The 144,179-nt window shown below is 37.3% G+C and overlaps 8 protein-coding genes and 1 long non-coding RNA gene across 22 annotated transcripts; 3 read left to right on the top strand and 6 right to left on the bottom strand.

Moving 5' to 3' along the window:
- Nucleotides 1-9: 9 nt before the first annotated feature.
- On the bottom strand, nucleotides 10-3,210 carry LOC125278801. The gene is made up of 2 exons (XR_007187272.1): nucleotides 2,909-3,210; nucleotides 10-552 (listed from the first exon to the last, which is right to left on the bottom strand). It is a non-coding gene; the product is annotated as an uncharacterized LOC125278801 (long non-coding RNA).
- A 16,134-nt stretch (nucleotides 3,211-19,344) lies between these two features.
- On the bottom strand, nucleotides 19,345-36,916 carry rnd2 (Rho family GTPase 2). The gene is made up of 5 exons (XM_048208132.1): nucleotides 36,549-36,916; nucleotides 33,005-33,092; nucleotides 24,427-24,536; nucleotides 21,161-21,295; nucleotides 19,345-19,901 (listed from the first exon to the last, which is right to left on the bottom strand). The coding sequence occupies exons 1-5, from the start codon at nucleotides 36,657-36,659 to the stop codon at nucleotides 19,632-19,634; spliced, it is 714 nt and encodes a 237-aa protein (XP_048064089.1). The 5' UTR covers nucleotides 36,660-36,916; the 3' UTR covers nucleotides 19,345-19,631.
- A 12,173-nt stretch (nucleotides 36,917-49,089) lies between these two features.
- On the top strand, nucleotides 49,090-81,274 carry vat1 (vesicle amine transport 1). Its single transcript, XM_048208122.1, has 6 exons — nucleotides 49,090-50,130; nucleotides 58,565-58,772; nucleotides 67,146-67,316; nucleotides 68,923-69,012; nucleotides 74,104-74,345; nucleotides 76,138-81,274. Exons 1-6 carry the CDS (start codon nucleotides 49,672-49,674, stop codon nucleotides 76,414-76,416), a joined length of 1,449 nt encoding a protein of 482 aa, XP_048064079.1. The 5' UTR covers nucleotides 49,090-49,671; the 3' UTR covers nucleotides 76,417-81,274.
- Nucleotides 81,275-83,985: 2,711 nt separating this feature from the next.
- On the bottom strand, nucleotides 83,986-85,672 carry si:busm1-163l24.4 (uncharacterized protein LOC368754 homolog). Its single transcript, XM_048162867.1, has one exon. It carries the CDS (start codon nucleotides 85,227-85,229, stop codon nucleotides 84,351-84,353), a length of 879 nt encoding a protein of 292 aa, XP_048018824.1. The 5' UTR covers nucleotides 85,230-85,672; the 3' UTR covers nucleotides 83,986-84,350.
- A 3,834-nt stretch (nucleotides 85,673-89,506) lies between these two features.
- si:busm1-163l24.3 lies at nucleotides 89,507-97,520 on the bottom strand. 2 transcript variants are annotated; one of them, XM_048208105.1, is made up of 7 exons: nucleotides 97,196-97,520; nucleotides 96,871-97,085; nucleotides 94,517-94,623; nucleotides 91,559-94,390; nucleotides 91,206-91,426; nucleotides 91,067-91,104; nucleotides 89,507-90,372 (listed from the first exon to the last, which is right to left on the bottom strand). In XM_048208105.1, the coding sequence occupies exons 2-7, from the start codon at nucleotides 97,052-97,054 to the stop codon at nucleotides 90,224-90,226; spliced, it is 3,531 nt and encodes a 1,176-aa protein (XP_048064062.1). In that variant the 5' UTR covers nucleotides 97,055-97,085; nucleotides 97,196-97,520; the 3' UTR covers nucleotides 89,507-90,223. The 2 variants fall into 2 exon arrangements, with proteins under 2 accessions (XP_048064062.1, XP_048064069.1); XM_048208112.1 differs by lacking the exon at nucleotides 91,067-91,104 and having other exon boundaries at nucleotides 97,196-97,517.
- A 922-nt stretch (nucleotides 97,521-98,442) lies between these two features.
- Nucleotides 98,443-105,024, top strand: asb16 (ankyrin repeat and SOCS box containing 16). Of its 6 annotated transcripts, XM_048208092.1 has the most exons (8): nucleotides 98,486-99,484; nucleotides 100,348-100,384; nucleotides 100,485-100,864; nucleotides 100,945-101,212; nucleotides 102,598-103,006; nucleotides 103,183-103,266; nucleotides 103,365-103,478; nucleotides 104,738-105,024. In XM_048208092.1, exons 3-8 carry the CDS (start codon nucleotides 100,528-100,530, stop codon nucleotides 104,921-104,923), a joined length of 1,398 nt encoding a protein of 465 aa, XP_048064049.1. In that variant the 5' UTR covers nucleotides 98,486-99,484; nucleotides 100,348-100,384; nucleotides 100,485-100,527; the 3' UTR covers nucleotides 104,924-105,024. The 6 variants fall into 6 exon arrangements, with proteins under 6 accessions (XP_048064052.1, XP_048064049.1, XP_048064035.1 ...); XM_048208095.1 differs by lacking the exons at nucleotides 98,486-99,484; nucleotides 100,348-100,384 and adding an exon at nucleotides 98,443-98,461; XM_048208078.1 differs by lacking the exon at nucleotides 100,348-100,384.
- Nucleotides 105,025-108,724: 3,700 nt separating this feature from the next.
- On the top strand, nucleotides 108,725-114,174 carry tmub2 (transmembrane and ubiquitin-like domain containing 2). Of its 2 annotated transcripts, none has more exons than XM_048208070.1 (3): nucleotides 108,725-108,878; nucleotides 109,579-110,097; nucleotides 112,709-114,174. In XM_048208070.1, the coding sequence occupies exons 2-3, from the start codon at nucleotides 109,595-109,597 to the stop codon at nucleotides 113,094-113,096; spliced, it is 891 nt and encodes a 296-aa protein (XP_048064027.1). In that variant the 5' UTR covers nucleotides 108,725-108,878; nucleotides 109,579-109,594; the 3' UTR covers nucleotides 113,097-114,174. The 2 variants fall into 2 exon arrangements, with proteins under 2 accessions (XP_048064027.1, XP_048064030.1); XM_048208073.1 differs by having other exon boundaries at nucleotides 108,735-108,868.
- Nucleotides 114,175-117,573: 3,399 nt separating this feature from the next.
- Nucleotides 117,574-129,192, bottom strand: atxn7l3a (ataxin 7 like 3a). Of its 4 annotated transcripts, none has more exons than XM_048208035.1 (13): nucleotides 128,916-129,192; nucleotides 128,214-128,325; nucleotides 127,805-127,937; nucleotides 127,534-127,705; nucleotides 126,174-126,271; nucleotides 126,001-126,023; nucleotides 125,831-125,876; nucleotides 125,677-125,714; nucleotides 125,495-125,563; nucleotides 122,774-122,817; nucleotides 121,566-121,637; nucleotides 119,213-119,349; nucleotides 117,574-119,126 (listed from the first exon to the last, which is right to left on the bottom strand). In XM_048208035.1, the coding sequence occupies exons 2-13, from the start codon at nucleotides 128,262-128,264 to the stop codon at nucleotides 118,873-118,875; spliced, it is 1,137 nt and encodes a 378-aa protein (XP_048063992.1). In that variant the 5' UTR covers nucleotides 128,265-128,325; nucleotides 128,916-129,192; the 3' UTR covers nucleotides 117,574-118,872. The 4 variants fall into 4 exon arrangements, with proteins under 4 accessions (XP_048063992.1, XP_048064001.1, XP_048064010.1 ...); XM_048208044.1 differs by having other exon boundaries at nucleotides 128,214-128,341; nucleotides 128,916-129,161; XM_048208053.1 differs by lacking the exon at nucleotides 128,916-129,192 and adding an exon at nucleotides 128,396-128,795.
- Nucleotides 129,193-129,289: 97 nt separating this feature from the next.
- ubtf (upstream binding transcription factor) lies at nucleotides 129,290-143,133 on the bottom strand. Of its 4 annotated transcripts, none has more exons than XM_048208006.1 (22): nucleotides 142,561-143,133; nucleotides 141,673-141,771; nucleotides 140,021-140,071; nucleotides 138,651-138,823; nucleotides 138,386-138,469; nucleotides 138,143-138,298; nucleotides 137,548-137,612; nucleotides 137,331-137,454; nucleotides 137,133-137,243; nucleotides 136,913-137,046; nucleotides 136,407-136,548; nucleotides 135,647-135,688; nucleotides 135,447-135,557; nucleotides 135,167-135,319; nucleotides 134,917-135,063; nucleotides 134,071-134,181; nucleotides 133,840-133,928; nucleotides 133,546-133,735; nucleotides 133,350-133,397; nucleotides 132,970-133,035; nucleotides 132,748-132,873; nucleotides 129,290-131,500 (listed from the first exon to the last, which is right to left on the bottom strand). In XM_048208006.1, exons 3-22 carry the CDS (start codon nucleotides 140,055-140,057, stop codon nucleotides 131,396-131,398), a joined length of 2,214 nt encoding a protein of 737 aa, XP_048063963.1. In that variant the 5' UTR covers nucleotides 140,058-140,071; nucleotides 141,673-141,771; nucleotides 142,561-143,133; the 3' UTR covers nucleotides 129,290-131,395. The 4 variants fall into 4 exon arrangements, with proteins under 4 accessions (XP_048063963.1, XP_048063969.1, XP_048063981.1 ...); XM_048208012.1 differs by lacking the exon at nucleotides 142,561-143,133 and adding an exon at nucleotides 142,049-142,545; XM_048208024.1 differs by lacking the exon at nucleotides 141,673-141,771.
- Nucleotides 143,134-144,179: the final 1,046 nt, after the last annotated feature.

Below are 144,179 nucleotides of genomic sequence, written 5' to 3'. Positions count from 1 at the left end.
CCCAAAAGGATTTAATGAAAACTTTCTTTACATAAATGCTTGTGAAACGTGATTCTACATACCTGTTTGAACAATTGCACTAAACCTAATGTGTCGGTAGGGGGCAGAGTTTGCTTTCAAATATTTTCATGAATAATGAAGGGCAGGGTGAAAATGTATTCTTAGTTTTGGTCAGGATTTATGATTATTATTGAAGAAGAGCCCCTAAAAGAAAACGTGTTCATAACTTTAGCTCTGTATGCCACCAGAACAAAATTAAAATTAAATGATCAAGATAAAATTGAAGCACAGACTTTCAAAAATATGTGAAACGTTTAGGAAATCCCCTTATTTTCAAGGGCTCAAATGTAATTGGACAAATGAATATAATGATAAATAAAATGTTCATTTTTAATATTTTTTTTGAGAATCATTTGCAGGCAATGACAGTCTGGAACCCATAGATATCACCAAAGACTGGGTTTCCTCTTTTGCGATGCTATCCAGGCCTTTACTGCAGCTGTCTTCAGTTGTTGTTTGTTGGTGGGTCTGCCAAGTGAAAAGCATGCTTCCCTAGTGAAAAAAAAGTATACTAAGTATACTTGCAGCAAGACTAATTATTAGTATATTTCAAGTGTGTTAATGATTAGTTCATTTAAAGTGTGCTATTTTGAAACAACTAATTTTGTACTAAGTATATTTAAGTTGAAATTAAGTAGTATTAAAATACAACTTTAAGTATATTTAGTATACTTATGTGTACTAAATTGGAACAACTTAAAGTATACTTAGTACACTTTAAGTATATGTTTGTGTAGGGACTAATTACATGCTTGATTAGTGATATTAAAGTGTACTTAATTTGTGTTATAAGTATACTTTGTGTTAAAAGTATAATTTTTTGTTATAATATACGTTGTATTATAAGTATACTTTATTTCTGTTATAAGTATACTTTTATTTGTGTTATAAGTATACTTTATTTCTGTTATGAGTACACTTTGTGTTATAAGTACACTTTATTTGTGGTTTAAGTACATTACAAAATAATTAAGAGTGTCTTCAGAAAACACAAGCAATATACAATGAATATATTATTTTACAGGTAATAGTACTGTATACTCAGTACCTTTGGCTTATTCCAAATATTAAACATTACACACTTTGCAGTCAATAACAATACACTTTGTTATTACTTATACTTTGTATAATATAGTCAACATTTGAAGCGGATCAAAACCTTTAATCAAAGTTGTCCTAACTTTTTTGATCCACTTCAAATGTTGACTACTGTACTTTGAATTACATAATCTCACACAATACAGTTGTGCTACTATCTAAATACAGTTTAACACATTTTCCCAAAGTTGAATGCATTTGTTTTCAAGGCCATTAAAATAAATAAAATGTAACATCACTAATGAAGAGACATATTCCATTAACAAATCCAATAGTTTTTATTTAAACTTAGATTCAGCAAAACTTACCATGTTTTTCATTAAAGAACCCTAACCCTCAGTACACAAATACAAATGACACATTATATTCCATTTTCTGATGAGCTTCTCATTGTGTCTGATGGCACAATGATGACCGCAGAGACTCGTGAAGAACAGCATCTGTTGACAGAATATACCAAAGATATAATACAGCATGTTCAACTCTTTATTCACGTTTACAATAGTCTGTCTAAATCCTACACTGAACCAATACTATTTTTGAACAGTAAATGAGGATTAGCAGCAGGGAACTGTATCAGAATGGCATGTCGATATTTTCGGTAACGTTACATAGTCAAGCATACAACACTTTATGAATTAATATCGTACAGAATATGGGCCGATTTGACCAATCATATTAATGTTTTGGTGCTGCATACAAACATGTGCCATAAACCACCACACAAAAACTCAAAAAGGAGATATCAAGCCGAAATATCGCTCTCCGTTTGTTAAAGAAAATAAAATAAAGTTAACTGGTAGACTACAACTCACCTCCCAATAGCAGCACTTTTCTCCGGTTCTTTCAGGATCGCGTAGGCCATTAGATTAGCCGGTTGTCGTCGCCATCACGGTCAGGCTGCGATGTCACTTGATTGAACTGGTCAGAATCCCCAAGATTGAGCGATGTATTGCGCTTTCAGTGTTTTATTAAATAAATTATACATTGCGACATTATACTTCACCTGAGTGACTGAGCGAGGAGATTCAGACGACGACCGTGACGTCAGCAGCTCTGATTGGCTGAAGGCAGTGAGCAACAAAATCTGATTGGTCACAGACCAAGTTGAAGAGACATTTGAATTCCGATAAGTTTAACCACTCGACATATTTTTTCGCATTACTTGTGCTGCTGGTGTGTTGTTTAATATAGATTTGTGTGTACGACTGTAAAATGATTCTGCCAGTGTAAACTTAATAAACATTTACACATATTTGGAAATTGTATAGGCTACACTGCATATACTAAATGGGCTTGTAATGCATTCATACTGAAATAAATAGCACAAGTAATGTAATGAATTCCAAGGATGAAGAAGTAAACTTAAAAAATATACTCAAATTTAACATTAGATACACTACAACTTCAGGATATTAAATAATGTATTTTTTAAATATACTTTCAGTGCATTGTTACAATGATCATTTTCAGCACACTGTTAAAATATACCTCAAATATATTTTTATAAAGTGCAAATAAATACACTTTTAAAAAATAAACTGAACTTACACTTCAAGTATATTTTTCTAAAATATATTTTTTAGAAAATATACTAAAGTACAATTATTTTAAAGTGTGTTAAAAGTTGCATTGTGAAAATATGATACTAATATACTTTTTATATATTTAATGATAGTACATTTTTTGTTAGTATATTTGCAGTGTGCTATAGAAAAAGGGAATATATTTAAAATGCAATAAAGTATACCTTTTTTTTTACTAGGGTTGACTGGATTGAGATCAGGAGATTGACTCTGCTATTGCAGAATATTCCACTTCTTTACCTTTTGCAGTATTGTCCATCTGTACTGTGAAGCACCATCTATCCAACTGTTGATTTGGCCACTCCTAATGTTCCTGTTTTGTTTTTGAAGCCTAACGATGGGCTGTTTCACTTGCATGGAGAGCTCCTTTGACCACATCATGTGGATTCACAGCAACAGCTTCCAAATACAAATGCCACATGCACTTAGAATCAACTCCAGACCTTTTACCTGCTTAACTGATGAAGAAATAATGAAGGAAAAGCCCACAGTCAATTGTCCAATTACTTTTGGTTGCTTGATAAAGGAGGGGCTACATATTCTTAAACCCTTCCTCCAATTTGGATGTGAATACCCTCAAATTAAAGCTGAGAGTGTGCAATTTAAGGCCATATTATTAAATGTAAATTGAATATGTTTTGGTAAACATCTAAAATAACAAAAAAAAAAAAAACATACCTGTGTCCAAATATATATGAGCATAACTGTAGAGAGAGAGAGTTTGGGGTCAGTAAGATTTTTTTTATGGATTTAACACTTTCAGCAAAGATGTATTAAATTGATCAAAATTGTTAGTAAAGATTTAAAAAGAGTTATATTTCTAATAAATGCTTTTCTTTTTAACTTTCTATTCATCAAAGTATCCTGAAAAATGTATCATGGTTTACACAAAAAATATTAAACAGCACATTGTTTTCAACATTGATAATATTAAGTAATGTTTCTTAAGCAAATCAGTATATCAGAATGATTTTTGAAGGATCATGTGACACTGAAGACTGGAGTTTAGCTTTTAAATGTATTAAATTGAAAACAGTTATTTTAAAATGTAATATTTCACAGTACTGCTGTTTTTACTGGTAAGTATCAGAGACTTCCTTCAAAAACATATACTTCAAAAACAAAATTTTAATTTTAATTTAGATGCCTCAGTAAACATGTTTTTGTGTGACAGTAAGATACATCATTTCGCCAGAGTGACAGTTAATTTCAGATTTGTCCTCCTTCCTGTGTGTGTGTGTGTGTGTTACATTCCCAAATCTCAAAACCAATCAAACAGAAGTGCCTGTTTCAGCACTGTGTAGGTTTCCAGAAAAAGCGCTGAGCTTCCTTTATTCCCTATCATTTGGCAGATGTTTTTCAATCCAGAGCATCATACAATACCCAGAGTGCAGTGGTAATATCAGCCGAGCTTTGTTCAAGGACACCGTACTGCCGGCAGGAAGAGGGGTCTTACTGCATGGGTCGCACCTAAACCTATAACCTTTGAATGAGTTAGATGTCAATATGAGCTTTTCAGTGGCCAATGCATGCAGACCTTTATATTATACAATTTAATTTTAGCAAAAGAGATGTTCACAAAACTTAATGAAGCCATATTATACCCTTTTTCAAAGTTCATTTCCAGTCTAAAGCCCCTCCTACTGAAATGCACAGTGTTCTCTAATTGGTCAGCTGGATATGTATAGTGTATGTAATTGGTTTTAGAAAAGTCACGCTCCTTAACATAAACATGAGTTTTAACGCACTACTAATGCAACTCAACCAGGCCTCGCCCCGTTTTTGCATATGCTTTGGCGAGAATTATTAAAATAAGGAATATTGTGACGTGTACGTTCCCAGAAGAAAACTCAACCGAGGCATTTCAGTGAGTTCAGAAACAGTGCTTACTGATACAGAGATTAACTCCCTTTTTGAGTGACTTTGTGTTTTGTAACTTTTTAGACCTTCTTATATAGACCTTCAATATATTAAAGGGTTAGTTCACCCAAAAATGAAACTTCTGTCATTAATTAATCACCCTCATATCGTTCCACACCCGTAAGACCTTCGTTCATCTTCAGAACACAAATTAAGATATTTTTGATAAGATCCGATGGCTCAGTGAGGCCTCCATAGCCAGCAAGATAATTAACACTTTCAGATACCCAGACATATTTAACCTTAATGTTCAACCTAAATGTTATGAAGCGACGAGAATACTTTTTGTGCTCCAAAAAAAACAAACAAACAAACTAATTTATTCAACAATATGTGATGAACGATTTCAAAACACTGCTTCATGAAGCTTCGAAGCTTTACAAATCTTTTGTTTCGAATCAGTGGTTCGGAGCGTGTATCAAACTGCCAAAGTCACATGATTTCAGTAAATGAGGCTTTGTTATGTCATAAGTGTTTCAAAATTTCAAAGGTTCACCACTGGGGGGCGTGACTTCGGCAATTTGATACACGCTCCGAACCACTGATTCGAAACTAAAGATTCGTAAAGCTTCGAAGCTTCATGAAGCAGTGTTTTGATATCACCCATCACTAGATATTGTTGAATAAATTCGCTATTTTGTTTTTTTGCCGCACAAATAGCATTCTCGTCGCTTCATAACATTAAGGTTGAACCACTGTAGTCACATGAACTGTTTTAAATATGTCTTTAGTAGCTTTCCGGGCATTGAAAAAGGAAATGAACTTGCTGGCGATGCAGGCCTCACTGAGTCATCGGATTTCATCAACAATATCTTAATTTGTGTTCTGAAGATGAACGAAGGTCTTATGGGTGTGGAACGACATGAGGGTGAGTAATTAATGACAGAAATTTCATTTTTGTGTGAACTAACCCTTTAAATATAGATATGGCATCTACCAGGAAGAGCTACACTAACCAGCCAACCCTTGACCCTTTGGTGAAGCAGGTAAAGTTATAAACTGATACTCTTAATTTAGCCAAATAGCAATGACTCAATTGGTCAGGCTGATATGTCTACAGCCTATCACTGGTATCACATCTCATTGCTGCTGTTCCCCCAGTTTAGTTAAAGTTTCATATCTAATTGTTCTTTGTGAAGCAAGGCAGTGTGTATGTGGGTGTTTTACAGTCATGGTGTCAGGGGTTAGAGTTCATTTACTGCAAACAAAGAGGAGAGTGTCAGCGTGAATAGGATAGATTATGTTAATTTCACTCTTCCCTGTGGCGACCCCTGAGGCACGTGTGTGTGTGTGCCAGGCTACGCTGTGTGTTGTCTGTGCTCCAATAAGCTCATTAGCAGTCTTTATAGATATGATTACATACATAAAAATGCACCACACACATCCACAAGGACTTGGACAATGAATGATGAACAAGAGAGAGAGGATTAGGAGAGATAACTGTTGAAAAGAAGTGAATAGAATTCATCAAGTGAAGTGGTGAACAGCAGACCAGCTGAGGGGTTATGAGTGTAAATAGAGATTGTGTTGAGAGGGAGGGAAAGAGAGAGAGGGCTTGATCAACTCTTGTGTCTTTCTCTCACCAAACTTGTTCAATTTTACTATTGCTCATCCTTTATATTAGTATTCATTTTACCTTCATTTTTATTGTTGTTCTCTAAAGGTGACCTATGTCATTTCTGTAGCCTACCACTAGTGGCACTGTTTGATTTGTCCAACTTGGCTAGACATGACAATGATTTGTTCAAACCAGGGAATGGATGTTCTGTTCCTATAATAATATAATATAATATATTATAATATAATAAAATATAATATAATATAATATAATATAATATAATATAATATATAAAACGGATAGTTCCGACCCTTGATTCTAATTGGTTGAGCCCAAGCGGCAACCTCCCCCAGTCTCTCGTGAAGCCAATACAGAAGTGACTTAAACTGCGATTCATCGACTGGCCGCTAGGGACAGGCTCCAAAAGAGAGCAGAATCTCATTGAGTCCCATGTTAAAACGGTCAAGTTTACAGCAGAAAAAAACATGTTTACAGCCTGGTTCAAATTGTGGTCTTGGTCTATACTGATCATTTTGCCCTTCATGACAACTCTGAGGGAGGTGAATGTTTTTATAACTCATCCATTTAAATTATATTACGTCTTAAAGTTCTGCATAATTAAGGGTGTGGCCACTTGAGTGACAGGTAGATTGCCGCTGCTGTCTGTGAGCCGTCATGTTACTTCTACAGCTAATTTCAGGCGCTGAATTTGGCATCTCAGCCATATTTGTGCTTTTTTCTGGATTATTTTATACAATTATAAAATATTGCTTGCTGCATAGGCTAATATTCGAGACAGTGCATCTGTGTAGATGTGCACGCATGCAGAAGATAAACAGAACACACGTTGTTGGATCGTCTTGGCATTGGATAAAAGTTTTGCTCGTGAGATTTACTACAATGACAATACCAGGAGGATATACAACTCCGACAGCACTGCTTGAATATTATAACTAAAACTGCTGCACTATTTTGAAAAATTATACTTTGGACACGAGCTCATTTGTTTGTGAGATATATACGATCATATACAGTTTTACACAATAAAAGCTGCTCAGATTGCATTATTTCTTGAAGAACGATGATGAAGGGCAGGTCATTCAGAAGAAATGTGATGCTAACAATGGATAATATATCAATATTTCATGGATTTAACGCTTTGTGGACAAAAAGTACTGTTTTTTGTTTTTCAATGGACTCTCATATTTTACCTAAGTGTGACGGATTGGATTCACCTCGCGATCACTATTTCATTATAAAGGTATGAAGTCCCGTCTGATTTTTCGTGTTGTTATTTGCACACCGGACACAAATTAATTACTGGTGGAGCATCTATATCTTAAAAAAAAAAAAAAAAAAAAAACGTAGATTGACAGTAAACCTTTAGAACTTTCTAATGATATAACTTATCTTCATTAATATTTTAGATAGTATCTAAGATAGATAGCTCCATTGATGGTCACATCGAGCTAGGCGGGCGGGGTTTAGATATCAGCAATATCTATGGAAGGTCAAAAGGGCCAAAACGTGTGAAACTGACGTGTAAACACGTAATTACGTCTTAACATGTAAACAGTTTCACACGTTTTGGCCCTTTTGGCCTTCCATAGATATCAGCTCCAACCACGTCCCGCCTCTACACATTTTCAGTTATCCGGGAGTGACGTGCGGTGACGCGCAGCTAAGATGACAGCGGCCTCATTTTCGCTTCAAAACTGCTCTTCAGAAATCTACAGGTGACGTCACGGACACTACATCCATATTTTTTTACAGTCTATGGTTGAGCCGCGTTTAAAGCCGTTGTAAAATTCCCGAAAACATTACATAAGTATCGCTGCGCCACTGAGTGCTAAGATGTTGCTGCGTCTGTCTTAGCAACCACTCTTAGCAGTGTAAACATATGTTTGTTCTCTCTTGATTTTGTTCATTGAAGCTTTAGCTTACTGTATTATGTAGAAGAGTATTGTGAGAAAGAGATATCGAGTGAGCGAGTGTATTACCTGCATTCAAATTTAGCATTTTCCTTCAGGTCAGTCCTGTGTTCATAATAAAAAATCCGTTTGAATGCCTGCTGTGATCTTGTCCTTTTAACATTTGATGGGTTTTCGAGTGCCCTGCTGACACTTGCCGTTGTATCAGCAGCTGCTGCTTAAAGTCCCTACTGACAGCGCTATAAAGCGTGTTCACAACAAGTTTCAATATAAAAGTCTTTACTACTGAGTGACTCCATGCCGCCATCTAATGGTGTAATAAATGTAACTTCTGTTGCTGTTTATTTTTTCCAGCGGAAGGAAGGCTTTTAATGATTTTACTTCATTAAAGTTGCATTAATGCATATTTTTTGGCTTTAATATTTGTATTGTGTGGTAACCGTTTTATAAAAGCAATAAGCCCCGTGAAGCCATGGTTTAAAGTGAATTTATAACAGCTAAGGTCATGCCTAACAATGCCCCTTAGCTGTTATAAATTCACTGTAAACCACGGCTTCTTGGGGCTTATTGCTTTATTACTATATATATATATATATATATATATATATATATATATATATATATATATATATATATATACATATACACACTCAAACCTAAATTTATTCAGACACCTTGAACATTTCATTCATTAATAAAGTTTATTCACTATAGTTAAAAAAAAAATGGTAATAAAATATGACAAGATCTCAGGGTTAAACTGTTTCAGAAACAATTAATTATGTCAGTTAACACCTAACCAAAACATGGTCAGGTCAAAGTGTCTGATTCATTTTTAGTTCCAAATTTTTATCAATTTTACTGGTAGTCCATGAAGAATTTTTAGGTATAATATGTTACAGTTTACTTTATTTTGCTTTCCTCACTTACATAAATGAACTATAGTGTCTGCACCCACTAGTAATTTTTGGTTTGACTATAGTTCTATGTGTTGATATAAGTGGAAATTGTAATAAGTGAAAGTGTATGAGTAAAGAGCAAAGTTAGATTAGATGCTCTGTCAACATAAGCTGCCTTACCAGACCACTGCATTTGACTGAACACATCTTCTCCTGTGTATCAGCAAAGACTGCGAGGGGGGGAAAAACTGGAGAAAGAACAGTTCAGCTTGATATCAATTTTTTCTTGTCCCAAGGCAGATAAATGTACATTTGTATTATAGCAGCTGCAGCCCACTGACTGCAGTTGTGGTTGTCAACTCAACCCTAAAGCCCTGCCGCACAATACTGCACACTGCATGTGTCTCCTTCTGTTTGTCTCAAGGGTGTAATCTAAGGCAAACTGAAATGAGGCAGAGTGATTGAATTAGAGGCTTGTGCAGGGTAAATCTGATTGTGTGTGCAGGTTTAAAGGAGAACGTATGCGTGTGTTTAGAAAAACAGTGATATGAGTGATGATTTAGGCTGTGTTCAAGCATAGGTGTGAAGGCTGACTGATTTGCTTTAATTTCCCTAGTGTTTTTGCCACACTATAAGATTTATGTGTGTGTGTGTGTGTGTGTGAGTGCAGAGAGAAAAAGAGAGAGGTGAGAAAACAGTGTAGAGTGAACATAAAATGAGAGGAAAGTCTGATGTGTGAATGAGTGTTGTTTTTCTTGTGCTCTCAGAGGAACAGGACGACATATTGTAAAGCAGCAGGTGTCAGCCGATATGGGGCCTCGTGTGCACTCCTGATGTGTCAATCACCTAGCAGGGGGAATCTGATTGGCTGAAAGCCATGATGGGTGGGGCACTATGCCCAATTATATTCAACCTGTCTCACTCTCACGCACAAATGATTTCACCCAAAATGACTTACCATGGCTATACTAGAGGAGCTATAGGAACACTTGTATTAACATCTTAACCAAGAGTGAAAAAATATCCACCCTCATTTTGTTCCAAATCTAAAGCTTGAAAGCTTTACTTTAACCTCTACCTTTAGCTCTCATTATTCAGAAAAAGGCATTCTGCTAAAATTCTTCTTCTGTGCTCCACAGATAAAAGAAAGTCATACGGGTTTGGAACGACTTGAATAAATGATGATTTTCACTTCTGGGTGAACTATTCCTAACATGTCAGCAAAAGCAAATGATACCAGCAATTAAATACAAAATGTTAATTAGTACTAACATTAGCATCAACACCCAATAATTATAGTCAACAATGTGCGGTGTCATTTTTGCTGTAATGTGTGAGTGTGTGTTTGTCTTGCCTCACTTCTGTGCCATTACCAGAGACAGGAGGAAAAGACAAACCACTCATAGGAAGCTTTTCCATTAAGAGTAGCCTACTCATCTATTTTTGTGGGATTTTTTCCCCCCACTGAACCATATTGAATGGTGCATTCTTGCAAGCCCTTTGCTTGAGGATTTTGTCAAGATGACGATGAATGAACTGATTAAGTCATCATGAAATACATATTTACCCTATCTATTTTCTAAATGCATGTTATTGATCTTATTGTGAATGATTTATCTATGCGTGTTTCATTTTTAAAATTTGTTTTGACCTTGTAATGTTTAATTAAAATGTCATAACTCGATCTTCTGGTGAAATGACAGACTTCTGTCTGGTGATCTATGCAGGACTTCTCCAATCATTTTGTACATGTAAACCCCGCCCCTTTCTTACAATCAGCTGCAAGCTCGCATTCAGATCTGCCTCCATCCAATCAACAACTGATGAGTCACCGACCTACTTTTTTTTGTTTTTTGATAATCCGTTTCACTTGGATGTACGTCACAATATGGAAGAAAAGATCTGTTGCTACTTCTCTTTCATTTTGACTTTATTCTGTGCTTCGTCAAGGTTGAAGGTTTTATCTGGTTATCATCGGCATTGGTTTCTAAGTGGTAGATGCTGTAACTACATCAATATGTGGTCAAAAACCATCTTTCTATTGTAAGTATTTAATTATATCATGTATTACTAAATATTGTAATGCCAGTGATTACATTTTTCGCTCATTTATTTGTATTTTCCAATGTCTACAGCCTTTGCCATTTAGCATTATCACAACATCACCTTCTGAGCAATTAGTCACATAGCATTTAGGGATGCACGATTTATCGCACAATACAAAAAGTAACATTGAACTTAAATGCGATTCTTAGTGCAATTATGAAATCGCAAAGCCTGTGATTATTTTTTTATGTGCAGCTTGTCAATGGAGTATGGCTCCAAAACTAATCCATCTGAAAGCACTGTGAGTTTGAGTCACTTATAATGTACATTTCAAAAAGCATCAAACATCTTTCCAGACATGAGAAGCATTTATTAACATCTTGTCCAACAAAAGACAACATTTAATATCCTGTTTTTACTCCAAACTCACTTCATAATGACAGTTGAGCGTCCTTCTGTGAGATGATGTCGCTTCTCACACAAAATAAGGCAGTCGTGTGTTTATTAGTCATGTTTAATCAATCAAAGCATTTCAATCTTCTGTGTTATCTTCTTCTGCAGCAGGGCATATTTGGAGTTTCTACGCAAGAGTGCCCTCTGGCTTTCAGATGGAGAAGGATTTACTACTGATCACAGAGCCGTACAGCTCTGACAAGCTGCGCATAAAATAATCTCAGCCTTTGCCAAATCTCCTGCGGTTTAATCACGATAAATCATGCAGCCATAATAGCATTTATGGTTCAGCTGATTGGCTCCAAAAAATGATGGCATATTTTCTCTAGTTGAGTCACTGCCATTGAAATGAATGGGAATGCTAACAGGTTTCGTCAGGTATTATAAAACCACCTTGGTTTCATCTGACAAAATCAAACAGAACATTTTAACCCTTGACTCACTTCTGACCGGTCTCAGGGGTCAGACAGACTGGTGACAGACTAGAAAGAATCTCACTTAGCCTTCACCTTTAACTGCTCGCACCACAGGGATAGAGAGAGCAAGAGCATCTGTGTGAACCAATCAGCACCACGGCTGAGAGGGAGATGATGTCTAAATATTTGCTTGAGAATGTTTGCGCATGTTGACAGTGTTTGTGCATGTCAAGTGTGCATGTCACTCTTCAAAGACTTCATTTTCATCTCTCTCCCTCTCTTGTGTCTCTTTTTCTCCTTTTGTTTTGTCACTTTCCACACCAGGTTTGGCCTCTTGCCTGGGCAGCACCAATAAAGAAGCAGAAGCAGCAAAATACATCTGGAAATTACATCAACCTTCTCATCCATTATTCAGCTTCTGAACTTCAATATCAAGGCACGCACGCACACACACACACGCAGTACTACAGACAGAAAGTTTCCTAGGCAACACCAAAGCAAGTGTTTCATCAGTATTTGCTTACTCTGTAAGTGTGTTTGTGTATATTTGTGGACACATGCAGAGAGCAAAGTGCGCTTAGAGCCTCACTTAGTGTCAGTGAACCTCAATCTGACCAGTGAGTGGTTCCACAAGATCTGTGTTTATGTGTCAATCAACCAAAACACAAACAGACTGTGCTGACAACATCAGTCACAAAATCTGTCACGAGTGAACACTCACAAACTCTGCTGAACAGCTTAGATCAGCTTACAGTAGTTATAGCTTGTCTGTTTTCTGGTTTTAAAGGGGGTGGTAGCCAGCAGGACTCCAGGACAGCTGGATACCAGTTAAATACCAACTCGACTACGCAGCTAAACTATACCTAAGAACAGCAAACCATTTTAGGCTGTTTTCTGTACACTGAATCTTACACTTCAGTGCTATATTAGTGAGGCCCAAACTACACATTAGCAAATTTTTAAAAAGGTCCATTGTAGTGATGTTTGAAGCACAGCTCACAAAGAAGTCATTTTCAAACCATATAGTTTTCTGTTGGCCAATGTGTCGAATCAATGTGACCAATTTGAACTCGAAGTGGGGAAATCTTTCATCCTAATGCAGAATTCAAGATCGCATTGATCCCTGTTGAAATGACTGGTTTGAAATGTGTTTGCTATAAGAAGTTCAATGCCTATTTTTGTACATTGATAACTGTCAATTTTGTTATTTGAAGTATGACACCAAATTAATGTGAACAAATTAACAAAATCAGTTAATTTATATTTATAGCCAGTTAGGTACATCTTTACACCAGTAGAAAACAAGTGGCATCTGTATGAGTGAGTCATGTATTCATTTACTCAATCAATCGATTCGTTCAAACACACTGATTCATCCAGGAATGAAACAAGTGACCTTTGTGAGTGAGCGAAACTGCAAAATCAGTCGATTATTTTAATCGGAGAGCTTTTTGGCAATAATTGTGTGCGCACTAGAGGGTGCTCAAAGGGTTCAGGTTGAGTACAAGTAGAAATATATGAGTGTGTTTCCTGCAGTGTTGCCAAGTCTACCCGGAATTGGGCTACTTTTACACTGTTGCTGCGGGTTGTTTTTCATGTCTGCGGGTTTAAGCAATCCCAAATAACATGATATTTAGCCTCTGGAATGCGAATTTTACTAGGGGAACCCCTCCAAAAACACGGATTTTATCCCCTGCAACGTGATTTTTACCAGGGGAGCCCCCCTGAAACATGATTGGGCTAGTTTTGGACTAGTTTTGAGTAGCAATGGGGCAAGTTTTGGTTTCCAGTTAGAGAAATGAGGGAGAGATTGGCCTGGTCCCAAATGGCACCCTAAACCCTCATGGTCTTCCTCTGAGTCTGCACTTTCGTGATGTAATGCCACTTTGACTGCCGGGTAAATTCCTCCGCGTAGCTCGCAGACTTTCGGGCTCAGCTGAAGTGCGCATCGAGGGCGCATAACGGCCGCAAGGTGGACGCTCGCTAACACCCTTCTGAAACCTAAATTTATGAATGGGACACCCTACGGTCTTGTGGATTTAACGGACCATTGTAAGTCCACAAGACTGAAAGTGCATAGAAGTGTGCCATTTGAGATTCAGCCATTGATGTCCGGGTTCAAGGATTTGTTGAGGCTATTCTGTATGCATGTTGATATTTAAGGTCTACAATTAAACAGAAATAAGGAACAATTAAGTAGGTTCATAAACGGTATTACAAACAGTACAACATGAATTACAAGTGACTTGTGAGGCCTAACAAGTAGAAAAACTGGTTGAAATAGCAATTAGTAACACAAGAATTCAATAGCATAAACAAGATTAGTAGGCTATATAAAGGGCTGTTTCCATGCAAAGATACAATACAAATTAAATGACTTACTTTGTTTGGAGTCAATCACTCATGGGAACAAACATGCAGAACTCCAGAACATAATAATTCAGACTCTCTTCCTATAAGCACCGCCCACCTGCTACAAGTCTGGGCTTGTCTTGCATAGATATTGGCATTTAGTGTAATTTGCAGTATAACAAGCTTATAGACGTTATTCACAGCAGCGCCATCTTTGATTTTTAACGGGAATTACGCGGATGTCATAAAGCAAACCAGGAAGATTTAAAAATGGGCGGTTCATTCATAAATCCGTAAGATCTTACCTTCATGTAGTGGAAATATAAACAGGAAGACAGAACACAACAAGCGCAGCGCTGAAAAGGGGCGGGGCTATAGGCCTATATTTTAATCAGCCAATCAATTTGCAAACATTCTTGCATATAGTTTTACAAAAATGTTTAGAGTCATTTAGCATAACTCAAATTATATGGTGGCAAAACAAATGCACATACACATGCTCATAGACAATCAGAGCACTACAGTTGAATGGAAACATCACCTTGTCACAGAGGATTTCATATTTAGCTCTGTTTGTTTTGCCTTTCTTCGCACCTGTGAACTCTCAATTGAAATGGTGATTTTAAGGCTGGAATACTAATGCGAATGCTAATTCACCCCTGTTGTCTGTTCATCTGGTTACCCACAGACGAAAGGGCATTTTGCCATTCAACAAGACGTGCCAGCCACACACACACACACACACACTTGTTTTTGTATCATAGTACGGTTTCTCCTTTGACTTTTACTGTGTTATACTGAACTAATGATATTTTATATCAGATCTATCTGCATTTTTATACTGTCAGTAACAAATATTTAATATGTTTAATTAGGTGGTTGTCCCCGTTGGGTACACTGGTTGCTCGATTGGTTGCTGATTCCAAGATTTATATCCTCTTGGGGACATTTTGATCCCCATAATGTAGCCAAAACTTGATGGATTCACTCTAGAGACACTTGATTATCCCTTTTGACTTGTGTATTATTTTAAGACTGTGTGCGTTTACATGCTTCTTTTTAGTTCATCATTCCTGTTTTGCCCAGTAAATGAGTAATTTTACATTCCTGAGTCAAAACAGTGCAGACTTTGAAGGGAAGAATGTGTCTTTGAATATTCAGAGAGCACATGATGACTAACTGTCAGACACACGCACACATAGACTAATCCTCTTACACTGCAGCCTGAGCTGTAGGGCTCGGCTGGTCATGACTGTTGCTGGCATCCTCAGCTACCTGCTGCTGTCAGAAGCTCATCATGCCACATGTTTCTCTGTGTGTGTGTGTGTGTGTGTGTTTGTGTCTCTGAGGCAGTTGGTGAACGTGACTGTGTGCAGTGTTCACTAATACAGAACATGTAAAATTAGAGTTTAAACTCAAACACGAATAATTCTAACTCATCTGCCAATTGGAGTTGGATGCATGACCTCTGTTTGTGTGTGTGTGTATGCGTACATGTTCAAATGCATTTCTGTTTGTTCAAATTGATGGACTTCTTCGTAGAGCCTCCAGAAACCACGGCAACAGCATTCCCCTATTGCTAGACTCTGTTGTGATGTCACATAGGGCTGTACACAGTTGCCTTGGCAATGACTGGATTTTTCTGATATGAAGCCCTAGTGGTTTTTTCATGCATCTAACTGGCTCCAAGAGAATTTGCATACAGAAATAACCACTGTTTGCTGTATCCAGAACATTGTAATGCTGCACAAAGCCGGATTTCTTGAGTTGCTTCTCTTTGAGGTTGGATTATGGGTTTATTCCAAATTGGAATAGACATATAAAGCACAAATATTCCCTATTCTCCTGGCCTCTACGAAATAAATTAGAGTCAAATAATGCATTGAAACTAAATTATAATTGTTATAATACACTTTTGTAAAGCCTGCAAAGAGCAACTATTTATTTTCGATGATTTATGTGGAATCACACTTACAGTGGAAATCTATGGCACAAGGTATTATAAGAATTTAAAAGCAATGTCAGTTCATATTGTTGGGAAAAGCATAAAGCACTTTTATTAAATATTCTGTACTGAAAAGTTTGGGGTTATAAGATTTTTTAGTATTTTTGAAAAAAGTCTCAAATTTCTACTATCAATGAAAACAGTTGGGAAAGTTCAAAATAACAGCATATTAATAAGCAAAACCTTTGTAGCATGATATATATTGATTTATTGGGGCGATACCTGGACCCTACAGAGGTTGCACAGGCAGTCCAACTCCTCCAGGTTGGCACATCAATATGTACCATTGCCAGAAGGTTTGCTGTGTTTCCCAGCACAGTCTCAAGAACATGGAGGAGATTCCAGGAGAGGCAGTTACTCTAGGAAAGCTGGACAGGAGCGTAGAAGGTCCCATCAGCAGGACCGGTATCTGCTCTTTTGTGCAAGGAGGAACAGGATGAGCACTGCCAGAGCCCTACAAAATGACCTCCAGAAGGCCACTGGTGTGAATGTCAAACAATCAGAAACAGACTTCATGATGGTGGCCTGAGGGCCCTACGTCCTCTAGTGGGCCTTCTCACTGCCCAGCACTGTGGAGCTCGATTGGCATTTACCATTGAACACCAGAATTGGCAGGTCCGCCAATGGTGCTCTGTACTTTTCACAGAGCAGGTTCACCCTGAGCACATGTGACAGACGTGAAAGGGTCTGGAGAAGCTGTGGAGAACATTATGCTGGTGGTGGGTCAGTGATGGTCATTTCCATCAAATGATGAGGCATCCTTTCATTCCTAACACATTACCCATTACTCATATATATATATATATATATATATATATATATATATATATATACACAAATTTAAATTGTATAGTAAAATTCCTTCAAATTGATTTGAATAATCCTCAGATATTATTCATATTATGAATTAAGATTTTTAAATGAGTAAAAAAAAAATAGAGCTTAAAGGTGCCCTAGAACCAGTTTTTAAAAGATGTAATATAAGTCTAAGGTGTCCCCTGTATGTGTCTTTGAAGTTTCAGCTCAAAATACCCCATAGATTTTTTTTTATTAATTTATTTAACTGCCTATTTTGGGGCATCATTAACTATGCACCGATTCAGGCTGCGGCCCCTTTAAATCGCGTGCTCTCGACTATAATACAGTGCATTTACAAAGTTCACACAGCTAATATAACCCTCAAATGGATCTTTACAAGATGTTCGTCATGCATACTGCATGCATGTGTCGGATCATGTGAGTATAGTATTTATTTGGATATTTACATTTGATTCCGAATGAGTTTGAGGCTGTGCTCCGTGGCTAAAGCTAACATTACACACTGTTGGAGAGATTTATAAAGAATGAAGTTGTGTTTATGAATTATACATACTGCAAGTGTTTAAAAATTAAAATAGCGACGGCTCTTGTCTCCGTGAATACAGTAAGAACCGATGGTAACTTTAACCACATTTAACAGTACATTAGTAACATGCTAACGAAACATTTAGAAAGACAATTCACAAATATCACTAAAAATATCATGATATCATGGATCATGTCAGTTATTATTGCTCCATCATTTTTCGCTATTGTCCTTGCTTGCTTACCTAGTCTGATGATTCAGCTGTGCACAGATCCAGACGTTAATTCCGGCTTGTCTAATGCCTTGAACATGAGCTGGCATATGCAAATATTGGGGGCGTACATATTAATGATCCCGACTGTTACGTAACAGTCAGTGTTATGTTGAGATTCACCTGTTCTTCGGAGGTCTTTTAAACAAATAAGATTTACACAAGAAGGAGGAAACAACGGTGTTTGAGACTCACTGTATGTCATTTCCATGTACTGAACTCTTGTTATTCAACTATGCCAAGGTAAATTCAACTTTTGATTCTAGGGCACCTTTAATAAAAAATTTTGTATAAATCTTGATGGAACAAGGGAATGGGCCATTTCAGTTTGTGTGAATTTTATACATAAAAAATAATATGTTTCAAATTTATGAATATGAATCATATACACTGAAATGGTCCATTACCTTGTTCAATTAAGATTTATACAAAATGCTTTATTACGTTCTATTTTTTTTTTTTTTACTCATTTAAAAATTCATAATATAAATAATATGTAAGGATTATTCATTTCAATTTGATGGAATTTTACTATACAAATTCGTAAATCTTAAAGGTTTACATTTTTTTGAGTGTACGTATAAGTGTGTATACTGTTTGCACACTATATACAGTATCTGTATATATTATACAGTACTATATACAGTATCTATATTATTTATTGTATTGACATGGTACAGAAATAAGTTCAAATATTGGACCACAATGTTACACAGTTATGTTATCTCAATAGTATTTCAAAATGTAACATTTATGCCAGTGCAGTGCCTTGGCCCAGTGAACTTTCAATGTAAGTGCATTGCTCAAAATGAGTAAACAGTACTGTTAAGAGTTTTTACAAACTGAAAGACAATTTAAAGTTATTTTATAATTTAATCAACAGAGTTTAAATGGGTAGTTAACCCAAAAATGAACATTGAAAGTCATACAGGTTGAGGGTGACATGAGTAAATGATGACAGAATTTTAATTTTAGGTAAACTACACCTTTAACTTTTATGTAACCTAGAAAACTCATCTTCTCAGTTCCCACGTGAACTATTGAAATGCTAGTTTACAAAAATATACCGTAGACAGCATTTGTGTCGGTGTTTCAGTATAGTGTGAATGAAGTCTTTGTGATGCCGTGGAGTATGACTGATGGTGCTGTCACACATGTAAAGGAGCGAACAGCAGAAGTCACAGATGCCTTTGTTCTGCTAATGCTAATGCTAATCATCGCTAATGCTGGGGAAAGATTCTCAGAACTCCAGAATTCCAGGGATTTAGTTCCACACAAATGACCTTGTTACAGATCTGCAATCTCTAGAGAAGTGTGTCCCAAGAGAAAAACTGAAAGTATGATACTAAAAAAAAATGTCTTTGCTAAAAAAATGATAAATATTGAAGCTGTCCACACATAAAATTCCAAACCCTTTTTTTTTTTTAATTCTTTTTCCATTTGCTTTACACACTTTTTGACACTTAGGTCTGCTAAATCATACCACAATGATAAAAAATAAAAGCAAGCTTGAAGTTAATAAATAGAACTCCTCTGTATAATATATTCACACAACTGTACAGTCCCATGGGCCATATATGGGACAATATGACCCTCAGTGTCCCATAAATACAGAGATTCTGTGCCTTTTCTGCACATTTTTTTCATTCACACACTCTGCTTTGACTGTATGCATGTAAAGATGCATTAGTCTACATGATTGTGCAACTCTTAGCTCTGTCCTCCCTGAGGGTCGGGGTGGGTTCAAGGGGCGTGGCTTGTGAGCTGACTGGCAGCAGAGGCTGATTAGATATGCGCTTCAGAGCGTGGCGCGAGGAGCTTCTCTTGAGGCTCGGGGCGGGCTCACGTCTGACGGACACGAGCGTGGTGATGTGAAAGACGTCTCGTACGCTGTTCACGCACATTCGGGATGAACATTCCACGTATGCAACTGCGCCCAGCTCGCGTGCTCGTAAACTCCCCTGTTAGACAGACAGAAAGAAGTCAGCATCATTGGACTGTGTCAGAACTATCCAGGAGCATTTACGTTCTCATTTCTCTATCAAAAACACATCACAATTTCCTTGTCACTCTTTAATGGAAACCCTTTTTAGGTATTCATGTGAATTACAGCAAAAGCTGAACCAAATGTCAAAGCAAAAATAAACACTCTATCGTTCCCTCAACATTTTTTCGTACTTTTTGTTCATGTCAGCTAATGTTTTTTTTTTTTTTTATATGATACTTTGCACGTCCTGAGGTAGATGCGTTCCTGGGTCAACATATTTTGTTGATCCTGGAACAACATTCCAGTCTTAACCCTATTCCTACCCCTAAACCAAAAGTTATCCCAAAAATCAGAGGGAAATGATAGATGAAGCACCAATTCATGATTTTAAGCCTAAACTTGACATAATCTGTAAATTTGTCCCTCAAATCTGATTGGTTGATTTGAATGTTGTTCCAGGATCAACAAAAATGTTGACCCAGGAACATGTTGAACTCAGGTTATGCATGATACTTTCCTTGAATAGGGTGCAAAAATAATACCTGAAACTCTTCTAAAATGTCTTTTCTTTTTAACAACAAAAGGTCCGTGAAAAACATGAATATATCTAATAGGCCTCACAACAAAAACATGTAATTTGTGCCCATAATGCTTAAAAAATGAAAGTCGTGGGACAAAGAATTGTACCATTTTCATATAAAGTGTCAATTATTTCTCTCATTACAGAGCAGAATTATAGAGAGAGCTAGGTGTTTCATAATGAAATGTTGCTACAGCGAGTTGACCTGCTCAGAGCATTGACGTAATAGAGGGAACATTTTCTAATGCTCTCTCTGTACTTCTGTTTCTATGTGTAATTATAGAGCTTTCTTCTAGTGTTTGTGTGTGCTTAAAAGGTTTAAAACACAATGTAAGAGCAGTTGACAACATTTCAAGCTGTATACTGCAGTCTGAGATGTGATACTTCATCTCTTTTCAACAACATTTTTATATAGTCCTTGAGGAAGCTATTTGGTTTACATAAAAGAAGTGTTTCATTCATTTTTTAAATTTGAATTCATATTAATGTAGACACTTTGAGCGATTTTTCTGTTTTTAACTGTTAGCTTGCTAGCAAACCTTCTGACTACGTGCCTTTGTTCTTGTGTTTGTGTAGCAGCAGTTGAGTGAACAGACTCCTAACACAATCTCTCTTTTCTCTCCATGTTCTAGTGCGAGTTTGTGTACGCTCACCTGTTCATGAGTGACAGGTATGAGTCTCTGTTTGGACAGTTCTCTTAAGGTGCTGACATCTGTTCTCATATCCAGCTTACAGCCAACCAGCACCAACTTTGCATTAGGACAATACTCCTGAGCCTCCGCCTGCCACTGAAAGAAAGAATCCATCACTTTAAATAAAATCTATCTACAGATCTCAGTATTTAAAGTTTGGGACTAGTTTTCATTTTATTTTACTTTCTAGCCAATACTTGCAATAGTTGTTTATGCTTTAATACAGTGAGCTTGTGGTACATTATTTGTCTTCCTTCCTGTCATTTATGTGTGCATAATGAGTGAATAATGTAGTTGTGTGTGCATGAGAGAGAGAATTAGGGAAGCAATTTAACCAGCTATTGTCTGATTACTTGCAAACAGTCGTACTCATGCACATCCAAATCAAATCAGACAATATTTACACCAGATTTTACCAATTAACTATTCGGCATGGTAAACAACAACAGCTTCCAATTTCCTTTAACACCAGTGTAGCTTGAAATGACCCAGACAAGGCCCTTTTCAGGAACATTCCTGCTAAATGCAGAGCCATCCAGAGCCAGTTATTCAGACAGCTTATGTGTGAGCATGCATGGTGCATTTGTGTGTGTGTGTGTGTGTTATTCACAGTCCCTGCAAAGGTTCAACAATCTCAGCTATGGCACCATTTCACAGGTTCTGAATGTGTTCAACCATCCATCAAACAGCACTGTGATCTTTAACCTTAAATGCCACCGTTAACTGGCCAATCGGAGGTCATCGCCTGCCTCTCAACATTCCACAACAGCCTTTAGCTCCGCCCCTGTGGCCTCAGAGGTGAGATGCTGAAGTCATGGTGTAAAAGCATTCAGTGTGGGAGGGTTAGCATTAGGACAGTTAGAGAATGAAAGGCATTCGGGAAATTTTGGGATAATTACGTCAGATTAAATCACTCTCTAATAATTGAAAAAACGTATATGCACTCCCCATTCAAAAGTTTGAGTTCTGTCTTTGAAAGAAGTCTCTTATGCTCACAAAGGCTGCATTTATTTGATCGAAAATACAATATAAACAGTAATATTGTGATATAGTATTACAATTTAAAAGAACCACTCTCTATTTTAATATATTTTCAAATATAATTTATTCCTGTGAATTTTCAGCAGTCCTCAGTCTCATATGATGAAGATGATTTGGTGCTCAAGAAACATTTCTCATTATGATCAATGTTAAAGGATTAGTTGAGTTTCAAATTAAAATTTCCTGATAATTATCTCACCCCCATGTCATTCAAGATGTTCATGTCCTTCTTTCTTCAGTCGAAAAGAAATGAAGGTTTTTGATGAAAACATTCCAGGATTATTCTCCTTATAGTGGACTTCAATGGTCTTCAGATGGTTGAAGGTCAAAATGACAGTTTCAGTGCAGCTTCAAAGGGCTTTAAACGATACCAGATGAGGAATAAGGGTCTTATCTGGCGAAAAGATCAGTCATTTTCTACAAAAATACAACTGTATATGCTTTATATAACCAAATGATCGCCTTGCAAGTGCTTCCACCCTCCGTATTCTTCAAAAAGCTTACGCTGTATGTCCTACGCCTTCCCTATTCAACTTACGGAACGAACGCAACGTCACTTCCGTTTTTCCGTAAGTTGAATACGGAAGGCGTTCTTGCAGAAGCTAGATATTTGACTACATAACTTGTTTAAATATGGATAATTTTTTATACAAATGCATCGCTGAGCCGTGTGGAATATGTTTATGATGGATGGATGTGGATGGAGACACTTTCTTCAGCTCATACTCGTTGGTATCGCTCACTGCCATTATAAAGCTCGGCTGCGTCAGGATATTTATTAATATTTCTCCGATTATGTTCATCAGAAAGAAGAAATTCATATACACCTAGGATGGCTTGAGGGTGAGTAAAGCTTGGGCTAATTTTCATTTGAAAGTGAACTAATCCTTTAAATATTTTTGTAGAAACCATGATACATTTTTTCAGGATTCTTTGGTAATTGGAAAGTTAAAAAAAGGGAACAGCATTTGTTTGAAATAGAACTCTTTTGTAAAATGATAAATGTCCTCATGATAAGGACACTTTTGATAAGTTTAAAGGGTTAGTTCACCCAAAAATGAAAATTCTGTCATTTATTACTCACCCTCATGTCGTTCCACACCCGTAAGACCTTCGTTCATCTTCACAACACAAATTAAGATATTTTTGATGAAGTCTGAAAGGTTTCTGTCTCTCCATAGAGATCCAATGCATCTACCACTCCAAAGTCCAGTAAGGCAGGAAAAAGCTATCATTAAAGTACTCCATGTGACTCCAGTGGCTTAAACTCAGTTTTATGAAGAAACATGAGTGCTTTGTTTGTGCAAAAAAAAAAAAAAAAAACATAATTTACCACTTTACTTACAAAAATATTGATCTGCAACATGCGTTCACAAGAGCTTCATGACGCATGAGGCATTGTTGCTTGAACATGCTTTGGATAATATTATTTTGTAAAAAAAGTGGTAAATTATGTTTTTTTGCCCAAACAAAGCACTCACATCGCTTCATGAAATTGAGTTTAAGTCACTGGAGTCACATGGAGTATTTTAATGAAGTCTTTTTCCTTGTAGTTGCACTGGATCTCTATGGAGAGACAGAAACCTCTCAGACTTAAAAATATCTTAATTTGTGTTGTGAAGATGAACGAAGGTCTTATGGGTGTGGAACGACATGAGGGTGAGTAATTACTGACAGAATTTTCATTTTTGGGAGAACTAACCCTTTAATGTGTCCCTGCTGAATAAATGTATTAATTTCTTATCATTAAAACTTTTGAAAGGTAGTGTTTACTGTTACTGTGATATAAATATATGTGATATTTTTTCACACTACCCACTCTTCTTTCTACATCATCTCTTTCTCACCAGACATATATAGACTTAAAATTGAAAAACACATTTAAACCTTTCAGCTCTAGGCTCACACCCTCATCACCACATAATTGCTGGCATCTGTGTTTAGGTAAAGCTTGTATTTTTGTGTAAATCCACAATGCCGTCATCCTCCAACTGCGAAACACCCACAAACAAAAACTTCTCTTAGTCGACAATTGCATTGTGTTTTCACAGCGAGAGACTAATGCTGCAAGTATGTGCGTGTTTACAACTGCAACTAATAATGTCATTCCAAAATGCACTATTGCAAGTATTGTTTCTTTTCTAGGATGAGAGAAAAGAAGAAGGGAAAGGAAAGGAGATTCTGACCTTCTTAGGGATGCTGTCCAGGGTCTCCGGTCTGCTGATATCAAAACAGATGAGCACAGCATCACAGTCTGGATACGCCAGGGGCCGGACATTATCATAATACGAGGACCCTGTAGAACACAAGCACAGTGAGGGGTCAGGAGAAAGAAGCTTCATTATGGTAAAACTGATGTTCGAATCAAAGAGCGAAACACTGCTAATGGTGCTCACAAATGCTGCGGCACGTACAAATTATGTACAGTGGGTCAAACAGCAGGGCAGATGATAAAAAAAGAACAATGTTTCTCCAGTGGTGAGTTCCTGAGCAGGAAAGAATAACATTTTAACATTAGCGTATATATGCTGTTTCTGCAGTATAATGTGTGTATACTGTGCACATTATGTTTTTAAGCCTCCCCTTAATCAAAGGGATCGGGGCAACGTTCCTAATTTACCTGTTGTTTCCCACAATGCAATATGCCTAACACCATTTTCAGCCTAATGAATGAACCGAAAGTAATACAGCAAAGATTTTTAATGTCTCAGTTTAAGTATCGAGATACTATTTTTATTTATTAGGTAAAAATAGTTATAGATAGGCAAGTTTAGCTCATAGCATTGAGGGATACATATAGAAAATTTCCATAACGTGCACAGTATACATACTTTGCATCTGGTGAACTGCCACTGTCTACATCTGCCATACTCTCTGTCTTTCCTGATCTCCTCTCTCGAACTTTGCATTCATCTCTCACTCTCCTGTCCTTCCCTCGAGTGAGGACACAAATCCAGACATAGACAGTGAGAGATAAGGAGGGAAAGAGAGAGGACGTGTGAGAGTGACAATGAGTGTTTGAAGCGCTGATCAAAGCTATCAGTTATTATGGGCTGGCCTCAGGAGCCACCCTGTCATGTCCCACAATCCTTGTTGGCAGGTCTGTCAACCGCAGCCACGGAAAGATGGTTGAATCTAATTTCTTAGATTAAATGCAAATAAGGATAAGAAGAAACTAATAAAAGTGTACAGAGAGAGAGAGAGAGACTGGAAGGGAAAGAAAGGCTGATACTGTTGTCATATTGCTTGTTTGTTATTTGTCTCCATGTTGAGTGTGCTGGTCCACAGGGACACTTTTTTCTGATCTCCCTACAACAGCTTCTAAAATACACTTGCTTTCTTAGCTATTTAAATGAGGACACGATATAGACTTTCATATTGTTTATTTTTTATTATAAAACCCATAATAATCACCCAAATCCTAACGCTACTTCCAGAAGAAATTTTTTAAAAACATAAGCTTTCATTTGTTAACATGAACTACAGCATTTATTGTTAATCTCAACATTTACTAATACATTATTAAGATCCAAAGTTGTATCTGCACAGTGAACGAACATGAACATTATTATTAACTAACATTAGCAAAGGTTACTACTGTACAAATATACTGAACATTGTTAGTTTCTTAGGTAATGCATTAACTAATGTTAATAAATGAGACCTTATGAATAAAGTGTTACCATTATTATTATTGTCACGATCACCGTCAGTTCCTGGACTCCAATTCCCATAATCCTCCCTGCCAGTCACATGTACACACTCCACTCCAATCACCCATTGCCACATACAGCTGAAGCTCATTATCTGGACTATTTAAGACTCACTCACACACCACCTCATTGCGAAGTCTTGTTTCACCTTGTGTACAATTCGGAGCGTTTCCCTGTGTTGATTACCTGCCTGTTTCTGGTCCTGTTTGCCTTTCGTTTACGACCCTCTGCTGCCTGCCTTTGGACTGTGTATTGTTTCCTGACCTGTGGATGATATCTGCCTGTCCCGACTTCTGCCTGTACCGTGACCACGATTCTGCCTATCCCTTGCTGTTCCTGTTTGCCCCTGCTTTGCCCCTGCCTGTACGACCATGCTCTTATTTAATAAAGCTTGCAAATGGATCTCTGCCTGAGTCCCGCCTCATTACAATTATTATTATACTTTACCCTTCATAAAAATGATATTACAAATAATAATTTTTGTTGTTGTTGATAATAATAATAATAATAATAATAATAATAATGAAAATTAATTATATATATAGGGAATATTATAAGGGAAATTAATGATATATAAAATGAATTAAAAAAATAACAAAAATAATGTATATCAATATACTAATAATTATTATAATTATAATACTTTACCCTTCATAAAAAAATATTATATTACATTTAATAATTATTGTTGTTAATAATAATAATAATAATAATAATATTAATAATGATGAAAATTAATTCTATATAAGGGAAATGCATGATATCTAAAATTAATAAAAAGGAATAATGTACAATAATTCTTGTATATAATAATTATAATAATAATAATTTATTAACGAGTCCCGCCTCGTTACAAATATTATTATACTTTACCCTTCATAAAAATGATTATATTACAAATAATAATTATTGTTGTTGTTGATAATAATAATAATAATAATAATAATAATGAAAATTAATTATATATAAGGGAAGTTAATGATATATAAAATGAATAAAAAAAATAACAAAAATAATGTATATCAATATACTAATAATTATTATAATTATAATACTTTACCCTTCATAAAAAAATTATTATATTACATGTAATAATTATTGTTGTTAATAATAATAATATTAATAATTATGAAAATTAATTCTATATAAGGGAAATGCATGATATATAAAATTAATAAAAAGGAATAATGTACAATAATTTTTGTATATAATAATTATAATAATAATAATTATTATTATTATAGTACTTTAATAAAAAATGATTATATTACAAATTAATATAATAAAAAAATAATATAATTATTGTTGTGGATAATAATAATGAAAATTAATAATATATAAGGGAAATTAATAATATATAAAATTATATATATATATATATATATATATATATATATATATATATAATTATTATTATTATACTTTACCTTCATAAAAAAATGATTGTATTACAAATAATTATTGTTGTTGCTGATAATAATAAAAATAAATAATAAATTAAAGATATATAAAATTAATTTAAAAAAATAACAAAAATAATGTTACCTTTCATAAATGGTAAGATGATTCATGTATTATTATTATCATTATTATAAATAATAACTAAATAATAATGTTATATATTATTAATTTCCCTTTTTGTTGTCATCATCATAATACTCTTCCCCTTCATAAAAAGGAAAATGATTCATACATTATTATTATTATTATCATTAATATAATAACAATAAAATGTATTTTAATTTTATGTATCATTTTAATCATTTTCCATTCATTATGTATGAATGGAATGTCTCAGATTTGTTTTTCCAAGATTTTTTTTTTTTACATTTAGCTAAGTTCTTGGGACAGATTTGTCCCCAAAGTATGGCTCAGTAAACCCAAACACACACACACCCACACACACACAGAGAGAGAGAGAGAGAGACAGTGTTTACTGTACAGCTGCGCCACATTGCAGCCTCTGTGTTTGAATGTGTGTAAACACTTCACTTCTTAGCACTCCTGTTGTCTGTATGTGTTTCTGACCTTGTTTTTTATGGTCACTCTTCTCTGCCAATGCTAAAACATTCACACCATGTTAAAAACCTTCATTTCCTGTCTTGTTTGCAGTGTCTTATTAAATATCACCACTGAATTCTCTGGCAGTTGTTTTATTTTCAAGACGTTATTACTGTGATTACTTCAGTAGTGCTAGACATAATTTGTATCGTGTTAAGAACAGTGTGTCCATATGAAATGCTGACCTGAATGTTTGCCAGTAAACATTCTCCTCTTCCAGTCCCTAGATTCACCTCTTGCCAGCTGTGCAGCTGTGTGTGAGTGTGTGTGACTGAAGCAGAACTCTATGGGATGTCATTACAGATTGTTGAAGATGTAGCCGTAAGCAGCAGAGTGTCAGTTAGCTCGGGAGCAGCACGCATATGCTCACACACACATCCTCAGACACCTCATTAAGACCCATCAGAGACACAGCGTGATTACCTGTGTGAGTCTGTGTTTATATTTGCATTTTTGTAGGTCTAAACGGGCCTAAGGGTAATGCGCAAAAAGGTTAAAAAGGATTTTATGTCAGCAGAATTCAAATTCTCTATTCAAAAATCTAGGAATTTGGATAAGCTTACAGTAAATGTACATAAAAGGGATAGTTCACCCAAAAATTAAAATTAATTCATTCAGCATTTACTCACCTTCATGTCATTCTAAACCTGAGTGACTTGTTTGTTTTGGGGAATGTTTCAACTGTTTTTGTCCATACAATGAAAGTCTACGAGGTTCAAAACAACACTGAACCCCACTAAAATTAATTTTTTAATTCCATTTTTTTTTTTTTTCACAGAAAAACAGTCATATAGCTTTGGAACACTATAACATATTAAATTTTCCCTTTGAGCTCTATGTTGCCCCATGTTGATTACCATTTTCAGCTAATTTCTCAGAATGTCAAACAAAAATCACATTGACAGATATGTGATTACAATGGAAGTCTTTGGGGTAAACAAACCACTACAGCCCCATAGACTTCCTTATAAGTGGATTTCTGTTTTTTGGTTTTACCAACTGAGGGACGAGTGGAAATAACTGAAAATACAGAGGAAAATGCTTAAGAAAGCACACACACATATAAGAAACAAAACAAATCACACACACTGAAACAAAGGGAGCCTCTCATTACCATTCAGCGTTCTCATTACTCATTTCTCATTAGTCATCAAATCATTAGTTGCCCCAGTTCTCCAGATGGTTGGGCCAATATGCTCATCTTCTAAATTTTAGAACAGCAAATTCACTTTTCACGCACATTCATTACAAATCCATAACAAATCCCGACATTGTGACAAATTAAGATTTATCTATATGATTACATAATTTTGTAGCACTTAAAGCTAATCCCCTACATGTCAAAATACTTCCTTTTATCCAACACTCTCAGAAAAATGGTACAAAAGGGCAGTTCCCTTTCAAAAGGTACATATTTGTTACCTAAAGCATACATATTAGTAACCCCAGTGGGAGGGGAACTGCCCCAGTGACAGCTTTTGTAGCATTTTTTTTTCTAAAAGTGCCGCTTAAAGGGATAGTTCACCCAAAAATCATCATTTACTCCCCCTCGACCTGTATGAATCTGCTGAACACAAAGGAAAATATTTGGAAGAATGTTTGTAACCAAGCAGATCTCGCTCCTCATTTACAACCATGGTATTTATTTTTCCTTCTATGGTAGTACATGGGGAGCGAGATCTGCTTGGTTACTGACATTCTTCCAAATATCTTCCTTTGTGTTCGGCAGAACAAAGAAATTTGTACAGATTTTAAACAACTTGAGTGTGAGTAAATGATGACAGAATTTTCCTTTTTGGGTGAACTATCCCTTTAAAGTCCCATTGAAGTCAATTTTATCCTTTGAAACTCAAAAAGGATAAAAAAAATTAAATCCCTTAAAAAAATGTCAAATCATGATTCGGATCACGTGTCAAACCGACAAACTGCTAAAATCACGTAACCTTGGCGCTCCAAACCGCTGATTTAACACAAAAAGATTCCTAACGCTCTGAATCTTCATGAAGCAGTGTTTTAAAATCGGCCATCACTAAATAAGTCGTTATTTTGTTTTTTTTGGCACACCAAAAATATTCTCGTCGCTTTATAATATTAATATTGAGCCACTGTACTCACATGAACTGATTTAAATATGGTTTTAGTACCTTTATGGATCTTGAGAGAGGAAGTGTCATTGCTGTCAATGGAGGCCTCACTGAGCCATCGGATTTCAACAAAAATATCTTAATTTGTGTTCTGAAGATGAACGAAGATCTTAATTAATGACAGAATTTTAATTTTTGGGTGAACTTTAAAGCATGTTAAAAACACCACATAGACATATAAACATTAAAAACTTGATTTTCACCACAGGGGGACTTTTATTTTTTTATTAGATTTAGCTCACTTCTTCTGTCAGATTTCTTCATATGGTTTTGTAGCACTTAAAGCTAATTCTTCCATGCCAAAATACTTATTTTTATCCCAGCTTAATGTGTGGAGACAACTATAAGCAGATGTTATCTTGGAAATAAAAATGCTTGTTTTCCTTTAAAAAAGAGATGGAGGTGGAGGGTCAAATCAAGTGCATTGCATCGTGGGGTACAGTACTTCATCCAGTTTGCTCAGTTGCATGCTGTACATTTTCCCAAATGTTAAACATCATCTTGGTATTCTATGCATAAAAAAATGCATAGAATGCTATACACAGTATATAAAAGTAAAGGTAATATGAAAGACTTGTGGCCATACACTGGGAAATGCTTTAGTTTAGCATTTACATATTTTTGTTCTGTTTGTCTTAAATTTTGTCTACAAGTTACAGTAAGCATCATTTTTAGGTTACTTTGGTAAGACAGCATGGTCCAATAAAGCATATCTAAATATACATATTTTGCACACATAACAGCTGGGTGCCTGGCTGTTGTCAAGAAGGCTTACTGACACCATTTTTAAACAGTGATAAAGTTCACAACCAGCTGAACTTTATTATCATGCTGAAACATGGACTCTTGTGTCCCAGACAGTGTATGAGAGCACTTACAGTAAAGAGAAGATTTACTCTCGACAGGGTTACAGTCTGACCCCGGCACAACCCTACAGACCAACAACAACAGTGCGAGAGGAAAACATTCCCATAGGAACTTAAAAACGGAGATGACAAGAAAAGAAATTCCCATAAAGGACTTTTATAGCAGGGTGGGGAAACATGCAGAGGCCTAGAGCGGGGGATTTATGGGTCACGCTTGCTGAGAAACCCCTGAAGTGTGTGTCAGGACGAGTGTGTGTCAGCAGTAGTGTAGCTTAACACCAAGTGTGCAAAAATCCACATTGACAGTACTGTCCAAACACACATGCACAGCCATATTACTTGAGTTCTGGCTAATTTGTTTTATAGAAGAGAAGCTAGAATCCATCTCACCCACAGATACAGTCCAGGACTCAAGAGCAATATAACAGTATCATATCCTATTCTAAAATTCATAAACCCTGTATTGTCTATTGTGCATTGTTAAAATCAAAGCAGTGAGAGTTCTGCTACCCGACTCTTTGTAGAAAGCGCCACATAAAACCGTCACTCAAGAGAACCAAAGTGCCATTTTCAGTCACTCTAATACAAAAACACAAGGGGTCGGTCAGGCCATGGGAGCGGTCGGCATTCGGCAGGGACAGAAATGAACCGCGTCCATGCACAGACTAGACTGGCACCAGGATTTGTTACAGTAGAATGTTTGCTATTGCATCTATCTGTCTATCCATGAGGAGGTTTCAAAATTTACACTCCCAGACTGTCCTAATCAGTCTGACGCCACTAGAGCACAATGTGACAGTAGATCACTGGCTATGTTTGGAGTAGCTACCTATTGCATACTGCCTGATATAATAAGGATTGTAAGAGTATATTTATTATTATATAGAAAATGTGGAACGGTGTACATCAAAATTATAGCTTGACTGTATTACAAGCATGTTTTTTTCAGAAAGTGGCGTGAAATTATCATGCAAAAAATTATAAAACTTAAAAATCAAGTGATGTTACTTCTGAAGGCAAGCCTACAAGGTTAGCAAAAAATAGCGCAATGCTGTGGTATGCAGGGAAGGAGACCAGAAGCCATTTTTTAATGGATGTCAATGGAGAAGCGGCTTCAGTACGCTTAATAAACTGCTTTTGTGGAAAAACGGCTTATCATTTAATGAATCGACAGCCTCTCGGCTAATCTTCAACATGTTTGCTCTTAAACATTCATTTTGGATTGATCTATTTTTAGAATGGTGTTTTATAAGAGAAGTCACGGACTTCTCATTCATTTCTATGGTATCCACAAACAGTGATTGACTGTCGCACAACTCTGGATGAAATCCAATGACGTGAAAGCTGTAATGTGATTGGTTGTCAAGGCACACGAGTTGGTTGTTACATTTTCTCCAATGTTAGTGCCACGGACCCTCGTATCTCCCAATAATAAGACCATCTCTACTTCTGGTTAAGGTCAAGTTCTGCACATTGTGGGATTCAGTATTGTGAACCATGTGCTCTGTAGTATACTGAACAGTTTGGAAAATGAAGTAGGTCTGTAAAAAAGTGTTTTGATGATTTCTCAAAAATAAGTAAATAAAATTTTGCCTACTACAGAATCCACCTTATTTTTCACGTAAGAGCCGGCATGGCCATTGTAACTTGAATGTGTCGAGACTTCCGGTCTAACCCGCTTTCATTTTAGCTGTACAAAAACTGTCCATTATGCTGCTTGATTTTGCAAACTGCTACTTATTATCATATTATTTTAATTTAATATCATAACATAAAACACACTGGTTTTTAGCACAAACTATTTTACCATTTGCAGCATTTGCAACATAGTTGTTTCTCTATAGCAGCAAATGAATTGGATGTCTTGGCACATTCACAGAAAATAGCTTACTTCCATGTGAATTTTTTTAAATAAATAAATAATTAAGGTATCATAGTATTCTGGAGAGCAGTTTCATTTGATGTCATGCCAGATCTCACCTGATGTATCCCACATGTTCAACTCGATGCGGTGCTTATCGATCTCAAAGCTTGCAGTGTAGTTCTCAAACACCGTGGGCACATAATTCTGCAATGAAAAATCATATGAATACTGGTAAATCATTTTAGTCTACTATGACAGTACATCAACTATTTAAAGTCGGCATGAAACAGAAGTTGCGATTGTCTTTTCTTCCCTATTGTGACGTATATCCGAGTGAAACGGCTTCTCAAACAAGAAAAAATGTAGGGCGGGAATTGATTTGATGGTTTTGGTTTGCTAGTGCTGTGATGTCATGTGAGAGACAGATTACAAGAGCACTTTTTTTTTTTTTAATTAAAAAATAATGATGTGCACTGATAAATCATTTATAATAATTACTGCAATCAACTGCAATCGAGTCGATTTTGATTTCATGGTGACTTTAAAGTAGCCTACCTTTTGAACAAAGTTTTTTTTGTGATCTTGCAATGTATATAATAAACCAATAAATAATGACAGTCTTTATATTTTATCGACTTTATAGTCTATAGTCTTTATATTTATTTATATTTTACCTACACTCTAAAAAATGCTGGGTTAAATATTAACAAACCCAGTGATTGGATTGTTTTAACCACCCAGCGGTTGGGTTAAATGTTTGACCCAACCTGCTGGGTAGTTTTATTTATCTCAACTATTGTTTAAAAATTACTATATTGTTTGCTTAAAATTTAGCAAAAAATAAGTTGGAAATGAACATTTATTAATGTTTTTTTTTTTTTTTTTTTTTTTACATATTTTTATTGAACATTAAGCATGTAAAATGACAAGAAAATAAGCCAAGAAAATACATTTTCAAATATTTTAACCACCTTCCCACAGTGGTGTGCCAGATCCTTCAACCAATGATCAATAGATGGACCTTCTATGTTCTTCCAGTAAAATGCTACCAAACGTCTTGCAAGAACTAGACAAATGTCAATCATTTTAGTATGATAACCTGATAGTGATAAATTTACAGGAATTAAACCCAAAGCACATATTTCAGGAGTCACTGGAAATGGTTTTGAGATTATTGAGGAAATCACTGTTGTCACTTTTTGCCAGAACGTCTTAATCACCTCACATTCCCAGATACAATGAAAGAATGTTCCCTTATGTTTTTGGCATTTAAAACAGATGTCTGGAATATTTGGGTTATACTTATTTAACTTTTCAGGGGTTACATAAGTACGCATTACCCAATTCAATTGAATCAGCTTAAATCTAGTATTAATTGACAAATTTTGGGCTCTGATACATATCTGGCTCCATTCTAAATCTGAAAGGTCATACTGTAGATCTGTACCCCAAGCAACTCTCTTGGATTCAGATGATTCTTTAGAGCTATTAACAAATTTGCAATAAAACTGTGAAATTTGGTTTGTACTAAGATCCTCAAAAAACATAGCTTTTTCTAGTTCTGTTGGTAATGGTCTAGATAGGGAATAATTTTGCTTAACACTGATATAGCTGCGAATTTGTAAATATTTAAAAAAGTGTGTCACTGGGATTCCAAATTTTTCATTAAGATCTCTAAAGGTCATCAATGTGTCTCCCTCAAATAAATCTCCAACCTTACGGATACCCTTTAATGCCCACTGTTTGAAGCCAGAGCCATTATTCCCTGGTCTGAAGTCCCTGTTTCCCCAAATAGGAGAAAAGTAAGAGAGAGTTGGAACTTCTCCTAGTATGTGCTGAACATCATTCCATACTATTAAAGTATTTTTAACAAATGGATTTTTGGTAGCCTTTTTTAGATTCTTATACAAGTCAGAGTATAAATACAGGTCCATACTCATTTCGTTTACAACTTTCGATTCTATCTCTACCCAGGGTAACTGTGGCTTTGAGGAAAACCAATAGGTGGCATTAAGCCATCTGGGCAGACCAGTAGTACCACTGCAAATTGGGTAAACGTAAGCCTCCTCTGTCATAAGGAAGATATAGCAATGTTAGGCGAAGACTTGCACGTCTATTATTCCAAATGAATTTGGTTAATTTTTTTTTCATACTAGAGAAAAAACCCAATGGAGGGGAAAGTGGAATAGAGCGAAATAAATACAGAAATTTTGGTAGAATATTCATCTTAATAATGTTTATACGGCCAATCAATGAGACTGGTAGGGAGGACCATCGGTCAACAGATTCATTGATAATATGTTTAATAAATTTAAATTTTGGGTTCATGTTAAGCCAGCCATATAGTAATTTTTTAAAAATAGTTGAGATAAATAAAAACTACCCAGCAGGTTGGTCAAACATTTAACCCAACCGCTGGTTTAAAGGGATAGTTCATCCAAAATCAAAATGAAACACCATCCTAGGTGTGTATGACTATCTTCTTTCAGATTAACACAATCGGAGATAAAATAAAGTATATTTAAAAATATAATTATTCCTCCAAGGTTTATAATTATAGTGAATGGGGGGGTCAAAAATAATGCATCCATCCATAAAAAAAGTAATCCATAGGACTCCAGGGGGTTAATAAAGGCAAAACAAATGACCGGTCACGTATTATAAGTCTCAAACGATCATTTTTAAAGAGAAATCTTTTTAAAGAGATTTTGGGATTTTGATATAAGAGAAGAGGAGCCTGACTTTGTTGCACAGTCCTATTTGTTTGAACCGCGAGAGGAATCTAAGCTTACGATACTCTTACATCCTGCGTCATGCACCGCGTCAGAGGATTACTCTTTTGGCGCAAATCGGCTTGCGCATTCTACGTACGGTCGTACTAGCCGGAAGCTAGTTATTTGAATCTATAAAGTTTTAAATATGGATATTTTTCTTACAAAAATGCATCGCTTCGCTTCAGAAGGCCTTTATTAACTCACTGGAGTCCTATGAATTACTTTGATTATGGATGGATGCATTATTTTTTGGCTTCAAAACACGGCACCCCATTCACAACCATTATAAACCTTGGAGGACTAAGGATATTTTTAATATATCTCTGATTGTGTTCGTCTGAAAGAAGATAGTCATATACACCTAGGATGGCTTGAGGGTGAGTAAATCATGGGATAATTTCATTTTTGGGTGAACTATCCCTTTAAAACAACCCAATAGCCTAGTCATCTTTTTTTTTTTTTTTTTTTTTTTTAAATAAGTTGCATAAAACATAGACTGGTCTAATCTGAGAACGAAAAGTTGGTCAGACTAGTACTAGTTGATAATCGCTGTGTTTATGCAACTGGCCCTAACTTGCAATACAGCTGTGATAGTTTTGTAGTGCAATGTAATTTGAAAAGAACACGAGCAGCCTCACTTCAACCCCGAGGCTCCAGCATTTTGTTTTTCTATCCAGTGCGACATGCACGGGACATCATGCAATTTATTTAACTCATAACAATTGATCAACTTGAATCGCATAATTAAAGCAACTTTCAGTTATGTTTATTTGGTTTAAAACAGACATACTATTAGGCTACTCTGACGGTTGCCATCCCTCCATTCGTATAATTTACAAACTTATTTTCAGTTTTTCTAGTAATGGCATGAATGATAATGGTTCACCTCTGGGTAGCTGTCCTTGGCGAACACATGCAGCAGCGCCGTCTTTCCACACTGAGTGTCACCGACCACCACGATCTTACAGCGACTGCACTGTCCTTCCATCATCATCATTATCAGCAGCACTGTCCCAGCGCGCAACGAGCACCATCCGCTGCCTGATGACGGTCCTTATAGCGCCGAACTACTGATTCACAGTGAGTCTGAGTGGACGTGTGTGTGTGTGTGTGCCAGGGAGAGAGTCCACTCACATTGGCGCGCGCCCCTCCCCGTCCTCCTGTCAGTCTCCTGGTTCCCACGGTGACACCACGCGCGGAGCCTCGCGTCATGAGCCGGGCACGCGGGTCCTGCTGCCTCGTCTCGACTGATGTCTAATGACACGATGTGATCTGGTTTGGGCACGGTGTGAATTAACGACCCCTCTAGCTCGTGTATGGAAATTGTTTTAACGATGTGATTTGACACATCACTGAACCACTCATCCAGGCTTCCCAAGGTCATGAAAAATATTATGAAAATATCACGAAAAATGTAAAATGCCATCCACTTGGAACATTAGTGGAACTTTTAAGAATAGATGTTATAATTTAATTTTTAAAAGTCAAAAAAGTGTTTGCAAATAGCTGAATCTCTCTCTCTCTGATTTCTCGAAGAATTGCATGAGTCATCTTTTGTCTGTCTTTGATTAATTTAATTGCTTTTTCCAGCCACACTTTTGATATTTGGGTAATAAATGTATCTTAGAACAATACTAAGAGAAAAAAAGTTAAACTGATAAAATGTAGAGATGTGGAGCTGTTATAGGCTAATTTACCGTTACATTTTTAGTTTCCATTTTATTTTTATGTTTGAGTTTAATAATTATGTCAGTATAAATTAAAGAGCAAAGGTTTCTCTGTTCTTTGAAAAAGAGTTAAAGAGTTACATTTTAAAAATATTTTAATACAAACCCGATTCCAAAAAAGTTGGGACACTGTACAAATTGTGAATAAAAACAGAATGCAATGATGTGGAAGTTTCAAATTTCAATATTTTATTCAGAATACAACATAGATGACATATCAAATGTTTAAACTGAGAAAATGTATCATTTTAAGGGAAAAATAAGTTGATTTTAAATTTCATGGCATCAACACATCTCAAACAAGTTGGGACAATGCCATGTTTACCACGGTGTGGCTTCCCCTCTTCTTTTTATAACAGTCTGCAAACATCTGGGGACTGAGGAGACAAGTTGCTCAAGTTTAGGAATAGGAATGTTGTCCCATTCTTGTCTAATACAGGCTTTTAGTTGCTCAACTGTCTTAGGTCTTCTTTGTCGCATCTTCCTCTTTATGATGTGCCAAATGTTTTCTATGGGTGAAAGATCTGGACTGCAGGCTGGCCATTTCAGTACCCGGATCCTTCTTCTACGCAGACATGATGTTGTAATTGATGCAGTATGTGGTCTGGCATTGTCATGTTGGAAAATGCAAGGTCTTCCCTGAAAGAGACAACGTCTGGATGGGAGCATATGTTGTTCTAGAACTTGGATATACCTTTCAGCATTGATGGTGCCTTTCCAGATGTGTAAGCTGCTCATGCCACACGCACTCATGCAACCCCATACCATCACGGACGCAGGCTTCTGAACTGAGCGCTGATAACAACTTGGGTTGTCCTTGTCCTCTTTAGTCCGGATGACATGCCGTCCCAGTTTTCCAAAAAAGAACTTCAAATTTGTATTCGTCTGACCACAGAACAGTTTTCCACTTTGCCACAGTCCATTTTAAATGAGCCTTGGCCCAGAGAAAACGCCTGCGCTTCTGGATCATGTTTAGATATGGCTTCTTTTTTGACCTATAGAGTTTTAGCCGGCAACGGCGAATGGCACGGTGGATTGTGTTCACCGACAATGTTTTCTGGAAGTATTCCTGAGCCCATGTTGTGATTTCCATTACAGTAGCATTCCTGTATGTGATGCAGTGCCGTCTAAGGGCCAGAAGATCACGGGCATCCAGTATGGTTTTCCGGCCTTGACCCTTACACACAGAGATTGTTCCAGATTCTCTGAATCTTTGGATGATATTATGCACTGTAGATGATGATAACTTCAAACTCTTTGCAATTTTTCTCTGAGAAACTCCTTTGTGATATTGCTCCACTATTTTTCACCACAGCATTGGGGGAACTGGTGATCCTCTGCCCATCTCGACTTCTGAGAGACATTTTGAAATGTCATGCCAAATATTGGCTCATTTTGGATTTCATGAGCTACACATTCCAAAAAAGTTGGGACAGGTAGCAATAAGAGGCCGGAAAAGTTAAATGTACATATAAAGGAACAGCTGGAGGACCAATTTGCAACTTATTAGGTCAATTGGCAACATGATTGGGTATAAAAAGAGCCTCTCAGAGTGGCAGTGTCTCACTTTCAACATTTGATATGTTGTCTATATTCTATTGTGAAAATATATAAGTTTATGAGATTTGTAAATTATTGCATTCCTTTTTTATTCACAATTTGTACAGTGTCCCAACTTTTTTGGAATCGTGTTTGTATTAAAAGGTACCGATTTTGGATCCATGGATTTTAAAGTTTTCAATATTCTTAATTTAAAGGGTTAGTTCACCCCAAAATGAAAATAATGTCATTTATTACTCACCCTCATGTCGTTCTGTAAGACCTTCGTTAATCTTCAGAACACAAATTAAGATATTTTTGATTAAATCAGATGGTTCAGTGAGGGCAGCATTCACAGTAATGACATTTCCTCTCTCAAGATCCATAAAGGTACTAAAAACTTATTTAAATCAGTTCATGTTATATTATAAGGCAACAAGAATATTTTTTGTGTGCCAAAAAACCCCAAAAACTACTTTTTAACAATATCTAATGATGGCCGATTTCAAAACACTGCTTCAGAGTGTTATGAATCTTTTGAGTCGAATCAGTGATTCGGATCTCCCATCAAACGGCTAAACTGCTGAAATCACGTGACTTTGGCGCTCTGATTCACTGATTCAATTCGTAAAGCTCTGAAGCTTCATGAAGCAATGTTTCGAAATTGGCCCATCACTATATTGTTGAAAAGTCGTTATTTTGTTTTTTTTTTGGCGCACAAAAATATTCTCATCGCTTTATAATATTAAGGTTGAACCACTGTACTGACATGAACTGATTTAAATATGTTTTAGTACCTTTATGGATCTTGAGAGAGGAAGTACCATTGCTGTCTATGGAGGCCTCACTGAGTCATCGGATTTAATCAAAAATATCTTAATTTGTGTTTTGTAGATGAACTGAAGGCCTTAGGGGTGTAGAACGACATGAGGGTGAGTAATTAATTACATTATTTTCATTTTTGGGTGAACTAACCCTTTAAATGTATGTTTCTGGCAAAGTTAGCAAGTTTGCTCCTACACTAGATTATTTCTCATTCATTGTGAAAGTAATGCCGCCATCTTCTGTTTATTGTCGGTTTTGCAGATTCTTTGTTGGGTCTGTCTACGTTTGCTCAGATTAGTTCACTGCAAGATTTGTGCACGAATGCAATATTTATTTATTTTTTTAATTGTCATTAGTTCTCAGCTTCTTTACATTGACTAATTGTGTTTAACTTTAAAACTTAGCGTCGTGGTCATACTTTTAAATTGTATTAAAATCAGCAGTGAAATTATAGTAATGTTTCATGTAGTTCTGGTTATGAACTGAAGTCAAACTCAGTGATTTTTGAATATTTCAGGCCTCAGGCATTTTAGTTCACGCCCTAAACCTAACCATTATGAGTTACATTTGGGAATCCACACCCATTTAGCACTGTCCTGCTTTTACCAACAGGGGGAGACAAATACCACAAAACCACGAACTGACACATTAGCCAAGCGTTTTATGTAGTTTTATTTAGCATTGAGCTGTTGAACAAAGTAATATAATTAAAAACCACTGACTTATATTATTTTGTCGACATAAGAAGTTTTATAAACTAACAGAAGTGATCTATCAGTAACCACGGTAGGTTAGCCAAACACATTCCTGCTGTCCATGAATGTTTACTTTCACACAATGAGGTTTATGACCTTCTGAACTATGAAACTGCATTATATTTACACTTCATAAATATATGAAGTGTAAATATTTCTAATACAGTCTGATTGTTTTTGTGTGTGTGTTTTGTAGTTTGTTTGTTTGTAAGGTCAGTTGCACTAGGTATGGTTGAGTCATTCATCGTGAGGGTTTCATTTGAAAGCTTTTCACTATATATTCCTCCAACATGCACATTGAATACATAGAGATAAACTAAATTTACAAATACATCAAACATTTATTTATTTATTTATTGTAAAAAGAAAGATTTGAGATTTTAAGAATCTTTTAAAATGTTAATCCACTTAAGCTCTCATTCCCATCTAGATTACTGTAATACTTCCTGCTCCCTTGAAAAGTAACAAGTTTGCATTGTTCGTATTTGTTTATATCAAGATCATAGGTTACAATTTATATGAATGTATAATGGAAAGTATTGTATAGGGGTGTGAATGAATTTTGATTATCACCAATTTCACTATTTTTATTTTTTTTCCACTTTAATGATCCTGTGAGATGACAAATTTTAAAGTTTTGAGGACATGATGGTATGCGGTATGATGGTATACAGTTACTAAGGTGTTTAAGTGTTTCTTCTACATTTCTTTGTGGTTGCTTGGCTGTTTTGAGTGATTGTTAAGTGACTTCTAACTGGTCCAAGATATAAATCTGGTGATATTAGTTTTAACATATCATAATTTACCATATTATATCATTTATAGCATGTCACACTGCAGGAAACTGTCACATCTTGAAATGTAGTGTCAATTATTTTTCAATTAGTTATTTTTTTGCCTGTTCACTATGTTTATTTGTTCAAGTACTGAAAGAGTGTGCTGTGGACCTGATTACATAAAGGACTGTCTAGCTAAATATATTCCTGTTGGACACACAGAAGCCTGTTTGCTGGTCTGTTGGTCAGAGGGAGAGCAGTCAGTGGGTATTTAGCGTCTTAGCTTCTTATAAACAGTAGTGCCCTCCGCTTTTTGTTGCGTATGTAAATCTGGCATAAGTCTGAGCAAGTTTAAACAAGTAGCTGACTTAATTTACAACTGAAGTGTGTGAATGTACCTCACGTCTCCAGATCTCAAGGGGCCTAGGGAAGCTAATTTTCATCCAGCGCTCCAGCCTCATTCTCTCTGTCTTGTTATGTGTGCATAACCTATATCAGGCCCAGAATGCATCAGATGCATTGCTGTACTCACAGCGTAACCCACTTACAGCTTAACCAGACTGAAAAGGGAGCTTATTCACATAGAACTATGGACCGGGGTTAACTATGGTCAGGATCTCTCTCTGTCTCTCTTCCCTTTCAGTCTACTTCATATCACGCCACAAATGCCCTTGTAAATTTTATTACCCCTTATATGTCATCCAGGAAAGAGATGAAGCCCGATGTTCTAATTACCAGAAGGTTACACCAAGAGGAAAATGATATTGCTCTTTCATTGCTCAGGAGATTTAAACAAATCCTTGGTCATGTTTTATTTAAGTTACAACTTGGTCTCAGATGTTTCTCTTAACATTTCTTAGGGACACAAATGAGACCATTATTGACACACAATAAGTAGAGGAAATTATGAACATGTGGTAACACAATTATTTTGTATAAATAGATAGATATTGATAAAATAACTTATAAGTTATATAAGTATATTCATAATTAATTATTATATGTGGGTCATTGATGAATAAGGTTTTTAAAAGTATAATAAAAAATTGAGTTTTATTAAGTGTTGACAATGAGATTATGTGGTTTTTATAATCAATTAACACTGCTTTTGTCATTTTTTACAAGATGGACAAAATTGTCACCAAAAAAGTCATTCCAAAATTTCGGTTTTACCGAATAACACTTTTGGTTATACCGAATGACAATATTGTAACAGTGCTAACAGGCTGATATCTAGCTAAAGGACAGTCATCAAACATTTTATATTTAGTACAAGTTTTTTGAAATATTACAACATTTTCCATGTTTTATAGCGGTTGTACCGAATGACCTGATGTTTCGGGACATGCGTATGAGCAAATGAAAACATGAATTTTTCGTTATAGTTAAGAGAGAGTTAAAGGGATAGTTCACCCAAAAATGAAAATTCGATGTTTATCTGCTTACCCCCAGCGCATCCAAGATGTAGGTGAATTTGTTTCTTCAGTCGAACGCAAATTATGATTTTTAACTGCAACCGCTGCCGTCTGTCAGTCAAATAATAGCAGTGGATGGGAACTTCAACTATAACAGTAAATAAAACTTGCTTAGACAAATCCAAATTAAACCCTGCGGCTCGTGACGACACATTGATGTCTTAAGACACGAAACGATCGGTTTGTGTGAGAAAACGAACAGTATTTATATCATTTTTTACCTCTAATACACCACTATGTCCAACTTCGTTCAGCATCCTGTTAGTGAGGTCAAAACGCGTTCTTATGACGGAAGTGATGTCTCGCCCATATACTTCAATGAGCGCGAGACATCACTTCCGTTGTCAGAGCGCGATCAGACCTCACTAACCGGAAGCTGAACGGCAGGGTTTAATTTGGATTTGTCTATGGAAGTTTTTTCGACTCTTATTGTTCAAGTTCCCAATCACTCCTATTATTTGACTGACAGACAGCAGCGGTTGCAGTTAAAAATCATAATTTGCGTTCGACTGAAGAAAAAAAGTCACCTACATCTTGGATGCCCTGGGGGTAAGCAGATAAACATCAAATTTTCATTTTTGGGTGAACTATCCCTTTAATCACTTTGCTTCATGACCATTTGGTCCTTTGCAGGTGTCTGAATGATGTCACATCCTGTCACATGATATTCACTGTATGACTTGGTCCAAAATGGTCCCTTTATATTGGTTACTCCGAATGGCATCAATACATTTTTTTTTTTTTCTGGACATTTTTTCTCATAACAAAGCAATGACTTCTCCTCATAATTTTAATACCTTTTGCACTATGTTGATATATGATGTTATAAAATTATGCCAGAATAAAAAATATATACATTTATTACATTTTAAGATATTTTAATCACAAATGAAATTGCTGTATTGGCCTTTTAACTGAATGACCTTTTGACATTTCAAAATCTTTAAAATACCTTTATATGCTACCTTACATACTTTGGATGTCATATCTTTGTTTTTTATTATTATTAAGGCCTTTGGACAAAAAAATGACCCATCACGTCATTGACCCATATATGATTAAACAATTATTTACATGTATATAGATATTGATAAAATAAGCATAATTAAAATGATTAGAATTTATGATTATATTCATGATTAAAATACAATTATTTTACATAGATATGTATTGTTAAAAAAAGACTAATTAAAAAAGACTTTATTGTAATTGTGTAGCACAACGAAATTACTCTTATAGACAACCCCAAAGGTGCATTGACAATCTAAATTCAAGAGAAAAACGACCATTTAAAATGAAACAGAATACAGGTAAGCAACAATACATATCCTAAAATACAATAATTAAATAACTACAAGATAAATATGAATAATTAGCATAACAATACAATAAATAAATACAATATAAAGGCTAAGTAAAGAGAATCATCATACAAAATATTTAAAGTTGTTCAGAATATACAGTATTAACATGAATAACCAACACAATTAGTATTGCACATGTGTATAGCAGCATTATTTCACGTATTATTGAACAACTATTTTTTAGTTTGTGTGTAAACGGATTGATCTAAAGCGCCTGCCTGATGGGAGGAGCTTAAACACGTTATGACAAGGGTGGGTGATGTCCTTGATGATGTTTTTGGCCCTTCTCAAACAGCGAGTCTTATGAAGGTGTTCAAGTGATGGCAAATCAATGCCAACAATGACCTGTACTGTTTTTACAACCTGCTGCAGGGCTTTTTTGGCAGCTTTGGTACAGCAGCTATACCAGGCTGACGTGCAATTAGTCAAGATGCTCTCTATAGTGCATCTATAGAAACTGACCAACAGCTTCTGGGGAAGGTTAGCTCTCCTTGGCCTTCTCAGAAAGTAGAGGCGTTGTTGTGCTCACCCCAGGAGAGATCCTCTGTGATGGTAACTTGTAGCTGGGGATTCTCTTCATGACCTCTTCTTTGATAGTTTCTGGGCTGTGGGTGATCTTTTTAGTGGTCTAAAATCCACAATCATTTCTTTGGTCTTTTTGATGTTTAAGAGCAGGTTGTTGACGTCACACCACGCTGCCAGTTTCTGAACCTCTCTCTGTATGCAGCTTCATTGTTGTTTGATCTATGAGCCCAATGACAGTCGTATCATCTTCAGATTTAACTGGTACTCAAATCTAATGTTGAGGATGTATGCTTGTCCAACTGCACTGACTGGGGGCGATTGGTGAGAAAGTCTTAATAAAATTATAATAATTATTTATTTAAAAAGAATGAAATCCAGTATGCGATGGCCATTTACTCAATGTTTATATTTTAAGTGCTTGAGGCAATTTAATTTCTTATCATTTGGCACACAGGTTGCGCCTGCCAGCAGGACTTTGCCCGACTCTTTAGCCATTAGAGGATTTATGTCACCATTGGGTACAGTCAGACTGGCACAAAAACACCAGACGTTATTTGCAAAGATTTAAGACCAGAGCTCAAGCAACTAAGCCGCAGTTAGCAAGACATTGGGTGGTTTCCAAGATCTCTACAATTTTTAGATTTCTAAAGCAATTTATTTTTTGCCATTGTTTCTAGAATGCCGGTGACCTGATAAAAGGAAATAGAATTCCGCTTATTTATTCTTTTTCCTGGCATGATCTGCATAGCTTCTAAACTCATTCAGCCCCATGACCTACAGTTCACTTCCTGTTTCTCTCAAAGCACTTCCTTTGCACTTGTTGATGAGTAAGAGTGCAGTTTCAGTGACCTTTACCACTGCAGTGGGTGGCAGTCTGTATGTTGGTATGAATGTGTTGGGGTGTGGTGTGTGATTTAGTGTGCAAAAGCACTTTGGCTGAAGTTGTTGCTAGCACAGTTATTTTATGTCAGAACACTCACAAACACATGGACGCAATGCACCGCCTTCAAGTGTGAACAATGGTTTGTGAATCTACTGTGATTTCCACATCGGTCTTGGAGAATAGAAGGAATAAATAGACATTTCCTCTTGGCCTTCTGGTTGCACACAAACACGCTCGTAAGCACGCCTCCACAGCCACGCGAAGGACATACTCGCCTTTACACACATGCACGCAGATGCACACATCCGTTCCACTACATTCATGCTAACAAAAACAACACTTAAAACTCCAGACAGTGTAGCTGCTGTGAACTGTGGTTTTAACATGCACATCTCTTGCTCACACAGGCATTGTGCACCATTTTGATTTCCTAGTGAAGTATATTGAATGTGTGAAACCCCTTCCCCACCCAGTTAAGCGAAAATCCCTCCTCACAGGTGATTCTGAAGATTTCATTGGTCAATCAAAGTGCTGAAACATCAGAATCCATGACTAACCAATAAAAATCTGCACTTAAATGGTTAGTCCACCCAAAAATAAAAATTCTGTCATTAATTACTCACCCTCATGTCGTTCCACACCCGTAAGACCTTCGTTAATCTTCAGAACACAAATTAAGATATTTTACTTGAAATCCGATGGCTCCGTAAGGCCTGCATAGGGAGCAATGACATTTCCTCTCTCAAGATCCATAAAGGTACTAAAAACATATTTAAATCATTTCATGTGAGTACAGTGGCTCAATATTAATATTATAAAGCTACGAGAATATTTTTGGTGCGCCAAAAAAACTAAATAACGACTTATTTAGTGATGGCCAATTTCAAAAAACTGCTTCATGAAGCTTCGGAGCGTTATGAATCAACATGTCGAATCAGCGGTTCGGAGCACCACGAGCACCACACTTTATGCACCACAAGCACCACAAGTCACGTGATTTCAGCAGTTTGGCGGTTTGACACGCGATCCGAATTATGATTCGATACAGAAGAATCATAACACTCAAAATTACAGTTTCAGTGCAGCTTCAAAGGGCTTTAAACGATCCCAGACGAGGAATAAGGGTCTTATCTAGCGAAACCATCGGTCATTTCCTAAAAAAAAAAAAAAAAGAAATCTATATACTTTTAACCACAAATCAGGGTACCCCCAGGATCCTCCAAATGAAATTCAAGGCTTTTTAAGACCTTTTTAATACCATTTTAAATGAAATTCAATGCCAACTTCGTACCCATTCTGACAGAAGTATGAGGGGAAAATGTCAAATCTGTATAAATTTTGAACCCTAGAAAATAATTAATTCGGCATATATTTTTATACCTACTATAAATATTTTATTTACCATAGGCCTACTAAATGTAAACAGCAGTGTCTCTCTCATTGTTACAGAGTGTAATATAATTATATAGGCTAATACTATGATGTAATTGATGTAATACTACTAATGTAATTGATGTAATACTACTAATATACTAATATAATACTACTAATATAATACTATTAATTGCAATAGTCTGGTGCAACTTCTCACATCCAACAAGGTGCATGGAATAAAAAAAATTAGTAATTTAGGAACAAAACCAGCAACACTCATAGATGCCATGGAGGGGTCAGAAATAAACAAAAAAACTGAAGCTATATATATCAACTTTATTTTGCCAAAAAATAAAAATCTCTCATTGTTATTAGTTTTTAACATTTAGTGGAAGTAGGCTGTTTTCCTTTACTTCATGCTAGCTTAAATAAAATTAAAATCTTGCACTGAACAACACTGTACAGAACAAATACAACCCTTAAATACATTTGTACACTCTTCTGTTTCTTGACATGGTAGCATCGGACGCGTTTCGGTGATTTAAAACGACGCTCGTGACTTAAAGTCGAGTGCTTTTACTGTAATTTAGGCAAGCGCGCTCATAATAGAAGCGACGCGGTTGAGAGCGCGGCTCATGGTTGCATAGCAACGACAGACGCCACGGGAGCGAAAGCGCATTGAAAAGAAGGAGAATGCCGGCGCGGCCGCGTATGTGACGCGTACTAGAGAATAATAATTATAATAATAATAATAATTTAGCGGGCCGGATTATGTTTTATTTTTGAGATCAGTTGCGGGCCGTAAATGGCCCGCGGGCCGGCAGTTTGAGACCACTGGACTAGACTATCACAGAACGCTGACACAATCAGCTACCCAATGATGATTTTCATTCAATCCGAGCACAGATATTGACTCGTATTACTCGTATAATACTCGTACTCGGCAGAAGTGCTTTATCCGTACCGGATACTCGTTTCAGCCGAGTATCCGGCTCATCTCTAGTAATTTACCCATAGACTGTAAAAAAAGATGGACGACGCGACGCCGCTTCCTTCCATTGTATTGAACTGAATCTTTCAGAAAGTTTTATTTGAAGCATAATTTATTTTTAAGTTTTCACTGAAGTCTCATTCGACTGCATTGAGAGGGCGGGATTTATGACCTGTACTGCATCCAGCCTCCAGGGGGCGATCAAAGAGCCCGCGGCTTCACTTTTCAGAACGTATGAGACACACCCGAATTTACCTCACTTGCCTAGTAACCATAGTAACGGGTGCGTGAGCTTTCGCGCTTACTGCTATGACGTGGAGCGCGAGGTGCACTCAACATTACGCTGCATGAATTTTTAATTAGCCTACACTAGTAACAGTTCATTTTGTTACGGTATGAACTTAATCCTAGGAAAAGTTAAAAAAAAAAAAAAAAAAAAAATAAGACCTTTGTAACGAAATCCCCTTTGTAACGAAACCCCCCCCCCCCCCGCCTGACCTGTCTAACGTGATTACATAATACGTGACAGATCACAGAGCAGTGCAAGATGAGCATTTGGGTTTAAAAAGTATATAATATTTTATTTTTTTTAGAAAATGACCGATCGTTTCGCTAGATAAGACCCTTATTCATCGTCTGGTATGATTTAAAGCCCTTCGAAGCTGCACTGAAACTGTAATTTGGACCTTCAACCCATTGAACCCCATTGAATTCCACTATAAGGAGAATAATGTTTTCATCAGAAACCTTCATTTCTTTTCGACTGAAGAAAGAAAGACAAACATCTTGATGACATGGGGGTGAGTAAATTATCAGGAAATGTTAATTCAGAAGTGAACTAATCCTTTAAAATACAATAAAATATGATTATTCAACAGTTTGTCCAGTGTAGTGGAGCTTGTACAGCGCTTACCGAACGCTTTGAGTTTGTGTGTAGCTTGGTGACATGATAATCAAATGTTTGGCTTCTGTCTGAACCATTTATATTGACACTATATGAACCTATGCGGCCTTGTGCCTGCGGCTGAATCACAGCCGTACTGAAATTCACAACAGCATTCAGTGTGATTACCGCTCAACCTCAATAAGAAAATCAGTTATTGTTGTCTGAAGCAAGGAGGATTGCAGATTTTCGAAATTATTTTCTTACAAAATTTACTTTTATTTTGCTCTTTTATTGACAGATCTTTGCAACATAATATGAACTTGCATTTCAAATAACATGACGCATAGGTTTTTTTTTTTAAGGAGGATTATTTAAGTTTACATTTCAATCTTAAAGAAAACAAATTAATCTGTGAAAGTGTATTTAACACTCAGCCAGACTTCCTCTCATGCTCTTGTCTGAATTTCAGCTGAGTAGTAAAAACAGCTTTACTGCATTTACTAAATTGAAGTCAGCACAGCTGCCTGTCAGCGCATAAACTCCCTCATTGGGCTCTTCAATCCATTATTCTTCCCCCCACAACTCCATTTCTCCGGGCTTTGCAGCTCGCCACGCCTCGCCTCGTTTTTTCTCAATAGTTGTCAGAGCCTCGGGTCACTCACTAGTCGTCGTGAGGCATCTTCCACTCCCTTTCTTTCTCTCTCTCTGTCTCCCTGTCCTCCACCTTCTCAGGCTCCAGCATCCTTTTTTGCAAAGGCTGAGAAAACCGTGGACCGCGAAGCCGTTCGTATATCTGAGGTTGTTTGAGCTCTTTATTATTTGCCTGAGTGAGGCAGGAAAACAAACGCGAGTCTTTTCTCCTCAAAAGTTCTCTACTCAAACTCCGACCATGTCCGGCGAAGACGCACCTGCCCAGCAGCAAAACGCCGAGGAGCAGAAGCAGCAGCAGCAGGAGACCAAGACGCCCGCCGAGTCCCCAAAAACCGAGAGCAAACCAGACCCACCCCCCACCAGCGCGTCTACCGAGGCTGCCGCCGCCGCCGCCGCCGCCGACACCACCCCAGCGCCCGCCGCCGAGAAAGCCCCAGAGGAGGACACGTTCAGCTACAGGGCTCTGGTGCTCACCGGTTACGGCGGGTATGATAAGGTGAAGCTCCAGGTGAAGAAGGGGAAACCGGCGCTCAAGAGCGGCGAGGTGATGGTGCGCGTGAAAATGTGCGGGCTGAACTTCGCTGATCTGATGGCGAGACAGGGACTCTACGACCGACTCCCGTCCCCGCCGGTAACCCCGGGCATGGAGTGCTCCGGGATCATCGAGGCTGTCGGTGAAGATGTGACCGACAGAAAAGTGAGTAAACTTGGTTTATTCGCGCAGACATTTATTGATATTAACATTCGTTCTGCTGTGTTCATTTTATATGAGTTTGTGTTGTGTTTTGAAAATGTTTACAGTTATTTAGGATCGTTAACGGTTTTATTTTTATTTAAAAAAAAAGAGAAAAAAAAAAACAGTTATTCAAAATGAGAGAGACAACTCCTTCTTAAAGTCCTCTCATATTCACTCGCCACCGGAGACAAAAGAGGGGCGGGAGGGGAGCCTCATTTCAGAAGCACCGGAGCTCTTGTCGCGCTGACCCGATCAATGGCCCGGAACGCTAAACGTTCACGGGAGAGCGAGCTTTGCTTGTGTGCGCGGCGAATTGAAGGTAACAAACCGCACCTTCATGTACACAGCTAAACAATAGCGCTCCCACTATGAAGAATGAACTGTCGCAGCTTTGCTTATTATAATGGAAGCGTTTAGTTTTATGGCGACAGAGTGTAAGCGGGACCACCGCCCTCTTTTCTCTCTTGAGATTGACAGGTTTTGTGAAGTCGCACCTGAGACGCGCAGCATCCGAGCCGTCAACTCGAGACTATTTTAGTCGTAAATAATGCTTTCGACTTTAATTCGGTTACAGCTATTAAGTGCGAACGATGCCCGGTGTAATGTGGGCGCGCGCGCGCGCGTGGAGGATTCTCCCCACGCGCAGAAAAAAGGGCGAGGCTCGCGAGGGGGGGAAATGCTAATCGCACGCGCCCTTTGTCATCTGCCTCGCGCGTTGTGACACCGACATACTCTCTGACATCATTCATCACTCCTGCCAGATGTTCGTCTTCTTTTGGCCTCTTTAAACAATAATTAACGTTCTTCCCTTTAGGTCTATTTAAACGTCAACGCCTGTTTCTGTAGGCATCCCGCCAATGAAATACAATTTCTTAGTATTACCATATTTGATATAGTTGGCCGGCGATTCTCTTAGTGATTACAATAGTGTAAATAATAAACCTAATGCTCACGGGTTACTCTTTTCCAGCCCTAAATGTCTATAGAAAACAGTGGAGACTTAGTATGACATGGATTAATTGACTTTCTATGTGCTCCATATGAACAAATCGATGAGTCATGCCTGGTGGTCTCCATGGCAACGTATCATGGCAACGCCATGCACCGGCGCTGTGTTGAAAGGTTTTGATATTTGTATTACCGAGAATAAACATATTTAATGAGAACCAGTCGAAGAAAACTGTTCAAGAATTGTGTGAATGCATTTTAAAACCCGAATCTTTGTGTATACGAGTAAAGGAGAGAAAAAGAAAGAGGGAGCGAGTGAAAGCAAGCACTAGGCGTTGGCTGGTGGGTGATGCGGAGGAGGAAGATAATGGTTCAGCCCTTCCTCAGCCTCGTCTGTCATCGATATTGAATTTAAAAGGTCATCGTCCACCCTATCTCTCTCCTGCTCTCTGTATTACCATGTCAGCAAGCAAACAATTGCTTCGTCTCACATTAGGAGACCTGATAGTGCTTGGCAAAGCCGACATTGTTTGGTGAGCATGTGAGGTGAGGAATCTGCTGATTGTGATATCCAGAAAATGACTCTTTCTTAGAGGAAGAGACTGAGAGATTGTCTCTGCATCATACCATCTCCTTAAACAAACTCTTGAGAGCTGTAGAGGTGGATGCTAAAGGCCATGACATACTCTCACATGACCTGACAGATCCTAAACTGCTCTCCTGTGCCCACTCTCTTGTCTATATTAGCATTTTTTAATGAATAATTCATGTAACTTGTTGCTTATGCACACACACAATATTTATCAGAGTTCTGCTGCGAGGATCAGATGCATCTGTTCACAATTATCTTCCTCTGGACCACATTGTCAGCCTGGAATTTCCTCTCTCTCTCTCTCTCTCTCTCTCTCTCTCCCTCTCCCTCCCTCTCTTTGTGTGTGTGTGATTTGACAGGTCGATGATAAACAGCGATGCAGTGAATATCAGTAAGTGAACAGCAGGGACACGCGCCTTTTTAGCTGAATCTGATGGTGCCGTGTTATGTTTCTCGTCGAGAAGCTGTTTTAACCACAAGATTTTTGACATGGAAACCTGATGTCTTTTCAAGCACTCGACTTTAAGAGCAGTTTAGCTGTGATATAAGAGTAGAGTTATGGTTTTATGAGTGGTAGGCCAAAATTTGTTCAGTTAGTATTACTATATCACTATAAGAGTGATCAACATATTAAAGCTGTGTCGTTGTGGAATAATAAAAAAAAACCTTTACTGCGCAGTAAATGTCACAGTTGAAAAAGAGAAGAGGTAACTGTGTTTCACGAAGGGTAGAGAGAGAGAGAGAGAGAGAGAGGTTACAGAAGTGGAAACAGTACTGGTGCTATGATGGAAGTATGACCTAATTTGACAATTGTAGGGATTAAACAATGCAGATGAGGATAAAAATACATCTAAGCCCAGTTTCACCAGCAGGTGCCACATAAAACAAGCAAAAATAAATGCATAGACTTGAAAAGTCAAACTCTGACTTCAGCTTTCAGTGCATTTTAAGTATTTTAAAGGATTAGTTCACTTTCAAATGAAAATTAGCCTAAGCTTTACTCACCCTCAAGCCATCCTAGGTGTATATGACTTTCTTCTTTCTGATGAACATAATCGGAGTTATATTAATAAATATCCTGACGCATCCGAGCTTTATAATGGCAGTGAGCGATACCAACGAGTATGAGCTGAAGAAAGTGTCTCCATCCACATCCATCCATCATAAACATATTCCACACGGCTCAGGGGGGGTTGGGGGGACCAAATATTTAGCTATTTACTCACCCCGTACTCTCTCACTGCTAAAACGAAAGTGTCGCATTGGAATTCACACTCGTATTCTGTGCACTGTAAAAAATAAAGTAAATTTTTACTTATTTTCTTTCGCAAGTTTTTGCACGCATATTTTTAAGTAAATTTCAAATATGGAATTGAGTAACTCTACTTAACTAAGATAAGTAAAATTAACAAAGAAAATATGTAATTTTTACTTGGCCAGTAAAAGGTTGTGTTTCATTTGCAATACATTTTACTCAAACAATACAACACTGAATTAAACCATGCTTTTAAAGTGTATGCTTTACTTAGAAACATCTAAATAAATAATACAATAGATAATGGTGTCTACACAAATCTTCATATTAGAAGTAATGCGGCACCTGAACACAGAGACCTCAGTACTTGGTACACAATGACCGTAACATTCGATGGATCGTTTTGAGTGTAACTGTGGCATTTTGAGTAGAACATGAACTCCAAATATCACAAAATGGCAAGTTACTAAACATAACCACAAAAGCAATGATAAAACCGCTGGGAAAACAGCTGGAAAACAGTGAAAAATCGACCTCATTAATTATTCAAGGCCCAGTGCATGATGGGAACACCAGTATCAGAAAAGTTGAGTAGTATATTGGGGGGGGGGCAGTTTGGCCATTTCTAATTATTGGGGGGGACTTGATGCGTTTGTGTTAATAAAAAAAAAAAAAAAGAATTAACAAGTTATGAAGTAAAATATCTAACTTCTGCCAGACTGCCTTCCAAATTCAAGTTACGAAGAAATTGTAAACTGGCATTGCGTCAGGAAAGCTTTTTCCGTAAGTTGAATAGGGAAGGTGTAGGACGTAGCATAAGCTTTGTGAACTTTCTTTGTACGCATTTAATCCTGCAAATGTGGGGCTGGGCGATATATCGCATGCAACTGCCACCCGTATTTCGTCAGTAAAGCCGGTTCCCTGATTGCCGCTAAATCGCCATCACCTGCTTTCAAATGGAGCGGCATTTAATAGACAGAGCCGTAGTTCACTGACAAGCTACGCAATATCGCATTCATTATCGAAGGCGATTTATCTGCGATAATGAACGCAATATTGCGTAGCTTGTCAGTGATCTACGTCTCTGTCTATTAAATGCCGCTCCATTTGAAAGCAGGTGATGGCGATTTCGCGGTGACAGTTGCATGCGATATATCGCCCAGCCCTACGCAAATGTTTAATTATCATCTGAACTTTGATAGGACTATCATGCATACATATCTGTGTGAAATATATGGAAAAAAAGTCAAAAAAATGGCAAGTCTGTAGTTAAAAACTTAAATGTTATATTAATAGAAAAAAATACACGATATTAATATATAAAAGATATAAAAGGGACACTGCATATCTTAGGTCTAGTGCTGATCACCATTTCTATAAAGTTTTTCATCATTTTTGTCACCTTTTGCCTTTTCTAGTTCATTTTAAATTCCACAGGACAAAAAAAAGTGAAGGTGAAAAAATACAAATAATTCATGTAATGTCTTAATGTGAGGTCGTTAAGATGCATGTGTAATAATTATAAAAAATAATTAAGCTATTTCAAAATGAAGCTATTCATTTGAGACGTCAACTTCCCAAAAGTATTTCAGCATTGAGTTTAAATGATGGATATAAATAAGATTATAAATAATAAATCAGTTAAAATATATCCGAAATTCACTTTTAATTAGTTCCTGCATAATTAATTGCTATGTCATAGATGCAACAGTGTATTTGTTGTGCATGGATTGCACCCCACCTGGAGCGTCTTGCTCAAAGGCACAGTGGTGATAAAACAGGATTGTGATCTCAATATCTCTCCGGCCCACGTGGGATTCTGAGCAGCCATCCTTTGTGTTTGTAGGCCGGAGTCTTAACCGCAGGGATACTGCCGTCACATACAAAACAAACAAACAAACAGATAAAATAGACAAAATCAGTGCTGGGAGACAGCAAAGCTTTATGGAGCACAATCCTGCTTATTTCCACAGCAACAAGATTAGAAGTCTGCCGACAGACGTATTTTATGAGCCTAATGCATTAGAGAGCCACTTTACCCTTCAAAGTCGGTGTGTGTGAGAGTGTGCATGTGTGTTTGAGTGTGTACGCGGAAAGGAAGAGACAGGAGAGACTTGCGCAGCCCGTGACAGACATCTCACAAGACCTTCAGCTGGCCTTGATCTTTGCAACCTCAGCTGAAAAGTGTTTGCTTTTGTGCAAGCACAGAATACAATGTATGATAAGTTTGTGACACAAGTGTGACTGTTTTGCAAGCCTGACAAAGAGAGAGAAAAAAGGAGGGGTGGGGGGGGGGTTTGGTTTCCCCGTATGGTGAGTCATGATCACAATTCCTGGCCGAGACTTGAATGCCCATTGATCTGTGATGTGCAGAAAGTCCAATTAAAGGAGGAAGAGGAATGGCAGAAAGCAAGCCAGAGACGTGGAAGACGAGATGAGAGAGACAGGGAGGAGAGATGAAATGGGGCACGGACGTATCGGCTTGGGAGTAGCCCCGCTCTCTAATTGGACAGTATAGACAAAGATGCCCATGTGTCCCTTGGGCCTATTAGACTGTGTGTGTGTGTGTGTGTGTGTGTGTGTGTGTGTGTGTGTGTGTGTGTGTGTCTTCCTGTCTGTGAGGGAAGTGCTGGGTATATTAGTGTTTGTGTTTTACTTTGAGGAAAGCTTCTGTGTGTGTGTGTGTGTGTGTGTGTGTGTGTGTGTGTGTGTGTGTGTGTGTGTGTGTGTGTGTGTGTGTGTGTGTGTGTGTGTGGTTCCTGAAGCTCTGTTGAACATTTGTGCCAAGTTTGTGTGTCCTCAGAAAGAGAAATAAAGAGAGAGGTGCTTTTCCCGACTGTGTGTGTGTGTTGTCTTCTCTCAAGCTCATTGAGGCTGAAGGATCTGCCTGCCCCCTGATGAGAGGAACTGATCTTAGAAATAAAGAAAGATGGAACATGATAGAGGGGGAGATGGGAGATGAAAAGAAGTGATAGAAGGAGAAAGAGTGGTGGAGGAAGTGGGATGTTTATGATGCTACTGATTGAGAAAATACACAAATGGAATAGGGGACGTAAGTGTTGAGTGTTTTGTGCACGTTACAAAGGTCAGATCAGTCAGTGTCACTGCCTTCATGAATTTTGAACACTGCTTAAAGGTGAAGTGTGCCATTTGTTGGCACTAGCGACACCAAACAGAATTGCAGTCTGTGTTTATTTGAGCGGCTTGACCAGGTCTGATATAACAACACTGGGTCAACCAATGACTTGAAATCTTGAAAACAATTCTGAAATTTCTGTCATTAATTACTCACCCTCATGTCGCTCCAAACGCATAAGACCTTCGCTCATCTTCAAAACGCAAATTAAGTGATTTTTTTTTTATTTATTTTTTATTTATTTATTTTTTTTTAAATGAAATCCGTGATCTGAACAACAGATCCAACAGACTGCAACACAACAACTGCTTTGAAAGCCTAGAAAGGTAAAGACATTGTTAAAATAGTTCACGTGACTGCAGTGGTTCAACCTTTTAAAGGGATAGTTCACCCAAAAATGAAAATTTGATGTTTATCTGCTTACCCCCAGGGCATCCAAGATGTAGGTGACTTTGTTTCTTCAGTAGAACACAAATGATGATTTTTAACTCCAACCGTTGCTGTCTGTCAGTCAAATAATGCATGTCAATGGCAACACAATCTATGAGAGTAAAAAAAAAACATGCACAGACAAATCCAAATGAAACCCTGCGGCTCGTGACGACACATTGATGTCCTAAGACACGAAACGATCGGTTTGTGTGAGAAACCAAACAGTATTTATATAACTTTCTACCTCTAAAACACCACTATGTCCAACTGCCCTACGCATCCGGTTAGTGAGGTCAGAGAACGCGTTCTGATAACGGAAGTGATCTCTTGCGCTTTTTGCTTACATGAGTGCGAGACATCACTTCCGTTGTCAGAGAGCATTCAGACCTCACTATGCGCAGGGCATTTGGACATAGTGGTGTTTTAGAGGTAAAAAGTTATATAAATACTGTTAATACTATTTGTGTGCAAAAAAACATAAAAAATAATGACTTATTGTCTTCCATATCATTCTCCTACACTGTTCACGTTGTATAGACAGTGCAGGCTTCCGTGTTCCACGTAAAAAATGCCGGCTCATTATTGGTCGGCTCCTGCGTCAGCATCACACGCATGCATCGTGCTGTTCATGTGAACAGCGTTGGCCAATACTGATCCGGCGTTCGGATGATCAATAAGATGCATTTAGAAAATAAATGAGTTGAATTTACTGTACATGCCAACTTCAGTTGGATTATAGCTTTCTTCGCTGTTGTGCACATGCTGTGAAAGACACGCTAGGCGGGTTTCCATTACAGATTTGCACAAATTTGTGCTATTTTCTAAATGTCAATTAAAAAAAAAAAAAAAATATTGAAATGACAACGTTTCCATTGACCGATGTTATGCGACTAAAACGTATTTTTTTCCTCTCGTGTTAAGTCATTCCAAAAATCATGGCAACAGATGTTAGTTTAAGTATATCGCAGCCACTGCATTTTTAATCGGAGATGTAGGCATGTTATCCAAGCATTAATGGCAAGGAAAGCCCTTTATACTTGTGTATGAAGTGTTTCTCCCTCCTATCTACTAAGAGTTTTTGATAAATTGTGGCATTTCTTTGTTATTTAGAGTATTCCAGTATAACTCTCGTCTTCTGTCCAATTACCATGCCATATTTTGCGAAATATTCTTTTTTTTCAAATTGCTTGAAAAATCACCTCATACGGGCGTAATAAATTTTTGCGATTATATGGGAGTTGACATGTTTCCATTGGGCGTATTTTCAATTTTCAATTCGCAATTTCAATTTGCGAACTTTGAAGGGTAATGGAAACGCAGCAATGTGTATTTATCCTTAAACTATTAGATGCATTGTCATGTATACTATACTTTAACAGACAGATGGAGACTGTAGTTCGACTATGCAACAAACTGTTGTACCTTGATTTTTAACTGCACATGTAAACGTACTTAGGGAGGCTCAGAGGTCTGTTCTACAAGTGTGTGTGTGTATGTTTGCATTCCATGTATCTCCTTATTCCAAAGGAAGTAGTGGAAGTCTGCTGAGTTTTCCAGTTTTCCTGTATCTGTGTGTATGGGTCTCAAAGGATTTTCAGTTACAACCGATATTATCAAATGACTCTAAATGAAGCACATTTATCTGCTCCAAGATAAAGTTTAGCGAAACAGTCCAGATGGCCTACAGTACAGGTTCAAATATTTCGTTGAAGTATGCTAACTGTTTTGAAGGATAATGACAACAAAACATAGACAAAAGATCCCCCCAGATCTGTGCAGCTGTGCGATTGTCTTGCCAAAAATCCAATGCTACGCAAAACAGCAAATGAGAAAATCGCTATACTGATCCAATGAGCGTTATCACATCTTCTCGAATACGGTCTTAATGTTTATTGATGTACACAACATTGTTGCAGCGCTGCTATGGTGACTGGCTGTGGCGCAAAACACTGAAAGGCATATTGTTGCTAAAGCATTCCAGACCGTTTTCCAAATGTTCCTTAAACGTTTCTTTCTCTTTCCTCATCTGTAGGTGGGTGATAAGGTTCTGGTTCTAAATCGCAGCGGTCTGTGGCAGGAAGTAGTAGTGGTGGCAACCACACACACCTTCCTGATGCCCGAAGGCATGAGCTTTGAGGAGGCGGCAGCACTTCCTGTCAATTACATCACCGCCTACATGATGCTCTTCGACTTTGGGCACCTGCGTCCCAACCAGAGTGTACTGGTCCATATGGCCGCAGGTAAGTGAAAGTGTGTGTGTGCTGTGAAGCTGGCCAAAAGGGAGCCCTGGGGCTTTTTATGCTGGCGAGAGACTACAGCATTGGTTTACATTTACTTGCGCTCTCCCATCATCATTCGTGTGAGTGGATCAGCGAGTCCCTTGTGTTAATTAACTTTTTCCAAGTGCCGTCCCTAAGGTATCTTTTACTCTATGTGCAGGTGTACGTATGTGCGGGGGTATGTTGGGAATCTGTGCTCTCTAAATATTGAATGTTGGAAGACACTGTAAGTGCAGGTGCAGGTTTGAAAAGTATATTAGCTCTCAGAGAATATTCCTGTAGGTGTCAAACAAATCTCTTATCGATAAATTCATGTGAGCAAGTCCCTTAGCAGCTGTTTCATTTACAAACGCTCAGACAATGTACTGCCGCCAGTAAAGACTGTTCTGTGCTTGTATTGGAAAACACTGACTGAATTTGGGATGATGGTTATGTGGCGATTGCACAGTTTCTAGTTCGCATTTTCTAGTTCGAACAGACCAGCGTATGTTTGTGCGCTCGTGAGAACGTGCGCGTACGGATAATTCAGTCACAATTCGCTTTCGGATCCCAGCGTTGCCTGTGAGTGTGTTGCGGTGTTATGTTCACGAGGGTGTTTGTGTTAGATTTAACAGCCTAAGTGAGAAACTATTTTAGGGCGGGCATACATTTTTGTGGTATCAATGTAAAACAAATCACTGTTTTGATCATTCTAAGTGATATTACATTTGCTTACGAGAGGGAATGTCAGGAAAACAAGTGGAATAGCTGGAATCAAACTGAAGGGAGTAGCTAAATACATCGAAATTGCTGATAAAATCTGCAAACTAGAGAACAAACTTCTCTAGTATGAAACACCCTCCGCATACCTAAGAAATACCACTATTAAAAATAAGTACCACACCTGCCTCCTGTCTGAGAGTAAATCATTCATCCAATTCAAGTTTAAAAAATAAATAAATTGATGTAGAATTGTTTGTGCTTTGTAGTTTTAATGCATAGCTTTCGAACATAGCTTAATAAGATGCATTACAAAGCTATTTGACAATTGTTAAAGGCATTGATTGCACGTTAGTTGTAGTTAGGGCCAAGCACACAGCGCCGCATACTATTAATTTTTTTTTTATATATATATATATATTTTATTAAAATATATTTTTTATTGGAATATTGCAGAACGGGACAACATGTCACTCACATGAGATTGCAGTAAATGAAAGAAAAGTAAACCACACCAATCCATTACAAACCACAATAGGGAAGAAAAGACTATCGCAATGTCTGTTTCATGCTGACTTTAATATTAGGCGCAGATTCATTGGATCATGGATTTTTTTTTTTTCTGAGGTTGGCCATATTGCTTCTCCACCATATTGAATTTTTTAAAATGCTGAAACTTTTTAATGTTTTGTGATATAGAAACAAAATTTGGTAATCGACACATTTTCTGAGTGCATCTGAGCAATTCATACACAGCGCCACCTAGTGATAAGTTTCATTACTCCTTTAATAAATATTTTACAAATCAAAAACATTTTTTGTATTCATGTACTCAAACGATTAATCGCATCCAAAATAAAAGTTTGTGTTTACAAAATATGTGTGTTTACGGTGTATAATTATGTATATATAAATATAAATGTAAGTGTGTATTTATATATACATAATAATTATACACAGTAAACACACTTATATTATATGTAAAGACAAAGTTTTATTTTGGATGCGATTAATCCATCCCAGTATTGCAATACACATCATTCAGTTTTGTATCTCTTGCTAGATTGTGTTTGTGAATTGTGAAAGTTCATTTCTAGGAAGCATTCTTCCTCCTGAACCCTGGAAGTTCTGTAGTACAAGTCAGTATTTACAAAACTTTTTTCTTTTTTTTTTTCAATTTCAATTTCAAAGCGATGATATAGGTCAGTGGAGGTATTTTTGTATGCAGCAGCAGCACTCTTGCATTAGCTGATTCAATTTTTCTGAAAAGTGCCTGGAGGATTTCTGTCTAACTGCATGTCAGACACACCGTTTAAAAAGAATATGAGATGGCTTCCATGTTGCATTTATTTTGGTGCACTTGTGAGGAAAGGGTTTTACACTTGTTAGTGTAACGTTTTTGTCTAAAAATTATTATTTGGAAATACTCATCCAGTATGTGTTTTTTAAACACAGTGGGCCTCATTTATTAATCTAACAAGTGCAGAAATCATGTTACGACAGGGTTCACGAGATTCATCAAACATTCGTATGCTGCCAATCCCATCGTACGAATGAACGTACATTGATAAATGTGGCGGCTAAAACAATCTTCGTTGAAATATCACGCCCCTAAAAATTCATGGTTTAGAAGCCTTGCCCCTAGAGCCCACTGCTCGTCCATATTGATAAATGCCAAGTTTTGAGTGGAAACGACTGTACGCCCAGTTTTCTGTCGTACGTTTGTTTCATAAATGAGGCCCAATGAGCACGAACGATACACAAACAGAAGAAATTTGTGTAAATCATACATAAAACCATTCTTGGAAAATTGTTGCATTCACTTCAGGAATCAATTCTGCTTGTGTTTCATGAATGAGGCCCAATGAACAGACTGAAATATTCTCATATTCTCTCTCTGAGGTCTGATATGTGTCTGATATCCCCTGTCGCTGTGAACGCTGGTGGACATATGCATCAGTGTGGGTGTGGATGAAGCTTTGGCTCGGGGTGGAAGGAAACGCTCTCGTCCAACTGGAGTGTTTCTGAAACCAGAAATCTCGAAAGCGTCTCCTTGAACCGCCACCACACCCTAACAGTGAAAGAGGGAATGTTTTAAGATAAAACTTAGTAGTAGTCACAAATATTTGCAGAGAAATCAAACCAAAACCCTCATAATAAATAAAGCTCTCTGGTCTGTCATCTCTGGAGTGGAGGCGTCAGTCACAGATGAGTAGTCTGTAGTTATGAAGCACATCATGCTTCTCATAATTATAACCATCTCTCTTTGTTTCAGCTTGTATGTTTTCTTGTTTTTGAGATTGTTTGTTTGTGTGTGTATGATTGCTTTAGTGTGCTTGTGCTCTCAGGAAGCCCTTGGTATCTCAGTGCACAGGATGTTTTTTGAATTCGCTGTTAAACTGGAAATGTGTTTCCTCTTGAGTGAAGAATAACACTGCACCTTCATGTGGAGCATGGTGTGCATTTCAGGCAAATACAGATGTGTGTTCTTTTTTAAAGGAAAAATGAAAATTGTTATTAGTTACTCACCCTTAAATGTTGGTCCAAACCCATATGACTTTATTTCTTCTGGGGAACACAAAAGGAGAAATTTTGATGCCTGTCTCTCTGAAGCTGTCTGGCTTCAGAAAGAGTGCAAAGGCACTATGAAAGTATCCAATCGTTAACAGACAGCACAAAATACAGGTGTAAACGTGGTCCAAAACGTTTTGTGATCAGATCAGTTGAAAGCGCATGTGACCAGAACACATTTGTAGTGTAAACACTAATCCGTCCTGATGTTTCCCGCACGATTCTGAAGAGCCGCCTGCTTGTTATAATAGATTGTTGTATCTGGACAACCTTAAAGGAAAGACGTGGATCTCAATGGACGCTGGGTTTGTAAAATAAAACAAACATTACACTTGCACCAAAAACAGCATTCCAGGATTACAACATCCAGGAACAGCAGTCACCATCTGCTATGATATATGAAAGTCCAAATCTCCTGTTATTCTTTTAAAGATTAGTTCATACAAAAATGAATTTATTCACCCTCCTGTCACTTCAAACCCGTATGAATTCCGTTTCTTCTCTGGAACACAAAAGAAGAGGTTTTGAAGAATGTTCTATATTCCAAGTCTTCTAAAGCCATACAATTGCTTTTTGTGAGGGGAAAAGACCGAAATTTGGGTCGTTGTTTGTTGAAAATCTTCCCCTCTACCACAGCTGCAGTGATATTTTATTATTTATATACTTTTAAAGTATTATTAATACTTTATATTTTTTTTATATTTGCAGTTTTTATTTTATTTTTTAATTAAGTTAAAATTAAAATTTTGTGCTTTTTTCATTATTATTATTTTTTTTTTAGACATTTCTTTTTTAGCTTTGATTTATTAGCTTCAACTTTAATGTACTTTATTTCAAGTAGTTTCCAAGGCAACATTTAAGTTTGTTTTTCCAACTAATATTTATATTTTATTGTACTTAAAGGGATAGTTCACCAAAAAAATTAAATTTTGTCATCGCGTACCCTCAAGTTGTTCCAAACCTTTATGAATTTCTTTCTTCTGCTGAACACAAAGGAAGATATTTTGAAGAATGTTGGTAACCAAACAGTTTATGGACCCCACTGACTTCCATAGTATGGAAAAAATACTATGAAATTACTGTGAAAGCCATTGGGGTCCATCAACTGTATGGTTACCCATATTTTTCAAAATATCTTCCTTTGTGTTCAGCAGAAGAAAGAAATTAATACAGGTTTGGAGCAACTTGAGGGTGAGTAAATAATGACAGAATTTTCATTTTTGGGTGAACTGTTTCACCCCTGCTTTATTTCAATGAACAACTTCACAGCTGTCAAGTCTTAATTGCACTTTCACATACTGGAAATATCGCAATTGACACTTTCATTTTTTTAGTGAAATATTCCTTTACCTCATATGTTACATCTCGAGAATTCCAGTTTCTTGGTTTTAGTTCATTCTCCTTAAAGGCAAGTGATATAGTGGCCTTTTCTTGTTTTTTTTTTTTACTCAAACAGCCAGAACAAATCATCTGAGCAGAGCACAACCTCTTCATTGTGACAGCACCTCATGCCCAATACTACACCATTATCTGTCTGATTGGTGTGTGACTCACTTGAATTTGATTGACCAATCACTAGCCGTTTTATTTAGTTTGCTGGAACTTTGCTCTGATTTGAAATCCGTTTTGAAGAATTCAAAAACAATATTCAGATAAAAGAAGCTGTTTATAAATGATCACAAATTTGCAACCTCCACTTTGAATTCTGTCAAACAACTCGCAGTGAAACAAGTCCTTCTCTTTCTCTGTCCTCTATTTGCACTGTGGGTGTGGGCTGAGTGCTCGTATGTTGGGAATCTGCAGAATTCCTCTGTGTTTTGGGGGAAAATTCCCTCTCGCCAGAGGAGGGTGATACTGGGAGGGTAATATTGTTGTGGCCGAGATTGTTGGCTGCCAAGTCTGTGTGTGTGTATGAATGTGTGGATAGAGGGAAACAAAAAGACTTCACTGTGTGTGTTTTCACCCTTGTACGCCCTTGTGTAAAACGACCTGATTAGATGAACATTGTGCGTAGTTTTCTTAAATATATAAAAATACCACACAATCCTGAGCACAACAAATGGAATTAAACAGGAATCTGCTTATGCAGATTCTTTATGTTCTCTTGCTCTATCTAAATCTCTCACTCTACAAACCCTGAGGCAGTTTAATCAGTGCATATACATTTTATTCAGAAACATGGGTTACTTTTGAATTCTGGTGTTGCCAAAGCAGCCAGACCTTTGACTAAATGACATATGGTCTGGTCCGCACTGCAGCTTATTCCGGCCAAGAACTGTCCACTTGGACAGAAAGAGACCTTCTGAAGTGAACAGTTTTTGTTTTACATGCCGTTTAGAGGCGAGTTTATCTGAAATCTACCACAATAAAAGACCAGGGTGGAAAAAAAGTATTTCAAATAAAGACGCTCCCTTACCACTTAACTATGTTTACCACAATTTCTATGATAAACATAGTTACTGTTGGAGAAAAACACACACATATGTAATATATATATAATTTTTAGTGAATAAGAATTTGTTGTTGTATTTTTTAAAATAAAAGCTGTAATTATTTGATCAAAAATACAGTAAAACAGCGGTATTGTGAAATATTAATTTAAAAATATTACAGTTGTTAAATAACTGTTTGCTATTTTAATATATTCTAATGATCCTTTATGATCCTTTAGAAATCTAATATGTTGATTTGCTGCTCAAGAAACATTTCATATTATCAATGTTGAAAACTGCCTAATAGTCTTGTGGAAACCATCATACTTACAGGATTCTTTTGAATAGAAAATTCGAAAGAACAACATTTATTTAAAATAGAAATCTTTTGTAACATTTACAAAAGTGTCTTTACTGTCATGTTTGATAAATGTAAAGCATCCTTGCTGAATAAAAGTATCCGTTTCTTTCAAAACAAAATCTGTATAAAAAATGTTTTGCTCTAGTTATTAGACCTTCTTGGGTCCGAGGTAATTTCCCATGCTTGAAGCCACTCCTACATATGCAGAAGTAAGTAAAATTCACACAAAAGACTTTAGCGAACACGTGAGACTAATTGAGGAAGAATAAAGCGCACATATTTTTTGAGATTAGTAGATATGAGCACACATAAAAGAGGTTCATTTTGTGTACGTTTCTGTGTGTGTGTGAGGTTAAGGGGATCTCTTGGCAGCTCTACCGCAGGTCTTGTGATCGGAGCTCAGTGGTCATGGGGTGGCCTGGCACTGCACCCCCCTCCAGGTCCAGGATACAAGACAAGAGAGACAGCAGGTTAAAAAGCACGATGTGAAAGAGACGTGTGTTCTCATGCATTGTGAGCTCTCTGACACAGAAAATGGCGGCCCTGCTGCTTTCAGAGAAACCAACTCTTCCCGAGTCGCCATGGCAACACAAACTTCATTCACTACCGAGTGAATGAGAGAGAGAGGAAGAGAGGGCCATTTAATGAAGTGATGGAACAGAAGAAGATACTGTATATGAGCATTACATGAGCTTGATTCAGTGTCAGTCCTCACTGACCTCACTGACTGACTGTGGATTTATTTAGCTACATGTTAGGGACAAAGTAACATCATTTGGCCCCTTTTTACAGCATAGTAGAAAGAGAAGTAAATATTCTTATTTCACTCTCAATTTTTACTCAAATTGAAGTGTTGACTGCATCAAGAGCTCAACCATTCAACTCTGCTCTCAGTGTTATTGTAAGAAAAAATAAGAGGGAAATATAAGTTTATCAAGAAATATAAATTATTTGGTCCCAAACAAGCTAGACTGTACCTATTATTTATTATAATAGTTATTTATAAAAAATATATATATATAATATATATATATATATATATATATATATATATATATATATATATATATATATATAATTTTTTTTTTTTTTTTTTTTTTTTGCAAGCCTGCTACCCTTTTTCCCTATTTGTATAAATTTTGTCTTTATGCTATATTTGTATTTGCTTGGCTTGTATATTTATATCTGACTTGGGTTTTTATTTTTTATGAATTTAAAAATTATTATATTATATTATAACTATTTTTTTTAAGATTCTCAGGCTCTATTTATTTATTTTTAATTTTTATAGATTTTGTTTCTTCTTGTGGCTGTTTTTTTGTAATTGTTGTAATTTACGTAAAAAAAATTAATTTGTTAAAATGTTGTTTTATTTTATATAATTGACTTTTTTTTTTTTTTTTTTTTTTTCGCTTCTTGAAAAAAGTGACAATGTTTTTGAGCTTCAGACACTCAAATGTTGTATCCTTTTCATGAAAAGTGCCAGCTCAATTAAAAGTGTTTGTGTGTTTTTGTGTGAGTGTGTGTGTGTGTGTTTTTGTGTGTGTGTGTGTGTGTGTGTGTGGGTGGGTGGGTGTACTTGTTTTGACTATACTTGTGAGGACCAAATGTCCTCACTTATATTGTGAAATACTTTCACAACCCACTAGTGATCTGACTGGTCCTCACTAGTTAAAAAGGCTTACAATCAGCCCAACGATGTTTTTATTAAATCTAGTGATGTGTACATGTGTCTGTGATGGTAGGTTTAGGAGTAGGGGTTGGGTTAGGGGATAGAAAATGTCATTGACCTGATATAAAATCCTCACTAAGATTGCAAAACAAACTTACAAACATACTATACTTTGAAATGTTTGCCGTTGCTGTTTTTTGGTAGTAATTGTAGCAGATTGTGTACGCAAGTAAACAGTTTTCGTAAAACTTTCACCATAAACCACCACGTTTGAACATTAAGTTTTTAGATGTTCATGAGTTTCTTTTTGATTATTATTTTTTTGTTTGTTTGTTTCTCCAGAAGAAGAGAAAAATGCATTAGAAAATCCATTAAAAAAATTGGTCAAAGTTATCCACAAGTCAAACAAGGATAATGGGATTGCTACAATGGTCCTAATGTTTGTACATGTGTGGGTGGCTGTTCATCTTTAAGGTCAAATGGCTGCGTTTGAGTTTTGTCCTCTTGTACCCTTTGCTTACATGGTTCTGCTTTTGTTTTGAGATGGAAAATGCTGGAAATACTCTGTGTTGAGAGTTCTTGTTTTGTTCCCTCTCTAGGTGGAGTAGGCATTGCTGCCACTCAGTTGTGTAAAACAGTGAACGATGTCACCGTGTTTGGCACCGCCTCAGCCAGCAAGCACGAGGTCATCAGCCAGGGTGGAGTCACGCACCCCATCGACTACCGGACACGTGATTACGTAGAGGAGATCCGTAAAATAAGCCCCAAAGGTGAGCACAGACACAGCAAACCAGCCTTTAAAAATGTACACTACCATGCAAAAGTTTGGGGGCAATAAGATTTATTTTATTTTATTTAATTTTTTAAGCAAATTTATAAGCAGGGGCACATTAAATTGTTCGAAAGTGACATTAAAGACATTCATAAAGTTAAAAAAGATTTCTGTTTTAAATAAATGCTGTTCTTTCTATTCATGAAGGAATCCTGAAAAAATAAGTCACACAAATATTAAGCAGCACAACTGTTTTTAACATTGATAATAAGAAGAAATGTTTCATCATATTAGAATGATTTCTGAAGGATCATGTGACAATGAAGACTGGAGTAATGATGCTGAAAATTCAAATTAGGCATAATCAAAACTGCAACATGTTCACCCACTGACTAATCACCACAAATAAATCTGTGAAAATAGAATAAATCTGTTGTTCTGCTTTCTGTGCTGTGTGTGCAAATAGTCTATGAAATATACTGCAATTAAAGACCGAATGGAAAGCTAACATAAGAAATGTAAAGTCTATAATGAATTTTTCTGCTTTGAATTGCTGTTAACAGACCGCTTTTGTATCTTTTTTGTATCCATCTTTCCACTCTGCCTTCCACATTTGTGTTTTTGGTTGTATATATGATGTGTATATTAAGGTTTTGTGTGTATATATGTACAGTCAGCTGTAATTCTTAACACACAGTCTGATAAACTGTTGTTTACTCTTTTATCTTATCACAGAAATGGACAGAACAAATTCCTTCCTTTTTGTTTGACTCTTTTCCCTGACTGAACATTTTATTTGATATACTCCTCTGACCATAACAATCTTAGAGATTTAGAAACCTTATCACACTGATGACATTCCACTCCGGTCAAGATTAGAGCAATGTTAACCCATAAAGAGCTGAAAATTCAGTGATACACTGAACTGATAAGACAAGGCCATCTACAGTAAAAGAGAAATTCTGAAACGGGATAAATAAAAACAACACCTGTGGCAGTACTCTCCAAAAAAAAAAAAAAAAAAAAGCTTCTTTAGCTGTTAGGGCATTTACATGGTAAAACAGCATTGCTAAAAATATCAAAATAATAAACTTTTATAGGATTCTTTGATTAATTCAGTATTGAGTATTGATATTGAAAACAGTTGTGCTGCTTAATATTTTTGTGGAAATGTGATACGTTTTTGTCAGGATTCTTTGATGAAGAGAAAGTTCAAAAGAACAGCATTTAAAAAAAAAAAAAAAAAAAGAAATCTTTTGTAACAATGGAAAGGTCTTTACTGTGACTTTTGATCAATTTAATGCATCCTTGCTTAATAAAGGTAGTAATTTATTTTAAAAAAATCTTACTGACCCCGGACTTTTGAGCAGTAGTGTATATTTTTGCTACATGCAATATATCCTGTTAATGACTGCCACAAATGAACATTAAATTTACACAATATTCTCTCACAATTCACACAAAACTGACATGCACTCTGAATTTGACTTCTGTTAATTGGCAAAGCAGGTACAGTTCTATAGATACAATATATATCAATATAGTAAATGAAGGAGGAGAATTAATTTGGTAATTCAGCATCTGTCTTTTTGCGTGTGTTTCAGGGTTGGATATTGTTCTGGATCCTTTGGGAGGCTCTGACACCCATAAGGGCTACAACCTACTGAAGCCAATGGGAAAGCTCATCAGCTATGGTGAGATGCTCTGAATATCAGCTTGCGTACATTCCTCTTGTTTAAGTTTTCATATCACTTCGACCAGATACTACAGTTTTAAAGTAATGTCCAATCTGAGATTTTACTGGTTAAGTTGATAAAACCCCAGTAGACGCGTCTGTATGGCTTGACAGCGGGGCCGGATCTAGGCCTGGGCCACCCAATCAGAATTGGGGCACAGATGGTGTTAATCTGCTTTTTACGATTTGGGCATTGATTAAAAACAGTCTGAGGCGGGCTGTGTCTTTAAGTTTGATGAAGGGCTGTAGAATGGCAAGAATGGCTGTAGAATGGCCCCAACCAATCAAAAAAATCACACTAGAAAATTGCAGTATTTTTCTTTTATTAGTTTAAAGTAATGCCGCGACAAGGAGCTTTCAGTCTGTAGCAGAAAAGCAGAGGCTGACGATCACACCCAAAGGCCCGAAAACGGGCAGAAATATTTGCACGCTATTAAGATGCAAATAACCGGGAGTTTAATGCATCTTCATGAATATGTATCTACTTGTAAATATGAATATACATTTTTATAGCTCTGACTGATTTTAAATTGTAATTTGTCTGCCACTAAAACGGGTCATACCTTGAGCAGTTGAAATACGCTAGAAAAGTTCGCTTATTTAAGAGTGTGCATTTATCACATCGACTAAGCAAGAACATAATGGAAGTGTATAAAATACATATGCATAGTTCAGTTGAAACCTTGCCCTCTTTGGATCGCTGTTAATGCTGTTAAAATGAATGTACGAGGCAAACTGTCTGTTTAAATAACAACACTGAAATAAGAATGTGCTTTTTATTTATCGATCAGTTGCGGGCCATTCACACGAGATGCATGTCAGTGCAGGTCTAGAGTATTTTTTTATTTTATTTATTTTTTTAAGTTGAACTTATTTTAACTTGAGTGTTGCATTTTTAGAACCTCGCGTCATTCACGAGATGCTGCAAAAGTATGGATGCGAGACACATCTCAGATCAAGCCCCGAACTGTCACAACTGTCAAACATGTGCAACTAGCATGTTTACATTGAAAAACAATGGGAAAAGGTGGAAAAACACGTTCTGTGTGTGAATCGGCACTTAAAGGTGCCCTAGATTCAAAAATTGAATTTACCTCAGCATAGTTAAACAACAAGAGTTCAGTACATGGAAAAGACATACAGTGAGTCTCAAACTCTTGTTTCCTCCTTCTTATATAAATCTCATTTGTTTAAAAGACTTCCGAAGAACAGGCGAATCTCAACATAACACCGACTGTTACGTAACAGTCGGGGTGTACGCCCCCAATATTTGCATATGCCAGCCCATGTTCCCAACATTATGAAAGGCATTAGACATGGGCAGAACATTTGGATGTGCACAGCTGAATAATCAGACTAGGTAAGCAAGCAAGGACAATGGCAAAAAATGGCAGATGGAGCGATAATAACTGACATGATCCATGATATCATGATATTTTTTGTGATATTTGTAAATTGTCTTTCTAAATGTTTCGTTAGCATGTTGCTAATGTACTGTTAAATGTGGTTAAAGTTACCATCGTTTCTTACTGTATTCACGGAGACGAGAGCCGTCGCTATTTTCATTTTTAAACGCTTGCAGTCTGTATAATTCATAAACACAACTTCATTCTTTATAAATCTCCCCAACAGTGTAGCATTAGCCATTAGCCACGGAGCACAGCCTCAAATTCACTCAGAATCAAATGTAAACATCAAAATAAACACTGTACTTGCGCGATTAGATATGCTGCATGACGAACACTTTGTAAAGATCCATTTTGAGGGTTATATTAGCTGTGTGAACTTTTTTTTATGTTGTTTAAGGCAAGCGCGAGCTCTTGGGGCGTGGAGCACGAGATTTAAAGGGCCACACACCCTGAATCGGCTCATTTATAATGATGCCCCAAAATAGGCAGTTAAAAAAATGAATTAAAAAAAATCTATGGGGTATTTTGAGCTGAAACTTCACAGACACATTCAGGGGACACCTTAGACTTATATTACATCTTTTAAAAAAAAGTTCTAGGGCACCTTTAAAATTGCGTTTGTTACAGTAGGCTTCTCTCTCCGAATTGTCACTGGACAGTAGAAAAGTGAAAATTGTAGCATTTTATTTTAAGTGAAAATAAGATAAACTATCATATAATGGAGAGCTGTAATATAAAATGCCCAGTATAAATAAACATAGTTTTTAATAATGGTTAAGATAGAATATCTATCTATCAATTACCCATAAAAAAGAAGATATCCCACCCATGATATCTGTCAGCCCACCCTTCTTTAGCTCTCAAGAACTGGGCCTGCTTGACAGTGATGTATTGCAGTAAATCAACTTCAGACACACAATACCCGGAACAAGACCCCTTAAACAACATGGCGCCCTGTAGTCCCACCCAACTGTCTTTGTCCCTCTGTCTCTTTTTCTCCCTCACTCTCTTCCTCTGTCCTGCCTTATCAGAACAATGGCTCCTCTATCTGACACAGAACCCAGAATGTGTCCTAATGTAGCAGACTGGGTCAGGTCCAAATCACAGGCCAACTCAGAGCTTGCTTTGTGTGAATGTGTGTGTGAGAAAGTGAGGCAGAGAGACAAACAGAGAGGGTTGTCATTGCTTTGTGTACATTTCCCCTTCTCTAATGGTACTATAGAGTGTAATTTACTCTGATATCCTTTGTCTTCCCAATATGTGGCGTTCTTATCTTATTTCATGCTAATAAGCCACCTTTTGAAGTGAACAGAAAGAGTGATGGTTAGACTGTTAGAAAATGAAAGCGAGGACATATACGAAATGAAGAGGATAATCATGTGGAGAGACACTGAAACGAAAGGGAGAAAACAAGCGAGGGAGTGACAGACATGGGAAGCGACGCGAGAGGATGTGCGGACAGTGAGCGAATGAAGACGGGTCAAAGAGTGCAGTGTTGGAAAAGGGAAAAAGAGAGCGAGAAGGAGGGCCAGAGAGGCATGTCATTCCTCTGTAAATGAAGAACGCTCACTGAGGGAGCCATTAAGCAGTAATTCACCCGTCGGTCAACCACACACACATTTTACATGCAGAAAACTCACACAAATACCTATTCATGCTCGGGGAACATGCTCTCAGTCGCCTTGCACACGCAAAGACATTTTTTCATGCTAGCACATAGGGGTATGGGCAGTATGATAGAAATGTATTGACTGGTAGAGATTCTGTGTAATCGTTTATAACCATGTGAGAACGGTTCAGTTTTTTGGTTCATACTTTAGCAAGAAACGTATATGTAGTCAATAATATTATCTTTTGTCTTAGTTCCGAATTAGAGATTATATATGCATTTTAGTATGGCTGCCCCCTAATATTCGACTAATAAACGTTAGTCGACTAGAAGAGGCTTAGTTGACCAAAACGTTTATTAGTCGGTTAGTTGCCAAAAAAAAACCCTTGTGGCAAAGTCATCTGTCCATGAGGGACAGATCACAGTATGTCGGGCAGGAAATCCAAATATTCGCCTGTCATCCATCGACCTCAAACATGGCTTATCATTTGAAACATGCAAGTAATATCAACTTTACATGGCTGCTCGCTCTAACGTTAAAGCTGCTGTACATAACTTTTTAGTTAAAAATGATCCAAAATCAATTATTGTGCAAGTACCTAACCAATCAGTGTTCAAAACTATCTCCTTACCTTAACTTGATTTACAACAGTAAGCTTGTAATAATATAATAATATTATAATCTGACTGGTACTGGTAGGATTTCGGGAAAGCGACAGGGCCCGTGCGAAAACAAGAATAAATGTCGGCAGGGCTTTTGAAAGGTGGCGTGACCTAAAAATGGTTGCAGAGAAGGATATTTTTCTGCTGGACAGGTAAGACATTTCAATGGTTCATTGGGTAATAAGGTAACAGTAGCACACGTATTCACTTAATCCATACAGTTATGGATAACGATAATACACACTACATACACTTAGTCACGCAATGTTGATGTTTTTAACATTAACAATTCGAGAACAAAGTATAACCGTAATTTGCACCATTCTACTTTTATTTGTGTGGAGACTCACAATAACAAGAAAAAGTTTGCCTTTGTAAAATAAAGAAAACAAACAGGATGCGCTTTCTGCTGTCTCGGTCTCTGTGAACTTGAGTGCATCATAAATATAAACCAAAACTCAGTGTATACTTACCTCACAGACATGAGAAATATATCTATAAAAAGCTTAAAATGTCAAGCCATTGTCAACCAATTCAAGTGGAAAACAAATATTATATGGCTTATTAATATACACGTGCGATTAGTTGACTAATCACTAGTCGATTAGTAAAATCTTTAGTCGAGGGCAGCCCTACATTTTAGTATTTATTTCACTGATTTATCAGTTACAGGCATTGATACATGTACTAATTTAATATATAAACCATTATCCATTTGTTGATTGTCCAGCTAAACAAATTACGCTACAGTTCAAAAGTTTGGGCTCGAGAAGTTTTTATGTTTTTGAAATAAGTCTCTTATGCTTACCAGTGCTGCATTTATTTGAGCAATAATATTGTGAAATATTATTACAATTTAAAATAACTGTTTTCTAATTTAATACATTTTAAAATTTAATTTATTCCTGTGATGGTAAAGCTGAATTTTCAGCATCATTACTCCAGTCTGCAGAGTCACATGATCCTTTAGAAATCATTCTAATATTAATATTTGGTGCTCAAGAAACCCTTATTATTATCAATGCTGAAAACTTTTTCCACCAGTTAGAAATTTTTGTAACATTATAAATGTTTTTCCTGTCACTTTTGATCGATTTAATGCATCCTTGCTGAAAAAAGTACTTTCTTTAAAAAAACAAAAAAAAACAAACAAAAAAGACAAAACAAAAAACTTTTGAATGGTAGCGTGATATTTTCTGTTACCGTGATTAGTGTTCTCAAAACAGTTCGGTCGTAATGCCCATCCCCTAAATCATACCAATATCTTGCAAGAATCAAGTATCTGGATACTGAAAATGGATCCAAAACCATGAACCTAATGGAATGATGTTTTCAATGTCATCTTGATGTTTGTGTTTGGACCCTGCAGGTGCCGCTAACATGTTGGCGGGCCAGAAGAAGAACCTGTTTGCGGTGGCCAAGACCTGGTACCAGCAGTTCTCCGTACACACCCTGAGTTTGATCCAAGGGAACCGCTCGGTGTGCGGCTTTCACCTGGGGTACCTGGACTCTGAGAGTGAGCTCATCGCTCAGGCCATGGCAGTCGTTATGGACCTGTACAAACAGGGCAAGATCAAGCCCCGAATTGACTCCACCTACCACCTAGAACAGGTGAATGAATGAGTGTCTGATGGGGATAATTTGAACTGGTGTGTGTGTGTGCGTGTGGGAGTTCTTTAGGGAAAAAAACATGAGTCTAATTACATTTGGGAGTGTATTTATTCCAAGATGTTGGAATCCATTGAGATTACACCTTGAGCAGATATATATATATATATATATATATATATATATATGCGTGGGTGTTCTTTCATGATCTTCACCTCAACCACCATCCATGCCTTGTACTCCTTCCACCCTTTGATCAAGCGTATTTGCTTTGTCCCTCACTCATTCTTTCATCCATCTTTCCCTATTATTTCTTCTCCTTTCTTATCTCCCCTGTTGCTATGGAGACGTCTCTTCCTTCTTACAGTAAGTCACTGCGAATGCATGATGATGCTTCTTTGACAATCTGGGCTTTTATCATCCTCATCAGACTTTGGTTTTATTGAAAATTCAAAAAAGAATTATGAAGTGCTTTCACATTCAAGTGAAATGCATATTTCACAAGACTTCAGCTGATGGTGAGAGAAGCGCTGTTTTAAGAAAAGTGCTCCGTGTTTGTTGGTAACTCATTCTCTCTGTCCTTCGCTCTCATTTCCTGTCTCATTCTCTTTCCTCAATCTGTCCGAGTCAATCGTCAGGGCCAGGTTGCTTTTCATCGTTGCTAGGAGATGGCTCGCTGTTGCCGTGGTGCTGGTTGTTAGGTAGAGTGGTAAAGGAGAGGTGACCTGGGGGGGAAAACAGAGAGGGAGACAGGTGGAGTGACCAGAGAATAGCTGACATACGTTGAACACTCAAAGAAGAAAACAAATTCGTTTTCAGTTGTACTTATATCTCCATTTTTGTCAACTAGTGATGGACCAATATATTGGTCTTATATGATCTTAATTGTTTTACTGGTAGTCCACTGTATAATGTCAAAAATATCAAATGTCTGAATAATTTTTGGTTTGACTATATAATGTGTGAGTGTATGTATATATAATTAATATGAAAATATATATATTTATATTTATTATTATTATTATTATTTAATTATTCATTATTTTTGATTATTAATATTGTTTTTATTATTTTTCTCTGATTTGCTATAATTTAAATATTCATATCTCATAAAATGCATGTAATATATTTTAATTCTAATAATATTAATATAATTAAAATAGTAACCTAAAAATGTTCAATATTAATAATAATAATAAAAAAAAGAATGCATTTTATTATTTAAATTAAAGCCACATAGCTATCTAGATTTCAGTATTGGCCATTGAAAAACAATATCAACAATATCATCTGACATTTGGCCATTTTCAGATTTTTTGCCATTTGTCGATAAATGTGCCTGATTAACCAACTGAAAGAAATAATAATTCCACCTAGTGTCAGTTTAAAAAAAAAACAAAAAAAAAACTGACATCCTTGTCAGTAGATAATGTATTTTTTCTGTTTTCAAATATCTTTTTGTGATTGCAATAATATATAGAAATTATAGTTCATAAAATCAAAATTGGAGTTTTGTGGACTTTAATCCATGTCCATTGATAATAAAATGCTCTTTTAGAATGAAAATGCCAGAAAAGCAGTTCACACTGGTGTAAATCTAAAGGCTAGAGTAATGGAGCAAGCGACCATATAAAATCTCATAAATGGTGTTTGTGTGTGCATGAAGTTCAGTATTAGATCAACTGTCAACAGCTTGTTAGATATTCTTACCACAGCAGATGGCCAGACAAGCTGCTCTCTCTGCCGTTCCTCATCCGCACCCTCACCGGTCTCTCTCTCTCTTTCTCCCGCCCAGGTCGGTGATGCCATGCGTAGGATGCAAGAGAGGCACAACATCGGTAAAATCATCCTCACCACCGAGCCCATGAAGGAAGAGGAGAAGAAAGAGGAGGCCAAGAAAGATGAGGAGAAGAAGAAAGATGACAAGAAAAAGGACGACAAGAAGAAGGATGACAAGAAAAAGGACGAGGCCAAGAAGGAGGAGAAAAAGGAGGAGAAGAAGAAGGAAGAGCCCAAGAAGGATGACAAGAAAGCAGAAGAAAAGAAGGAAGAAGTCAAGAAAGAGGAGAACTGAGTGGCGAGAAACATTGTGGATGTGTTTTGTGTCTGTGTCAGCGGTTTGGGAGTGGTCTAAGTGTGTGTGTGTGTGTGTGTGTGTGTGTGTGTGTGTGTGTGTTATATATGTGTGTGTGTGTGTGTATGTGTGTATGGAGGGGTGTATAGTATGATTAACTGAAGCCCAGGTGATTCCTGACATTAGATCTGCATTTCTGCAATCATTCAATCAACAGAATTCACGCACCACTTATGTTCACCCACACACTCAAACACAAACACACACACACACACACATTATACACCAAGGGAACACACCACTTTATTGTTCTGTTGTAACCTGGTAGTATTTATTCTCAGTTTTACTGCGTCCTTTCTAACTCTTTCGTATGACTGCATGCCACCGAGGCATGTTAGGGCAGTATTATCCTTTTTATAAGTATCACCACAGTGTTTACTCAACCAATGTCTTTAATTATATAACAAAATAACCTTATTCTGCACCCTTTAAAATCGTACTACCATATCCTCTAACGTTATTCCTGCCAAACTAATGCACTATAAAATTATTGTATTCCACCGAAATATTCGTTAACTTTTCTAGACGCAAACCAAAAACCACCTTGTTCGCTCTCTACACCCCTCCGTGTGTTTGTGTATCTGCCGCGAGACTGGGTTTTCCGTTCCCTTTTCGTTTCTGTTCTGAAGTGGGTGCGCTTGTTTGATTTGTTGTACATCATCAAAAGTGAAAGAGCTTATTTTCCTGCCCACCTTGGCACACAAAACAAGAGCACCCACCACCTACGCTCCCATTGTTTATGTTGTTTTCCCCCATTGGGCCAGACTCACTGACATGCACTCAAGCCCCGCCCCCCAGAGGAGTCAGGGTGGTTTCTGATTGGCCGAGAGGGACAACAAGCTTCTTTCATGCACACGCATGTGTGCTAAATTCACAAACACCCCGCCAACATTACCCCAAAAACTAACAAGGGTGTCTTAGGCTTCAGCTGATCAATGTGCCATGTCATTAAAACGGGGCAAGTGCCAGGCTTTTAATGAGTCTAGCTTGGCAAGCAGGACCAATTATAGAGAACATTCTCCCAGCCTTTTTCCCATCGTTTCTCTTATATCAGATGTGGATGCATAAAGACAGGAGTGGCCTTTCATTCCAGAACCTCCTCCAGGATTCCTTAGGATCCTGACGCTTTCCGCCCCTCATTCCCGTGACAGCTTAACACGCGATGACGCTGACCTGCACCTCGCATTTAAATATGATCTCCACTTTGGCTCTTCTAACTATGCTTTCTCTCTCCCCGTTCTCTTACCCTTTTCGGCATGTTGGTTGGCATGGCAACAGCAGTTAGGTTAGTTAGGGATGACAGTTAGGTCTCACCCCCACATCCCAAACGGATGCAAACATACAACCGCTCACATCTCCGCTGCAGCTTTTTTATATAAGATAAACTTCAGTGGTTTTATTTTAAGGCATTTAGGAATGTGACTACTCCCTCTCTTTGACATGTCAATCAAACCCACTGGCTCCTCCCTCTCCCCTGTTTCTCAGATAGCAGTAATCTACTGCCTCCGCTGGTGATTTACATGCATTGCAGTGCTATCATTCAAGTAATCAAGACACCTGCTGAACACTCTTTTTCGGTTCATTTGAATGAGTGTTTATGTGAAACAAAACCAGATCCCCCTATTTTATATGTGTGTGTGTGTGTGTGTGTGTGTGTGTGTGAGTGTGTGTGAGTGTGTGTGCGTTTCTGTATTTGTCCGTCTGTCCTTAGGTTTGTTGTTGGATTTAGATTCAAATGTTCTTTCTTTCTGTCTCTCTACCTCCCTCATGCTACCTTATGCTACCGTCTGGCATTTTAACAGTCTCTTTCTCTCCTCCTCTGTCAGTTTCTAACTCTCACCGTCACTCTTGAATATTCCGGCCCCCATGAACGGCCTGCATTGGTTTGCTATCGTTTGCACTCAGCTTGCACTTATAGAGAATGGCGGTTCCACTCCCGATCCACCGTATCTCTGGTTCCCGTCCGGGTCTTCACTTAGACCTTCCGTTTCAGTCACATTCTCGTTCTCCCACCAACACACTCGCTCTTTATGCACCTCTAAAACTGAGAAAGAAGAGTTTGAACATGCATGGAGATGCTCAGAAGGCTGCATTGTTTGATGCATGTGTTTACATAATCACAATATGAGTGCAGATAACCGTTCAGGCCCAGAATGCACTGGGATGGGCTTGGAACTGCCATACTTGTCTGAAGAGTTACCTTTGTTCTGATTTATTAAATCCCGATCCGGTTTTTAGTTCCGGATCCGAGGGGTTGAGTTTCAGTTTCTTGTTGTGTTCCGCTGGTTCTCTTCCTGTGTTCCTGTGGATGGTGACTCAGAGCACCAAGTGACCCTAACTAACACTTCAGTGAAATATATCCGTCCTCTTTGTATTTTGTTTGATTTTTTTCTTTTTTTTTTTTTCTTTTTTTTTTTCTTTTGTATGTTTGTTTGTTTTTGTGGTCTGCATTTCAGTAGTTTGAGTTCAAAAGGCTTTGCTGCAGTTCCTCTAAAATGTGATGAACCATGTGATTTTGTTGGTCCTGACCGAGTGTGCCAAACTTTTTTGTGAAGGTGTGACCTTCGCTATAACTGTGCTTAATGTACTGAAGAGAAAAAAAAAACAAAGAATGAAAGATGAAGAAAAAAAAACCTAAACGTCTGTGGTTATTGTCGAAATGACCTTGCAGTAAAAGATCTTGAAATTCTGAATTCGCTCCTGTCGTGTGTGGTCAACTATGCCCTGAATATTATTGGTGCTGACTGATCTTTGACTTTTTGTTTTCCGCTAACGTTTGAATCCATGCAAAACCTCTCGTTCTCACTGTGCCTCAGTCGTAGACCAACACCAGATTGCCTCCACGCATGTTTACACGTAAATGCATATACAAACACGTAGACACTAGTTTGTCCCCAACGCCTTCTCAGCTCTGCTGTCCTGAAGGGCTGCAATCTCATTCCCACTGATCTGAGAACCCCCCCCCCCAAATCAGGTGTAATGTTGTTTACGGATGCACTTTTTGTGTATCATGTGGGTGTTCGTAGGTAATTCGGCATATTTGATAACCTATGACCAGAGGTAACCCAACAAAAAGATCCAGCAGCAGTCAGAACGAACTGATTAATGTCGGTTTAGTTTTCCAAGCCGTTTCAGGCCACAAGCGTTTGCTGACTATTCTTTGTTTCCGCTTTTTTTGTTTCTCGATGAATGTGATATTAAAGGGATAGTTCACCCAAAACTGAAATTCTGTCATTAATTTCTCACCCTCATATTGTTCTAAACCTGTATATGTGTGGAACATAAAAGATATTTCGAAAAAAGTGGTGTTTTTTTTTTTTTTTTTTTTATCCATGCAATGGAAATCAATGGTAACCAAAATGTCAAAAATGTCTTCAAAGCGTATCATGTTTTGTGCTTCATCCGCAGAAGAAAATAAGTCATACATGTTTGAAACGACATGAAGGCGAGTAAAAAATGACAGAATTTTCATTTTTGGATGAACTATTCCTTAAACATAAGTTGTAGAGCTCTGTTCCCAAGCAAATCCCGCTGCGTTTTCATTTCCAGATGATCTAGCAGCGACATTCCGGTTCTGGAATTGATCTCGGCTGCTTATGACATCAGAGCGGCTGTTGATTCGGTTTCGTCCCTGGTTCTGTCTGCGTTGGCTAAGGATAAGCGCCGCTGGGTCCGTTCAGAGACCGTTCAGAGCACACACACCCAACAATGACATCTGGGCTGGGAATGCTCACTTTAAATCTCTCAAGGTTTAGACATTATTATAGCATGATGGTTTGGAGAATTCTTCCTCTTCCTTTTTCTTGGAGCACGCACAGCTCCACAATGAGCTCAGCTGCAGGTGCGAGTGTCTCTCGTGGATATGGAATTGTGCGACTGGGAGCCAGAGAGAGGCTCGGATCGAGCCAAGCTGCTTCCTTCCTCAGTCTCTCAATCCAATAGTTTTCCCAGAACAGGAAACACCCCTCAGGTTTGCAGAGTGCAGAATTCCTGCTACAAATGCAGCCTTAACCAGCGCTGAATCCTATCACGTCTAGACATTATTTATACGATATTAGATATACAAATGTAGTGCAATTTCAGTGTGCCTACAGTGAAATGTATTCATTAATTTATGCATTTATAAAATCACTAATGAAATGAAGCTTTGAAACCCTTTTAGGTCTAAATTTATATAGCAGATGTATTTGCCTTCTCTTTGTCTGGCACATACGAGAAACAGTGAGTCATTGTGGACTCTTTCCCACACATGCTCAGCGTAACTATCTTTGTCTCGCAAATGTACGCTGCACACATCACAATGTCTTGATGCACTTTTTATGTATGTTTGGATGCATATTTGCGCAAACAAAGTGTCATGGTGGCTTTGGAGACTTTTTCGGAAAGATCTCGAGTTATGAAAGCATTTGCACTCTGTAAATTACAGTTCCAACTTTCCTGCTTGGCCTTTCAACTGAAGAGCCAATCAGAGGCACCAGCTTGCATTCCTGTACACTGATTGGTTCTAAATTCAAACCCCGCCCCTAACCGCCAGCATTAAGGCTCCTCCCCTCCACACACGTCAGAGAAGCGCCACGGGTTGTTTGTGTTGTTGTTGTTTGTGTTTTTTGAAACCTTCCATCAGAACCTTCTCCATTTTAATTTTGAGAATCTGAAGTGCTGCTGTTTCTGTGCTCGACTCTGGGTTGGTTGGACTGCGTGTGGTCATGAGGACCGTAGAGTTCATAACGCTTCTGTGTGTGATGTGACCATTTTGCCTTACATGTTTTCCAGGACTAATTAAAGAGCATAACTAAAAGAGGTGTTTACCGAGTCGTTATTGAACACGCTGCAGCCATAAATGCATACATATAAAGCGATGCACATTATTTAGGTTTATCAAAGAGGATTTCATTTCAATCTGATCTGAGATGATGTAGAAAGATTTTATCGTAATTTGATCTGATCTGTTTTCCAGATGCTTTTTACAACCCACAGTGTTCTGTCATTCACAAAACACCATCTTCTCAATGGGTAGTTTAAAACATTTGTTTTTCAGTGTGACAATATTAAATGACTTGTTAAGGGGGGACACTTGCTTTTCACTATAAATATCTAAATAATCTTAACATAAGATGCATTTACTTTGAGATGGAACAAAAACTACTGAAGTTTGTTTAAAGCTAAAAATAAACTATTTGCCTGTTTGCTGATCAGGTAAGAAAAACTTAATTCAAACCGAAAACAAGTTTATTTTTCTCACCTCATTAACAAGTTTTGGTTATACTTTATTCTAAGGTGTCATTGTCAGTGTAATTATACATTTAAGAACTGAGTAATATTAATTTACTACATGTATTTACTATAATTAGGGTTATATTAAAGGATTAGTTCACTTTAAAATGAAAATGACCCCAAGCTTTACTCACCCTCACGCCATCCTAGGTGTATATGACTTTCTTCTTTCTGATGAACACAATCAAAATAAATATCCTGACGCATCCACGCTTTATAATGGCAGTGGGCGATACCAACAAGTATGAGCTGAAGAAAGTGTCTCCATCCACATCCATCCATCATAAACATACTCCACACGACTCCGGGGGGTTAATAAAGGCCTTCTGAAGTGAAGCGATGCATTTGTGTAAAAAAAAAAAAAATTAATATTTAACAAGTTATGAAGTAAAATATCTATCTTCTGCCAGACCGCCTTCCATATTCAACATGGGAAGAAAGCGTAACGCCTCTCGCAGTTCAAAAAGCTTACGTTACATCCTATACCTTCCCTATTCAACCTATTCAAGCTTAACTGACGCGATGCCAGTTGCGTGTTTTTCGTAACTTGTCTTGAATACGTAAGGCAGTCTGGCAGAAGCTAGATATGTTACTTCATAACTTGTTAAATATGGATTTTTTTTTATTTTTTTTTACACAAACACACCGATTAGCTACAGAAGGCCTTTATTAACCCCCTGGAGTCATGTGGAGTATGTTTATGATGGATGGATGTGGATGGAGACACTTTCTTCAGCTCATACTCGTTGATCCCGTTCACTGCCATTATAAAGCTCGGATGCGTCAGGATATTTATTAATATATCTCTGATTGTGTTCATCAGAAAGAAGAAAGTCATATGCACCTAGGATGGCTTGAGGGTGAGTAAAGCTTGGGCTAATTTTCATTTTAAAGTGAACTAATCCTTTAAAGGTGCCCTAGAATTAAAAATTGAATTTACCTCGGCATAGCTGAATAACAAGAGTTCAGTACATGGAAATGACATACAGTTAGTCTCAAACTCCATTGTTTCCTCCTTATATAAATCTCATTTGTTTAAAAGACCTCCGAAAAACAGGCGAATCTCAACATAACACCGACTGTTACGTAACAGTCGGGATCATTAATATGTACGCCCCCATTATATTATTATTATTATTATTATTATTATTATTATTATTATGCATATACCAGCTCATGTTCAAGGCATTAGACAAGGAAAGGCAGTATTAACGTCTGGATCTGTGCACAGCTGAATAAACAGACTAGGTAAGCAAGCAAAGACAATAGCAAAAAATGGCAGATGGAGCGATAATAACTGACATGATCCATGATAACATGATATTTTTAGTGATATTTGTAAATTATCTTTCTAAATGTTTCATTAGCATGTTGTTAATGTACTGTTAAATGAGGTTAAAGTTAACATAGTTTATTACTGTATTCATGGAGATCAGAATCATGTCGTTATTTTCATTTGTTTAAACACTTGCAGTCTGTATAATTCATAAACACAACTTCATTCTTTATAAATCTCTCCAACAGTGTGTAATGTTAGCTTTAGCCACGGAGCATAGCCTCAAACTCATTCAGAATCAAATGTAAACATCCAAATAAATACCATATTTATGCGATTAGACATGCTGCATGACGAACACTTTGTAAAGATCCATTTTGAGGGTTATATTAGCTGTGTGAACTTTATGCACTGTTTAAGGCAAGCGCGAGCTCCGTGGGCGGGGAGCGTGAGATTTAAAGGGGCCGCAGCCTAAATCGGCTCATAGTTAATGATGCCCCAAAATAGGCAGTTAAAAAAATTAATAAAAAAAAATCTATGGGGTATTTTGAGCTGAAACTTCACAGACACATTCAGGGGACACCTTAGACTTATTATATCTTTTAAAAAGACGTTCTACGGCACCTTTAAGGATAGGGTTAGTTACATGTAATTATGCATAATTTATAGTTAATACTATAGTAACTACATATAACGTGTAACAAGGACACTGTAAAATAGTGTTACCCAAGTTTTTACCACTGTACATTTTGTTAGTTTTCTCCTAAAGGATGCTGAGTGAAAATGTGACATTCTTACTGTAAAACAAAACAAAGATACAGATTTAGTGTAGCACAAACACCATAAATTTCATTAACAAAAAACAGTTTCCACAGACATGGACAACTTGGAAATATAAAGAATATTTTAAAATTGTGATTTTCAGGCTAGGAAATGTAATGGGAATTTCCTTACTAAAATTGATTGTGAATGTAATGTTTATATAATAATGAATCTGATACAACATTCAGGAAACGTATTAACTAGGAGAGTGTTTTCAAGATTGAGATGTAATCTAAGTGTACAAGTTATTTTAGGTGTGTCATGTTTTTCTTGCTGTTGAACATATTTGTTATACACCCAACATTGAATTAAGAATATCAGCAAAACAATCATGTTAATTAATACTATTCATTTATATAATAGAATGAACATTAAATGTATCCAGAAATGAATTGTCGTCACTCAAAGGAAATTTGACACTTTCATTCGACGCCTGAATCTAGTAGAAGCAACATTCCTCTAGAAAACATGGCATCTGCAACACTGTGGTCAAACTTAAGGTTCAAAGCGCTCTAATGTTATCCGCAGTGGTTCTTTTAGTGCCAGTTTCTGTCATGACCATGATCCCTAGTCTTTTCCTTCTGTGTCCAGCACCATGACTGTGCCCATGTGAATTACCTCTGTGTCCACTACTTTCATGTCTGTGTGTTTCATGCCCTCTTTTAGCACGTGAGCCCCGGGTGTGTCCACTCCGATGCCCATGTCTATGTTCAGTGCCATGAATCCTCTTATTAGATGGTCTCCTTCCATGTCCAGTAGTTTTGTCTTTACTCCTGAGCTCACGTGTCACCAGAGTCGTCCTGCGCTCCAGCGTTTTTGTCTTCTCAGGTGCTGCTGAAAACTCTTTATGTCTTTGATGGACTTCATCAAGACACAGGGGACAGATGAACTGTTGTTCTCCAAGTGGTCTGTTGTGCCATGAGCAAATATTTCCTTTAGGTTCCTGATTTATAACAATCACGGTGTGCTTTTCTCTGGGATAGTCATCGTTACGATATCTCAGGTGCATCTTACAGTGTGAATCCTCACTTCCTGGATACATCTTCAAAGTTTTGGGGTTTTTTGCAGTGCAGATTTCTTTCTCCATGTGTCCAGGTCCATCATAATGTGTAGGTGGAGAATCCTGAAGGCCTGTGTTTTTAAACCGCTCCACCACTTCTGCAAACATGGTGTTTTTGTTGAGAACAGGCCGAGGTGAGAAGGTCTTCCTGCACTGAGGGCAACTGTAACCAACGTATTTGCCGCCATTTCTATCCCAGTAGTCTTGAATGCAGCCCATGCAGTAGTTGTGTCCACAGGGAATCGTCACTGGATCCTGGAGTGCATCCAGACAGATGGGACAGTTGAATGGATCAAGGTCTTCGAAACACTCCTCTGCCATTTCACACGCTTATCTGATAATAATTGACTGTTTTAAATTCAGTGTTCGCTCGCTCTACATGTCATAAGCTTTGTTCCGTCCTTAGTGTGTGAGAGCAAAAGAGAGAGGAAACTGGTGTGTTTAAGTACAGTAACCTGTTTGACTGGTACAAGCATCTGTCAACAAAGTATTTTTTCATTGCTTTTCCTTGAGATACTACCAGCCAAACGTTTGGACACGCCTACTATTTTTTATAATTTTTATAATAATCCAAATGCATATGAAGAATTGAATCTTATATAAAGTTGTCACTCTTTGTCTAGATTACAGCTCTGCAGCTCAACCACCTTCATGAAGAACATATCCAAAGAAAACTACAAAAATGTTAAAGGTGCCCTAGATTTAAAAATTGAATTTATATTGGCATAGTTAAATAACAAGAGTTCAGTACATGGAAATGACATACAGCGAGTCTCAAACTCCATTGTTTCCTCCTTCTTATATAAATCTCATTTGTTTAAAAGACCTCCGAAGAATAGGCGAATCTCAACATAACACAGACTGTTACGTAACATTCGGGATCATTAATATGTACGCCCCCAATATTTGCATATGCCAGCTCATGTTCAAGGCATTAGACAAGGGCAGCCAGTATTAACGTCTGGATCTGTGCACAGCTGAATCATCAGACTAGGTAAGCAAGCAAGAACAATAGCGAAAAATGGCAGATGGAGCGATAATAACTGACATGATCCATGATAACATGATATTTTTAGTGATATTTGTAAATTGTCTATCTAAATGTTTCGTTAGCATGTTGCTAATGTACTGTTAAATGTGGTTAAAGTTACAATCGTTTCTTACTGTATTCACGGAGACAAGAGCCGTCGTTATTTTCATTTTTTAAACACTTGCAGTATAATTCTGTATAATTCATAAACACAACTTCATTCTTTATAAATCTCTCCAACAGTGTGTAATGTTAGCTTTAGCCACGGAGCATAGCCTCAAACTCATTCAGAATCAAATGTAAACATCCAAATAAATACCATACTTACGCGATTAGACATGCTGCATGACGAACACTTTGTAAAGATCCATTTTGAGGGTTATATTAGCTGTGTGAACTTTGTTTATACATTGTTTAAGGCAAGCGCAAGCTCCGTGGGCGGGGAGCGTGAGCATTTAAAGGGGCCGCAACATGAATCACCGCATTTCTAATTATGCCCCAAAATAGGCAGTTAAAAAAATTAATTAAAAAAATCTATGGGGTATTTTGAGTTGAAACTTCACAGACACATTCAGGGGACACCTTAGACTTATATTACATCTTTTAAAAAAAAGTTCTAGGGCACCTTTAAGCATAAGCCTGTAGATCTTATTGTGAAAAAACTCTACCAGAAAGATTATGTAATGTTTTTGAAAAAAGTCTGATGCTCATTAAGGCTGCGTTTACTGGTATTTGATCTAAAATTTAGTAGTATTGTGGAAATAACTTGTTGAAAACTTGATGAAAGTATTAATTTATTTTTCCTTTAAAAAAAAAAAAAAAATCTCACTGATCCTAAGCTTTTGAATGGTAGTGTACATTGAGTTTTGTGTCCGAAATGTTTCCAAATGATCCGAACGATCCGAACTTGAGGTTTGGTCTCTTTATGTTATCATTTAGAAATAAATTTGCTTAAACCTTGTGCATCCATTTTACAAATTTGAAGCTTGTGAAGTAAAACAAAAAGTTATAGAGGTTGTAGTTTATTTATTATTTAATTTTATTATTTAATTATTTATGAACTATTTTTATATGCTACTTAAATTTATTAGACCACACAAATATTTTAGGAATCTGTCAAGAACTAGTTTAAACCTAAACATTTTATTGTCATTTATTAGGAAAATAACAAACTGAAACAACTAGTCTTTATTCACACATAATAACCAAACCAATTATATATTTTATTTTTATTTTGTATGGCGTCCTTTTGGCCTTGATAACAGCTTGCATTCTTGTTGGCGTTGTTTTTATGTACGTTTCCACAGTCTCTGTTGTTATTGACTTCCAAATAGTTTGTAGTTGTTCCCAATGACTTGCTTTTAATGAAACTTTTGAATCCATTAAATCACAACAATAATTATATTTTAGCATTGGAAACACTACTGTGACTAATTAGCTTACATATTCTGGTGTGGATTAACCATTACAGAAACATAAAATGATTTTGGTAATCACCAATGCAGCTGTGGCTCAAATCTTACATTGGGTGGTAGTCTAATAAATTTGTTAAGCACTATTATATAAAAAAAACAGAACATCAAAGCAATAAATCTAAACATTTTTCTGATTAGATGCCAGCAAAGCTCCTTTGGTACCCACAGCGCTGGGATTTGTGATTTGCAGTACAGTATAATTTCTCTCTTTAAAAAATAACATGCAAACCTGTACACACACAATTTTTTTTTATTACACACATACCACACTCTAACAAACATCCATACCAACACACCTACGCAATTATAGCTTCATAATTTATCCACATGGCTCTATAATACGCAGAAAACAGGAAGTATTGCTTTAGGGTATTGCTGTAGGCCAAATCTGGTAAAGAAAAAAAAAAAAAAAAAAAAGCCTTGCTAGCAGAATGAATGCCTATTAACAAAGATGACAATTTGTATAGTTAAATGGCCCTGCATGGGATAAAAAATTGCAGCTTTAATGGGTTTCAATGGGGACATTTTTGTCCTTAAGGGTAAAGAATGTAACTGTTTTGTGTACCCAGTGTAAAATGGATTTATTAAAAGGAAATGAAGGTGAAATATTAAAATTCTAATAAAATGAATGCAATCTGCAATCTGCCAAAATGAATGCAGTTGGCATTAACACAGGCAAAATTAAAAAAAAAAAAAAAAATGCAAAAGGGTTAAATTGCCCCCTATCGCACAAAAATCACAATTACACACTACAGAACTCAACAAATGCCTCTGTAAGTTACACACATAATTCTGTTTTTAACAATACTTACATTAAATAATGTTCTGAAAACATTCATGTTGTAGGCAGATTTTCAAAACAATGATTTACAATGTCAAAAGGCATCTTAAAATTTGCCATCAGTTTCTTTATCCACTATATTAACCATATGAAACTACGGGCCTTGGAGAAAGTTCTTGCTCTGTAATCCCAGCAGCTGCTGATGCAGTCCATGCAGGACCTGTCCGCAGGGAATCGGTGCAGGACCGCTGAGTTGCTCTTGGAGCAGCAGATCTCTCTGCTCAGCCATTTTAATGAAGACAATGCAGTGCAGAGGCTAAGAATACTGCCAAAGGCAGGTTTTTTGCTCTGAAAGCAGAGGACTGTGGGGGTTGACTTTGTGCTGGCTGGGTGTCTGTACAGATGCAGGGAAAATAACATCCCAGAGGGTATACTGATAATGTTCGATATGTTGTGACACGATATTGACGGTTTGTTTTAAACAAATGCTGAACATTTACTGTAGCCTACTCTATTTGAAAAGCTACTAACGTGCTTCAATTAAAATATGTAACATGAAATCACATTGTGATTTGTTTTCATAAAACTTCATGTTTTTAACATGCGCGTGAAATTTAGAAAACCAGTTAATTAAGTCTATATTAAATTATGTATGTTTCTAATAGCTGATACTCCGTATCCCACATGTGGTTTTTGTTACTGTATATCTTGTCGATTGTTCTGGGTTTTGTTTTTTTCATATTTGCGACATTATGTTTCTCAATTATCTCTCAGTACCTGTTTTATCTTTTACTTTGTGGCAGAAATTTGCACACAAATATCTGCCCTAAGCAATGTTGCAAAGGGTGATGTATGCAAATAAAATTCCAGCCAAATTCCAGAAGTCAAGATGAGGGCTCAATACCAGCTTCAAATGCCCCGTGGGATTTTGTTCTATTGAAGACGCTACATTCAACATTACAGTTGAGGGTGAAATTAGTAACCTGTCTCTTTAAACTTCCTGATCACTGCTGCAGTCAGTGTTTTGTTTGAGAAGAGGTCTCTCTGTACCCTGTCGCTTCTTGTTGATCCCAGTACTGCTTGATGCAGCCTGTGTAGTGTGCTGGAGAACGTCCAGACGGTCTGCAGAGCTGAGCTGCTACTGAGTCAATCTCCAGCCTTCTGTTATAATAATAAGGACAGATTCAAAAAAGCAAAAGAAAGAAAAGGAATATGACCCTGTTGCTTAGATTCCTTTGACGTATTAGTGAAATGTGAAGGAATGTTGCAGTGTTTTTGTGCAGTGGAAAGAAGCAACAAGGGAAACATTTTATTCATGTGCATGTACTTTTTAATAAAACTCATGTTACTGGAATAAACTGTATTCAGCCAACAGACATATGAGCCATATATACATAAAATTCAATATTAAGTACTTAAATCAAAGCTAAATAAGATTAGATTTTAGAGTAGGCCATATAATTAACCACCGAGCAATTATTCAGAACATCCCATAACCTAATAGTCTTAACATTACCTATAATGCCCTAGCATTGAGGCAGCAAAAAAGAAAATCTAGATAGCCTCCTACTGCTTACTCAAAATCAATTATACCTTATTATGCATCTTCCTTACGGTTTTACAACAAAATCATACACAGATTCAACAATGCACAAATTTAGCATTTATACCACAGATAAAAGCCTGAGTGAGACAATTTGAGGAGACAAATGAGAGATGTGCTAGGCTGATGAAGGATGAATTACAATGAATTATCAATCTCTAAAACAAGATCATTGTTTTATTAAAAAGCATGCTCAACTGATTCAGAATATACAGAGCATTGTGTTGAGCATTACGGATATGGTACAATGATTATAAAATGAATATAAAATGGCAATGACTCTAAAATTATTACAAAAAGTACAAAAAAAGCTAATTCTCAGCACAAATACTTAGAAATGATTAAGCAGTCTTTCACAATCACATTTTTTTTTTCTTAAATTTACATTTCTAGGAAAGAAATATATGAAAATAAGTAATACACAATTTAGTAATTATTTGCGGTCTTCTGATTTGTGTTATTCTCAAGGTCAGGATTTGGCTTGATCTTGGCTGATTGCAGCTGCTTCTTTAATCCCATGAGCCACCAGTGCATCAGACAAGAGAGTAAGGTATGTAGAGTCTGGATATCCATTGCTGCGCACACACACAAACAAAAGCTGAATTGGACATTTGGAAAGCCAAAGTAATGCATACTGGTAAGTAAAATGTTCTTCCTCTCTGATCCACAAAAGTGAATCTATTTGATGAATAGTTAAAAAAAAATATAAACCAGTTTTCTATACGCTTCAGTGCTATAAAGGCTTTTTAAACATTTTTCAAAACGTTCCTAAAGTCTTTGAAATTCCTACATTTGGCTTGAATGACATATAATTACAGTTAAAGGCGACTTCAAAATTATAGTTCTATAAATCTCTTTGAATTTCAATTCATTTTAATTCAACATTATACATAAAAAACTAAATTAGAATTCCTTTTTGCTACCTTAATTTAAATTCTGGAATTTAACTGGAATTTAAAAAGCATTCTAAATTCAATTCTGAATGATGCACAACCAAATGTTGTGATCAATCTTTAATGAAAGATCTCAGGAAATAAAGCACTCAGAAAATGAATCTTACTGACCCTGATCAACTCAACTGGCAATGTCTGAGTTATAGCATATGTTTTAACAATGCCACCATGGATATCCTGTAACAGTCATGTACTTCATTTGTGTTCAATTCTAACAGATTATTACCTATTAATCAAAAATATATCCACTCTCTACTACAAATGAGATGCTTGTTTGTTGGCAAAGAGAGGCCTACAGTAGTTGGGGCAAACCCACCTGTGTCAAAGATGAAGTAATTAGAGAATAAGTGCTCTCTAAAATCACAGAAAACACACATTAACATGTCCATGCCACCAGCCACGGCAAAATTATCTTTACAAGCGTAGCGTTTGTTTAGCTTAGCATCTGGACTCACCCACTCTTCCCTCCCTCCATCCTGGTCTTGTGGGGGATCTTGCCCCAGTTCACTTTTGCATCTCCACCACAGGCATTCTTGCTTGAACTAATTGTAAATGTTAGCCCTTGATGAAATGCCTTTTTCAGGTAGGGCAATAAACTCCGTCCCTTTGGGTCGAGAGGCAGATAAGCCTCAAATATACCACCTTTGAATGGTGACCCCGGACAGGGATCCTTATCCTAGAAGAGATGTGTAAAGTACGGAAATTACAAGATATGTTTTATTATATGAAAATAACATTTTGGATTTTTAACAATTGTAAGCTATATGTCTAGGATGCTTTACTTAATAAACTGTGTATATGCTAATACCCCTTGTATGCCATCAGGTATGCAGTACGTGATCTTGGCCGTTGTGTATTTTGTATAGCCTAAAAGACCTAAAGTCATCTCCGCAAATGTTATCGTTCCTTGGATGCCCTTGTGTTCACTGCTGTCCTCTTGTTCTGAATGCTGCTCTTGAGCCTGATATTCCTGCCGTATATCCTTTGAGCCATAACTTTGCACTGGATCCCCCAGCACCTTCTTCTGAGAGTACACTCCCTCTTTTCCACACACTCGGCAGTATGAATGAAGTGGTAGGCAGTCACAGCAAAGGATGACACCACAGGTGGTCCGTTTCACATTTGTACTAATTGCTCCGCACACACATTGCTCTGAAGAGGTATGGGACAGCAGGTTGGTCTGTTTCAAAGTCATTGCATTATCTTGTTTTTTGTGTGCCTCAAGTGGTAAAGAAGCTGGCCCATCAATTTTTGGTCCTGTTGTGTTTTCTCTGGCATTAGCTAATTGGCTTAGTGAGTTTGGCTTGCTTAATTCATCCGTCATAGAATTAGGGCTCTCCAACTTTTCCAACGTAGCAGAGTTCTGTTTGGTCGATTTACCTCTGCTCTTGCGACTGCTGTTAGACTGAACCCCTTGACTTGTATCCTGAAAAGAAAACACCTTTACACTTTGATCAGAGTTAGAGTGATCAGCTTTTGTTGATTGTATGCTCAAAGATGCCTTGGTTGCTCCTTGATGTACACCCTCCTGGAAGGTCTTCATTTGTGATAAGGAATGAGACTTTTGCCCAACAAATACATCCTTAAATAGATCACTGACTTGAGAGCAAAGCGATTTTGGGCCAAAAAAGAAAATGCTGCTCTTTGTGGTGTGCAACATAACCTTGGGAAAACGTGACCGTACATTCAAGCAGCAGGTTTCAAACAGTTTATCTTGTTCAACCACACCAAGCTCTGCCAAACGTACCTCCTGAGAGCAAAAGTCACTGGCCACCACAGCCACTAGATTCTGAAGCTGCCGATGACTTTCATCAACCTTCGATGAATCTGTGCCCTTCAGTGTCACGCTCATCTCACCTTTGCTTGCTTGTTTCTCAGACATTTGCAAGTCAGATTTTATGCTGTCCATATGGTTGCAGTAGGCCTCTTTCATATAGGCCCACATAAGAGAAGACACAGTAAGTTCTGCTTCCACTGTAGTAATCGGACAATCTTTACTAGTTCTTCCACTACTGATGCTATTGGATCTTGCTCTTTGATGAGCATGTGCTTTAATCATTGGCTCAACGGTAATCTGGTTATTTTGCACTTGATCTCTTAGGTACGGTCGACCAGAGAAACTATTGGACCTCCTTAAAGAGGATTTGGAAGTGGGTACTGATGAGGAGGGAGCAGCTGTCTTCACTTCGGTATTACTGGCTGAATTCACTGAAGCATTGACTCCTGTGGTAAATGTTGAAGTGTGTCCAGCAGGAGTAGTTGGTTTGGCCTTGGATGTGCTGAAGGTAGTTCCACCAAATGTATTCATAGATAGCGGCTCTTGCTTTTTAAACAGGACATCCTCTCCTGTACAACTTGGACTTGTCATCCTGAATGTTTCAGTTCCTTCCCCTGTCAGTTCATTACGGAGTATGCCTGCGGTGCCAAGTGAAGACTTAGTGGGTGGTGCTGACTTAGAGTTCAGGTCTAACATTAACATGTCCATTTTAGCAGTGAGACTCCTTAAGTCTCCACCAATCTCCTCCCTACCAAGTCCTAGCCCAGAACTCTTAAATCGAGCTGCCAGTTTGTATTCTTTTCCCATTGTGCTCCCAGCCTCCCCTTTTCGTTCAGTGCTAGAGCCGAACAGTTTAGGGGGCACTGGAGTATGTACTTCACTTTTTCTCTTAACCTGTTGCTCTTTCTCTAAGGATTCAGGGGATGCTGAAGCAGAACTGGAAGAGGATGGTGGCATTTCTGTCAAGCTCGCCATCATGCTTCTCTCCACCCCAAGCAGTAGCATTTGTTTGGCCTGCGATACCTCACTTTTTTCTCCAACTATATAAATGTTGTCCTGGTCATAGCTAAACAGAACATTAGGCAATACTAACTGCACGTTTTTTAGCGCTACAGACAGTCCGTCTGGCATGTAAAGGGCACTCTTTTGAACCTGGTCTTTCCTCAGACAACCCTCTTGCTTTTGATAAAGCTGCCTCAGCTCCTTATGGGCTTGCCGCATATTCTGTTTAACCTCTGACCCAGATGGGACATCTGATTGCAGGTAAATGGTGGTGACTCCCTCGGATGTAACATGAACCACTTGCACTCCATGATGACGCAGTATATGCTTGTACTCTTTAATGCTCTGCAGGTATGCAAACACATCAGCTTCCATGATAATCGAAAGATCTTCCAAATCAGCCTCATCTATCCTGCACTCTGCTCCCTCCTCCATTTTGCTTTTCTTAGTCAGGGTACTGCGTTCAGTGAGAGCTTCATTGTTATCTTGCAGTCTGTAGTGCTCTTGTCTAAAACCCACTGTGGATCCGGAGCTGAGGTCTCCTGCATTAAGGCCTGGTGAATGGGATGCAAAGCTGGCCCATTTCTTTACACTTGCAAGGTCTTCCCTCTTCTCTGGACCTTGACTGCTTTTCCCACTATAATTAGGATATTCAGCTCTTGAAAGGTGATGATAAAATAACATCTGCATATGTGGAAAAGCGCCTTGAAAATCTGAATAGTTGCCTTGCAAGGTGCACATATGCTGTGATGAGCCACGTTGCATACGTAGACCTGGAAACTCACTAAGCAGTACATTCAGGGAGTCTGCACCCCGAGGAAGCTGACTGCAATCTATTGTCACAGTCATATCGAGAATCACCTAAAGGAGTACAAGAACATCAGCTGAGTGACTGTGTCAAAATTTGTACTTGCCTGTATAAGTTTGGGAAATGGAACTTTTATTTTAAAAAAGTAATGTCTAATCTTGCTTATTCTGTCAGCAAACCTTATTCAGACTTAGGGGCTCCTGGCATGGGAGACTCAGGGAGAGTTCATATTTTATGCCGTCCAGCTGTAAAATGTGAGGGTGATGACGAAGTACACTCTGGGCCACTAAACAAAACCAGAAAGGAAGGATCAATCTCATTTGTCAGGCATAAACTGGCTCAGCAGTTTACACACAAATAAGATGTTTACACACAGATGGAAGTTAATTTATCATAATGTCTGATTTATAAAAGCATCAATTCTCATTTTCTCACTAAAGACACTGATACTCACTTTTCTGACTCTGCTGCAAGACGCACACACAAGCACATTGAAAACTCACTGCCTTTAATCAGGCTTGACAGGACATAAAGAAAACCCCCTCACAACTTGCCCACCCCCACACATACACTTTATCAGAAAACTGACTACACAACTAAAATGTTGCCTAAGCCTTGGCAGACCCATCAGCTAGCAAGAGCCAGAGACTTCATTAGGTATATGCCAGTCGTCTAGCTGCCAATCAGTGGATTTTGGATTTTTTCCAATGACCAACTACTCTGGCAATGACATTTAAATGCACTGAAATTCAATGTATGCACCAGAAATATAAAGCATGGGGTAAGATGTGTCAGAATTCTTTGCTAAAAGCTAAACCAAATATCAAAGTAAATTTTATATCTGGCAAGTAAAATGAGTAGAACACAGATACTACAATATAAATCATACAGAGTTATAAATTTCCAGTGTATAAAAAAAAAAAAGTAAATTATTTTGCTTAAGAATAGCCATGAATTATTAACTTAAAGGATTAGTTCACTTTAAAAAGTAAATTAGCCCAAGCTTTACTCACCCTCAAGCCATCCTAGGTGTATATGACTTTCTTCTTTCTGATGAACACAATCAGAGATATATTAATAAATATCCTGACACCAACAAGTATGAGCTGAAGAAAGTGTCTCCATCCACATCCATCCATCATAAACATACTCCACACGGCTCCGGGGGGTTAATAAAGGCCTTCTGAAGTGAAGCGATGCATTTGTGTAAAAAAAAAATATCCATGTTTAAGGAAGAAAGTGTAACTGATGCCGTGTCATTCAAGCTTTTTTCGTAGCATAAGCACTTTGAACTGCAAGAGGCGTTACACTTTCTTCCTAAGTTGAATACATAAGGCAGTCTGGCGTAAGCTAGATATTTAACTTTATAACATGTTAAATATGGATTTTTTTTTTTTTACACAAATGCATCGCTTTGCTTCAGAAGGACTTTATTAACCCCCTGGAGCTGTGTGGAGCATAGGCGCCCCCCCCCCCTTCTTATTTAACTCAAATCAACGTCAACTTGATGTTTTATTTGCATTATATCCGTGCAGCAATATGACAATTTCGACCCAAAAGCACATTCTTTTCACGAGCGTTGTCGCGAGTCATGGTCTTGCTGATATCTGGTGCAAGGAAAGTTAGGAAAGTTGGAGCGCGCACATGTATCTGATCGAGAGCAGAGCCATTTGTGCTTGCGCGCATCACTTGGCGCTCTCGACGTTTGCCATTAAAATATCGCCGTAGAAACGACCTTAAATAAACTATAAGAAGGGTGAGGATCGTGTCTGAAAGCTACAATTGATTTTCTATTGGTTAAAATCAATGGAGAATATCTCGTATTTTTCGAGTGTTTTATGGTGTGGAGTATGTTTATGATAGATGGATGTGGATGGAAGCACTTGTATCTTCAGCTCATACTCGTTGGTATCGCTCACTGCTATTATAAAGCTCGGATGTGTCAGGATATTTATAAATATAACTCAGATTGTGTTCATCTGAAAGAAGAAAGTCATATGCACCTAGGATGGCTTGAGGGTGAGTAAATCTTGGGCTAATTTTCATTTGAAAGTGAACTAATCCTTTAAGCATTTTCCCAAAATGGTAGCTGTGGGGTAAATTGTGACAGATACAACCCTTAATTGAATGATTTGTTTTGTACAATTTCAAGCAACCCCCCCCATATATATATATATATATATATATATATATATATATATATATATATATGTGTATTTCTATGGCCATATGGTACAGCTGCTTTCCCCCCACCTGAAATATAGTAGTCAACATTTGAACTGGATCACAATGTTCATCAAAGTTGTCCTAAGACAAGTGCGGGTATTGCATTTTGGTTTTAGGACAACTTTGATCCACTTCAAATGTTGACTACTGTATAATTAGTCCTTTATCTCATTTCTTTTAGAGGACAATGTATGTTAAAAAGTGGCACCCTATTCTCCCCTAGCTGTTTTATCAATATCCCTTAATTCATCTATTTACAGTGATGTTAACCAGCATTCATAATAGCCATGCAAGCGTTCTCTCTGACCTCTACTCTCCTCAAATGTGATGAGGGCACGCTGAGGTGTCCGACCGATGATGGTGACTGATGTGACCTCTCCTCCTCCGTTCCTCTCGCGTAGGAAGTGGATCAGTAGTTTGTCCCGTAGACGTTCGTGATCCACGTTTGCTGGCAAACCGTAAACGCACACCGCACGGCCTTCCTCTGCCATCCTTCAGGGCTGACACCTATAAACACTGATTCTGAGTAAACACAAGTGGTTCAGGGCGGTATGATTATTAATGCGTCACCAGACAAGCTATTTGAGCAGCCCTACCGAAATATATTTTCCAGCTAAAGTCAGTCACTATACCTTCCTCATTATAATAAACAAAAGGGAAAAAGTCGTTGTCCAGTCCAGCGTTTGTCTACGTCGGAGCTCGTGCACACAGGAAGTGTAACTAACAACAGAGTTGGTGACAAATGTCGCGATTACACTGTCGTTTTTACAAACGAGTAAAGATAATGTTGTTTTTTCGTCAATGTGTCTCGATATCAACACTTCGTCGCTCTATTCGTCTTTCGTTTGAACGACTTCCCCTGTTTCTACTTTCATGCGCAGCGTCGTGTACATGAAAAATAAAAGTGAAAGTAAGGAGGCAGAAGACCAGGGATTGTTTTTTTTCAAAGTGTTTATGACTTGAGCCGCATGGAAACTGGGATGTCATGAGTAAAAGTTGTGCACCTAATTTAATGTATTTGTTATTTATTATAGGCTAGATTTTTGTTATTTAAAAAAAATATATATATTTGTTATAATTATGTCCCATTTATGTCTTATCTTGCTCTTTAAAGACCTCAGAAAATCAACTCAAGTTATTAAAAAAGGGTAGATAAAATGTGAAAGGCTAGATAAAATGGGTAAGCAACTACAAATTCTTTTCTTTTATAAAATAAAAAAATAAAATTAGGTTATTTTGCAGATCCCAAGATCAAGACGTCTTGCTTTCCTACTTTAGGGTTAGTTCACCCAAAAATGAAAATTCTCTCATTTATTTCTTACCCTCATGTTGTTCCACACCCGTAAGACCTTTGTTCATCTTCGGAACACAAATTAAGATATTTTAGTTGAAATTCGATGACTCCGTGAGACCTTCATAGGGAGCAATGGCATTTCCTCTCTCAAGATCCATAAAGGTACTAAAAACATATTTAAATCAGGAAGCTTCGGAGCACAAATGAATCAGTGTATTGAATCTGCTGTTCGGAGTGCCAAAGTCACGTGACTTCAGCCGTTGGCAGTTTGACACGCGATCCGATTCATGATTCGATACGCTGATTCATTTATGCTCCTAATCTTCCTGAAGCAGTGTTTTGAAATCGGCCATCACTAAATAAGTCGTTATTTTGTTTTTTTTGCCACACCAAAAATATTCTTGTCGCTTTATAATATTAACATTGACCAACTGTACTCACATGAACTGATTTAAATATGTTTTTAGTACATTAATGGATCTTAAGAGAGGAAATGTCATTGCTCCCTATGCAGGCCTCACTGAACCATCGGATTTCAACTAAAATATCTCAATTTGTGTTCCGAAGATTAACGAAGGTCTTACGGGTGTGGAACGACATGAGGGTGAGTAATTAATGACAGAATTTTCATTTTTGGGTGAACTAACCCTTTAATAGTTTCTAATGAAAATATAAACCTTATAAACAAAAAGTTTAAGCATGCCAGGCCACTAATTTCCCCCCCATCTAGACACAGCACACTCCAAAGGAGCAATCAAATGTTATACAGTTACATAAGCATGTAATTTTATGCAACTGTAGCTTGGTTTGGTAACATATCAGTTAAGTTAAAATCACAAATAAACAGATTGGTTTATACAGCAATGAAATTGATAGGGGTGAGGGAGTTTCCTTCCCTCCAAACTCTCTTTGAGAAGGCCATAGTTAAACATGCAAATACAATTCTAGCAGACCCCTCCCATGTCCTGTACCCTGAATATGAACTACTCCCTTCAGATAGATGCTATAGGGTGCCGGTTAAATATTGGAAAAGATACCTGAATAGGTACAAGAATTCATTCCTTTATCAGTGAATCTTCTAAATTCAGGATGTAAGGCAGTGTGAATTGAGTAGTAGTGTCTGTATTGTGTTTGTGTTTATTATTCCACTACAATTGTATGTTTTATGTGGCAGCTTTTTGTCCAAGACAAATTTTCTTAGGGACCAATAAAGTAATCCTGAATCTTGAATAAGTAGGCTATTATTATGGTAAATGCATATAATATTTTGCAGTGATTAAGTATTGGATTTTCAAGAACCATTATTGATCTGGCCCACTAATGTTTTGTTTTGAATTTTTCAAAGGACGAGTGATTTCATTTGATGCACCACCTACAGGCGATGTCGTGCTAGTGCAGGAACATATTTGCTCACTGTCTATTAATACCCAGAGCTCCACCGTGTGTCAGGTCAACAATATCTTGTGACAGGCAGCTTCGTTCTTGAAGGGACATGCGGTCGTTTCATTATAAGAAATAGCAAAAATTACAAGCAGAGTCTATTCCGTATCAAACAAATGTTTTAGGCAGATTTATCATAGATTATTGAAGTGCAGACTAAACAGGAGGAACTTGAAGGGCGTTCAAGGTAGGAAGACCTTACCATACACACTGTTCTCAGCTGTTGAAGAGTGTCTGAGCTGTTATAGTCTATTATTGGATGTTATTAATGTAACATCTAAGTCTGTTCTTTAAATACACAAACAAAATCACTTTTGCAACTTCCTGAGTAGTGTACATAGGCGTTTTACTTGCTCAACTATTGAGCAATGCTGCTTTATAAACACCTATGTGCAGTTACTTAAAGGGTTAGTTCACCCAAAAATGAAAATTCTGTAATTTATTACTCACCATCATGTCGTTCCACACCTGTAACACCTTCGTTCATCTTCAGAACACAAATTAAGATATTTTTGATGAAATCCGATGGCTCAGTGTGGCCTCCATTGAGAGCAAAGCCATTCAAACTCTCAAGATAAAAGGTACTAAAGACATATTTGAAAACAGTTCATGTGAGTTCTGTGGTTCTATCTTAATATTATAAAGCGACGAGAATACTTTTTGTGCACCAAAAAAACAAAAACTTTTCAATAATATAGTGATGGGCCGATTTCAAAACACTTCTTCATGAAGCTTCAGAGCTTTACGAATTGAATCAGTGAATTAGACCGCCATAGTCACGTGACTTAAGCAGTTTAGCCGTTTGATAGGAGATCCGAATCACTGATTCAAAACAAAAGATTCATAAAGCTCAGAAGCTTCATGCAGCAGTGTTTTGAAATCGGCCCATAGATATTGTTGAAAAGTTGGGTTTTTTTGGCGCACAAAAACTGTTTCAAATATATTTTTAGCACCTTTATGGACCTTGAGAGTTTGAATGTCATTGCTCTCAATAGAGGCCTCACTGAGCCATCGGATTTCATCAAAAATATCTTAATTTGTGTTCTGAAGATGAACGAAGGTCTTACGGGTGTGGAACGACATGAGGGTGAGTAATTAATGACATTATTTTCATTTTTGGGTGAACTAACCCTTTAATACTAACAGCACAAGGCTACAGTCTCTGTGCCAATACTCTTTTGTTTCAGGCGTACTACTAGAACACTTTTAAACACAAACACTCTTTTTGGGATGTCCCGGGACACGTTTGCTTTCACTTCTGCCTCTCTACGCTCCTTAAGACTGGAGCAGGAGCTTCAGGACTGGGAGGATGCCAGGCGGGCCCTGGCACACAGGAGGGCTATGACAAGGCGTCCACTCCCTGCCGCTCCCAGACTTCGACACGGAAATGAGAGGATCCAGACGGTCCGTGCTCCCCCACCCCAAATACGGTGTCGAGACCCAGCCATCCACAATACCTTCACGTGTGGAGATATGAAGAGAGTGTATGCCGTCCTCAAAGAGCCAGGCATGGTGAATGCACTGATGGAGACTGCACATGAGGAGATGGTGTGGGCTCCGGAGATGGGTAGGACACTACGCAGCCACAACACACACAAGCAGTTCAGGAGTATTTGGGTAAATTCCACTCCTCTCATTCTTTTCCAGGAATGTGGACTCTCAGCTCAAAAATAAAGCAGACTTCTCCACTGCGTCTGGCTGCCGGCAGGGGGCACTCTGGCTGTGTCGAGGAGCTGCTGTTTAGGGGAGCAGAGGTGGATGCAGACCCAGGTGGTCGTACAGCTTTACACGATGCCTGTTCAGGAGGCCATCATGTCTGTGTGCGCCTGCTCTTGGACCACGGGGCTGACCCAGACCTGCTCGCTGTCGATGGCAATGCCCCGCTGCACCTCTGCAATGCAGCGGAAACATATCAGTGAGTAGACCTGAACATGGTCAGAGGGGGTCAGTTGAAGATACAAGATGTGAAATGTAATGAATGAATTAGTAATGAAAGTAGTAAAGTAATGAAAGTCTCTGAAGCAAAGTTAAAATCTTTTGAGATACACTACCATTCAAAGGTCTGGGGTAAAACAAAACAAAACGTATATTTCACGTATCATGTGTCTATTTCTATTTATCAAGGTTTCCACAAAACACACATAACCCATTCAAAAGGTTTTTTTTTTAATAAATTATTTTTTTCACAAAGGTCAAGGATGCATTAAATTGATCAAAAGTGACATTAAAGACAATTATTATGTAAAAAAAAAGATTTTTAAATGTTGTTTATCAAATGAATTTTGTCAAAGAATCCTGTTTCCACAAAAAATATTAAGCTGCACAACACTGATAATAATTTCAACATTGATAATAATAAGAAATAATTCTTGAGCAGCAAATCAGCATATTAGAATGATTTCTGAAAAATCACACTAAAGACAGAGAAATGATGCTGAAAATTCAGCTTTGGCATCACAGAAATAAATTACTTTTAAAATATGTGACCCTGGACCACAAAACCAGTCATAAGGGTCAATGTTTTTAAATGATTTTTTATGATATGACAATATTTGGCCGAGATACAACTATTTGAAAATCTGGAATCTGAGGGTGCAAAAAATCAAAATATTGAGAAAATTGCCTTTAAAGTTGTCCAAATTAAGTTCTTAGCAATGAATATCCACTCACAAAAATACATTTTTGATATGTTTACAGTAGGAAATTTACATAATATCTTCATGGAACATGATCATTACTTAATATCCTAATGATTTTTGGCGTAAAAGAAAAATCAATCATTTTGACCCATAATATGTATTGTTGGCTATTGCTACAAATATACCTGTGTGACTTATGACTGGTTTTGTGGTCCAGGGTCACATATATTAAAATACAAAACATTTATTTTAAAATGTATTAATATTTCACAATATTTCTTTTTCTTCTTTTTTATTTTCTACTGTATTTTTGATCAAATGAATTCAGCTTTGGTGAGCATAAGAGTCTTTTTCAAAAGCATTAAACAATCTCTCCTACCCCAAACTTTTGAACAGTACTGTGTAGTTTTAACCAATAATGAAAATGTCATCGTTTACTCACCCTCATGTTATTCTGACCTGTATTATTGTCTTTCTTTTGTAAAAAACAAAACAAAAGGAGATCTTAGGCAGGATGTCAGAGCTTTTGTTTTCCATACAACAAAAGGTGATTTATACTGCATACCGTCATACCGTGCTGGAATGAAATTGACATTTTTCTTATTTCACCTCTGGCGCACCATAATAAAGCCACCAATCTCACTGTTATCTTCCCCCGCAGGTGTGCTGAGCACTTGGTGACCAGTGGTGCATTGGTGAACGTGGCCCAGCGTGACTCATGCCTCACCCCCCTTCACGTGGCCTGCAGGAGAGGTCTGGAGGACCACGTGGAGCTCTTCCTGTCCTATGGAGGGGACGTGACGGCTCAGACCCAAGAGGGTGAGACACCGTTGAATGCAGCCTGTGCTGGGGCGGAGAGGCCCGCAGATGCAGGACGGTTTCTGCGTATTGTCCAGAAGCTGCTAGCAGCCGGGGCCGACGCGCAGACTGCTGGGAGGAAAAAGCATACGGCCCTGCATAATGCCTGCGGAAACTGTTGTCCCCGCATTGTTAAACTGCTGCTGGAACATGGGGCTCGCGCGGACATAGCTAATTGTGCCGGATACACACCCATGGACTGCCTGCTGCAGGTAGGATGATGATGGGATAGACCTCTGCAAGATCCTATTTTTATGTTGATTTTCACAGTGACAGTTTAAAAATATAAAGAGCACTTTACTCCCAAACTCACATTTGTAAAGGAAGGGGAAGTCTGATCAGCAAGAATTAAATATGAAGTTGAATTCTTCTCTCTCTGTTTTGCCAGGTAGTAGAGGATTACCCAGACCAGCAGCCAGAGGTTGTGGCCCAGTCTCTTCTTAACTATGGAGCGCAGCCACCCTCCCCTAGAGTAAGTGCAGATTGCTGTGTGTCCTAGTACCTACCCTGCCTACTACCTACCCTTTGGTATGATTCCTTATTTTATATATCTGTGTGTGTAAATCTCAGATGCTGAAACTCTGCCTCCTCCCTCCTGCCACTTTGGAGGTAATGCTGAATTGCTATGCGGTCATCCCAGCATGTGAGGAGTGGTTAGAGGACACACCAGAGGAACTACTGAAGGTCTCTTTGAATACACAGAAAATAAATCACATTCCAAAAATGTGACGCTACATAGATCAGGAGAAATAATACGTTCTCAGTTAGGTTTCATTGAAGGATCAACATCTAATACGAATTGAAAAGCAGACACAAATGTGTTGGGCACAATTTGTTAACATACAATAAGATTGTAGACATATGCGATTGAAATATATATATATATATATATATATATATATATATATATACACAGTGCTCAGCGTAAATGTTTCATGTTATAAGTTAAATAGATGTTATAGTAAACTTAGTCTTGTCAACATTTTGGAAATAGTTTTTGTGTTCATTGAAATATTGTTTAAAATGTTACTTTTCAAAGGGGTGTACTCATTTACGCTGAGTTTATATATATATATATATATATATATATATATATATATATATATATATATATATATATTACAGTGCCATTGAAAACTTTGTTGTTTGTTTATGTTTTTAAAAGAAGTATTTTATAACAGTAATATTGTGAAATATTATTACAATTGTAAATAACTGTTTTCAATTTGAATATATTTTAAAATGTAATTTATTCCTGTGATGTAAAGCTAAATTTTCATCATCATTACTGCAGTCTTCAGTGTCACATGACAGTAAGAATTTATATATATATATATATATATATATATATATATATATATATATATATATATATATATATATATATATATATATAAGATTAGGCTATAAGATTTTTTTTACATATACTGTAACTGTTTCATATTTGAATATATTTTAAAATGTAATTTATTTTTGTGATGGTAAAGCTGAATTTTCAGCATCATTACTCCAGTCTTCAGTGTCACATGATCGTTCAGAAATAATTCAAATATACTAATTTGATGCTCAAGAAACATTTCTTAATATTATTGAATATGCTGCTACTTAATATTTTTTGTGGAAACCGTGATACATTTATTTTCATGATTCTTTGATGAATAGAAATTTCAAAAGAACAGCATTTATTTGAATTGGAACTTTTGTAACAATGTAAATGTCTTTACTGTCTTTATTGGTGTTTTTTGAAAATGTGAAAATGCATAAAGTTTTCTGTGATTGATAGGTTTAGGGGTAGGGGAAGAGTTTGGAGACTGCACTGTTGGTACAGTTTATGGAATGTCCCCATGTCCCCAAAACATGGAAACCCAATGTGTGTTTGTGTGTAACTCACATTCAGAAACTAATATCTCATCCTAATGAAAAACCATGTATTGTATTGTCAGGAGCATCAGTCTTTCTTCGATGCGGTCAGACGGATGAGCGGTCAGCCTCGCTCTCTTCAGCATCTCTGCCGATGTGCGCTCCGTCGCCACCTGGGGTCACTGTGTCACTTCGCAGTAGTCCAGCTCAACATCCCCAGCACTTTAAAAGATTATCTACTGCTGCATAACGACGGACAGCTCTGTTGAGCTCCACTGAGAAGCAAAAAATAGCTGATTGGAAACAGTTTTTTTCTTTCTTTCCTTCCCTTTTCTAATCTGTGATAAATAAATACACTGTTATAAACTGATGTCTGTCTGATGGTTTCAGATCTCTCTGGACGCCCCTCTTGAAAATAGAAACACATTAAAGGAAGGGTTTTGGCCCTGGCCTAATGGAGCAGTGCCCCAGGGTCTTTAGCTGTTAGAGCAGAGGCCTCAAACTGAGAGGCCCACAGTGACCTGAAAGACAGAAATAAGGCACTGCAAATGTAATATTGATAGTGATATTGATCGATGGATAGTGCTTGAATACGTGCCAATGGCTGTCCTCACAATGTGAAATAAACAAAGAAATGAGAGTAAGATTAGCACTAACTGAACGAATTGTTGCAGCTTTGATATGTCCAAATTTACACTGTCATCACTGCTGCAGTGTTTTTTTTTTATTACTCACAGTTGCTATTTTATTTCTTCTATTTCTGAGATAATTGCAAATATATCCAATATCAGTATCCAATATTGTAATCTGAAAATTGCATCTCGCGATCAAGATACTGCAAAATTATATTGCAGACCTACATCAAGTTTTTTTTCATAAACCATCACATCTGCAAATATATATAATATATATATATATATATATATATATATATATATATATATATATATATATATATATATATATATACAGTACAGTCCAAAAGTTTGGAACCACTAAGATTTTTAATGTTTTTAAAAGAAGTTTCGTCTGCTCACCAAGGCTACATTTATTTAATTAAAAATACAGTAAAAACAGTAATATTGTGAAATATTATTACAATTTAAAATAACTGTGTACTATTTAAATATATTTGACAAAGTAATTTATTCCTGTGATGCAAAGCTGAATTTTCAGCATCGTTACTCCAGTCTTCAGTGTCACATGATCCTTTAGAAATCATTCTAATATGCTGATTTGCTGCTCAATAAACATTTATGATTATTTTCAATGTTGAAAACAGTTATGTACTTTTTTTTTTCAGGATTCCTTGATGAATAGAAAGTTCAAAAGAACAGCATTTATCTGAAATACAAAGCTTCTGTAGCATTATACACTACCGTTCAAAAGTTTGGGGTCAGTAAGAATTTTTATTTTTATTTTTTTGAAAAGAAATTAAAGAAATGAATACTTTTATTCAGCAAGGATGCATTAAATCAATCAAAAGTGGCAGTAAAGACATCTATAATGTTACAAAAGATTAGATTTCAGATAAACACTGTTCTTTTGAACTTTCTATTCATCAAATAATCCTGAAAAAAAATATTGTACACAAATATTTTGTACAATTGTACACATTAAATGTTTCTTGAGCAGCAGATCAGCATATTAGAATGATTTCTGAAGGATCATGTGACACTGAAGACTGGAGTAATGATGCTGAAAATTCAGCTTTGCATCACAGGAATAAATTACTTTATGAAATATATTCAAATAGAAAACAGTTATTTTAAATTGTAATAATATTTCACAATATTACTGTTTTTTACTGTATTTTTAATTAAATAAATGTAGCCTTGGTGAGCAGACGAAACTTCTTTTAAAAACATTAAAAATCTTAGTGGTTCCAAACTTTTGGACTGTACTGTATATATACAGTGGGTACGGAAAGTATTCAGACCCCCTTACATTTTTCACTCTTTGTTATATTGCAGCCATTTGCTAAAATCATTTAAGTTCATTTTTTTCCTCATTAATGTACACACAGCACCCCATATTGACAGAAAAACACAGAATTGTTGACATTTTTGCAGATTTATTAAAAAAGAAAAACTGAAATATCACATGGTCCTAAGTATTCAGACCCTTTGCTGTGACACTCATATATTTAACTCAGGTGCTGTCCATTTCTTCTGATCATCCTTGAGATGGTTCTGCACCTTCATTTGAGTCCAGCTGTGTTTGATTATACTGATTGGACTTGATTAGGAAAGCCACACACCTGTCTATATAAGACCTTACAGCTCACAGTGCATGTCAGAGCAAATGAGAATCATGAGGTCAAAGAAACTGCCTGAAGAGCTCAGAGACAGAATTGTGGCAAGGCACAGATCTGGCCAAGGTTACAAAAAAAATTCTGCTGCACTTAATGTTCCTAAGAGCACAGCGGCCTCCATAATGCTTAAATGGAAGACGTTTGGGACGACCAGAACCCTTCCTAGAGCTGGCCTTCCAGCCGAACTGAGCTATCGGGGGAGAAGAGCCTTGGTGAGAGAGGTAAAGAAGAACCCAAAGATTACTGTGGCTGAGCTCCAGAGATGCAGTCGGGAGATGGGAGAAAGTTGTAGAAAGTCAACCATCACTGCAGCCCTCCACCAGTCGGGGCTTTATGGCAGAGTGGCCCGACGGAAGCCTCTCCTCAGTGCAAGACACATGAAATTGAGCATCTCTGGAGAGACCTAAAAATGGCTGTCCACCAACGTTTACCATCCAACCTGACAGAACTGGAGAGGATCTGCAAGGAGGAATGGCAGAGGATCCCCAAATCCAGGTGTGAAAAACTTGTTGCATCTTTCCCAAAAAGACTCATGGCTGTATTAGATCAAAAGGGTGCTTCTACTAAATACTGAGCAAAGGGTCTGAATACTTAGGACCATGTGATATTTCAGTTTTTCTTTTTTAATAAATCTGCAAAAATGTCAACAATTCTGTGTTTTTCTGTCAATATGGGGTGCTGTGTGTACATTAATGAGGAAAAAATGAACTTAAATGATTTTAGCAAATGGCTGCAATATAAGAAAGAGTGAAAAATTTAAGGGGGTCTGAATACTTTACGTACCCACTGTATGTATGTATGTACCAGTCAAAAGTTTGGAAATATTACTATTTTAATGTTTTTGAACAAAGTCTCTTATGCTCATTAAGGCTGCATTTATTTTTTTTATAATAAATACAGAAAAAACAGTAATATTGTGAAATATTATTGCAATTTAAAATGATGGTTTTCTATTTTAATATACTTTAAAATATAATTTATTTCTGTGATGCAAAGCTGAATTGTCAGCATCATTACTCCAGTCTTCAGAGTCACATGATCCTTCAGAAATCATTGTAATATGCTGATTTATTATCAATGTTGGAAACAGTTGTGCTGCTTAATATTATTTTATAACCTGTGATACTTTTTCAGGATTCATTGATGAATAAAAGGTTAAAAAGAACAGCCTTTATTCAAAATATAAATATTTTCTAACAATATACACTACCGTTCAAAAGTCTGGGGTCAGTATTTTTTTTTTTTTCTTTCTTTCTTTTTTTTTTTTAAAGAAATTAATATTTTTTTATTCAGCGCAGATGTGTTAAATTGATAAAAAGTGATTTTTTTATTGCTAGAAACCTTTTATTCAACCTTGTATTCCTTTTATTTGCATGCAACCCTTAAACCTTATGATAGTTTTATACATGTTTCGTTTGTTTGTTTATTTAAGGTAGAAGTGAGATATAGGCCCGGTTTCACAGACAGGGCTTAGCCTAAACCAGGATTAGGCCTTAGTTCAATTAGGGCATTTAAGTAGCTTTTATAGATGTTCACTAGAAAAAAACATTACTGGTGTGCATCTTGAGACAAAACAATGACACTGACATATTTTAAGATTTGTCAGTGCAAGTTACTTTCAGCTAAAACAGCTCAAACATGCATTTTAGTCTAGGACTAGCTTAAGCCTTGTCTTGTGAAACCGGGGGATAGAGCATTACGTTGTTTTCACCTAAGACTTTACTTTTGTTTCACACAATCACTGAACGTTTAGCTAACCACGTGACCTCCCCTCTCTGACCGAGTGTCAGCTCTGCGCGTGCGCGTGAGACTGTACGTGTGTTTATTTATTTCTATGCGAAGTGTTGTACCTTTCAACTGGCGTAGGGATTAAAACAGCGTCGATCCAGGATGATCTGAAGTAAGAGAAGGTAAATGTGCTGTAATATATGTTTAGAGGACATGTGTTGTGTTAAAACTCGCGAATCAAGGTCGTCCTATATCACTGCTACGTGATTAGCTGCCTTCATTTCCATACAAGACAGACAAAACAAAGCAGATCATTTTTATTAAATGTCTTTACTGCTCGTTTTTCGTCTCATTTGTGTTTATAATCGACTGCAACTCTGTTTTTCGCCCTGTGGACGACATTAAATGTGTATCAGTGAAGGTGTGTTAAAGGTTTCGTGGCTTTAGCGGAAACTGCTAGCGAACCTTTAAACGAAGGTACAAACTGTTCAATAACAGTGTTTTACAAACTAACGAGCTTAATATATAACATAACAGAGGGGAATTATAGTTTTAATGCAGTACCTCATTTGTATTTACTTTCAAAGAAAAGTATATGACACTCAGTACTGTATGTCATCGGGCTTATTGTCTAATGCAGCTTAGAAGTGTGTCACTTTATGTTAGATAACAGAGTTAAGGATCTTTACTATCCATACAGCACAGTTTAATCATTTACACAATAATAATTACACTTTTATACATAATTAATGACAAGAAATCATAAATTCAGGTAGTCCAAGACTAAGACATGAAATTACTTTGTGCTTTGTTAATACACTTTCCTGGTATTATTGAATGTGTTTCATGCTGACTTGATCTTTCTTTTACCGGTCTGTGCAGGTAGAGAGGGGCTGGGATGGCGGTGTGTGCTCTAACTGTGCTTGACGGGCTCGGGGAGGAGGCTACGGCTTTGGGTGGCGTGGTGGTCCTGTTCCTGGCTGTGGTTCTTGCCTGGCTGTCTACCCACGTGGCTGACCGTGGAGATCACATTCTGGGGACCATTCTTACTGTAGGCGCCCACGCCTCCCTCATTGGCCTCGGGGGTCACGACAGCTATGCAAGCTCCCCGCCCAGCTCAGAGCCCAGCGAGCAGCCGGACGAGGAGCCCGCGGAGGAGGAGAAACAAGAAGAGAGCGAGGGCCGGCCAGATGGGGGGGAGGACGTGCCTGGAGAAGAGCTGCTGGATATTCAGGGTGGGAGGAAGAAAGTGAGCTTTGTTCAGGGTGAGGAAAATGAAGAAGGGATGGAAGAGGAGTCAGAGGATGAGGGCACCAGCATCACGGTGAGACTGAAGTTTCTGAATGACACAGAGGAGCTGGCAGTGCTCAGACCGCAGGACACTGTTGGAGTGCTAAAGAGGTGAGTCATACGGACACAGGAAGTAGTGAAAAAAAATTCTAGTTGTGCTCTTACGTATGAATGGGAGAAATCGCAATGCTCGGGGTGTAGGGAAAGGAAGTCCCATGTTTCTGTACAAAAAAAGGGCAAAGACATCATCAGCTGTACCAACATGAAACATAACTTTTTAAAAAGTAAATACTGTGAAGGGTTAGTACTGTCTCTTACACATGAAGATGTGTGTCATTGCAGAACTAGGACTGTGCAAAAAAAACAAAAAAAAACTATTCTTCATTGCAAAATATCATTTTATGATATTCAATGCCTTTATGCATTTCCTCTGAAATGACAGAAAAGGGGCATTTTTAGAAGCCATCATTTCAACCAAACAGCCATGGTCCAGTTTAATGAACATTATTAAATGATTATGCAAATGAATAGATAAATCAGAGTTTGGAATTGATTCATTGAAATGGATTGTATGAACTGATTAATGGGAGAACGAAAATCAACCTTACTGACTCAAGGCCATTTATGTTTTTCTTTAAATATAAGTTGATCTATTACTACAAACCAACATTTGGTCCCTAACTATTTAGCTATTAACTGAGCAATTTAAATGTTTTTGAAAGATGTTTCTTATCCCCACCAAGGCTACATGTATTCGCTCAAAGATACAGTAAAAAAAGTGAAATATTGTTGAAATTTAAAATAAACGATTTCTGTGTAATTGTAATTTATTCCTGTGATGACAAAACTGAATTTTCAGCATCATTACTCCATTTGTCACATGATCCTTCAGAAATCACTCTAATATGGTGATATGCTGCTTTAGAAACATTTATTATTATTATTATTATTATTATTATTATCAATGCTGAATAGTTGTGCTGCTTAATCATTTTGTGGAAACCATAATACTTATTTTCAGTTTTTTTCGATGAATAGAACAGTATTTATTTAAAATATATTTTTTGTGACATTATTAAAGTGTTTTGCTCATACTGACCCTAAACTTGTGAACAGTAGTGTCATTTTAAATGTTTACATTTTGTTTGTTTAACATTTATTGCTAAAGTTGATTTATTAAATAAAATTATTTATGCATTATGTTTCACACATGAGTAGTTCACAATGGCTACATTTACATGCACACAAATAATCCATTTGTAATCAGATAGACGGCTCAAAAGGAAAAACGTTCATGTAAACACCTTAAAGGGTTAGTTCACCCAAAAATTTAAATTCTGTCATTTATTACTTACCCTCATGCCGTTCCACACCCGTAAGACCTTCGTTAATCTTCAGAACACAAATTAAGATATTTTTGTTGAAATCCGATGGCTCAGTGAGGCCTGCATAGGGAGCAATGACATTTCCTCTCTCAAGATCCATAAAGATGCTAAAAACATATTTAAATCAGTTCATGTGAGTACAGTGGTTCAATATTAATATTATAAAGCGACGAGAATATTTTTTGTGCACCAAAAAAAACAAAATAACGACTTATTTAGTGATGGCCAATTTCAAAACACTGCTTCAGGAAGCATTGGAGTACAGATGAATCAGTGTGTTGAATCTGCTGTTTGGAGCGCCAAAGTCACGTGATTTCAGCCGTTGGCAGTTTGACACGCGATCTGAATCATGATTCGATACGCTGATTAATTTGTGCTCCGATGCTTCATGAAGCAATGTTTTGAAATCGGCCATCACTATATAAGTCATTATTTTGTTTTTTTGGCGCTCCAAAAATATTCTCGTCGCTTTATAATATTAATATTGAACCACTGTACTCACATGAACTGATTTAAATATGTTTTTAGTAGCTTTATGGATCTTGAGAGAGGAAGTGTCATTGCTCCCTATGGAGGCCTCACTGAACCATTGGATTTCAACTAAAATATCTTAATTTGTGTTCTGAAGATTAATGAAGGTCTTATGGATGTGGAACAGCATGAGGGTGAGTAATAATGACAGAATTTTCATTTTTGGGTGAACTAACCCTTTAATCGATCCGATTGAGCTCGATCCGAATGAAATTTCAATTGGATTGGGAGGGCTGGATTATTTATTTTCTAATCTGATCCAACTGCAAAAATAACGATCTGTTGGTGTCACATCCATGGTTGTCTCCGCAAGTGTGATTGATATGACATCACACGCAGAGCACGTGCGCAAAAAGTTTTAATCGGAATGTATATAAAACACATACAAACAGATATTTGAATCAGATTACAATGTTTAGAGTACATGTAAACAGCTCTGCAATCGGATTCAATTAATTCGGATTTGCATTGGTCATGCAAAACAATCCATTGTTTTGCATGACCATTGCACCCCAGACAGCAACATAGTGTCAGCCCAGATCCAGCCCACATCTGGTACGTGTGGAATCCATGTGTTCCAGATGTGGGCCGGATCTGGGCCGACAGCTGTATTAAAGTTTTTGCTACTGAAGTTTAAATCAGAGTTACATCAAAATGTCTATTTTAATGCACTTGCAAGTCACAAGCACAAGACTGCAAAAAAAATCAAATCAAAGAGCATTAAAATCATTGCTTTATTCAGTGTTGCTCAATTGCACAAGCAAAGTATGTAAGCAGCATGTTCCTTGTTCTTGTTTCTCACTCAGTAAGTACTTCTCTGGCCGTGAACATCAGATTAAGCTCATCTACCAGGGCCAGCTGTTGCAGGACCCCCAGCGCTCTCTCCTGTCCCTCAACATCACCCATAACAGCGTGCTGCACTGTCACATCTCTCAAGCCCAGGCGCTGCGCGAGGCGGCCGCAGAGGAGAGCCCTCGAGCCGGGAGAGGCTCCATGTTCAGCGGGGGGCTGCGGTCGGCCGGTCTGGCTCTCAGCACAGGAAGCCTGGTGATCCCCGTGTTCGTGGTGCTGCTCGCCGTGGTCTGGTACTTCCGAATCAACTACCGCCAGCTGTTCACTGCCCCGGCCACCATCTCTTTGGTTGGGGTCACCGTCTTCTTCAGCTTCCTCATCTTCGGCATGCACAGTCGATGAGAAGACGAATTAAGATGCCAATATTGGGGAGAACGAAACAATTGGACGTGAAAATAAGCAGTCAGTGGTAGCCGAGAAAGTTCTCAGGGAGCCCGTGAGGGTTCTGGTGCCATTTAGACGACGGAAGTCGTGTGTGGAGTGAGAGTGTGCGTGCGTGCTAGTGCTTTCAGCTTTGTGAGCAGCACAAAGTAACACTGCTGTATAATTTAGCTTCTTTGGAAAAATAGCTTTATAATTATTTAATCTCTGCCTAAAGTGTAGTTCTCTGTGTAAAGAGAATTCAGGATCCCATGTCTGACTGGTCTTTTATTTTAGAGGAATTGCAGTTTGCGTCAGCTGATGGGTTTTTATCATTTAATGTGTCTCATCTTCACATTAAATGCTGTATTAGCACCACTATCATCTGTAGTAGAACAAAAAGTTGTATGTTCAGTCTTACTGCACAAAAAATAACCACAAACAGATGTGATGTACCAGTTGTGAGACAACAATTTCATTTTTAATTTACTCAGAGTTTTGATGTTTGTGATTGAAGGATGTTTTTTTCTTTTTCTTTTGCCAGTTACACTGAAATCTGTATTTATTTCAAACTTGTTTCTACTTGACAGTCTGGTTCAGCATGTCTGCTGCTAGTTACAGCTCCTAGTAATCAATTAAGAGTTTCATACTTGAAGATTTTACATGCAACTAACACAGAAGCATCTGGACCGCTATAGTCTAAAGAGTCTATAGAAAACTCACTGCATTAATAGGCAATTCATATGTGACACTGATAACAAAGCAAATAATTTCTTGTCCTGTGTAAAATCTGTATATAAGCAATATATTTACTGTAGATAAATCAAGAGAGTTGTGGAGGAACCTTAAAACTCTCTGATAATATGTTGGTTCTCATATGAATGGGTCACGCTCAGTATTGTCAGAAATGGGGGAAACCCCAAAATGGTTTAGGGGGAAAACTGGTCTACCTATTATTCTCATCCTTGCTTTAACAGACAACCAGCACCTCTTTAATTAAAATGCTTTTTGTTTTTGCTTTGATGCAGTAATTCAGAATAAAATAGCTCATCTTTGAAAATAAGTTGTTGTGCTTGTCCACACACTCGCACTCTGTTAACACCATCCATAAATCCATAATAGAGCTTTTCACACTGTGCTTAACCCTGGGTTATCGTCGTAAATACCATTTCACACTTGTAACTAAGATGCAGGGTTAGCACAGCTTTTTACCCGGGGTTATTAAATCTGTGCGTACGCACGCTTTATAAATGAGGACCCGTGTGTTGTTGACTAATAAGGTTTTTAAAAGTGTAAAAAAAACTTAATGGAGATATAATTCATTTTTAAGTTTTATTAAGTGTTAACAATGAGATTATGTGGTTTTTATAATCAATTCACTCTGCTTTTGTCATTTTTTACAAGATGCACAAAATTTGTCACCAAAATGTCATTCGGTTTAACCAAAAATTCGGTTTTATCGAATGACACATTTGGTTATACTGAATGACGATATATCCCGAGAGCATTTCAAAAGCATTAGGAGTTGTATGCTCTCGTGTTACTTTTATGCCATACACCAATCGGACTGTGCAGCGCCGATGCATCTCGAACAAACCTACTAACTTTGCTTCACAACCATGTGGTCCTTTGCAGGTGTCTGAATGATATTAAACGCATGACTTTATCCAAAATGGTCCCTTTATATTGGTTACTCTGAACAGGAGTGTAATGTACTTATACCTTACATCGAAAATGACTCCATTACAAGTTACAAGTGACCAATTCCAATACGACTTGAGTAAAAGTCTTAGACTAATGGATTTTAACAGCACTTAAGTATTTTACTTGTACTGAATGTAGGCTCAAAGATGCACTAGTTCTTGACACCTGAGAGACATGCTGGTGAAAATATGAAACAATTGATTTGTAAGATGAGAAATCATGTTTATTTTGTAAAATAAAAATGAACACCTCAATATTGCAATAAATCAAGGTCGACACAACCTTTTAAATGTCTACTAACTCTCACATCTCAGTCAGAAACTCACAAAAAGGCCATAAAAATTATTAAATTATTAATTAAAGTAAACAATATCCTTCAAAAAGGTCTTGTCGGTATAGCGAGTAAATATAATAATGTTAAGTAAAATTAAAGTCAAAGACTAGTTGCACTAGATGTGCTGGTTTCAGGCTCAGCCTCATCACCGTCTGCAGTCATGACCTCATCTCATAAATCAAACACCTGCGATTAAGAAACTACCTGCTAATGCACTCACATTCACATAAAGTATCCTTGCTGACAAGTTTTGGCTGAGTAAAGGCAAAACCCACAAGATAAAGTACCTTCAAATCCCTCAGATGGCAATATCGCTTCTTTATAGCAGAAACAAACTGCTGCAGAAAACGTTAGGTGCTGTGCAAAATGTAATATGCAATTGCATTACTCATCACAAATGTATTGGAGTAAAAAGTACATTTACTTGTTCAAAAATGTAGTCAAGTAGAGAGTAAAAGTTGCTAATGTCTTTGATACTCAAGTATCTTTTTTTGCTACTTTGTAGTTGTATTAAGTACAGTAACTAATTACATTTACTCAAATACTTTACACCTCTGACTGAATGACATGAAATTCATTTTTCTGGACATTTTTTTATCATAAATGAACGACTTCTACACATAATTTTAATATTATTTTGTACTACGTTGATGTATGATGTTATAAAATCATGCCAGAATAAAAATATATACATTTATTACATTTTAAGATATTTTAATCACAAATGAAATGGCTGTATTGGCCTTTGGACAGTTAAACCGAATGACCTTTTGACACTTCAAAATCTTTAAAATACCTTTATATGTAGCAAAATATAATTAAAACCTTTTGGATTCAATAAAAGAGATAAAAGAAAGTTGTACTACCTTATACTTTGTCAAATCTTTGTTTTTTATTATTATTAAGGCCTTTGGACAAAAAAAAAAAAAAAAACCTGTCAAGTCATTGACTCATAAACAGTAGTTTCAGCTTTTGAGGGGAAAAATGTCAAACGGCAACAGAAAACGTGACAACAGCAGAGAACCTTTATAGTCTGAAAAGTCCATTCAGGGTTAACTTCAAAGTGCAGTCAGTCGGCAAATTCTGCAATATACATTATTCAGATGTGTCATGCTAAAGCCTTTATGTAAACATATCAAGAACAGCGTTCGTCCAATCAGTGACACTGATGCCGCAAATATGCAAATAAGGACATGAACCCAGGGTTTAGGAATGTACCCTGTGAAATGTCAGTTGATAAATACCCAGGATTAATTGTTAACCTGGTTAAAGTATAAGAAATGTGAGACGTGAAGAAAGAAAACCCAGGATTCGGTTTACAATGACGCAGGGTTAACTATTTCAAGTGTGAAAGGCCTTAATGAGGCTTAAAGGTGCCCTAGAATTAAAAATTGAATTTATCTTGGCATAGTTGAATAACAAGAGTTCAGTACATGGAAAAGACATACAGTGAGTCTCAAACTCCATTGTTTCCTCCTGAACACCGACTGTTATGTAACAGGATCAGGATCATTAATATGTACGCCCCCAATATTTGCATATGCCAGCTCATGTTCAAGGCATTACACAAGGGCAGGACGTCTGGATCTGTGCACAGCTGAATCATCAGACTAGGTAAGCAAGCAAGGACAATAGCGAAAAATGGCAGATGGAGCAATAATAACTGACATGATCCATGATATCATGATATTTTTAGTGATATTTGTAAATTGTCTTTCTAAATGTTTCGTTAGCATGTTGCTAATGTACTGTTAAATGTGGTTAAAGTTACCATCGTTTCTTACTGTATTCACGGAGACAAGAGCCGTCACTATTTTCATTTTTAAACACTTGCAGTCTGTATAATTCATAAACACAACTTCATTCTTTATAAATCTCTCCAACAGTGTGTAATGTTAGCTTTAGCCACGGAGCACAGCCTCAAACTCATTCAGAATCAAATGTAAACATCCAAATAAACACTGTACTTACGCGATTAGATATGCTGCATGACGAACACTTTGTAAAGATCCATTTTGAGGGTTATATTAGCTGTGTGAACTTTATGTCGTTTAAGGCGAGCGCGAGCTCCGTGGGCGTGGAGCGTGAGAATTTAAAGGGGGTAATGCGGCTCATATTTAATGATGCCCCAAAATGGGCAGTTAAAAAAATTTATAAAAAAAAAAAAAAATGTATGGGGTATTTTGAGCTGAAACTTCACAGACACATTCAGGGGACACCTTAGATTCATATTACATCTTTTAAAAAGACGTTCTACGGCACCTTTAAAGGGAAAATCCCCATGTTGGTCCAAACTTGTACACATTGCTTTCTTCAGTGGAACATAAAGGATATTTTAAAAACACTAGGAACCAAACAATATTGGAGCCCAATGATTTCTGCTGTATGGTGAAAAAACTTCTCCAAATATTTTCCATAGAATAAAGTCATACAAGGTTTAATTACATGACAAGTGATGACAGAATCTCTTTGAGAATAAGTTAATTTGTGAGAACAAAGTAAAGGAAATTGTGAATCCTGAGACATATTTATTTAGACTATTACAGAGATACTACAGTCCATTGAGAGACAGAGCAATAACTCAGCGTCACAGAAGAAACGTCCACCCTCAGCAATGGTACAGTTGTACCATGTTTTGTTTTTCCTTCCATCATGCAGACATTTCCATTCACACTTGTAGAAAGCTCTCAGGTTATTTAAACTTAAAGCAACAAAATTCACGAACAGCTCACTGACAAAAATAAATCTTTACGAAAAAGACAATAAGGCGCCTATATGGGCTGGATTTGATCCATTTTAAGTGCATCTTCAATTACTATTTGCATTTCTGACAAATTTTTTTTTTTTTACCCAAACATTTCGTACAAAACAAGCTGACATCTAACATAACATAGTAAGTGCTCTAAGGATCACCAAACTCTTCGGCCATTTACACTTTGTAATCCGAGAAAATGCATACGTTCTGCCAGAGATTAAAGATTAAGGAATCAAAAAGCCATGATTATAAAAAAATACAAACGTTCACAGGGCAAACTAAATAAATAGAGTATCAGACAAGAAAAAGTAGCCATGACAACAAACAAGAATATTAACTTCAAAACTAACACAAAAGGCAAAAGATTGTGTGTCCACAGATTTGGCAGAAAGCTGTTGTAGCACTATGCAAGTCCATTAGTTAGCAAGACATTATCAATAGAGTATGAGTAGTAGCTTTGTTTTGCAGAAAGCAGCTGAGATCAACAGATTGCAGTAACATTAGCAAGACAATATGATGAACAGACACCCTTTTAAACCAATAGAGTACATTGCACAGATTAACCTACTCAACCCATTCACCCATGGTGTGCCATGGCACATTTTCATGTGTCATTGTAAACCAAAATCTCATGTATACATACAGACAAGTGTATGCAACAACACAATGACAGTGAACTGCATAGTTAAAATAAAAAAAATCTCACTCCAACTCAGATCCACATACAAAAATCACATTTAGTCACAAAAACACTCACTTTTCACTGTGCAACACTTTGCCGTAACATGTTCTCACATGCCCAAGAAATGAATGTCTAAAACGCCGCCTAGACCTTTCCTCTCTTACACACGCATTCAACGGAGAATTTGTCTTGTCTCATTCATGTACCTTGAAATGGTGAAAACCAGAGACCATGACTCATCAAGACAGTCATGATCGGAAAATATGTGTGTGTACAAGCTTCATTAGTTCAGGTCATCGTAGATGCTTGGGGCTGGAGGAACTGGCAGTTTTGGTCGCTTTTTACGACTGGAGAGGCCCAGTGCATTCTGGGAGCTGCCGCTACCACTCCCGCTCCCGCCGCCTGCTACCCTTTCTCTGTCTCCTCTCTCTCGTTCCTGCCCTTTGTCCCTCTCTCCTCCACCTCCAGCAGCAGTCAGAGACAGCGTGCTGGGCTTCTTCTTTTTCTTAGGTCTCTTAGATTCAGAGTTATTGGTGCCTGAGAACGAGACAGCAGAAGTGAAAACAGTGAAAAAGATGAAAGCATAAGAGTGTTGTTTTTAAAAGCGTTCTTGAAAAACTCACTGGCTTTTGAAGATGCAGAGTCTGATGGTGAGATATCAGAGGAGCCGTCCCATTGGAGACGGGACATGATGAGCTGGCCATCAGGAGCATCATAGCCATCGTTTTCCAGCATTGTATCAGAGTCGGGGAGTGTCGACCTATCAAACAGGAAGTAGGATACAAATACACAGTGACAAATGCTGAATATGGACATGGTTTATAAAGAACCCCAGTTCAAAGAAACAGTCAATAGATCTGAATTGGTTTCCTTTGTCACCCATTATTCTACAGGTTAAAACTGCACATTGAATAACTGTTAAAATTGTGAAGCTAAAGAACCTTTTCAGACTTGCTCTGGATGACAGCATCTGCGAAGTGCGTTACATTTAAAGGATTAGTTCACTTTAAAATGAAAGTTAGCCCAAGCTTTACTCACCCTCAAGCCATCCTAGGTGTATATGACTTTCTTCTTTCTGATGAACACAATCGTAGATATATTAATAAATATCCTGACGCATCTGAGCTTTATAATGGCAGTGAGCGATACCAACGAGTATGAGCTGAAGAAAGTGTCTCCATCCACATCCATCCATCATAAACATACTCCACACGGCTCAGGGGGGTTAATAAAGGCCCTCTGAGGCGATGCGTTTGTGTAAAATAAAATATTCATATTTAACAAGTTATGAAGTAAAATATCTAGCTTACGCCAGACCGCCTTATGTACTCAACTTACAAAAAAGGGAACTGGCGTCGCGTCAGTTAAGCTTTTTCCGTAAGTTGAATAGGGAAGATGTAGGATGTAGCGCAAGAGTTTTACACTTTCTTTGTAAGTTACAGAAGGCGGTCTGGCGGAAGCTAGATATTTTACTTCATGCCTTGTTTAAATATGGATATTTTTTTTACACAAACAGATCGCTTTGCTTCAGAAGGCCTTTATTAACCCCCCAGAGTCGTGTGGAGTATGTTTATGATGGATGGATGTGGATGGAGACACTTTCTTCAGCTTCATACTCGTTGATCCCGCTCACTGCCATTATAAAGCTCGGATGCGTCAATTTATTAATATATCTCCGATTGTGTTCATCAGAAAGAAGAAAGTCATACATATATGGCTTGAGGGTGAGTAAAGCTTGGGCTAATTTTCATTTGAAAGAACTAATACTTTAAATGAGTCTACAGAAGCTTGAGAGATTATGGAAATATTAAGCTGAAGTAATGAATGAAATGGACTAGCAAAAGTGGGCGTCTTTATGAAAAAGGAAAACAAAGCTTGAGCAGGTCATCATTTAAACTGAACATAACTATGACATAAATTCACTGCGGTGGTAACACTTTAAAATAAGGTCTCATTTATTAACATTAGCTAATGCAATAGATGAACTAACAATGAGCAATACATTTTTTTTTTTTTTTTTTTTTACATAATTTATTAACCTTTGTTAATAAAAATAGTTCTTTTTAATTATTTGTTCATGTTAAGGCTGGAATACACCACTTAAAATCTGAACAGATTTTAAAACACTAGACACAAACATGTCAACTAGTGTCAAAATGGTTACAGAGAAAAAAGGCATCATACACGAAATTCTGTTAGTGTGATCCTCAGTCATTTAAAGTAATTCTGAACAACAAACTTACTCAGAAACATATGCTTTGTTGTTAGGAGACTCATCAAATGAAAACAATCTTTTCTAAAATCGGCTCAAAATATCAAACATGTTAGATCATATCCTTCAACTACATGAAATCATAGTATTAAGCTAAAAAAAATATGTGCCCATCATACAACTACGCCATTTTATGAGAAATCTGTAAACTTCAACTGCCCAAAATCTGCAGAGTCACTCTGACTTAACCACAACTAATGTTGACTCTTCCAGAATGCAAATCAGGGCGAAAATCTTGGAACAAGTTGTGTAGTGTAGTCCAGACTTTAGTTCACAATGCATTAACAGATACGACTTTTAAAATAAGTATTAGTAAATTCTGAACTTAATAATAACTAAGGTTAATACATGCTTGTATTATTCATTGTTAGTTGGTATTAACTAATGTAATTAACTAATGTTAATAAATAAAACCTCATTGTAAAATAACCCTTCACGTCACACACACACACACACAAAAAAAAAAAAAAAAAAAAAAAAAGTAAAATAAAAAAATAAAAAAAAATCACTAAGCCGGTGTGCCTCAGGTCTCAATACTAGGACCTGTTAGTTTTTCACAATTTTGTTTGGACAGCTGCTAAAAAATGATCACAAGCTTGATGAAAGAGAGGTATATTAAGAGAGGGAAGGGAAGGAAAGCGGGTGGGTACACTGATTCTTTTCTGTCAGGGTGAGATCAGGGTTGGCAAAGGGGTGAAACTCACGCGGACGGCCCAAGGAGGAAGACCCTGACTGCCCTCCTCTGTTCGTCCGTGTGCTGGGGACACCGCTGGGACCTGCCAGGACACAACGTGGCATTACGCACTGCACCAGAGACAATGACGGGGCGAGAGACTAGGTGAACACCGCCAGCAGGATTCGAAAGGGGGCTCTAAGGTTAGATATTAGGAATTAGGGAAGGGGGATTCAGTGCTGGCTGATGTTCAAAAAGTCTCTTGCTTCGTAAAAACAGGCAGTGCTTTGAAACAACCTATGACCGTCCAATTGGGAAATGGAGTACTTTTATGTCCAATTGGAATGGAGACAGATTATTTCAATTATATATTTAAAAATAAGAAAGGCCAAATCAAATGAAACAGGAAAGAAAACTGAAAAGTGAACACCAATCAAAAAAAATCAAGGTTTATATGGAGTTGCCAGTTGTGTTCCTTAAAATCAGTCCCAACATAACATGATCATTTCCATTTACACAAATGAAAAAGATCATGTGTTCACACATCACATGCACAATCAATCTTTGGCTCTGAAGCAGCACACTCACATACACACACTAATACATACACATTCTCAAAACTCGAACAGTGAAAAACTATGTCCCCCTGACTGTATCCATTTACCATACTTCTGGTCACATGACACAGGAATAGTTCACTTGAAAAGGATTTTATTTTATTGATTTATGCACTTTACTGCTTTCAAAGGATTTTATTTCAAAGGATTTTTTCTAAGGATTTTATTTCAAACACCAATTAAATCAGTATATTCCTCTTTTTTGTCATCCAAATAGGTTCATAACTACTCAAGTTAAAAAGCTATAAACAGTTGCTTAATCCAATATTGCTTAATCCAAGGTTAAAAGCAGCCTTAACACAGAGTTTAAAAATACATTAGCCCAGGTTTAAGCATGTGCAAAGCCCTTGAATCTCTTAGACTGGTTTCCCAGATGTTTTGGCCTTCAGCTGTAAGTTTTTATCACTCATAATATATGCCTGCTGTGGTAAAATACTTACTTTTTCTGCTGGCCAAGGAAAGAGAAACTTGATGACTGCTCGTTCATAGTCAATAAGGTAATGGAAAGAAGCTCTAAATGTCAGTAGACTGAGTGTATCATAGTGTGCATTTGTAAGAATAAATCACAGCAGTTTATTTTTATAGCTTCCTGTTAGTTCACAAATATGGACTGAATTCTTACCGAGTACACATCTTCTTTGTGTGTTCAGATACAACCCCACATTGCTGAGGAAAAAGAAGAGAGCAACTAGCAAGAGAGAAACTCCAGTGGTTGACCAATGTGGCTGATAGATGATAGAATGAATACAAAAATACAATACATATAATGACAGCAGGCAAGTAAGATGAACTGAAACTGAACAGTTATTTCACACAGTATTTACAAAACATTGTGAAAGGCCAAACTATCAGTTGACTGCCCTTTTGTTGTTTCTTAATGGTCTATATATATATATATATATATATATATATATATATATATATATATATATATATATATATATATATATATATATATATATATATTGTATAAACCAATAAAAAACTAATTTGGGGTGACAATACACAAAAAAACTGTCACACCACACAACAAGTATTATTTTAGTCGCATACATATTCTAAAAACTAAGGATAATAAAGATTTTTATTTAAAGCTGCAGTCCGTAAGTTTTGCCTCTTTGTCGCCATCTCTGTTTGAGACCTGCAATTGCAGTTATTTGTGGAATTATCTTTACGTGGGTTGTGCCTCGGCACGGTTCCTCAGCGCAGATGAATCTAATGTTTGCTGTCACTCACCGCACCGGTGTAGATACTGTACTTCGGAAACACAGATTCTTCGTCTTGGAAGTATGACCAATATAAGAATTTTCACCGTAAAATATCATCTGAACAAATAATTAACATGTCTGCCACTTTTGTTCTGACTAACTGAGAAAAAAACAAAAACGTTACAATTAATCATGCTGCCAATGGTGATTAAATCTAACAATCGCTTAGCTCGGATCATGTCAAACCGTGCAAATTATTATTATTGTTATATTTTGTTCTCAAATTTTATTTAGAGAGTATTAGCGTTACCTGTAGATTTCAATTTCTGTACAGTCTAATCTCTAACATTAATTTGTCATACCATACAATCTGCCATCAAAATGATAATTTTAATTATTGCAGCTGCTGTGAGAAAAGGCTATAAATGATCCGCCATCTTCACATGTGATTTAGCCTACTAGCTGGGACTCGTTCTTTATGCAAGCAGACGTGACGTAATGACGCAAAGACAAACTTGACATGTTCGAATTTCCTGCAAAAACCCACCAGTACCACCCCAATAATAAAACATTATTATAAGCTTATCGTTGTGAATCAGGCTAAAGTAAGGAGATAGTTTTCAACACTGGCTGGTTATGTACTTGCTCAAAATACAAACAGCAGCTTTAACTGCATTTTAATCTGAAACATGACAAACAAAATGTGTTATTTATTTTTAACAATTAAATTTATTAATTTTTGAAGATGAATCAAATTTAGATTTTATTTCCAGTGCAGTCCGTAACTTTTTTTGGTTAAAAATTATCCAAAATAAATTTTTGAGCAAGTACATAACCAGCCAGTGTTCAAAACTATCTCATTATTTTAGCTCGATTCACAACGGTAAGCTTGTAATAATGTTTTATAATAAGAGCGACATGGTGGATTTCCGCGGGAAACTGAGCATGCAGCAGTTCCTCTGTGCGTCATTACGTCACGTCCGTAAACAGAAAGGAAGGAGTCCCGTCCAGGTTAGTCGGTTTTATCACGTGAGGACGCAGCTGGTAGCAGATCATTTATAGCCATTTCTTACAGCAGCTGAAATAATTAAACTTATCATTTTGATGGCGGATTATAATACAGAAAGATCCAAATGACAATCATCAGTGAGATTCACCCGTAGTCAAAAAGCAAAAGACTTTGGACTGTTGAGTGGCTACAGAAAATGAAATCTACAGGTAACGCTAATATACACTAAATATACATAGTCACGCAATGCTGATGTTGTTAACATTAAAAATTTGAGAACAATATAACAGTAATAATAATTTGCACGGTTTGGCGTGATCCGAGCTAAGCGATCGTTAGATTTAATCATCATTAGCAGCGTGATTTATTGTAGGCCTGATGCTTTTTTCCTCAGTTGGTCAGAACAAAAGTGGCAGACATGTTACTTACTTGTTCAGATGATATTTTCCAGTGAAAATTCTTACATTGGTCATACTTTCAAGATGTAGAATCTGTGATTCTGAAGCACAGTATCCACACCGGTGCGGTGACTGACAGCAAACATTAGATTCATCCGCGCTGACGAGCTGTGCCGAGGCATAAACGCACGTACAGATAACTGTTCCGCATATGACTGCAATTGCAGGTTTCAAACAGAGATGGCGACAAAGAGGAAAAATCGCAGACTGCAGCTTTAATAATTAAAGGATTTGTTAATTAAAAGACTTTTATCTGTAAACCTAAACAATGTGTAGGTAACTCATGAGCCTCTACACTGGAATGTATTATTATTTTATTTTTGTTAGTATTTATTTTTATTTTGGAAGAAAAAAAATATTGTATGGTAAACAGTCTATATATATATATATATATATAATAAGAATGAAGACTTCAGATGCAAAAGCCTCTAAGTCTGTCTGATGTTTTTCTTTAAAATGAGCATTTTTATCAGGCTCCTCTGTATTGGTTTCTACCCAAGTACTGTTGCTTCTGATTGGGCTGAAGTGGTGATTTATTGGGTTTGAAGTGAAAGAATTTGATGAACATATACTATGTGCGGAGAGCATTCACTCAGTATTGTTATCTCATTTTTGACCAAGGTGACTTTTAGAGGCTCTTGTAATGGAAGTCTTCATATGCTGCTTACCGTAGTCAGTATGGATCGCAGCTCCTCAGGTCCCAAGGTCTCATAACTGATGCCAGAGCTGTAGTTATACTACATGAGTGAGAAAGTGAAAAAATATTGCTGTAATACTACAGTTATTAATGCAACACTGAAAGCGATGACCAAAGTTACACATGTTAAAATACTTTAGCTAATCATCTCACCTTGTACATGTCTGGATTTACACTACTGCTGAGCTCTCCTGCAGTGAGACACAAAGAGAGACTCATAACATGTTCAAGCGAAGCCTGATGTCTGTCAAATAGTGCACTAAGTGGATAAACAACTCCTAAAGAGTAAGATCAGAATAAAACCCACCATTCTTGTGCTTTATGGATTTGGATCTCCTGGGAGAGTTTGGATTCTAAGATACACAAATATTTATTTTAATCATTTTCAATATTTAAAAATTCCAATACTACAAATTTACAAAATTAATGTATTATAATTTAGAATATTTAATGAGTGCATGTAAAAAAGTTTTATACCTTTTCTGACTTTCTTTTCTTGGCTGTGAAAACAAGCAGTTAATAAACTGTAATTCATGATTATTGAAATCAATATAATAAAACAATGTGTCAGTTTGGTAAACATTTGTAGACAAACAGTGGTGCGGGAAATGAGGGGGGAACAGAGGAGCAGACAGACTGGATGATCTCACCTTTCTTTTCTGAACCATAGGACCAGTCGTTGTCATTGATATCGTCATTGTCTTCCTGATCACTTTCTGACTTGCTTGTGTTGTTGCTGCTGGCTATTCTGTAAAAAGAGCAGAACAATGACCTTCAACGCTTTGAAACTTCACTAGAATTTCCCTCGAGGATCAATAAAATATCTCCATCAGGCAGAAAGTCCATGTGTTATCTTTGGAAAATAATGGTTAGAAATGTGCCCCCAACTTTTCATATTTTCCCAACAGTACATGACGTCAACAAAACAAAATCATAGCAGAAAAAACAATACAACATACAGATTTGTAATGACATTAGAGTGAGTAAATAATTTTAGTCGAATATTACCTTAAAGGATTAGTTCACTTTCAAATATAATTGTCCTGATAATTTACTCACCCCCATGTCATCCAAGATGTTCATGTCTTTCTTTCTTCTGTCAAAAAGAAATGAAGGTTTTTGATGAAAACATTCCAGGATTATTCTCCTTATAGTGGACTTCAATGGACCCCGAACGGCTGAAGGTCCAAATTACAGTTTCAGCACAGCTTCAAAGGGCTTTAATCTAGTCTTATCTAGTCTTATTTAGTCTTATCTAGCGAAACGATCGGTCATTTTCGAAAAAAATGTAAATGTATATGCTTTATATAAACAAATTATCGCCTTGCAAGTGGTCCCGCCATTCCGTGTTCTTTAAAAAGCTTACGCTGTATGTCCTACGCCTTCCTTATTCAACTTACGAAAAAAATGGAACTCGCACTGCGTTCGTTCCATAAGTAGAATAGGGAAGGCGATCATCTGTGTTTATAAAGCATATTCATTTACATTTTTTTAGAAAATGGCCGATCGTTTCTCTAGATAAGACTCTTATTCCTCGTCTGGTATCGTTTAAAGCCATTTGAAGCTGCACTGAAACTGTCATTTTGACCTTCAACCGTCTGGAGACCATTGAAGTCCACTATAAGGAGAATAATCCTGGAATGTTTTCATCAAAAACCTTAATTTCTTTTCAACTGAAGAAAGAAAGACATGAACATCTTGGATGATATGGGGGTGAGTAAATTATCAGGAAAATTTTATTTGAAAGTGAACTAATCCTTTAAGCGTTCCCTTCAACGAATAATATCTATGCATTTCATATGAGAAAAGCTAAACTCTTTTTAAAGGAATTTGGTAACACTTAGGTGTTACAATAAGGTATAATTTGTTAACATTACTTAGCCTAATGCATTTACTAACATGAATTAACAATGAGCAATATATTCTTACAGCATGTTATTAACACAAATGTTAATGTTAGTTCACAAGTGTATAAGTGAGCTAAATACTGTGACTTCACAGCCCACTGACCTGCGGTTGGCTATTCGGCTGCTGTTGCGGCCCATCCCGAGACACTTCTCCAGATGAGGAGCAAAGCGAGAGGCCGCGATACTCCGGCTGCAGTTGGGACACACGCACTCCTTATTCTTCCACTGGTTGTACACCTGCCCGAAGATGTCTACACCTGGCTGGTCCACTATTTCTACATCAGAGAGAGCAAGTAGTAGAGACAAAATTTGAAAGAATGCATCCCAGGCTTAATGAATTAGTGTATTTTTGTGTTACACTGTGACAGACTCACCAAAATCCTTCATACTTTCTTGGTCCGTGTCATCCAGGAAGAAATAGCCCTGTTTGACTGCCCTGTGCACCTCAAAGCACAGCCCTAAACAGGCATCTTCCACTAGGTCAGAGTAGACGTCATGAGCCAAGGCCTACAGCAAAACAGTTAAATCATATGAGTTAAACTGATCATATGATGCTACTTTTGGGGCCTAGCTGGGTCAAAGCGGGCACACAAATTAAAAATTTTGTCTCTGACCGTGTGAATTTTACTGGCGAGCCTGCATAAAACCATTCTTATGTAATCCAATGCATTCAGATGAACCTCATTTTTGCTAAGGAATTTAGTTTACAACAACAACAAAGACACATTCTTAGGCTATCTGCATGTGTTTCGTACATAAGAGCCACTCTCTGTAATCCTTTACCTCTAGCTTGGTGTTATCCAGGCCTGACAGAGACATATCCTCCATTTTCATTTGCAACAACTATTGTAGGGGATCTCTCATTGTCGACAATAGAAAATGGGGGTGGAAAACACTGAAAAACACAAAGCCTGTTACATCACAGACAAATATGATATCTGTAGTATCGTTGTCCAACTACAAACCTTTGAAATAAGAGATTCAGCACATCAAAATAAGTGAGCATTTGAAAACACGATAATTTGTGCATATCGTAAAGTGTTTATTATCCAGTAAATGTTTTGTTTTTTCTTAAAATGCAAATGCTATAACGTTTTCTGGGTTGTAACGTCCATTGCGTAACATGTTTGTCATATTTATAAATTATTTGTCATGTTCAACAAGCTAAAATATACTGTGAACATGGGCGGGCAGTGCAATTATCCAGCAAAACAGCAGGCACTTATGATGAACGAGGGCCAGTAATTAATAACCACTGCGTGTTTAAACACAATAAACCCGCTGAACACAAATGAACACTGTCATAGTTGACAGGTACGACTGGCGCATTGCCCCGTTTTGATCATATCATATGACTTGCCATATGGGCGGGTTTTGGCAACATTGTTTCAAAACCGCAGGAAAATGCAGTAACAAAGTAGTAACTGACGCCGCGCGCAGTAAAGCGCATTTGTCGCGCTTCTTGTTTAAATTGTTTCCACTTACCAGGACTGAACGGGCCGGTTCTTGTGTCATTCACGGACCCGCTGTTCTCTTAAGGACGACATAAAAGAAACATGCTCGAAACAAGCGTACATATGAAGATAACAGAAATGTTATCTCGTTATAAACGATTAGAAGCCCGGTTGATTAAGTCGCTCGAATACAGATGATGTTTGAAAATAAAACAACGCTGCCATTTTGGCTCCAGTTAGGCATCACTAGTCTATTACCGATCCTAGGTGACACATCGATTCTGCTGCCTTGAATTCGTTCCTCTCGCTCTCTGTATGTGTATATGTATATGTGTGTGTGCGCATTTTATATATATATATATATATATATATATATATATATTAAAAAAACTCAGAGAAATGGAATAAGTGTTTAAGAGGTTTATTTGCTGAAATTGTAAATTGCAGGGATATAACATCTCTTGCTATAGAAAACGTCCAAATGTTTCAAATCTGTAGTACAAATTTAAGCTTTTTCTCTTTTTGCCATTTCTACAAATAAACAAACATGGGGAGGGGTAAAAAACTAAAACTTACCAAATTAAAAACATGTCCCCAATTGACAAACTTGTGTTGGCTACAGCAGTATATTGCTTAGCCAACTGAAAATACAAATAATAATGTTCACTCATTACAAAGGGAAAAAAATGAAAGCTATATGTACAAATACGTTACAACAGCACTGAACCCAACCCAAGTCTATTTGCAAGTCTCAAAATCCTATAAAATATCAACAAATCTTGAAAGGTCCACTGGGTTTCTTATCCTTGCCCACCATCTATAACCACATTTTATTTTCCAAACTGAGCCAAGAACTTTATGCAGGATACAGGCCTTGGGCACTAGAATAGGTCTGGTACAGCAAACGTTTTTTTTTTTTTTTCACAGCAATCACAACCAAATCAAAATTATTTGCTTGTCTTTTTATCCAAATCCTCAGGGTTCAATGTTTAGATAAAGGAAAAATTAATTTACAGTGCCCCTATCAATTTGAGGGTTGCATTAAAAAAAAATACTGAGTAAAAGGTCGAAGCTCAGCGCAGAAAGCTGTGTTGTGGCTTACAAATTAGTTCAGTTGCCATTTTAGGCCAGGGCATTGGAATGAGAGAATATACCCTCACCCTCAAAACACTTCATATATATACACATAAACACAACAAATAATGACACCCCTCTCTTAAATAAAACATCTCCATTACATTCCTTGAGCTGGTGCATGAAAGACCTGTGAAGTGGTTAACATTACGGGCTGATGGATGAAATGAAGAAAGAGAAATACTGAAAGAACACTGGGCTTATTATATCATAAGTGCACTGAATTTTGGGGCAACTCACATCCATCATATTTAAAACAATCACGTTTTAAAAATAAAAAAATTCTTTGGAGCACCAAATAAAACAGTGGTTGGAAAGAGGAACAAAAGTCAGCTTCAAACAATACGTAACCATTATTAACAAATGACAAGAAACATATTGGTGCCCAATCTGCGAAAAAACAAAAGCAATTTTCTGAAAGAAAAAAAAAAAAAAAAAAAAAAACTTTTGCTTGTGCTGCAGAACAATTAACTGATAAACTAGTCCTCATTATGTAACATCAGTTTTTTTTAAATCATCTGTATGAACAGCGAACTCAAACCCGTTTGCTGTGGCTTTGTCACAACCATATCGCTAAACCGCAACGGGCAGCATTTCTATAGGACAGGACAAAAATAAATAGTCCATTTTCACCTTTAACCCCACATCAGGTGCAGGTAAGGGCAGCGCATCAACGCCTCGTGAACGAGCACCGAGTGCCAGACCAGCGGGGTCCATTCGTCAACATTCAAAATGGCTTCATTGTTCCTGAAAATACCACATTTGTTTTGAACCGAAGAAGCGAAAACAAACACCAAAGCAAAAATGGAAGGAGCAGGACAATGCTACTAGGAAGAACAGGAGAGGTACAGACAGAGGGGAAAAAAAGCAGACATTCTTCAGAGTGCAATTATTTGGTCCCCTGTACCTCCCAAAATAATCTGCAAAACTAAGAGACTCTTTGGCTCATTTACAGAAAAAAATGGCACCTGGTACTCTCTATGTCTTCTTACCTTTAAAGTATAAACACGGGGCATCCTAATAACACCTCATGACAACTACAAGCCAATAGCAGAGCACTAAACCCCTTTTTCTGTGACCAGCGGTGTTGGGAGGAATTTAGACTATACATCATTGTGTGCGGTGCCTAAAATGCCTTAAAATCTGCCAAGAAAAATCATAGAGGGAGGAACGAATAAAACCAAAAGTGCAGGGGAGAACAGAACAGAACAGAAGCGGAGAAAAAGACCGTATGAGGTGGCGCAGATGTGTGACAGCGGGGTGAGCCCCCTCCTGTGGTGGGAAGAGCGCAGTGCAGAGCAGGCTCAGACCCCCGGCTCATGGCTCAGTTCACAGCGTTTCTGGCAGTCTGTGGGCTCAGCCTGACTCGGCTCTGGTTCAGTCCGAGTCCGATCCCGATGATTCAGAGCTGGAACCACTGCTACTGCTCTCTGATTTATTCTCCTTATCCTCCACCTCTTCTTCATCCTCTATTTCCTCATTCTGAAAGTGAATTTGAAAACATTATTTTTCATTCACATATTTTGTTATTAACAAACGCATCTGTATTACTAAGGGTTGCCAGGTCTGTGCAACAAAATTAGACCAATGGTCACTCAAAAGTTGCCCAATGCGAGTTTCTCCAATGACTGGACGAATTCTCCACAGAATTTGTACTTCTGTGGGGTTTTTTTTTAGGGGGGGGGGATATGGGGGGTGTTGGAGTGCCGCAACAATATGTACAGGGGTGGAAATCAACCCGCGAAAAACATTTTTACCTGCGGCAACAACTTACAAGTAGCCCAATTCCACAGGAAAACCGCAGACTTGGCAACAATGGCTAACAGGGTTTGGCAGTATGACAATATATTTTGTGGAATTATCGTGCTTTAAAGATTTAGATTTTGCTATATCATTGATATTTCAGTATGTAAATATATACATGTAGCACAGTACTAATTAAAGTTATTGACACTTTAAAGTGACAAAGAAACATGCATGAATGAGAAAATAAAGAGCATGATGTTTAAGAGTTCAGTGCACTGTACCTAAAACGATTGTTTGTAATATGCTTCCCTGTTCTTATTTTAAATTAAATAACAACTATAATGTGATATATTTACTCATTAGGAAATAAAACTGATCATATTGATCAAAATTATTTAGCTCCCGTGTATTTAACTGAATCTTCTATCGCCCTACAATCCATCACACTCTTTAAGATCACAAAACTCTGGACTTCTGGTTGTACCTAGGATATCTAAGTCCACTAAAGGAGAGAGAGCGTTTTCACATTTGACTCCTAAACTCTGGAATAGCCTTCCTGATAATGTTCGGGGCTCAGACTCACTCACCAAGTTTAAATCTAGATTAAAGACGCATCTCTTTAGCCAAGCGTTCACATAATGCATCTCATATCCTTGTCCTTCAGTTATATCAGATCAAAGGCACATGACTATCTTTGCTTAATGTTTTGAACAGCAGCTACGCTAATTATTCTCTATTTGCTTTTCTGTTTTACCTCGGGAGTACATCAGTGAGTATATCGTGAAAAGCGCTACACAAATAAATGTGAATTGAATTGAATATTCTCAAACAAAATTTTGGTCAAGGTGCCCAGTCCTAATCGCTACAATCAATCACAATCAAAAACTAATTTCAATATTCCAGGCTGATCCTACATCAGCAAGGCTGTTTTAAAATGCATGACGTGAATGAAAAAACTGTGACCAGCGTGCTATAAATCTTACATCTTCGTCGTCGTCATCATCATCATCACTGTCGTCATCAGAGGATGATCCGTCATCAGATTCCTTCTCTTCATCATCATCATCGTCGTCATTGTCATCATCGTCGTCATCATCCTCTTCATCGTCCTTTGGATAAGGTCACCAATGATACAGAACTATCAGTACATGCTGCTAAAAATGAACACGGCGGCCAACCGAGCGATAAAAGATGATCAAACTCACCGATCCTTTGGCCTTGGGTTTCACTTTAGCTTTCGGGCCACCAGGTTTTGTTGTGCTCTTCCGTTTCTGAAGAAGAAAATTAAGAAAAAAAAATTAAAGAGGCAGAAATTTTTAAATATAAATATTAAATTAACTTTTAAATATTTTACTGAATACAATTAATTCTAATTTTGAATAAAAATATATATATTTCTTTCTAAAACTAGAGAGAGAGAGAGAGAGAGAGAGAGAGAGAGAGAGAGAGAGAGAGAGAGAGAGAGAGAGAGAGAGAGAGAGAGAGAGAGAGAGAGAGAGAGAGAGAGAGAGAGAGAGAGAGAGATTTTGAGATTGACTAAAACATTTAGACTAAAATACTGAATACATGCACATTTATGACTCACCGGAGCGTTATATTCTTTATACACAGCTCTCTCTTGTGATGATAAACTCTGTGAGGGAGAAAATCATGTTATTATCTTTGAATTCAACGTACAAATTGATTTTAAAAAAATGATACATAATTGGCTAAATATTAGATCTTCATATCAAGCTATGATTTTCTCTAGTGTTGAAATAATAATAAAGATATAGGGGTACCGCAAGCCACTGCTCGAGATGCACTTTGTACTGCCTCTGTTTTTCCTCCGCCATTCTTTTGTAACGGTCCTTCTCTTTCTGAGGGAGTCGCTGCCAACGGCCTCCGATTTCACCCATGCGCTCTTTCATGGGCAGATGGTTCAGCTCACCGTTTGACAGCATCTCTTGAGAGAACTTCTGATAACCGTTCCTGTAGCCACAGTTGATGGCAATACGATTAGAATGAGTGGGAAGCTGAAACAAGTGAGCCGCCTTAAAAACACATCAACACTCACACACACAGAATGAACTTACGAGGGCGGTTTCTTAGGTTCCCCATCAAATTTCATTTTTTTCCCAAGAACGAAGACTGGGGCAGGTGATCGCATCTCACTCAGCTCTCTCTGCATAAAACAGAATTTAAAAAGGGTATGAAAACTTCTACACAAGAAGTCCTGATCTATATCTATATATCTATCTAAAAAAATAAAAAGGGGATTTTGACTATCACAAAATGTAGTTTGAAATCGATTTGTCTGTACTCACTTCATATCTCTTCTGGTCCTCTGCAGCCTTTTTGATCCACATGATCTTTTCTTTTTTCTCCATGGTGTTCCAGGTGGCCTCCATGGCTTTCTGAGCTTTCGCCCGATCATTCTGAAAATTAAAAGAAGAGGGAGGGATCAGTGAAGAAACTATAGCAAACAGAGTATTAGGTAGAGAATTTTCTATGGTAGATATTTGCGCAGTGGGAAGTTAGTGGGAAGGAAAGAAAAAACACTCAGTCATGACGATTTATGCATAGAGTCCCGTTTGAAAGTTTAAGGGCACTACCCTTTAAAAAAAAGATATTAATGCTTTTATTCAGCAAGGACACATTAAATTGATCAAAAGTGACAAAGACATTTATAATGTTACAAAAGATTTCTATTCCAAATAGATGCTGTTCTTTTGAACTTTCTATAAATCTAAGATTTCTGGAATAAAGAAATGCATCAAGGTTTCCATAAAAATATTAAGCTGCACAATGGTATAATTAACAGTATTTATTGATGATAATAATAGGAAATATTACTTGAGCATCAAATCATCATATTAGAATGATTTCAGAAAGATCATGTGACACTGAAGACTGGAGTAATAAATGCTGAAAATGATATTTAAAAAAATATAATACAATATAAGTTTTTAAAAATCATATGCATTGAAAACTGTATTTGAAATTCTAATTTTATTTCACAATATTATTATTTTTATTGTATTTTTGATCATATAAATACAGCCTTAGTGAAAACACAAGACTTTGCAAAAAAAAAAAATCTGACCCCAAACTCTTGAACGGTAGTGCAAGTAATATTTCTAATTTAATTTCTTGCATGCATGATCCCATACCTTGAATCGGGCGAGATAGTCTCCAATGACGCTCTGTTGCCAGATATCCTGAGCTGTTTTGGGTGTTTCTGGTAGTTTCCCTTTGTCCTCTTTGCTCTGCTTCTCAGAGTCTGCCTTCAGAGTCATCTCTAGAGTTTTATACTTCTCCTATTCAGAATGATTAAACATTAAAAGTTGAAAACAATTTAGTTGGCCAATACAGTGATGGAAGAATCTTGACATCTCTGGATCACTAACGTGTCTTGATTACCTTCTTCTTGTCAGAAAGCTCGTTCCACATGCGGGCTAGTAGTCTGGTAAGCTCCATGTCAGAAAGTTCAGGCCTTTCCTGTTGAAGTTTTGGGCGCTTCTCTTCAGAGAAAATGAACATTGCAGACACAGGGGGCTTGGGCTTCTCTGCAGACTGTTAGGATTAACAAAGAGGAAAAAAAGAAAAGAAGGGCATTAAGGAAGTCAAGTTCTAGTTTACAGTAAGCTTATTTAAGTACCAATTCCTCAGTAACCCAAAGATGATTGACAGGGAAAATGACCTTTGCTTTGGGGTTCTTTTTGGAAGCGGGGCTGCCACCACCACCTCCCCTTTTAAAGTTGCCCATCTTCTGTTCTGACATTATTCTCTGCTGCTCCTCCTCTGAGATAGTCTGGGATACACAGACAACATGTTTAAAATGCAAATGGTGTAGCAAATTGGTGCAAACAATAAACGGACATAGCATAAACATATACTTACTAATAAGTAGCGATTCATCTCAACTTCATATTCTTTCTTTTTCTGTGTAGAGAAAAAAATAAAATATTGAAGTGACTGAAAATCTTATGCATCCATGTTGGCTTGTTTATATTAAAGTTCCCCTGTAGTGAAGAATTGTATCCCTTAAAACTAATCTTTGATCACCAAAATTACATATTTAATCATTTTTTCCTGTGAAAAAAAATTCTTAAATGCCTTTTGCTAATGTTACACAAACCACGTTCACATTCGCAAGTCAGACAGCTGCCTTCTAACAATCAGTATCCTTACAAACACTGTGAACAACTCTATGTTGTTGAATGTTAGTGAAGAAAGGCATTTAGTTCATCATAACTTCGCAATATTCATCATACACCCGCCATATTGCTAAATCTACATGATTTTTCATATCAACAAAAATATACTGGGACAACCTTCTTTTGAGACTCCCTTGCGTGGTCAGTTAATTATATGTTAAATCCCGCCGGCACATTGACATGACTGGTTACAAGGTTGAGACGTCAGAAACGCCAGCGATTTCAAACCGCGGGTTTGAGACTGTCTTTAGTTTACTGCAGTTTTAAACAGAAAATACTCAGCAATGGTGTTGACTTATGAAGTTGCACATGGTTTGTCTTAAAATATGTTAAAAACACCAGATAGACATATGAATAACATTAAAAACTTGATTTTTACCACAGGGGGACTTTAATGGATGGATTTTAATGAAAATCACTGTTTTCACAGGTGTGTTACAGACCTGTTCACAGCGCTTTTGGTAAGCATCTTTCTCATTCTGTTTGAGGAGTTTCCAGCGCTGGCTGCACATGACCATACGCGCCGTACTGGGAACGTCTTTCATACTGGACATCAGCTCAGCACAGAACATTGAGTAACCATTACTGAGAAAAGAAAAACAACAACAGAATGAGACAAAAAAACAAACAAAAAAAAACTTCTCTACCTACTGTACTGAAACTCATTCAAGAAACAGTGCTGTTATCATTAAATAAAACTATTAAAAAACACTTTCTGTACCTAAAATAAAGTACTAAAAATAGTAAAACATTAAAAAAAAAAAAAAGACAAAAAGGAAATAAAACTTAAAATAAAAGTATTAATTCATTCATTAAATAATACCATAATAGATAAATAATACTAAAATAATACGGACAAGAAAACAAACGTGACATGTCCAGGTCACATTTCACCACCCATCCCCCTAAAAATGAGAAATTATATTTTGCCATTATCAGGTAAACTTACGAAGGCGGTTTGTCGGGCCGCCCATCAAACTTGTCCTTGAGCTGTCTCTCTGCTTTGGTCAGAGTGGATTTGACGATGTCCTCCTCCGTGATGTTCAACTCTGGGTGCTGCTGGATAAACTCACGCATCGTCTCCTAAACAAAGAAGTGAAAGGTCAAAAATTACAGAGAAGCATGCTACTTTCCAGCAAATAGGGTGTGAGAAATGCAAGCATCTTTACCTCATACAGTTTATGCTGCTCCAGAGACTTTGTGATCCACTTCATCCTCTTCTTGTCTGACAGCTGTGGCCATTGCTTTCCAAGACTATCCTTGATGTCTTTGGTGGTTGCCTGGAGAGGTAAAAACACAAGTGTTTTACAGCATTCATGTGTATGAAGAAGTCAGCAGATTCTAGTGTGAGTGCGAGCAGAGCTTACATCTGGGTGTGCTTTGAGAAAAGCCTTCTTCTCATGGCTATACCACAGTTGCTGGGGTGTCTTGGGCTTCTCTGGAACATTGGACTTCTTGCCAACGTTCTCTAGAAGGTCGGGATGATCCTGCCTGATAAAAACACAAATAAAACTCTTTTTTTAGAGAAAAGCAATGATTTATAAATAAAAAATGAGATGGTAAAGTGTCAATTAAGTCATTTACCTGAACTTCATCATGCTGAGCATGAAAGACTCCTTTTCTCTGAGAAAGTCTTTCACGTATTTCTCCTGTTGACGATAGGTTCAGTCAGAACAAACAGGTCAGACAAAACAATGCATGCTTTGTTGACTGATCTAGAAAGGTACTACTCAAAACAATAGTTGATCCAGACCAAATTGAAAATATTTTCTTCTTTTCAAAGGACTAAAGAGCAACAACAGATGTGAAATCCACTGAACACCAGATTTATCTTTAACCTTTAATGTACAGTTACAATATTCCCATAATTTCAATTTCCAGTTTTAAAAATCCATATAAATTTCACTTTTAGAGTAGTTCTTGAAAATGTTTACAGACAATGGGTCACATTCATTAATTCACAAATCATGATTCATCAATAACTTTCCTTCTAAAATGTATTCTAAATTTATTGAAACCTCTCGTATGCAAAAAAAAAAAACGTATGTGTATGTACGAGTTGTGAATTAGGTGGAAAGTTTTCGTGAGAATTTAAACATGCATATAAATATGAATAATGTACGCAATTATTAGCGAATGACACCCAATGCTTTCTCTTTTCAATTTTCGTTGCACTCACTTTTTTACGCTCTGGGAGCTCCTTGTATTTTTTGGACAGGATCTTTGTGAGATCTAGGTTGCTCATCTCTGGATGTAGTTTAGCATACTTGGCACGCTTCTCCATAAAGAAACGGAAATATGGTGTCAACGGCTTTTTGGGGAAGTCTGGGTGTTTCTGCAGAGGACAAAGACAAAATAAATTAGCTGGACAAACTCTAATTCTTAATGCAAGCTTTCAGGACTGAGCCACAAGATTGTCTACCTTCAGCTTCTTTCCTTTGTATGGATTTTTGACGTAGTCCTGGGCATCCACGATCAGCTCAGAAAGGGTGCGGAACTTGCGTATCTGAGTGAGGAACGGGAATCTTAATGTGACAACTGTGTTTACTTTATTCTATAGCTTGTCACAAACTTTTTTTTTTTTTTTAAATCAGACTTTTCAAATACTAGTCAATACTTTTTTAGGCACACTTGGACTAGTCATTACAACATACAAGTGAAACCCATTGGTCAGCGTACTAGCATACCTCACGTGAAACTTCCAGCCATTTCTGTTTGCACATCTCTGCAGAGTATGTGTTGAAAGCAATTTTCTCCCAGTCCAAATGGGACTCGGACGTCTTGTACTTGGACAGATCTTTATCTGGCAGGTTCGTCTTCATGGCATCCAACAGCTTCAAAAGGTCTTCCTGCTCCCAAACTGTAACAATAAAACATAATAAGGTAAAAATGATCACCTAGTACCAGTACACACATCACTTAATGCAGACTAAGAAAATATCAATTCACTCAAACTTTAAAGATTAGTTCACACAAAAATGAAAATTCTGTCATTAATTACTCACCCACATGTCGTTCCACACCCGTAAGACCTTAGTTCATCTTCAGAACACAAATTAAGATATTTTTGATGAAATCTGATGGCTCAGTGAGGCCTCTATTGAGGCCATTCAAAAGCCATTCAAATTCTCAAGATAAAAGGTACTAAAAACATATTTGAAATAGTTTATGCGAGTTCAGTGGTTCTACCTTAATATTATAAAGCGACAAAAATACTTTTTGTGCGGCACAAAACCAAAATAACGACTTTTTAACAATATAGTGATGGGCCGATTTCAAAACACTGCTTCAGAGCTTTACGAATCGAATCAGTGGACCGGAGCACCAAAGTCACGTGACTTAAGCAGTTTAGCCGTTTGATAGGAGATAGGAATCACTAATTCGAAACAAAAGATTCATAAAGCTCAGAAGCTTCATGAAGCAGTGTTTTGAAATCGGCCCATAGATATTGTTGAAAAGTCGTTATTTTGTTTCATTTTTTGGCGCACAAAAAGTATTCTTGTCACTTTATAATATTAAGGGAGAACTACTGAACTCACATGAACTGTTTCAAATATGTTTTAGTACCTTTATGGATCTTGAGAGTTTGAATGGCTTTGCCCTCAACGCAGGCCTCACTGAGCCATTGGATTTCATCAAAAATATCTTAATTTGTGTTCTGAAAATGAACAAAGGTCTTATGGGTGTGGAACGACATGAGGGTGAGTAATTAATGACAGAATTTTGGGTGAACTAACCCTTTAAATATAGGTTCAACTGCAGTGGGAATAAATATGGCAATTTATTTTCCAAGAAAATTATTTCAGAGGGGATAAATGTTCATGCAATTGGGAGATACATTTTATCAGATCATGCATTCGCTGGGAATCAAATTCATCATCTTGGCATTACTAGAGCCATGCTCTACTGTATGAACCATCAATAATTCAAGAGATCATTAGAAACCAACATTTTCTTTTACAGTTTTCCTATTAAGTTACATTCATTACAGTTCACTGATAAATATAAATGTATAATAATATTTAAGAACCACTTATCTAAATTATTTGTTTCTTACCGATCTCTTTAGCAGCGGAGTCCATTTCTCCATTCATTGTCTTGAATCACTCTAGAGAAAAACAAATTATTTAAATTAGGTAAAGGATTACAAAATGTTGAGGTAAAAATGTTGAAACTCGTACTTACATGGCTTTGACACCATATATAGCTTTCAACTATTAATTTGGCATCAAATTATTCAAAACAAAAAGAATGCATCATATTCACATGGGGATTGTTTTTTCCTGGCATGAGTTTCGTCTATTAAACACCTACAAAGCTACTCATGAATATTTCGAAAACAGGAACTGTTGTCTAAAGTGTGGAATTAAAATCCAGCCCGACACATAATGGTTGATGTTCATTACACCGCCCCTAAGCGTTTACGCTCCATCGTGAGACAGAGCCCATTGCTTGTGACGGTTTCAAATCTCAAATAACTCTGCAGTCGACACCAGCAAGAGCAGCCAATCCGTCTAATCTTCCATTTTGTCTACTGAACTAAGACTTGAAACGGCTTCTCCTGCGCTCTGCGCGCTTTTCGAGGCGAGCGCTTCGTGTACTAGCTCGAAAATGGAGTATTTTTTCGGCGGACGAGTGGATACTGGGAGGTACTACAGGAGGAGGAAGGAGCGTTTTGGGCGATACGCAGGCAGCTGCCTGTAGACGGACCAGCTGACCACGGATCGGGATCTGCTTTCGGTCTCCGTCGAGAGGGGGAAACACAGCCAGGGATCATCATGAGTGACTGCTACAGCATGCAGCACCAGAGTCTGCCTCCAAACCAACAGGGCGCGGGTCTCCGCTTCCGCCACGGACACATTCTGGGTCGCCCCCCATTTTATTCACAGCGACTGTATTAAAATGGTTGAATATGGGAGGCTAGTCATCATCTGATGTAGTTTAGCAAATGCGTGAGCCGACTGAATTAGTCACAAAATGGCACGAGGCTTTTTCCAGGGCGAGGCGTCGCCGCTGCGCTGAATGTGTAATGGCGGCGTGTGAGCCAGCAAAATCCAGCTTTAAAATAGACCCTGGATGAAGGGCATTTTTACCACCCCGAAATGTTCAGAAACAGTGGATAATCAGACCTTGCCTGAATAGAATCGAGCTTTAAAACCATTTAAATGCTCAGGGGAAAAAAACAAAAAACTTGTGGATTTTAATCGATTTTATGAACAAAAGCTTTGTAACGGAGCTCTTGGAGCTCAAAGCAAAATACGTCGTGTTTAAGTATTTATAAGGGTCAATTTTAAAATTAATGTTTAAATTTAATGAGGTTTTGTCTAAATTAAATAAATCAGTAAAGCATAATTAAGCACTAAACAGCATGTTTAATGATTAAAATTCAGTTTTACTGATTTACCCAACTTAATTATAAACTCAAACAGGTTTCATCGTGTCGGGTGTCTAACTTACGTGTGAAAGTGTTACCGTACAAATGTCTAAATTTAATAAAACACGATTTTACAATGTTAAACCGACCTATGACTGACCTACACCGGAGCTAGCCGGCTATAACTAGCATTGAATCCCCCTCCAGCCCTTGTGAAAGCTGAACCAGCGGTCGTCAAAAACAACCACACAAAAATGCTGTTAAAAATCAATCCTCATCACATGCTGTTATGTGTATAATAATAAGTGTAACCGGTGTCCAAACTGCCCTCTTACCGTAAAGAAATCTGGTTGTTTACCCCGACTTTCGAGTGACGAGGAATGCGGGGTGAAAGCACGATGTGTGCAGCCGTATGGCAGCAAGCTGTTCAAAGGCTTGAAAAATAGAAATGAAAGGTTAATTTTACTCTCTACGCGGTGACTGAAACACAATTATGACAAGCGAGATAAACTCGGTGAGAAATGAATCATTCCTGTGTATAAACTTGTCATTTTGTTCATAATCACAATGGAAAACCGTTAACAGCCGAGAAAGAGACACGCTTCCCTGGCGTGACGACTGTTCTAGAGCCGCCATACTACCCTCCATGATCGCTGAAAGCCTAATTCACCTCCACCGACGGAAAAATGAGCTTAATGGTTCTGAACTCACCCGGTTTGCTCCTCAAACACAAATAAACGTTAAAATGTCAAATGTGATGGCGAACTTTGCTTTCGCAAAAGCAAAAACAAGCCCACACGGTGAAATAACCGTTCGCTCCGTGATGGCGAACCAGAGGCGGCTGGTTCTTCCCTCCACGAGCCTCATGGAGTCCTAACTCGGAAATGAAGACGACCGCGAGGGCTCCAAACACGATAGAGGTGCTTTAAAAAATTAGGCTAGTGGCTTTTGGAGTTGTATTCAGAAATTAAACACGGCAGTAAGTTGTGGTATATAAACAGAGGATGTTTTTCCCCCGAGTCACAGGACGGGAAATTCGGGTAAGGCGACCTCGGAATGTACCGAGCCGCGCACCAAGTCAATGCGAATTTAAACGAGGCGGCTTTTAAAAACAAACAAAATCCACAAACGTTCTAAAGTCGGAATGTTTGATCTTTTTTGCATCTATAAGAATTGTTTGTTTACGAAACGGTTGGTAGGATGAGGCGCTGGTTAGATCTTACCTGTCGCTGCTTGTGTGTGGAACTGGTGGTGGAACAAGGGGAGGGTTGAATGTTAGCCAGCACTGCGCCGCCGGTCCAGGGCACGGGCGCTCCAGTCCCCGCAGAGCTGAGAGACTTCCCCCCGCCTCCATCTCTCTCGCTCTCCTTCCAGTCAGCGCGCAGCTCTCTCGATCCGCTCATTTCTCTTTCCAAAGCGACATCCGCATTTTCAATCTCTCCCCTGCTCGCCGCGCTCATCACGGATGGGTCGCCCGGGTTTCGCTTCCATTTGGATTATAAACTCGGAGCTGCTGTCACGAGCTTGGAGCTGCCGAGGCGCCATCGAACCTGCACGCGCGTGTAGCTTTTCGGGCTTGTTTTGAACACATTTGTTTAGTCGCGATGATCATGTTAAAGTTTTAATAAAAGAAGTGGATTTGATTTAATGTGTTATGGTGTGGTTTAAAAAAGAAAGAAAAAAGGATGGAGAAAAAAAAGAAGGAAAAGCAGTATTCCTGCGTTTAGTCAAATAAACTCCCAAAGCACGTGCATTATGAGGAGAGTGAACTGTTGTGTACTTTTAACATCTTTTCAGTATTTTCAGTCTGACAGCAACATCTTTTTGTCACGTTAAATAATTAAACTCCACCTTGTCTGTTTGTGGGCGTCACCTGCGATGTCCAATCAAGACGTTCTGATTTGGGGAAAACATGATTTCCCAATGAGCGCGCTGGTTCGTTAAACATCAGAGCGGTGACGTGCGCTTTTCATTGGAATGTCACAGTCCAGTGTGGAGCAACTCCTTCCTCCGGGAGAATATACAGGCCCGTGCTTCCATACCTCCAAAGCCCTGTCAGTGAAGTTTGCAGTACTACTACACCAAACAAGAAATGTGTGTTTTTTAAAACTCACATTATACTGGAAATCATTTAACATTCACCTGTAAAAAGGATATACTGTGGCATCATCTTTCTGTAAGACACCTGATATGAAGTTTGGACAGTTCTAAAAGCAACATTCACTGAGAAAGACCTAATGGGAAACTTTAAAATTTAAAGGATTTGTTCACTTTCAAATAAAATTTTCCTGATAATTTACTCACCCCCATGTCGTCCAAGATGTTCATGTCTTTCTTTCTTCAGTTGAAAAGAAATTAAGGTTTTTGATGAAAACATTCCAGGATTATTCTCCTTATAGTGGACTTCAATGGACTCCAGACGGTTGAAGGTGAAAATTACAGTTTCAGAGCAGCTTCAAAGGGCTTTAAACGATACCAGACGAGGAATAAGGGTCTTATCTAGAGAAACGATCTGCCATTTTTGGAAAAAAATACAACTGTATATGCTTTATAAACACAAATGATCACCTTGCAAGTGGTTCTGCTAAAACCGCACTTTCGTATTCTTCGAAAAGCTCACGCTGTATGTCCTACGCCTTCCCTATTCTACTTACGGAAAAAATGGAACTGGCGATCATTCGTTTACATTTTTGTAGAAAATGGCCGATGGTTTCGCTAGATAAGAACCTTAATCCTCGTCTGGTGTCGTTTAAAGCCCTTTGAAGCTGCTCTGAAAGCTGCTCTCAAACCGTTTGGTGTCCATTGAAGTCCACTATAAGGAGAATAATCCTGGAATGTTTTC

The sequence above is a fragment of the Megalobrama amblycephala genome, linkage group LG1 (assembly GCF_018812025.1).
Source record: "Megalobrama amblycephala isolate DHTTF-2021 linkage group LG1, ASM1881202v1, whole genome shotgun sequence".
Classification (NCBI taxonomy): Eukaryota; Metazoa; Chordata; class Actinopteri; order Cypriniformes; family Xenocyprididae; genus Megalobrama; species Megalobrama amblycephala.
This window is presented reverse-complemented; position numbering and strand designations above follow the sequence as displayed.

Excerpts from the sequence above, each read along its gene's own strand:
- rnd2 (XM_048208132.1), bottom strand. The coding sequence starts at position 36,659 with ATGATGATGATGGAAGGACAGTGCAGTCGCTGTAAGATCGTGGTGGTC. Across the intron at positions 33,093-36,548 it reads CCAAGGACAGCTACCCAGAG|AATTATGTGCCCACGGTGTT; the intron begins GTGAACCATTAT and ends TTTTCATTGCAG. Across the intron at positions 21,296-24,426 it reads TGGACAGCATCCCTAAGAAG|TGGCAGGCGGAGGCTCAGGA; the intron begins GTCAGAATCTCC and ends TCTTTCTTTCAG.
- vat1 (XM_048208122.1), top strand. The coding sequence starts at position 49,672 with ATGTCCGGCGAAGACGCACCTGCCCAGCAGCAAAACGCCGAGGAGCAG. Across the intron at positions 50,131-58,564 it reads AAGATGTGACCGACAGAAAA|GTGGGTGATAAGGTTCTGGT; the intron begins GTGAGTAAACTT and ends CCTCATCTGTAG. Across the intron at positions 58,773-67,145 it reads ACTGGTCCATATGGCCGCAG|GTGGAGTAGGCATTGCTGCC; the intron begins GTAAGTGAAAGT and ends TTCCCTCTCTAG.
- si:busm1-163l24.4 (XM_048162867.1), bottom strand. The coding sequence starts at position 85,229 with ATGGCAGAGGAGTGTTTCGAAGACCTTGATCCATTCAACTGTCCCATC.
- si:busm1-163l24.3 (XM_048208105.1), bottom strand. The coding sequence starts at position 97,054 with ATGGCAGAGGAAGGCCGTGCGGTGTGCGTTTACGGTTTGCCAGCAAAC. Across the intron at positions 94,391-94,516 it reads AGCCCCTAAGTCTGAATAAG|GTGATTCTCGATATGACTGT; the intron begins GTTTGCTGACAG and ends GTACTCCTTTAG. Across the intron at positions 90,373-91,066 it reads TTACTTCATCTTTGACACAG|CAATGGATATCCAGACTCTA; the intron begins GTGGGTTTGCCC and ends GTGTGTGCGCAG.
- asb16 (XM_048208095.1), top strand. The coding sequence starts at position 100,528 with ATGTCCCGGGACACGTTTGCTTTCACTTCTGCCTCTCTACGCTCCTTA. Across the intron at positions 103,007-103,182 it reads CCATGGACTGCCTGCTGCAG|GTAGTAGAGGATTACCCAGA; the intron begins GTAGGATGATGA and ends CTGTTTTGCCAG. Across the intron at positions 103,267-103,364 it reads CGCAGCCACCCTCCCCTAGA|ATGCTGAAACTCTGCCTCCT; the intron begins GTAAGTGCAGAT and ends TGTAAATCTCAG.
- tmub2 (XM_048208070.1), top strand. The coding sequence starts at position 109,595 with ATGGCGGTGTGTGCTCTAACTGTGCTTGACGGGCTCGGGGAGGAGGCT. Across the intron at positions 110,098-112,708 it reads ACTGTTGGAGTGCTAAAGAG|TAAGTACTTCTCTGGCCGTG; the intron begins GTGAGTCATACG and ends TTTCTCACTCAG.
- atxn7l3a (XM_048208035.1), bottom strand. The coding sequence starts at position 128,264 with ATGAAAATGGAGGATATGTCTCTGTCAGGCCTGGATAACACCAAGCTA. Across the intron at positions 127,706-127,804 it reads AGAAAGTATGAAGGATTTTG|AAATAGTGGACCAGCCAGGT; the intron begins GTGAGTCTGTCA and ends TCTCTGATGTAG. Across the intron at positions 126,272-127,533 it reads AGCCGAATAGCCAACCGCAG|AATAGCCAGCAGCAACAACA; the intron begins GTCAGTGGGCTG and ends CTCTTTTTACAG.
- ubtf (XM_048208006.1), bottom strand. The coding sequence starts at position 140,057 with ATGAATGGAGAAATGGACTCCGCTGCTAAAGAGATCG. Across the intron at positions 137,244-137,330 it reads TTCTCAAAGCACACCCAGAT|GCAACCACCAAAGACATCAA; the intron begins GTAAGCTCTGCT and ends TTACCTCTCCAG. Across the intron at positions 132,874-132,969 it reads AACCCAAGGCCAAAGGATCG|GACGATGAAGAGGATGATGA; the intron begins GTGAGTTTGATC and ends CCTTATCCAAAG.